Genomic DNA, 144179 nt, shown 5'->3' on the forward strand with positions numbered 1-144179 from the left:
CAATTTCTTCTCAAAATCTGACGTTCTGCAATTCACTCAAAAATGTTGGCAAAGTGTTGCAAGTGATCTCCTGAAATGTTTTTCGGTGGAAACAGATGGGTTTTTATCATCGGAAACAGACTTAGCCCTCGACGTCTGAACAACTTTTTTTGAAAAAATCCCTAAGCCGCGCGGTCACAATTTCTTCTCAAAATCTGACGTTCTGCAATTCACTCAAAATGTTGGCAAACTGTTGCAAGTGATCCCCTGAAATGTTTTTCGGTTGAAACAGATGGGTTTTTATCATCGGAAACAGAATTAGCCCTCGACGTCTGAACAACTTTTTTTGAAAAAATCCCTATGCCGCGCGGTCACAATTTCTTCTCAAAATCTGACGTTCTGCAATTCACTCAAAAATGTTGGCAAACTGTTGCAAGTGATCCCCTGAAATGTTTTTCGGTTGAAACAGATGGGTTTTTATCATCGGAAACAGAATTAGCCCTCGACGTCTGAACAACTTTTTCTGAAAAAATCCCTAAGCCGCACGGTCACAATTTCTTCTCAAAATCTGACGTTCTGCAATTCACTGAAAAATGTTGGCAAAGTGTTGCAAGTGATCTCCTGAAATGTTTTTCGGTGGAAACAGATGGGTTTTTATCATTGGGAACAGAATTAGCCCTCGACGTGTTAAAAACTTTTTTTGAAAAAATCCCTAAGCCGCGCGGTCACAATTTCTGCCAAAAATCTGACGTTCTGCAATTCACTCAAAAATGTTGGCAAAGTGTTGCAAGTGATCCCCTGAAATGTTTTTCGGTGGAAACAGATGGGTTTTTATGATCGGAAACAGAATTAGCCCTCGACGTCTGAACAACTTTTTTGAAAAAATCCGTAAGTCGCGCGGTCACAATTTCTGCTCAAAATCTGACGTTGTGCAATTCACAGAAAAATGTTGGCAAACTGTTGCAAGTGATCCCCTGAAATGTTTTTCGGTGGAAACAGATGGGTTTTTATCATCGGAAACAGAATTAGCCCTCGACGTCTGAACAACTTTTTTTGAAAAAATCCCTAAGCCGCGCGGTCACAATTTCTTCTCAAAATCTGACGTTCTGCAATTCACTCAAAAATGTTGGCAAAGTGTTGCAAGTGATCTCCTGAAATGTTTTTCGGTGGAAACAGATGGGTTTTTATCATCGGAAACAGACTTAGCCCTCGACGTCTGAACAACTTTTTTTGAAAAAATCCCTAAGCCGCGCGGTCACAATTTCTTCTCAAAATCTGACGTTCTGCAATTCACTCAAAATGTTGGCAAACTGTTGCAAGTGATCCCCTGAAATGTTTTTCGGTTGAAACAGATGGGTTTTTATCATCGGAAACAGAATTAGCCCTCGACGTCTGAACAACTTTTTCTGAAAAAATCCCTAAGCCGCACGGTCACAATTTCTTCTCAAAATCTGACGTTCTGCAATTCACTGAAAAATGTTGGCTAAGTGTTGCAAGTGATCTCCTGAAATGTTTTTCGGTGGAAACAGATGGGTTTTTATCATTGGGAACAGAATTAGCCCTCGACGTGTTAAAAACTTTTTTTGAAAAAATCCCTAAGCCGCGCGGTCACAATTTCTGCCAAAAATCTGACGTTCTGCAATTCACTCAAAAATGTTGGCAAACTGTTGCAAGTGATCCCCTGAAATGTTTTTCGGTGGAAACAGATGGGTTTTTATCATCGGAAACAGAATTAGCCCTCGACGTCTGAACAACTTTTTTTGAAAAAATCCCTAAGCCGCGCGGTCACAATTTCTTCTCAAAATCTGACGTTCTGCAATTCACTCAAAAATGTTGGCAAAGTGTTGCAAGTGATCTCCTGAAATGTTTTTCGGTGGAAACAGATGGGTTTTTATCATCGGAAACAGAATTAGCCCTCGACGTCTGAACAACTTTTTCTGAAAAAATCCCTAAGCCGCACGGTCACAATTTCTTCTCAAAATCTGACGTTCTGCAATTCACTCAAAATGTTGGCAAACTGTTGCAAGTGATCCCCTGAAATGTTTTTCGGTTGAAACAGATGGGTTTTTATCATCGGAAACAGAATTAGCCCTCGACGTCTGAACAACTTTTTCTGAAAAAATCCCTAAGCCGCACGGTCACAATTTCTTCTCAAAATCTGACGTTCTGCAATTCACTGAAAAATGTTGGCAAAGTGTTGCAAGTGATCTCCTGAAATGTTTTTCGGTGGAAACAGATGGGTTTTTATCATTGGGAACAGAATTAGCCCTCGACGTGTTAAAAACTTTTTTTGAAAAAATCCCTAAGCCGCGCGGTCACAATTTCTGCCAAAAATCTGACGTTCTGCAATTCACTCAAAAATGTTGGCAAACTGTTGCAAGTGATCCCCTGAAATGTTTTTCGGTGGAAACAGATGGGTTTTTATCATCGGAAACAGAATTAGCCCTCGACGTCTGAACAACTTTTTTGAAAAAATCCGTAAGTCGCGCGGTCACAATTTCTGCTCAAAATCTGACGTTGTGCAATTCACTCAAAAATGTTGGCAAAGTGTTGCAAGTGATCCCCTGAAATGTTTTTCGGTGGAAACAGATGGGTTTTTATCATCGGAAACAGAATTAGCCCTCGACGTCTGAACAACTTTTTTTGAAAAAATCCCTAAGCCGCGCGGTCACAATTTCTGCTAAAATTCTGACGTTCTGCAATTCACAGAAAAATGGTGGCAAACTGTTGCAAGTGATCCCCTGAAATGTTTTTCGGTGGAAACAGATGGGTTTTTATCATCGGAAACAGAATTAGCCCTCGACGTGTTAAAAACTTTTTTTGAAAAAATCCCTAAGCCGCGCCGTCACAATTTCTGCCAAAAATCTGACGTTCTGCAATTCACTGAAAAATGTTGGCAAAGTGTTGCAAGTGATCTCCTGAAATGTTTTTCAGTGGAAACAGATGGGTTTTTATCATTGGGAACAGAATTAGCCATCGACGTGTTAAAAACTTTTTTTGAAAAAATCCCTAAGCCGGACGGTCACAATTTCTGCCAAAAATCTGACGTTCTGCAATTCACTCAAAAATGTTGGCAAAGTGTTGCAAGTGATCCCCTGAAATGTTTTTCGGTGGAAACAGATGGGTTTTTATCATCGGAAACAGAATTAGCCCTCGACGTCTGAACAACTTTTTTGAAAAAATCCGTAAGTCGCGCGGTCACAATTTCTGCTCAAAATCTGACGTTGTGCAATTCACAGAAAAATGTTGGCAAACTGTTGCAAGTGATCCCCTGAAATGTTTTTCGGTGGAAACAGATGGGTTTTTATCATCGGAAACAGAATTAGCCCTCGACGTCTGAACAACTTTTTTTGAAAAAATCCCTAAGCCGCGCGGTCACAATTTCTTCTCAAAATCTGACGTTCTGCAATTCACTCAAAAATGTTGGCAAAGTGTTGCAAGTGATCCCCTGAAATGTTTTTCGGTGGAAACAGATGGGTTTTTATCATCGGAAAAAGAATTAGCCCTCGACGTCTGAACAACTTTTTTTGAAAAAATCCCTAAGCCGCGCGGTCACAATTTCTGCTAAAATTCTGACGTTCTGCAATTCACAGAAAAATGGTGGCAAACTGTTGCAAGTGATCCCCTGAAATGTTTTTCGGTGGAAACAGATGGGTTTTTATCATCGGAAACAGAATTAGCCCTCGACGTGTTAAAAACTTTTTTTGAAAAAATCCCTAAGCCGCGCGGTCACAATTTCTGCCAAAAATCTGACGTTCTGAAATTCACTCAAAAATGTTGGCAAAGTGTTGCAAGTGATCCCCTGAAATGTTTTTCGGTGGAAACAGATGGGTTTTTATCATCGGAAACAGAATTAGCCCTCGACGTCTCAACAACTTTTTTTGAAAAAATCCCTAAGCTGCGCGGTCACAATTTCTTCTCAAAATCTGACGTTCTGCAATTCACAGAAAAATGTTGGCAAAGTGTTGCAAGTGATCTCCTGAAATGTTTTTCGGTGGAAACAGATGGGTTTTTATCATCGGAAACAGAATTAGCCCTCGATGTCGTAAAAACTTTTTTTGAAAAAATCCCTAAGCTGCGTGGTCACAATTTCTTCTCAAAATCTGACGTTCTGCAATTCACAGAAAAATGTTGGCAAAGTGTTGCAAGTGATCCCCTGAAATGTTTTTCGGTGGAAACAGATGGGTTTTTATCATCGGAAACAGAATTAGCCCTCGACGTCTGAACAACTTTTTTTGAAAAAATCCCTAAGCCGCGCGGTCACAATTTCTTCTCAAAATCTGACGTTCTGCAATTCACTCAAAAATGTTGGCAAAGTGTTGCAAGTGATCCCCTGAAATGTTTTTCGGTGGAAACAGATGGGTTTTTATCATCGGAAATAGAATTAGCCCTCGACGTCTGAACAATTTTTTTGAAAAAATCACTAAGCCGCGCGGTCACAATTTCTTCTCAAAATCTGACGTTCTGCAATTCACAGAAAAATGTTGGCAAACTGTTGCAAGTGATCCCCTGAAATGTTTTTCGGTGGAAACAGATGGGTTTTTATCATCGGAAACAGAATTAGCCCTCGACGTCTCAACAACTTTTTCTGAAAAAATCCCTAAGCTGCGCAGTCACAATTTCTTCTCAAAATCTGACGTTCTGCAATTCACAGAAAAATGTTGGCAAAGTGTTGCAAGTGATCCCCTGAAATGTTTTTCGGTGGAAACAGATGGGTTTTTATCATCGGAAACAGAATTAGCCCTCGACGTCTGAACAACTTTTTTGAAAAAATCCGTAAGTCGCGCGGTCACAATTTCTGCTCAAAATCTGACGTTGTGCAATTCACAGAAAAATGTTGGCAAACTGTTGCAAGTGATCCCCTGAAATGTTTTTCGTTGGAAACAGATGGGTTTTTTTCATCGGAAACAGAATTAGCCCTCGACGTCTGAACAACTTTTTTTGAAAAAATCCCTAAGCCGCGCGGTCACAATTTCTTCTCAAAATCTGACGTTCTGCAATTCACTCAAAAATGTTGGCAAAGTGTTGCAAGTGATCCCCTGAAATGTTTTTCGCTGGAAACAGATGGGTTTTTATCATCGGAAACAGAATTAGCCCTCGACGTGTTAAAAACTTTTTTTGAAAAAATCCCTAAGCCGCGCGGTCACAATTTCTGCCAAAAATCTGACGTTCTGAAATTCACTCAAAAATGTTGGCAAAGTGTTGCAAGTGATCCCCTGAAATGTTTTTCGGTGGAAACAGATGGGTTTTTATCATCGGAAACAGAATTAGCCCTCGACGTCTCAACAACTTTTTTTGAAAAAATCCCTAAGCTGCGCGGTCACAATTTCTTCTCAAAATCTGACGTTCTGCAATTCACAGAAAAATGTTGGCAAAGTGTTGCAAGTGATCTCCTGAAATGTTTTTCGGTGGAAACAGATGGGTTTTTATCATCGGAAACAGAATTAGCCCTCGATGTCGTAAAAACTTTTTTTGAAAAAATCCCTAAGCTGCGTGGTCACAATTTCTTCTCAAAATCTGACGTTCTGCAATTCACAGAAAAATGTTGGCAAAGTGTTGCAAGTGATCCCCTGAAATGTTTTTCGGTGGAAACAGATGGGTTTTTATCATCGGAAACAGAATTAGCCCTCGACGTCTGAACAACTTTTTTTGAAAAAATCCCTAAGCCGCGCGGTCACAATTTCTTCTCAAAATCTGACGTTCTGCAATTCACTCAAAAATGTTGGCAAAGTGTTGCAAGTGATCCCCTGAAATGTTTTTCGGTGGAAACAGATGGGTTTTTATCATCGGAAATAGAATTAGCCCTCGACGTCTGAACAATTTTTTTGAAAAAATCACTAAGCCGCGCGGTCACAATTTCTTCTCAAAATCTGACGTTCTGCAATTCACAGAAAAATGTTGGCAAACTGTTGCAAGTGATCCCCTGAAATGTTTTTCGGTGGAAACAGATGGGTTTTTATCATCGGAAACAGAATTAGCCCTCGACGTCTCAACAACTTTTTTTGAAAAAATCCCTAAGCTGCGCAGTCACAATTTCTTCTCAAAATCTGACGTTCTGCAATTCACAGAAAAATGTTGGCAAAGTGTTGCAAGTGATCCCCTGAAATGTTTTTCGGTGGAAACAGATGGGTTTTTATCATCGGAAACAGAATTAGCCCTCGACGTCTGAACAACTTTTTTGAAAAAATCCGTAAGTCGCGCGGTCACAATTTCTGCTCAAAATCTGACGTTGTGCAATTCACAGAAAAATGTTGGCAAACTGTTGCAAGTGATCCCCTGAAATGTTTTTCGTTGGAAACAGATGGGTTTTTTTCATCGGAAACAGAATTAGCCCTCGACGTCTGAACAACTTTTTTTGAAAAAATCCCTAAGCCGCGCGGTCACAATTTCTTCTCAAAATCTGACGTTCTGCAATTCACTCAAAAATGTTGGCAAAGTGTTGCAAGTGATCCCCTGAAATGTTTTTCGCTGGAAACAGATGGGTTTTTATCATCGGAAACAGAATTAGCCCTCGACGTCTGAACAACTTTTTTTGAAAAAATCCCTAAGCCGCGCGGTCACAATTTCTGCCAAAAATCTGACGTTCTGAAATTCACTCAAAAATGTTGGCAAAGTGTTGCAAGTGATCCCCTGAAATGTTTTTCGGTGGAAACAGATGGGTTTTTATCATCGGAAACAGAATTAGCCCTCGACGTCTCAACAACTTTTTTTGAAAAAATCCCTAAGCCGCGCGGTCACAATTTCTTCTCAAAATCTGACGTTCTGCAATTCACAGAAAAATGTTGGCAAAGTGTTGCAAGTGATCCCCTGAAATGTTTTTCGGTGGAAACAGATGGGTTTTTATCATCGGAAACAGAATTAGCCCTCGACGTCTGAACAATTTTTTTGAAAAAATCCGTAAGTCGCGCGGTCACAATTTCTGCTCAAAATCTGACGTTGTGCAATTCACAGAAAAATGTTGGCAAACTGTTGCAAGTGATCCCCTGAAATGTTTTTCGTTGGAAACAGATGGGTTTTTTTCATCGGAAACAGAATTAGCCCTCGACGTCTGAACAACTTTTTTTGAAAAAATCCCTAAGCCGCGCGGTCACAATTTCTTCTCAAAATCTGACGTTCTGCAATTCACTCAAAAATGTTGGCAAAGTGTTGCAAGTGATCCCCTGAAATGTTTTTCGCTGGAAACAGATGGGTTTTTATCATCGGAAACAGAATTAGCCCTCGACGTCTGAACAACTTTTTTTGAAAAAATCCCTAAGCCGCGCGGTCACAATTTCTGCTAAAATTCTGACGTTCTGCAATTCACAGAAAAATGGTGGCAAACTGTTGCAAGTGATCCCCTGAAATGTTTTTCGGTGGAAACAGATGGGTTTTTATCATCGGAAACAGAATTAGCCCTCGACGTGTTAAAAACTTTTTTTGAAAAAATCCCTAAGCCGCGCGGTCACAATTTCTGCTAAAAATCTGACGTTCTGCAATTCACAGAAAAATGATGGCAAACTGTTGCAAGTGATCTCCTGAAATGTTTTTCGGTGGAAACAGATGGGTTTTTATCATCGGAAACAGAATTAGCCCTCGATGTTGTAAAAACTTTTTTTGAAAAAATCCCTAAGCCGCGCGGTCACAATTTCTTCTCAAAATCTGACGTTCTGCAATTCACTCAAAAATGTTGGCAAAGTGTTGCAAGTGATCCCCTGAAATGTTTTTCGGTGGAAACAGATGGGTTTTTATCATCGGAAACAGAATTAGCCCTCGACGTCTGAACAACTTTTTTTGAAAAAATCCCTAAGCCGCGCTGTCACAATTTCTGCTCAAAATCTGACGTTCTGCAATTCACTCAATAATGTTGGCAAACTGTTGCAAGTGATCCCCTGAAATGTTTTTCGGTAGAAACAGATGGGTTTTTATCATCGGAAACAGATTTAGCCCTCGACGTCTGAACAATTTTTTTTTGAAAAAATCCCTAAGCAATTCCTGCGCAATGTTTGCCATCTTGCCAAAGGTTGCAGTCACAATTTCTGCTCAAAATCTGAAGTTCTGCAATTCACTCAATAATGTTGGGAAACTGTTGCAAGTGATCCCCTGAAATGTTTTTTGATGGAAACAGATGGGTTTTTATCATCGGAACAGAATTAGCCCTCGACGTCTGAACAACTTTTTTTGAAAAAATCCCTAAGCCGCGCGGTCACGATTTCTGCTAAAAATCTGACGTTCTGCAATTCACTCCAAAATGTTGGGAAAGTGTTGCAAGTGATCCCCTGAAAGGTTTTTCAGTGGAAACAGATGGGTTTTTATCATCGGAACAGAATTAGCCCTCGACGTCTGAACAACTTTTTTTGAAAAAATCCCTAAGCCACGCGGTTACAATTTCTGCTCAAAATCTGACGTTCTGCAATTCACTCAAAAATGTTGGGAAACTGTTGCAAGTGATCCCCTGAAAGGTTTTTCGGTGGAAAAAGATGGGTATTTATCATCGGAAACAGATTTAGCCCTCGACGTCTGAACAATTTTTTTTAAAAAAATCCCTAAGCCGCGCGGTCACAATTTCTGCTCAAAATCTGACGTTCTGCAATTCACTCCAAAATGTTGGCAAACTGTTGCAAGTGATCCTCTGAAATGTTTTTCGGTGGAAACAGATGGGTTTTTATCATTGGAAACAGAATTAGCCCTCTACGTCTGAACAACTTTTTTTGAAAAAATCCCTAAGCAATTCCTGCGCAATGTTTGCCATCTTGCCAAAGGTTGCAGGCAGCTTTACCTGCAGCAATTGCATGTTGATTGCTCTCTTAAAAGACAAAGTCCAGCAACTGGAGGAACGTGTAGCTACGCTCCAAAGAATTAGAGAGCTGGAGCTCTTCTTGGAAGCAACAGAGCACACCGTCTCCACCAAGGAGGAGACAGGGGACCACCCTGAGAAGGAGTCTAGTTCACCAACACAGGAGCCAGATATATGGAGAAACGTGACTCAAAGACGTAGGAGGCCCAGGGTTCACTCTGATTGCTTAGAAATACACAATCACTTTGAGGTCCTCTCCCATAGCATGGAAGACGAAGAGCAGACTCCATTTGAGGATCTCTCCCTCATTACAGTCGATCAGGTATATGAAGACGAGCAGCAAAGTCAGTCCTCAGGGAATGTGCAGGCGACCTTGGAACGGACAGCTCACGGAAGAACCCCGACCAAACCCAAGAGGAGGCGTGTAGTGGTGATAGGGGATTCCCTACTGAGGGGAACAGAAGCAGTGATCTGTGGGCCTGACAAGATGTCTCGGGAAGTGTGCTGTCTCCCCGGGGCTAAGATCCAAGATGTAACTGAACGACTGCAAGGAATCATAAAACCCACTGACAAATACCCCTTCCTCTTGGTTCATGTGGGAACCAATGACACTGCAAGCAATAGCCTCCAGAAGATCAAAAGAGACTACGAGGCTCTCGGCAGGAAATTGAAGCAACTAAATGCACAAATTGTCATCTCATCTGTCCTCCCAGTTGAACGACGTGGCCCAGGGAGAGAGGGGAAAATAGTGGAAGTGAACAGCTGGCTTCGCAAATGGTGTAAACAGGAACGGTTTGGATTCTTAGATCACGGACTGCAGTTTCTTGAAGATGGACTTCTGGCAAGTGATGGGTTGCACCTCACAACGGTTGGGAGAAATGTTTTTGCCAAAAATCTCAGAAACCTCATCAGGAGGGCTTTAAACTGACTAATGTGGGGGAGGGAGACAGTGCTCCTGAAGGTAGGAGCCTATCAATTAATGAAGATGATCATCCAAATGTCATAGACCAAATGGAGAAAACAGCACACGGACCTAGTGGTGGGAGGAAAAAATCCTTAAATAAGAGACACGGGGGAATGATTAATGGACTTCAATGTCTGTACACTAATGCGCAAAGCATGGGAAATAAACAAGATGAGCTTGAGCTCTTGGTACAGCAAACTAAATATGACATAATAGGCATCACTGAAACCTGGTGGGATAAGTCCCACGATTGGAATGTAATAATGGGGGGATACAATCTATTTCAGAGAAACAGACCAGACAAGAAAGGAGGAGGAGTGGCGTTATATGTCAGGGATGTGTATACCTGTGAAGAGATCCAAGATTTAGATCCTCAAAGCCAAAGTGAGAGCATTTGGGTCAAAATTAAGGGAGAGAAGAATAACAGAGACCTCATTGTGGGAGTTTACTATAGATCCCCAAGCCAAACGGAGGACATAGATGATGCCTTCCTGGAACAGATGGCCAAGCATGCAAAAGGAAGGGAGATAGTAGTAATGGGGGACTTCAATTACCCGGATATTTGTTGGACGTCAAACTCAGCCAAGAGCATAAGGTCAAACAGATTCCTCACTGGCCTTGCAGACAACTTCATTGTCCAGAAAGTGGGAGAAGCAACAAGAGGAACAGCCATTTTAGATCTGGTCCTAACCAATGTTGATGACCTGGTTAGTGGGGTAGAAGTGGAAGGATCATTAGGCGCGAGTGATCATGCTCTTCTGAAGTTTACTATACAGTGGAAAGGAGCAGCCAAGCATACTAGGACTCAATTTCTTGACTTTAAGAAAGCCGACTTCATAAAACTTAGGGAAGTGCTGGGTGAGATCCCATGGACAACAATACTAAAAGGAAAGGGAGTTCATGATGGCTGGGAGTTTGTTAAGAGGGAGATACTAAAAGCACAACGTCAGGCAATACCAATGAGACGGAAACATGGAAGGTGCCTAAAGAAGCCAGGGTGGCTATCTAAAGAACTTTTAACTGAATTAAGATTAAAAAAGGATGTGTACAAAAAATGGAAAAGGGGGGAAACCACCAAAGAGGAATTCAAACAAATAGCCAGCACATGTAGATACAAAGTCAGAAAAGCTAAAGCACAGAATGAACTCAGGCTTGCTAGAGAGGTTAAAAGCAACAAAAAAGGCTTTTATGGGTATGTTCGTAGCAAAAGGAAGAACAAAGAAACTGTGGGGTCACTCAGAGGAGAAGATGGTGAAATGCAAACAGGGGACACAGAAAGGGCTGAACTACTCAATGCCTTCTTTGCCTCAGTCTTCTCCGATAAAGAAAACAATGCCCGACCTGAAGAATTTGGAGCAAATGATTCAGCAAAGGAAACACAGCCCAGAATAACTAAGGAGATAGTACAAGAATATTTGGCTAGTTTAGATGTATTCAAGTCTCCAGGGCCAGATGAACTGCATCCAAGAGTATTAAAAGAACTGGCAGATGTGATCTCAGAACCACTGGCAGTCATCTTTGAGAATTCCTGGAGAACAGGCGAAGTCCCGGCAGACTGGAGGAGGGCAAATGTTGTCCCTATTTTCAAAAAGGGGAAAAGAGAGGACCCAAATAATTACCGCCCAGTCAGTCTGACATCAATAGCAGGGAAGATTCTGGAGCAGATCATTAAGCAAACAGTCTGTGAGCACCTAGAAAGGGATGCTGTGATCACCAATAGTCAGCATGGATTTCTGAAAAATAAGTCATGTCAGACTAACCTGATCTCGTTTTTTGACAGAATTACAAGCCTGGTAGATGAAGGGAACGCAGTGGATGTAGCCTACCTTGATTTCAGCAAGGCATTTGACAAGGTGCCCCATGATATTCTTGTAAAGAAGCTGGTAAAATGCGGTCTTGACTATGCTACCACTCAGTGGATTTGTAACTGGCTGACTGACCGAACCCAAAGGGTGCTCATCAATGGTTCCTCTTCATCCTGGAGAAGAGTGACTAGTGGGGTGCCACAGGGTTCTGTCTTATTCAACATCTTTATCAACGACTTGGATGATGGACTCAAGGGCATCCTGATCAAATTTGCAGATGACACCAAACTGGGAGGGGTGGCTAACACCCCAGAGGACAGGATCACACTTCAAAACGACCTTGACAGATTAGAGAACTGGGCAAAAATAAACAAGATGAATTTTAACAGGGAGAAATGTAAAGTATTGCACTTGGGCAAAAAAAATGAGAGGCACAAATACAAGATGGGTGACACCTGGCTTGAGAGCAGTACATGTGAAAAGGATCTAGGAGTCTTGGTTGACCACAAACTTGACATGAGCCAACAGTGTGACGCGGCAGCTAAAAAAGCCAATGCAATTCTGGGCTTGGGCTGCATCAATAGGAGTATAGCATCTAGATCAAGGGAAGTAATAGTGCCACTGTATTCTGCTCTGGTCAGACCACACCTGGAGTACTGTGTCCAGTTCTGGGCACCACAATTCAAGAAGGACACTGACAAACTGGAACGTGTCCAGAGGAGGGCAACCAAAATGGTCAAAGGCCTGGAAACGATACCTTATGAGGAACGGCTAAGGGAGCTGGGCATGTTTAGCCTGGAGAAGAGGAGGTTAAGGGGTGATATGATAGCCATGTTCAAATATATAAAAGGATGTCACATAGAGGAGGGAGAAAGGTTGTTTTCTGCTGCTCCGGAGAAGCGGACACGGAGCAATGGATCCAAACTACAAGAAAGAAGATTCCACCTAAACATTAGGAAGAACTTCCTGACAGTAAGAGCTGTTCGACAGTGGAATTTGCTGCCAAGGAGTGTGGTGGAGTCTCCTACTTTGGAGGTCTTTAAGCAGAGGCTTGACAACCATATGTCAGGAGTGCTCTGATGGTGTTTCCTGCTTGGCAGGGGGTTGGACTCGATGGCCCTTGTGGTCTCTTCCAACTCTATGATTCTATGATTCTATGATTCTATGATTCTAAGCCGCGCGGTCACAATTTCTTCTCAAAATCTGACGTTCTGCAATTCACTCAAAAATGTTGGCAAACTGTTGCAAGTGATCCCCTGAAATGTTTTTCGGTGGAAACAGATGGGTTTTTATCATCGGAAACAGAATTAGCCCTTGACGTCTGAACAACTGTTTTTGAAAAAATCCCTAAGCCGCGCGGTCACAATTTCTTCTCAAAATCTGACGTTCTGCAAGTCACTCAAAAATGTTGGCAAACTGTTGCAAGTGATCCCCTGAAATGCTTTTCGGTGGAAACAGATGGGTTTTTATCATCGGAAACAGAATTAGCCCTCGACGTCAGAACAACTTTTTTGGAAAAAATCCCTAAGCCGCGCGGTCACAATTTCTGCTCAAAATCTGACGTTCTGTAATTCACTCAAAAATGTTGGCAAACTGTTTCAAGAGATCCCCTGAAATATTTTTAGGTGGAAACAGATGGGTTTTTATCATCGGAAACAGAATTAGCCCTTGACGTCTGAACAACTTTTTTTGAAAAAATCCCTAAGCCGCGCGGTCACAATTTCTGCTAAAAATCTGACGTTCTGCAATTCACTCAAAAATGTTGGCAAACTGTTGCAAGTGATCCCCTGAAATGTTTTTCGGTGGAAACAGATGGGTTTTTATCATCGGAAACAGAATTAGCCCTCGAGGTCTGAACAACTTTTTTTGAAAAAATCCCTAAGCCGCGCGGTCACAATTTCTTCTCAAAACCTGACGTTCTGCAATTCACTGAAAAATGTTGGCAAAGTGTTGCAAGTGATCTCCTGAAATGTTTTTCGGTGGAACCAGATGGGTTTTTATCATCGGAAACAGAATTAGCCCTCGACGTCTGAACAACTTTTTCTGAAAAAATCCCTAAGCCGCGCGGTCACAATTTCTTCTCAAAATCTGACGTTCTGCAATTCACTGAAAAATGTTGGCAAAGTGTTGCAAGTGATCTCCTGAAATGTTTTTCGGTGGAAACAGATGGGTTTTTATCATTGGGAACAGAATTAGCCCTCGACGTGTTAAAAACTTTTTTTGAAAAAATCCCTAAGCCGCGCGGTCACAATTTCTGCCAAAAATCTGACGTTCTGCAATTCACTCAAAAATGTTGGCAAAGTGTTGCAAGTGATCCCCTGAAATATTTTTAGGTGGAAACAGATGGGTTTTTATCATCGGAAACAGAATTAGCCCTCGACGTCTGAACAACTTTTTTTGAAAAAATCCCTAAGCCGCGCGGTCACAATTTCTGCTAAAAATCTGACGTTCTGCAATTCACAGAAAAATGTTGGCAAACTGTTGCAAGTGATCTCCTGAAATGTTTTTCGGTGGAAACAGATGGGTTTTTATCATCGGAAACAGAATTAGCCCTCGATGTCGTAAAAACTTTTTTTGAAAAAATCCCTAAGCCGCGCGGTCACAATTTCTTCTCAAAATCTGACGTTCTGCAATTCACTCAAAAATGTTGGCAAAGTGTTGCAAGTGATCCCCTGAAATGTTTTTCGGTGGAAACAGATGGGTTTTTATCATCGGAAACAGAATTAGCCCTCGACGTCTGAACAATTTTTTTGAAAAAATCCCTAAGCCGCGCGGTCACAATTTCTGCTAAAAATCTGACGTTCTGCAATTCACAGAAAAATGTTGGCAAAGTGTTGCAAGTGATCCCCTGAAATGTTTTTCGGTGGAAACAGATGGGTTTTTATCATCGGAAACAGAATGAGCCCTCGACGTCTGAACAACTTTTTTTGAAAAAATCCCTAAGCCGCGCGGTCACAATTTCTTCTCAAAATCTGACGTTCTGCAATTCACTCAAAAATGTTGACAAACTGTTGCAAGTGATCCCCTGAAATATTTTTCGGTGGAAACATATGGGTTTTTATCATCGGAAACAGAATTAGCCCTCGACGTCTGAACAACTTTTTTTGAAAAAATCCCTAAGCCGCGCGGTCACAATTTCTTCTCAAAATCTGACGTTCTGCAATTCACTCAAAAATGTTGGAAAACTGTTTCAAGAGATCCCCTGAAATATTTTTAGGTGGAAACAGATGGGTTTTTATCATCGGAAACAGAATTAGCCCTCGACGTCTGAACAACTTTTTTTGAAAAAATCCCTAAGCCGCGCGGTCACAATTTCTTCTCAAAATTTGACGTTCTGCAATTCACAGAAAAATGTTGGCAAAGTGTTGCAAGTGATCCCCTGAAATGTTTTTCGGTGGAAACAGATGGGTTTTTATCATCGGAAACAGAATTAGCCCTCGACGTCTGAACAATTTTTTTGAAAAAATCCCTAAGCCGCGCGGTCACAATTTCTGCTAAAAATCTGACGTTCTGCAATTCACAGAAAAATGTTGGCAAACTGTTGCAAGTGATCTCCTGAAATGTTTTTCGGTGGAAACAGATGGGTTTTTATCATCGGAAACAGAATTAGCCCTCGATGTCGTAAAAACTTTTTTTGAAAAAATCCCTAAGCCGCGCGGTCACAATTTCTTCTCAAAATCTGACGTTCTGCAATTCACTCAAAAATGTTGGCAAAGTGTTGCAAGTGATCCTCTGAAATGTTTTTCGGTGGAAACAGATGGGTTTTTATCATCGGAAACAGAATTAGCCCTCGACGTCTGAACAATTTTTTTGAAAAAATCCCTAAGCCGCGCGGTCACAATTTCTGCTCAAAATCTGACGTTCTGCAATTCACTCAAAAATGTTGACAAACTGTTGAAAGTGATCCCCTGAAATATTTTTCGGTGGAAACAGATGGGTTTTTATCATCGGAAACAGAATTAGCCCTCGACGTCTGAAGAACTTTTTTTGAAAAAATCCCTAAGGCGCGCGGTCACAATTTCTTCTCAAAATTTGACGTTCTGCAATTCACTCAAAAATGTTGGAAAACTGTTTCAAGAGATCCCCTGAAATATTTTTAGGTGGAAACAGATGGGTTTTTATCATCGGAAACAGAATCAGCCCTTGACGTCTGAACAACTTTTTTTGAAAAAATCCCTAAGCCGCGCGGTCACAATTTCTTCTCAAAATCTGACGTTCTGCAATTCACTCAAAAATGTTGGCAAAGTGTTGCAAGTGATCCCCTGAAATGTTTTTCGGTGGAAACAGATGGGTTTTTATCATCGGAAACAGAATTAGCCCTCGACGTCTGAACAATTTTTTTGAAAAAATCCCTAAGCCGCGCGGTCACAATTTCTGCTAAAAATCTGACGTTCTGCAATTCACAGAAAAATGTTGGCAAAGTGTTGCAAGTGATCCCCTGAAATGTTTTTCGGTGGAAACAGATGGGTTTTTATCATCGGAAACAGAATTAGCCCTCGACGTCAGAACAACTTTTTTGGAAAAAATCCCTAAGCCGCGCGGTCACAATTTCTGCTAAAAATCTGACGTTCTGCATTTCACAGAAAAATGTTGGCAAACTGTTGCAAGTGATCTCCTGAAATGTTTTTCGGTGGAAACAGGTGGGTTTTTATCATGGGAAACAGAATTAGCCCTCGATGTCGTAAAAACTTTTTTTGAAAAAATCCCTAAGCCGCGCGGTCACAATTTCTTCTCAAAATCTGACGTTCTGCAATTCACTCAAAAATGTTGGCAAAGTGTTGCAAGTGATCCCCTGAAATGTTTTTCGGTGGAAACAGATGGGTTTTTATCATCGGAAACAGAATTAGCCCTCGACGTCTGAACAACTTTTTTTGAAAAAATCCCTAAGCCGCGCGGTCACAATTTCTTCTCAAAATCTGACGTTCTGCAATTCACTGAAAAATGTGGGCAAAGTGTTGCAAGTGATCCCCTGAAATGTTTTTCGGTGGAAACAGATGGGTTTTTATCATCGGAAACAGAATTAGCCCTCGACGTCTGAACAACTTTTTTTGAAAAAATCCCTAAGCCGCGCGGTCACAATTTCTTCTCAAAATCTGACGTTCTGCAATTCACTCAAAAATGTTGGCAAAGTGTTGCAAGTGATCCCCTGAAATGTTTTTCGGTGGAAACAGATGGGTTTTTATCATCGGAAACAGAATTAGCCCTCGACGTCTGAACAATTTTTTTGAAAAAATCCCTAAGCCGCGCGGTCACAATTTCTGCTAAAAATCTGACGTTCTGCAATTCACAGAAAAATGTTGGCAAACTGTTGCAAGTGATCTCCTGAAATGTTTTTCGGTGGAAACAGATGGGTTTTTATCATCAGAAACAGAATTAGCCCTCGACGTCTGAACAACTTTTTTTAAAAAAATCCCTAAGCCGCGCGGTCACAATTTCTTCTCAAAATCGGACGTTCTGCAATTAACTCAAAAATGTTGGCAAACTGTTGCAAGTGATCCCCTGAAATGTTTTTCGGTGGAAACAGATGGGTTTTTATCATCGGAAACAGAATTAGCCCTTAACGTCTGAACTACTGTTTTTGAAAAAATCCCTAAGCCGCTCAGTCACAATTTCTGCTCAAAATCTGACGTTCTGCAATTCACAGAAAAGTGTTGGCAAACTGTTTCAAGTGATCCCCTGAAATATTTCTAGGTGGAAACAGATGGGTTTTTATCATCGGAAACAGAATTAGCCCTCGACGTGTTAAAAACTTTTTTTGAAAAAATCCCTAAGCCGCGCGGTCACAATTTCTGCCAAAAATCTGACGTTCTGCAATTCACTCAAAAATGTTGGCAAAGTGTTGCAAGTGATCCCCTGAAATGTTTTTCGGTGGAAACAGATGGGTTTTTATCATCAGAAACAGAATTAGCCCTCGACGTCTGAACAACTTTTTTTAAAAAAATCCCTAAGCCGCGCGGTCACAATTTCTTCTCAAAATCGGACGTTCTGCAATTAACTCAAAAATGTTGGCAAACTGTTGCAAGTGATCCCCTGAAATGTTTTTCGGTGGAAACAGATGGGTTTTTATCATCGGAAACAGAATTAGCCCTTAACGTCTGAACTACTGTTTTTGAAAAAATCCCTAAGCCGCTCAGTCACAATTTCTGCTCAAAATCTGACGTTCTGCAATTCACAGAAAAGTGTTGGCAAACTGTTTCAAGTGATCCCCTGAAATATTTCTAGGTGGAAACAGATGGGTTTTTATCATCGGAAACAGAAATAGCCCTCGACGTCTGAACAACTTTTTTTGAAAAAATCCCTCAGCCGCGCGGTCACAATTTCTGCTAAAAATATGACGTTCTGCAATTCACTCAAAAATGTTGGCAAACTGTTGCAAGTGATCCCCTGAAATGTTTTTCGGTGGAAACAGATGGGTTTTTATCATCGGAAACAGAATTAGCCCTCGACGTCTGAACAACTTTTTTTGAAAAAATCCCTAAGCCGCGCGGTCACAATTTCTTCTCAAAATCTGACGTTCTGCAATTCACTCAAAAATGTTGGCAAAGTGTTGCAAGTGATCTCCTGAAATGTTTTTCGGTGGAAACAGATGGGTTTTTATCATCGGAAATAGAATTAGCCCTTGACGTCTGAACAACTGTTTTTGAAAAAATCCCTAAGCCGCGCGGTCACAATTTCTTCTCAAAATCTGACGTTCTGCAATTCACTCAAAAATGTTGACAAACTGTTGCAAGTGATCCCCTGAAATGTTTTTCGGTGGAAACAGATGGGTTTTTATCATCGGAAACAGAATTAGCCCTCGACGTCTGAACAACTTTTTTTAAAAAAATCCCTAAGCCGCGCGGTCACAATTTCTTCTCAAAATCGGACGTTCTGCAATTAACTCAAAAATGTTGGCAAACTGTTGCAAGTGATCCCCTGAAATGTTTTTCGGTGGAAACAGATGGGTTTTTATCATCGGAAACAGAATTAGCCCTTAACGTCTGAACTACTGTTTTTGAAAAAATCCCTAAGCCGCTCAGTCACAATTTCTGCTCAAAATCTGACGTTCTGCAATTCACAGAAAAGTGTTGGCAAACTGTTTCAAGTGATCCCCTGAAATATTTCTAGGTGGAAACAGATGGGTTTTTATCATCGGAAACAGAAATAGCCCTCGACGTCTGAACAACTTTTTTGGAAAAAATCCCTAAGCCGCGCGGTCACAATTTCTTCTCAAAATCTGACGTTCTGCAATTCACTGAAAAATGTTGGCAAAGTGTTGCAAGTGATCTCCTGAAATGTTTTTCGGTGGAAACAGATGGGTTTTTATCATCGGGAACAGAATTAGCCCTCGACGTCTTAAAACCTTTTTTTGAAAAAATCCCTAAGCCGCGCGGTCACAATTTCTGCTCAAAATCTGACGTTCTGCAATTCACTCAAAAATGTTGGCAAACTGTTTCAAGTGATCCCCTGAAATATTTTTAGGTGGAAACAGATGGGTTTTTATCATCGGAAACAGTAATAGCCCTCGACGTCTGAACAACTTTTTTTGAAAAAATCCCTAAGCCGCGCGGTCACAATTTCTTCTCAAAATCGGACGTTCTGCTATTCACTCAAAAATGTTGGCAAACTGTTGCAAGTGATCCCCTGAAATGTTTTTCGGTGGAAACAGATGGGTTTTTATCATCGGAAACAGACTTAGCCCTCGACGTCTGAACAACTTTTTTTGAAAAAATCCCTCAGCCGCGCGGTCACAATTTCTGCTAAAAATCTGACGTTCTGCAATTCACTCAAAAATGTTGGCAAACTGTTGCAAGTGATCCCCTGAAATGTTTTTCGGTGGAAACAGATGGGTTTTTATCATCGGAAACAGAATTAGCCCTCGACGTCTGAACAACTTTTTTTGAAAAAATCCCTAAGCCGCGCGGTCACAATTTCTTCTCAAAATCTGACGTTCTGCAATTCACTCCAAAATGTTGGCAAAGTGTTGCAAGTGATCTCCTGAAATGTTTTTCGGTGGAAACAGATGGGTTTTTATCATCGGAAATAGAATTAGCCCTTGACGTCTGAACAACTGTTTTTGAAAAAATCCCTAAGCCGCGCGGTCACAATTTCTTCTCAAAATCTGACGTTCTGCAATTCACTCAAAAATGTTGACAAACTGTTGCAAGTGATCCCCTGAAATGTTTTTCGGTGGAAACAGATGGGTTTTTATCATCGGAAACAGAATTAGCCCTCGACGTCTGAACAACTTTTTTTGAAAAAATCCCTAAGCCGCGCGGTCACAATTTCTTCTCAAAATCTGACGTTCTGCAACTCACTGAAAAATGTTGGCAAACTGTTGCAAGTGATCTCCTGAAATGTTTTTCGGTGGAAACAGATGGGTTTTTATCATCGGAAACAGAATTAGCCCTTGACGTATGAACAACTTTTTTTGAAAAAATCCCTAAGCCGCGCGGTCACAATTTCTTCTCAAAATCTGACGTTCTGCAATTCTCCCAAAAATGTTGGCAAACTGTTGCAAGTGATCCCCTGAAATGTTTTTCAGTGGAAACAGATGCGTTTTTATCATCGGAAACAGAATTAGCCCTCGAAGTCTGAACAACTTTTTTTGAAAAAATCCCTAAGCCGCGCGGTCACAATTTATTCTCTAAATTTGACGTTCTGCAATTCACTCAAAAATGTTGACAAACTGTTGCAAGTGATCCCCTGAAATGTTTTTCGGTGGAAACAGATGGGTTTTCATCATCGGAAACAGAATTAGCCCTCGACGTCTGAACAACTTTTTTGGAAAAAATCCCTAAGCCGTGCGGTCACAACTTCTTCTCAAAATCTGACGTTTTGCAATTCACTGAAAAATGTTGGCAAACTGTTGCAAGTGATCCCCTGAAATGTTTTTCGGTGGAAACAGATGGGATTTTATCATCGGAAACAGAATTAGCCCTCGACGTCTGAACAACTTTTTTTAAAAAAATCACTAAGCCGCGCGGTCACAATTTTTTCTCAAAATCGGACGTTCTGCAATTCACTCAAAAATGTTGGCAAACTGTTGCAAGTGATCCCCTGAAATGTTTTTCGGTGGAAACAGATGGGTTTTTATCATCGGAAACAGAATTAGCCCTTGAAGTCAGAACAACTTTTTTTGAAAAAATCCCTAAGCCGCGCAGTCACAATTTCTGCTCAAAATCTGACGTTCTGCAATTCACAGAAAAGTGTTGGCAAACTGTTTCAAGTGATCCCCTGAAATATTTTTAGGTTGAAACAGATGGGTTTTTAACATCGGAAACAGAATTATCCCGCGATGTCTGAACAACTTTTTTTGAAAAAATCCCTAAGCCGCGCGGTCATAATTTCTTCTCAAAATCTGACGTTCTGCAATTCACTCAAAAATGTTGGCAAACTGTTGCAAGTGATCCCCTGAAATGTTTTTCGGTGGAAACAGATGGGTTTTTATCATCGGAAACAGAATTAGCCCTTGACGTCTGAACAACTTTTTTTGAAAAAATCCCTAAGCCGCGCGGTCACAATTTCTTCTCAAAATCTGACGTTCTGCAATTCACTGAAAAATGTTGGCAAAGTGTTGCAAGTGATCTCCTGAAATATTTTTAGGTGGAAACAGATGGGTTTTTATCATCGGGAACAGAAATAGCCCTTGACGTATGAACAACTTTTTTTGAAAAAATCCCTAAGCCACGCGGTCACAATTTCTTCTCAAAATCTGACGTTCTGCAATTCACTCAAAAATGTTGGCAAAGTGTCGCAAGTGATCTCCTGAAATGTTTTTCGGTGGAAACAGATGGGTTTTTATCATCGGGAACAGAATTAGCCCTCGACGTCAGAACAACGTTTTTGGAAAAAATCCCTAAGCCGCGCGGTCACAATTTCTTCTCAAAATCTGACGTTCTGCAATTCACTGAAAAATGTTGGCAAAGTGTTGCAAGTGATCTCCTGAAATGTTTTTCGGTGGAAACAGATGGGTTTTTATCATCGGGAACAGAATTAGCCCTCGACGTCAGAACAACGTTTTTGGAAAAAATCCCTAAGCCGCGCGGTCACAATTTCTTCTCAAAATCTGACGTTCTGCAATTCACTGAAAAATGTTGGCAAAGTGTTGCAAGTGATCTCCTGAAATGTTTTTCGGTGGAAACAGATGGGTTTTTATCATCGGGAACAGAATTAGCCCTCGACGTCTTAAAAACTTTTTTTGAAAAAATCCCTAAGCCGCGCGGTCACAATTTCTGCTCAAAATCTGACGTTCTGCAATTCACTCAAAAATGTTGGCAAACTGTTTCAAGTGATCCCCTGAAATATTTTTAGGTGGAAACAGATGGGTTTTTATCATCGGAAACAGAAATAGCCCTCGACGTCTGAACAACTTTTTTTGAAATAATCCCTAAGCCGCGCGGTCACAATTTCTGCTCAAAATCGGACGTTCTGCAATTCACAGAAAAGTGTTGGCAAACTGTTGCAAGTGATCCCCTGAAATGTTTTTCGGTGGAAACAGATGGGTTTTTATCATCGGAAACAGAAATAGCCCTCGACGTCTGAACAACTTTTTTTTAAAAAATCCCTAAGCCGCGCGGTCACAATTTCTTCTCAAAATCTGACGTTCTGCAATTCACTCAAAAATGTTGGCAAACTGTTGCAAGTGATCTCCTGAAATGTTTTTCGGTGGAAACAGATGGGTTTTTATCATCGGAAACAGAATTAGCCCTTGACGTCTGAACAACTTTTTTTGAAAAAATCCCTAAGCCGCGCGGTCACAATTTCTTCTCAAAATCTGACGTTCTGCAATTCTCCCAAAAATGTTGGCAAACTGTTGCAAGTGATCCCCTGAAATGTTTTTAGGTGGAAACAGATGGGTTTTTAACATCGGAAACAGAATTAGCCCGCGATGTCTGAACAACTTTTTTTGAAAAAATCCCTAAGCCGCGCGGTCATAATTTCTTCTCAAAATCTGACGTTCTGCAATTCACTCAAAAATGTTGGCAAACTGTTGCAAGTGATCCCCTGAAATGTTTTTCGGTGGAAACAGATGGGTTTTTATCATCGGAAACAGAATTAGCCCTTGACGTCTGAACAACTTTTTTTGAAAAAATCCCTAAGCCGCGCGGTCACAATTTCTTCTCAAAATCTGACGTTCTGCAATTCACTGAAAAATGTTGGCAAAGTGTTGCAAGTGATCTCCTGAAATATTTTTAGGTGGAAACAGATGGGTTTTTATCATCGGGAACAGAAATAGCCCTTGACGTATGAACAACTTTTTTTGAAAAAATCCCTAAGCCGCGCGGTCACAATTTCTTCTCAAAATCTGACGTTCTGCAATTCTCCCAAAAATGTTGGCAAACTGTAGCAAGTGATCTCCTGAAATGTTTTTCGGTGGAAACAGATGGGTTTTTATCATCGGAAACAGAATTAGCCCTCGACGTCTGAACAACTTTTTTGGAAAAAATCCCTTAGCCGCGCGGTCACAATTTCTTCTCAAAATCTGACGTTCTGCAATTCACTGAAAAATGTTGGCAAAGTGTTGCAAGTGATCTCCTGAAATGTTTTTCGGTGGAAACAGATGGGTTTTTATCATCGGGAACAGAATTAGCCCTCGACGTCTTAAAAACTTTTTTTGAAAAAATCCCTAAGCCGCGCGGTCACAATTTCTGCTCAAAATCTGACGTTCTGCAATTCACTCAAAAATGTTGGCAAACTGTTTCAAGTGATCCCCTGAAATATTTTTAGGTGGAAACAGATGGGTTTTTATCATCGGAAACAGAAATAGCCCTCGACGTCTGAACAACTTTTTTTGAAAAAATCCCTAAGCCGCGCGGTCACAATTTCTGCTCAAAATCTGACGTTCTGCAATTCACAGAAAAGTGTTGGCAAACTGTTGCAAGTGATCCCCTGAAATGTTTTTCGGTGGAAACAGATGGGTTTTTATCATCGGAAACAGAAATAGCCCTCGACGTCTGAACAACTTTTTTAAAAAAAATCCCTAAGCCGCGCGGTCACAATTTCTTCTCAAAATCGGACGTTCTGCAATTCACTCAAAAATGTTGGCAAACTGTTGCAAGTGATCCCCTGAAATGTTTTTCGGTGGAAACAGATGGGTTTTTATCATCGGAAACAGAATTAGCCCTCGACGTCTGAACAACTTTTTTGGAAAAAATCCCTAAGCCGCGCGGTCACAATTTGTGCAAAAAATCTGACGTTCTGCAATTCACTCAAAAATGTTGGCAAACTGTTTCAAGTGATCTCCTGAAATGTTTTTCGGTGGAAACAGATGGGTTTTTATCATCGGAAACAGAATTAGCCCTTGACGTCTGAACAACTTTTTTTGAAAAAATCCCTAAGCCGCGCGGTCACAATTTCTTCTCAAAATCTGACGTTCTGCAATTCTCCCAAAAATGTTGGCAAACTGTTGCAAGTGATCCCCTGAAATGTTTTTCAGTGGAAACAGATGCGTTTTTATCATCGGAAACAGAATTAGCCCTCGACGTCTGAACAACTTTTTTTGAAAAAATCCCTAAGCCGCGCGGTGACAATTTCTGCTCAAAATCTGACGTTCTGCAATTCACTCAAAAATGTTGGCAAACTGTTTCAAGTGATCCCCTGAAATATTTTTAGGTGGAAACAGATGGGTTTTTATCATCGCAAACAGAATTAGCCCTTGACGTCTGAACAACTTTTTTTGAAAAAATCCCTAAGCCGCGCGGTCACAATTTCTGCTCAAAATCTGACGTTCTGCAATTCACAGAAAAGTGTTGGCAAACTGTTGCAAGTGATCCCCTGAAATGTTTTTCGGTGGAAACAGATGGGTTTTTAACATCGGAAACAGAATTAGCCCGCGACGTCTGAACAACTTTTTTTGAAAAAATCCCTAAGCCGCGCGGTCATAATTTCTTCTCAAAATCTGACGTTCTGCAATTCACTCAAAAATGTTGGCAAACTGTTGCAAGTGATCCCCTGAAATGTTTTTCGGTGGAAACAGATGGGTTTTTATCATCGGAAACAGAATTAGCCCTCGACGTCTGAACAACTTTTTTTGAAAAAATCCCTAAGCCGCGCGGTCACAATTTCTTCTCAAAATCTGACGTTCTGCAATTCACTGAAAAATGTTGGCAAAGTGTTGCAAGTGATCTCCTGAAATATTTTTAGGAGGAAACAGATGGGTTTTTATCATCGGGAACAGAAATAGCCCTTGACGTATGAACAACTTTTTTTGAAAAAATCCCTAAGCCGCGCGGTCACAATTTCTTCTCAAAATCTGACGTTCTGCAATTGTCCCAAAAATGTTGGCAAACTGTTGCAAGTGATCCCCTGAAATGTTTTTCAGTGGAAACAGATGGGTTTTTATCATCAGAAACAGAATTAGCCCTCGACGTCTGAACAACTTTTTTTGAAAAAATCCCTAAGCCGCGCGGTCACAATTTCTTCTCAAAATCTGACGTTCTGCAATTCACTCAAAAATGTTGACAAACTGTTGCAAGTGATCCCCTGAAATGTTTTTCGGTGGAAACAGATGGGTTTTTATTATCGGAAACAGAAATAGCCCTTGACGTCTGAACAACTTTTTTGGAAAAAATCCCTAAGCCGCGCGGTCACAATTTATTCTCAAAATCTGACGTTCTGCAATTCACTCAAAAATGTTGGCAAACTGTTTCAAGTGATCCCCTGAAATATTTTTAGGTGGAAACAGATGGGTTTTTATCATCGCAAACAGAATTAGCCCTTGACGTCTGAACAACTTTTTTTGAAAAAATCCCTAAGCCGCGCGGTCACAATTTCTGCTCAAAATCTGACGTTCTGCAATTCACAGAAAAGTGTTGGCAAACTGTTGCAAGTGATCCCCTGAAATGTTTTTCCGTGGAAACAGATGGGTTTTTAACATCGGAAACAGAATTAGCCCGCGACGTCTGAACAACTTTTTTTGAAAAAATCCCTAAGCCGCGCGGTCATAATTTCTTCTCAAAATCTGACGTTCTGCAATTCACTCAAAAATGTTGGCAAACTGTTGCAAGTGATCCCCTGAAATGTTTTTCGGTGGAAACAGATGGGTTTTTATCATCGGAAACAGAATTAGCCCTCGACGTCTGAACAACTTTTTTTGAAAAAATCCCTAAGCCGCGCGGTCACAATTTCTTCTCAAAATCTGACGTTCTGCAATTCACTGAAAAATGTTGGCAAAGTGTTGCAAGTGATCTCCTGAAATATTTTTAGGTGGAAACAGATGGGTTTTTATCATCGGGAACAGAAATAGCCCTTGACGTATGAACAACTTTTTTTGAAAAAATCCCTAAGCCGCGCGGTCACAATTTCTTCTCAAAATCTGACGTTCTGCAATTGTCCCAAAAATGTTGGCAAACTGTTGCAAGTGATCCCCTGAAATGTTTTTCAGTGGAAACAGATGGGTTTTTATCATCGGAAACAGAATTAGCCCTCGACGTCTGAACAACTTTTTTTGAAAAAATCCCTAAGCCGCGCGGTCACAATTTCTTCTCAAAATCTGACGTTCTGCAATTCTCCCAAAAATGTTGACAAACTGTTGCAAGTGATCCCCTGAAATGTTTTTCGGTGGAAACAGATGGGTTTTTATCATCGGAAACAGAATTAGCCCTCGACGTCTGAACAACTTTTTTTGAAAAAATCCCTAAGCCGCGCGGTCACAATTTATTCTCAAAATCTGATGTTCTGCAATTAACTCAAAAATGTTGGCAAACTGTTGCAAGTGATCCCCTGAAATATTTTTAGGTGGAAACAGATGGGTTTTTATCATCGGAAACAGAAATAGCCCTCGACGTCAGAACAACTTTTTTGGAAAAAATCCCTAAGCCGCGCGGTCACAATTTCTTCTCAAAATCTGACGTTCTGCAATTCACTCAAAAATGTTGGCAAACTGTTGCAAGTGATCCCCTGAAATGTTTTTCGGTGGAAACAGATGGGTTTTTATCATCGGAAACAGAATTAGCCCTCGACGTCTGAACAACTTTTTTTGAAAAAATCCCTAAGCCGCGCGGTCACAATTTCTTCTCAAAATCTGACGTTCTGCAATTCACTGAAAAATGTTGGCAAAGTGTTGCAAGTGATCTCCTGAAATATTTTTAGGTGGAAACAGATGGGTTTTTATCATCGGGAACAGAAATAGCCCTTGACGTATGAACAACTTTTTTTGAAAAAATCCCTAAGCCGCGCGGTCACAATTTCTTCTCAAAATCTGACGTTCTGCAATTGTCCCAAAAATGTTGGCAAACTGTTGCAAGTGATCCCCTGAAATGTTTTTCAGTGGAAACAGATGGGTTTTTATCATCGGAAACAGAATTAGCCCTCGACGTCTGAACAACTTTTTTTGAAAAAATCCCTAAGCCGCGCGGTCACAATTTCTTCTCAAAATCTGACGTTCTGCAATTCTCCCAAAAATGTTGACAAACTGTTGCAAGTGATCCCCTGAAATGTTTTTCGGTGGAAACAGATGGGTTTTTATCATCGGAAACAGAATTAGCCCTCGACGTCTGAACAACTTTTTTTGAAAAAATCCCTAAGCCGCGCGGTCACAATTTATTCTCAAAATCTGATGTTCTGCAATTAACTCAAAAATGTTGGCAAACTGTTGCAAGTGATCCCCTGAAATATTTTTAGGTGGAAACAGATGGGTTTTTATCATCGGAAACAGAAATAGCCCTCGACGTCAGAACAACTTTTTTGGAAAAAATCCCTAAGCCGCGCGGTCACAATTTCTTCTCAAAATCTGACGTTCTGCAATTCACAGAAAAATGTTGGCAAACTGTTGCAAGTGATCCCCTGAAATGTTTTTCGGTGGAAACAGATGGGTTTTTATCATCGGAAACAGAATTAGCCCTCGACGTCTGAACAACTTTTTTTGAAAAAATCCCTAAGCCGCGCGGTCACAATTTCTTCTCAAAATCTGACGTTCTGCAATTCTCCCAAAAATGTTGGCAAACTGTTGCAAGTGATCCCCTGAAATGTTTTTCAGTGGAAACAGATGGGTTTTTATCATCGGAAACAGAATTAGCCCTCGACGTCTGAACAACTTTTTTTGAAAAAATCCCTAAGCCGCGCGGTCACAATTTCTTCTCAAAATCTGACGTTCTGCAATTCACTCAAAAATGTTGACAAACTGTTGCAAGTGATCCCCTGAAATGTTTTTCGGTGGAAACAGATGGGTTTTTATCATCGGAAACAGAATTAGCCCTCGACGTCAGAACAACTTTTTTGGAAAAAATCCCTAAGCCGCGCGGTCACAATTTCTGCTCAAAATCTGACGTTCTGCAATTCACTCAAAAATGTTGGCAAACTGTTTCAAGTGATCCCCTGAAATATTTTTAGGTGGAAACAGATGGGTTTTTATCATCGGAAACAGAATTAGCCCTTGACGTCTGAACAACTTTTTTTGAAAAAATCCCTAAGCCGCGCGGTCACAATTTCTTCTCAAAATCTGACGTTCTGCAATTCACAGAAAAGTGTTGGCAAACTGTTGCAAGTGATCCCTTGAAATGTTTTTCGGTGGAAACAGATGTGTTTTTAACATCGGAAACAGAATTAGCCCGCGACGTCTGAACAACTTTTTTTGAAAAAATCCCTAAGCCGCGCGGTCACAATTTCTTCTCAAAATCTGACGTTCTGCAATTCACTCAAAAATGTTGGCAAACTGTTGCAAGTGATCCCCTGAAATGTTTTTCGGTGGAAACAGATGGGTTTTTATCATCAGAAACAGAATTAGCCCTCGACGTCTGAACAACATTTTTTGAAAAAATCCCTAAGCCGCGCGGTCACAATTTCTTCTCAAAATCTGACGTTCTGCAATTCACAGAAAAATGTTGGCAAACTGTTGCAAGTGATCCCCTGAAATGTTTTTCGGTGGAAACAGATGGGTTTTTATCATCGGAAACAGAATCAGCCCTCGACGTCTTAACAACTTTTTTTAAAAAAATCCCTAAGCCGCGCGGTCACAATTTCTTCTCAAAATCTGACGTTCTGCAATTCTCCCAAAAATGTTGGCAAACTGTTGCAAGTGATCCCCTGAAATGTTTTTCAATGGAAACAGATGGGTTTTTATCATCGGAAACAGAATTAGCCCTCGACGTCTGAACAACTTTTTTTGAAAAAATCCCTAAGCCGCGCGGTCACAATTTCTTCTCAAAATCTGACGTTCTGCAATTCACTCAAAAATGTTGGCAAACTGTTGCAAGTGATCCCCTGAAATGTTTTTCGGTGGAAACAGATGGGTTTTTATCATCAGAAACAGAATTAGCCCTCGACGTCTGAACAACATTTTTTGAAAAAATCCCTAAGCCGCGCGGTCACAATTTCTTCTCAAAATCTGACGTTCTGCAATTCACAGAAAAATGTTGGCAAACTGTTGCAAGTGATCCCCTGAAATGTTTTTCGGTGGAAACAGATGGGTTTTTATCATCGGAAACAGAATCAGCCCTCGACGTCTTAACAACTTTTTTTTAAAAAATCCCTAAGCCGCGCGGTCACAATTTCTTCTCAAAATCTGACGTTCTGCAATTCTCCCAAAAATGTTGGCAAACTGTTGCAAGTGATCCCCTGAAATGTTTTTCAATGGAAACAGATGGGTTTTTATCATCGGAAACAGAATCAGCCCTCGACGTCTTAACAACTTTTTTTAAAAAAATCCCTAAGCCGCGCGGTCACAATTTCTTCTCAAAATCTGACGTTCTGCAATTCACTCAAAAATGTTGACAAACTGTTGCAAGTGATCCCCTGAAATGTTTTTCGGTGGAAACAGATGGGTTTTTATCATCGGAAACAGAATTAGCGCTCGACGTCTGAACAACTTTTTTTGAAAAAATCCCTAAGCCGCGCGGTCACAATTTCTTCTCAAAATCTGACGTTCTGCAATTCACTCAAAAATGTTGGCAAACTGTTGCAAGTGATCCCCTGAAATGTTTTTCGGTGGAAACAGATGGGTTTTTATCATCGGAAACAGAATTAGCCCTTGACGTCTGAACAACTTTTTTTGAAAAAATCCGTAAGCCGCGCGGTCGCAATTTCTGCTAAAAATCTGACGTTCTGCAATTCACTCAAAAATGTTGGCAAACTGTTGCAAGTGATCCCCTGAAATGTTTTTCGGTGGAAACAGATGGGTTTTTATCATCGGAAACAGAATTAGCCCTCAACGTCTGAACAACTTTTTTTGAAAAAATCCCTAAGCCGCGCGGTCACAATTTCTTCTCAAAATCTGACGTTCTGCAATTAACTCAAAAATGTTGGCAAACTGTTGCAAGTGATCCCCTGAAATATTTTTAGGTGGAAACAGATGGGTTTTTATCATCGGAAACAGAAATAGCCCTCGACGTCAGAACAACTTTTTTTGAAAAAATCCCTAAGCCGCGCGGTCACAATTTCTTCTCAAAATCTGACGTTCTGCAATTCACTCAAAAATGTTGGCAAACTGTTGCAAGTGATCCCCTGAAATGTTTTTCGGTGGAAACAGATGGGTTTTTATCATCGGAAACAGAATTAGCCCTTGACGTCTGAACAACTTTTTTTGAAAAAATCCCTAAGCCGCGCGGTCACAATTTCTGCTCAAAATCTGACGTTCTGCAATTCACTCAAAAATGTTGGCAAACTGTTGCAAGTGATCCCCTGAAATGTTTTTCGGTGGAAACAGATGGGTTTTTATCATCGGAAACAGAATTAGCCCTCGACGTCTGAACAACTTTTTTTGAAAAAATCCCTAAGTCGCGCGGTCACAATTTCTTCTCAAAATCTGACGTTCTGCAATTCACTGAAAAATGTTGGCAAAGTGTTGCAAGTGATCTCCTGAAATATTTTTAGGTGGAAACAGATGGGTTTTTATCATCGGGAACAGAAATAGCCCTTGACGTATGAACAACTTTTTTTGAAAAAATCCCTAAGCCGCGCGGTCACAATTTCTTCTCAAAATCTGACGTTCTGCAATTCTCCCAAAAATGTTGGCAAACTGTTGCAAGTGATCCCCTGAAATGTTTTTCAGTGGAAACAGATGGGTTTTTATCATCGGAAACAGAATTAGCCCTCGACGTCTGAACAACTTTTTTTGAAAAAATCCCTAAGACGCGCGGTCACAATTTCTTCTCAAAATCTGACGTTCTGCAATTCACTCAAAAATGTTGACAAACTGTTGCAAGTGATCCCCTGAAATGTTTTTCGGTGGAAACAGATGGGTTTTTATCATCGGAAACAGAATTAGCCCTCGACGTCAGAACAACTTTTTTTGAAAAAATCCCTAAGCCGCGCGGTCACAATTTCTTCTCAAAATCTGACGTTCTGCAATTCACTCAAAAATGTTGGCAAACTGTTGCAAGTGATCTGAAATGTTTTTCGGTGGAAACAGATGGGTTTTTATCATCGGAAACAGAATTAGCCCTTGACGTCTGAACAACTTTTTTTGAAAAAATCCCTAAGCCGCGCGGTCACAATTTCTTCTCAAAATCTGACGTTCTGCAATTCACTGAAAAATGTTGGCAAACTGTTGCAAGTGATCCCCTGAAATGTTTTTCGGTGGAAACAGATGCGTTTTTATCATCGGAAACAGAATTAGCCCTCGACGTCTGAACAACTTTTTTTGAAAAAATCCCTAAGCCGCGCGGTCACAATTTCTGCTAAAAATCTGACGTTCTGCAATTCACTCAAACATGTTGGCAAACTGTTGCAAGTGATCCCCTGAAATGTTTTTCGGTGGAAACAGATGGGTTTTTATCATCGGAAACAGAATTAGCCCTCAACGTCTGAACAACTTTTTTTGAAAAAATCCCTAAGCCGCGCGGTCACAATTTCTGCTCAAAATCTGACGTTCTGCAATTAACTCAAAAATGTTGGCAAACTGTTGCAAGTGATCCCCTGAAATGTTTTTCGGTGGAAACAGATGGGTTTTTATCATCGGAAACAGAAATAGCCCTCGACGTCAGAACAACTTTTTTGGAAAAAATCCCTAAGCCGCGCGGTCACAATTTCTTCTCAAAATCTGACGTTCTGCAATTCACTCAAAAATGTTGGCAAACTGTTGCAAGTGATCCCCTGAAATGTTTTTCGGTGGAAACAGATGGGTTTTTATCATCGGAAACAGAATTAGCCCTTGACGTCTGAACAACTTTTTTTGAAAAAATCCCTAAGCCGCGCGGTCACAATTTCTGCTCAAAATCTGACGTTCTGCAATTCACTCAAAAATGTTGGCAAACTGTTGCAAGTGATCCCCTGAAATGTTTTTCGGTGGAAACAGATGGGTTTTTATCATCGGAAACAGAATTAGCCCTCGACGTCTGAACAACTTTTTTTGAAAAAATCCCTAAGCCGCGCGGTCACAATTTCTTCTCAAAATCTGACGTTCTGCAATTCACTCAAAAATGTTGGCAAAGTGTTGCAAGTGATCTCCTGAAATATTTTTAGGTGGAAACAGATGGGTTTTTATCATCGGGAACAGAAATAGCCCTTGACGTATGAACAACTTTTTTTGAAAAAATCCCTAAGCCGCGCGGTCACAATTTCTTCTCAAAATCTGACGTTCTGCAATTCACTCAAAAATGTTGACAAACTGTTGCAAGTGATCCCCTGAAATGTTTTTCGGTGGAAACAGATGGGTTTTTATCATCGGAAACAGAATTAGCCCTCGACGTCAGAACAACTTTTTTTGAAAAAATCCCTAAGCCGCGCGGTCACAATTTCTTCTCAAAATCTGACGTTCTGCAATTCACTCAAAAATGTTGGCAAACTGTTGCAAGTGATCTCCTGAAATGTTTTTCGGTGGAAACAGATGGGTTTTTATCATCGGAAACAGAATTAGCCCTCGACGTCTGAACAACTTTTTTTGAAAAAATCCCTAAGCCGCGCGGTCACAATTTCTGCTCAAAATCTGACGTTCTGCAATTAACTCAAAAATGTTGGCAAACTGTTGCAAGTGATCCCCTGAAATGTTTTTCGGTGGAAACAGATGCGTTTTTATCATCGGAAACAGAATTAGCCCTCGACGTCTGAACAACTTTTTTTGAAAAAATCCCTAAGCCGCGCGGTCACAATTTCTTCTCAAAATCTGACATTCTGCAATTCACTCAAAAATGTTGGCAAAGTGTTGCAAGTGATCCCCTGAAATGTTTTTCGGTGGAAACAGATGGGTTTTTATCATCGGAAACAGAATTAGCCCTCGACGTCAGAACAACTTTTTTTGAAAAAATCCCTAAGCCGCGCGGTCACAATTTCTTCTCAAAATCTGACGTTCTGCAATTCACTCAAAAATGTTGGCAAACTGTTGCAAGTGATCTCCTGAAATGTTTTTCGGTGGAAACAGATGGGTTTTTATCATCGGAAACAGAATTAGCCCTTGACGTCTGAACAACTTTTTTTGAAAAAATCCCTAAGCCGCGCGGTCACAATTTCTGCTCAAAATCTGACGTTCTGCAATTCACTCAAAAATGTTGGCAAACTGTTGCAAGTGATCTCCTGAAATGTTTTTCGGTGGAAACAGATGGGTTTTTATCATCGGAAACAGAATTAGCCCTTGACGTCTGAACAACTTTTTTTGAAAAAATCCCTAAGCCGCGCGGTCACAATTTCTGCTCAAAATCTGACGTTCTGCAATTAACTCAAAAATGTTGGCAAACTGTTGCAAGTGATCCCCTGAAATGTTTTTCGGTGGAAACAGATGCGTTTTTATCATCGGAAACAGAATTAGCCCTCGACGTCTGAACAACTTTTTTTGAAAAAATCCCTAAGCCGCGCGGTCACAATTTCTTCTCAAAATCTGACGTTCTGCAATTCACTCAAAAATGTTGGCAAAGTGTTGCAAGTGATCTCCTGAAATATTTTTAGGTGGAAACAGATGGGTTTTTATCATCGGGAACAGAAATAGCCCTTGACGTATGAACAACTTTTTTTGAAAAAATCCCTAAGCCGCGCGGTCACAATTTCTTCTCAAAATCTGACGTTCTGCAATTCTCCCAAAAATGTTGGCAAACTGTTGCAAGTGATCCCCTGAAATGTTTTTCAGTGGAAACAGATGGGTTTTTATCATCGGAAACAGAATTAGCCCTCGACGTCTGAACAATTTTTTTTGAAAAAATCCCTAAGCCGCGCGGTCACAATTTCTGCAAAAAATCTGACGTTCTGCAATTCACTCAAAAATGTTGACAAACTGTTGCAAGTGATCCCCTGAAATGTTTTTCGGTGGAAACAGATGGGTTTTTATCATCGGAAACAGAATTAGCCCTCGACGTCAGAACAACTTTTTTTGAAAAAATCCCTAAGCCGCGCGGTCACAATTTCTTCTCAAAATCTGACGTTCTGCAATTCACTCAAAAATGTTGGCAAACTGTTGCAAGTGATCTCCTGAAATGTTTTTCGGTGGAAACAGATGGGTTTTTATCATCGGAAACAGAATTAGCCCTTGACGTCTGAACAACTTCTTTTGAAAAAATCCCTAAGCCGCACGGTCACAATTTCTTCTCAAAATCTGACGTTCTGCAATTCACTGAAAAATGTTGGCAAACTGTTGCAAGTGATCCCCTGAAATGTTTTTCGGTGGAAACAGATGCGTTTTTATCATCGGAAACAGAATTAGCCCTCGACGTCTGAACTGTTGGTTTCTGCTCTCTTCACTGTGCAGCAGAGTGCTTGTCACAAGACAATGTTTACATTCCACAGTCAGAGTACTGTTGGGTTTTCCCACGGGAATGGGAAGCTGGATGTGACGTACACTGGCTTCCTGTTTTTCACATCTCTCTCGGTGTTCGTTATTCCGAAGAGAAGGATGGTTGCTTCTCTGCTCCAGCAGAGGCAAGATGCATGATTGTAATTTCTCTACATTGAACTGGAAATAAAGCAACTTTAAGCATGTGGCACGTACTGTTCATCATTCCGTTGTGCAAAGGACTCTGCAATAACAACATTTTGGTTATGGGCCCAGAAAGACGTAAATCAAACTGAGAAGCTGAGTCGGAATGCCGGCAGAGGTACAGAGGAACGGATCGCGTTATCTGCTCTGCGCGTCAAGTTTGATTGATGAAGGTATGTGCTCATGCTGCCCGGAGCAGCCTGGCAGCCTGCCAGTTTCTAATTTATGGCTTCATGGCTGGACTTTGTACTTTTAAAGCCGTTTTTGCCGCGAAACAGGCAAGGGCTTTAAGGCACAAGCTAACAGGCTTGGATGGCTGGGGAAAACGAAAGTACTTTTTACAAGTGCTTTTAGAAGAAGCTGCAGTACTGTGACGCAGCTTGTTTAAAGCAGCAATGATGGCTGAAGCAAAGCTGGTTGAAGCTTTTGGGATTCCTAAGCTCAATAAGAAAAATTACACAGAGTGGGTGCAGTATGCAGAGGCAATTCTGCGGAAAGAAGGTCTGTTTAATGTTATTACAGACAACCCCCCAGCTCCAATTACAGCTGAATGGACTGCTAAGGATTCCAAAGCACGGGGAACGCTTACGTTGATAGTATCCCCAGAAGAGCTCTGTCTGTTGCGTGGAAAGACCACAGCCAGAGAAATTTGGAACTCTTTAAGAGAGGCTCACTTGAGGACAGAAGCTGGTTCCTCAATGTACTACTATGCCAAGCTGCATGGCATGGCTCTTGCTGAAGGTGGAGATGTGCGTAAACACCTGATGGAGATGCAAAATCTGAGACATGAGTTGCAGCAGAGAGGACTCAACTTTCCAGAGGCTGTGTATTCCTTCATGATACTACATTCTTTGGGTCCAAGTTGGGAGTCCGTTGCCACTCAGATTGCTGTTCAACCAACTGCTCAGCTCACAGTAGCCTTTGTTACTGCCGTGATCCAGAATGAAGCAGATCGCCGGGGTGCTAGCTGCATGGGTATGGGGGAGTCTTCACAGACGTCATCCCAGAGTGCAGTGGAACCAGCAGAGGGCGCCAAAGCTTTGAAGGCAGTGAAATGCTACTCGTGTGGACGTCTAGGCCATATGAAGAGGGAATGCAAATATCCCAGGGCCAAGACAGAGCAGCGCAGCGGAGGTTCATCGCGTGGAAAAGGCCAAAGCAAAGGCAAAGGTCCGGTGTCCAGGACAACGCAGCACAAGGCAATGGTCTCACGCTTCACTCCAAAGGTTGCAAAGGTCCAGAAGACGTCTAGATCTTTCTTCGTTGTTGATTCAGCAGCTACCCACCACATGTGCAACGATAAGAGACTGTTCGTGTCTTTTACACCGCAGGAAGGTGCGATTCACCAGGCGGATGACCACACGATCCCCAGTCAAGGCTACGGAACTGTTGTTCTTCACAGTTTGGACTTATCGATACAGGATGTACTTTATGTTCCAGATGCCACACACAATCTTCTAAGTGTGATGCAGCTGAATGAACGGAACATTGACGTTTCCTTCAAGAACAAGAAATGCACCATCACAAAGAAAGACGATTATGTATTGCATGCTGAATGTGTTGATCGTTTGTTTGTTTTGTATTATGATGATGTTGTGCAGAATGATACTTGTTGCATTGCAGGTTCTAACAAAAGTTTGCATGCAGGATGTATTCATGATTTTCACAGGAAATTTGGTCATTTGCATTTTGAGGCAGTATCTAAGATGCCTACCTTGGTTGAAGGTATGACTATTAAACCCTGCAGGTCCCACATGAAGTGCAAGGCATGCGCAGCAAACAAGGTGAAAATGGCTGTGAAAGGTAAGGTGTCTAGTAGGCAAGCTACAGAACCATACCAGATTGTTCATGCTGATTTAGTTGGTCCACTATCGCCCTCTTTGGGTGAAAATAGGTTCTTCATGGTTCTCATTGATGCATTTTCCAGGTATATTTACGTGTACAATCTCAAGCAGAAATCAGAGGCTTTTCCAAGGTTCAAGGAATTCTGTGCTTGGTTGGAAAATGTGCATGGTAAGAAGATAAAAATTCTTTTCACAGATCGCGGGGGAGAATTCACTTCTCAGCAGTTTGAAGCTTTTCTGACTGAGAAAGGAATTCAGCACGATTTGTCCAGTCCTCGCTCGCCATGGCAGAATGGGCTTTGCGAAAGGGCAAATCAAACATTGCTTCAAGGGTTAAAAACCTTGCTGCATGATGCCAATCTTCCAGAGAGTTATTGGGCCGAAGCTCTCTCGTGTTTTGTTTACAGTTACAATCGCAGGTTATCTTCAGCGATTGGTTGTACCCCGTATGAGAAGATGTTTGGCAAGAAACCATACATCAAACACATGAAAATATTTGGTTCTGACATGTGGATTCACTCACCACAAAGCTCCAAGTTAGGCAAACGTGGATTGCATGGTATCTTTCTAGGTTATCAGAAAGGTTCTTACAGAATAATGGTGACTGACTCTAAGACAATAAAGCTCACAAGAAGTGTTGAGTACAATGCCAAGTGGGGGGAGAATGTGGGAATTTTCCAATGTTATCCTGATGACAGTGATGAGACTGAGGATAAGCAACAGCAACCCACACCCACTGATGAAGGTTCTGATTCTGAGTCTGAAACTGAATCGGATAATTCAGAGGATTTCAAGAGTGCGAAAGCCTCTATGCGACCCTCTGAAAGCTCTGATCAGGAATTGGAAGAACCATTGTTCACAATAGGTCACTTTTCTCCTAAGAAGGAAGAGGAGAGTGTTGAAGATCAAAGGCTAATTCGCAGGTCACAAAGAGCCACAAAAGGCAGACCTCCAAAGAGATTTGCTGATGAATTTGCTAAGACAGCAGTAGCAGCTGTTAAAAGCTCCAAGAAGGTATTTGAACCTTCAAGTTTCCAAGAAATCCAGGATTTGGATTCTAAGGAAGCTGAGCCATGGTTAAATGCTATGAAGGCTGAGCTTGATTCCTTAGAAAGGAACAAAACTTGGGAGCTAGTTCCAGTAGTTCCAGGAATGAAACTGCTTGGAAGCAAATGGGTCTTCAAAGCGAAGACTGATCAGAATGGCAAGATAGTCAGACACAAAGCCAGATTGGTAGCCAGAGGTTTTGCACAGGTACCAGGTGAAGACTATCACGAGACCTACTCACCCACTGTGAGATATGAGAGCATTAGACTTATGCTCAAGCTAGCTGCAGAGGAGAATCTACACATTAGTCACCACGATGTAAATACAGCATTTTTGTACGGATCTCTAGGTGAATCACTTTATATGCTTCCACCTGATGGTGTGCAGGTAAAACAGGGATTTGTTTGTGCTCTGAAGAAGTCCCTTTATGGTCTCAAACAAAGTGCACGGTGTTGGCACACAAAACTCACTGAAGCATTGTTTTCTCTAGGTTTTCAGCAAGGGAAAGCTGATCCATGTGTGTTTGTCAAAGAGGAAGGGCAAAAGAAGCTGTATTGTTTGTTTTATGTTGATGATATTTTATTCTTTTGGAAAGATGTCACAATGTACAATAACGCCCTAGCTCAACTGAAAGAGCACTTTGACATGAAAGATCTTGGTGAGGTAAACAACTACCTATCTCTGGAAATAGAGAAAGATCAAAGTGGTAACATTCTAGTACACCAGTCACGGAAAATTGCTGATGTGTTAAGCAAACTAAACCTGATGGATGCTAACCCTGTAGACACACCGATGACAACAGGTTATCAGGTAGAAGACACTGAAGAAGCATTTTCTGACACTACACTGTACAGAAGTGTGCTAGGTAAGCTAAACTTCATTGCCAGATGTTCAAGACCTGACATTGCTGTTAGCTGTAATTTGCTAAGCAGACAAGTCAACAATCCTACTGTTAAGGATTGGAAAGCTTTAAAACGCATAGCACGCTATTTGAAAGGCACTATGCATTACAGACTGAGATTTAACAATCAGAAGTCTGGTGGTCTTGAGATCTTTGCAGATGCAAGTTTTGGAAGTGACACTACAGACAGAAAAAGTACGTCTGGAGTTTGCTACATGTACAATCAGGGTCTATTTGATTGGTCATGCAAGAAGCAAACAACGATTAGCTTAAGTACTTGTGAAGCTGAACTGAATGCACTGTCTTATTCACTTAAGGATTGTGAATGGTTGTTACAATTGTGCAAAGACATGAAAATTCCTGTCAAATGTCCAATCCAGGTTTACCAGGACAACAAAGCATGTTTGGCTTTGCTGAATTCGGAAGGTTGTAAGCAAAGCACGAAGCACTTGCAGTTGAAGTTGCAACATGCTAGGGAACATATTCAGAAGGGACTCGTAACGGTGTCCTATATGCCAGGTAATGAAATTCCTGCTGATGTATTGTCCAAGATTGTGTCAAGGGATCAACACTGTACCTATGTACAGAAGTTGGGTTTGTACTGATATTGTACGAACACGCTGCCCAGTGATGTTCACGGAAAGGGGGAGGATGTTGGTTTCTGCTCTCTTCACTGTGCAGCAGAGTGCTTGTCACAAGACAATGTTTACATTCCACAGTCAGAGTACTGTTGGGTTTTCCCACGGGAATGGGAAGCTGGATGTGACGTACACTGGCTTCCTGTTTTTCACATCTCTCTCGGTGTTCGTTATTCCGAAGAGAAGGATGGTTGCTTCTCTGCTCCAGCAGAGGCAAGATGCATGATTGTAATTTCTCTACATTGAACTGGAAATAAAGCAACTTTAAGCATGTGGCACGTACTGTTCATCATTCCGTTGTGCAAAGGACTCTGCAATAACAACATGAACAACTTTTTTTGAAAAAATCCCTAAGCCGCGCGGTCACAATTTCTGCTCAAAATCTGACGTTCTACAATTCACTCAAAAATGTTGGCAAAGTGTTTCAAGTGATCCCCTGATATATTTTTAGGTGGAAACAGATGGGTTTTTATCATCGCAAACAGAATTAGCCCTCGACGTCTGAACAACTTTTTTTGAAAAAATCCCTAAGCCGCGCGGTCACAATTTCTGCTCAAAATCTGACGTTCTGCAATTCACAGAAAAGTGTTGGCAAACTGTTGCAAGTGATCCCCTGAAATGTTTTTCGGTGGAAACAGATGGGTTTTTAACATCGGAAACAGAATTAGCCCACGACGTCTGAACAACTTTTTTTGAAAAAATCCCTAAGCCGCGCGGTGATAATTTCTTCTCAAAATCTGACGTTCTGCAATTCACTCAAAAATGTTGGCAAACTGTTGCAAGTGATCCCCTGAAATGTTTTTCGGTGGAAACAGATGGGTTTTTATCATCGGAAACAGAATTAGCCCTCGACGTCTGAACAACTTTTTTTGAAAAAATCCCTAAGCCGCGCGGTCACAATTTCTGCTCAAAATCTGACGTTCTGCAATTCACTCAAAAATGTTGGCAAACTGTTTCAAGTGATCCCCTGAAATATTTTTAGGTGGAAACAGATGGGTTTTTATCATCGGAAACAGAATTAGCCCTCGACGTCTGAACAACTTTTTTTGAAAAAATCCCTAAGCCGCGCGGTCACAATTTGTTCTCAAAATCTGACGTTCTGCAATTCTCCCAAAAATGTTGGCAAACTGTTGCAAGTGATCCCCTGAAATGTTTTTCAGTGGAAACAGATGGGTTTTTATCATCGGAAACAGAATTAGCCCTCGACGTCTGAACAACTTTTTTTGAAAAAATCCCTAAGCCGCGCGGTCACAATTTCTTCTCAAAATCTGACGTTCTGCAATTCACTCAAAAATGTTGACAAACTGTTGCAAGTGATCCCCTGAAATGTTTTTCGGTGGAAACAGATGGGTTTTTAACATCGGAAACAGAATTAGCCCGCGACGTCTGAAAAACTTTTTTTGAAAAAATACCTAAGCCGCGCGGTCACAATTTCTTCTCAAAATCTGACGTTCTGCAATTCACTCAAAAATGTTGGCAAACTGTTGCAAGTGATCCCCTGAAATGTTTTTCGGTGGAAACAGATGGGTTTTTATCATCGGAAACAGAATTAGCCCTCGACGTCTGAACAACTTTTTTTGAAAAAATCCCTAAGCCGCGCGGTCACAATTTGTGCAAAAAATCTGACGTTCTGCAATTCACTCAAAAATGTTGGCAAACTGTTGCAAGTGATCCCCTGAAATGTTTTTCGGTGGAAACAGATGGGTTTTTATCATCGGAAACAGAATTAGCCCTTGACGTCTGAACAACTTTTTTTGAAAAAATCCCTAAGCCGCGCGGTCACAATTTCTTCTCAAAATCTGACGTTCTGCAATTCACTGAAAAATGTTGGCAAAGTGTTGCAAGTGATCTCCTGAAATATTTTTAGGTGGAAACAGATGGGTTTTTATCATCAGGAACAGAAATAGCCCTTGACGTATGAACAACTTTTTTTGAAAAAATCCCTAAGCCGCGCGGTCACAATTTCTTCTCAAAATCTGACGTTCTGCAATTCACTCAAAAATGTTGGCAAACTGTTGCAAGTGATCCCCTGAAATGTTTTTCGGTGGAAACAGATGGGTTTTTATCATCGGAAACAGAATTAGCCCTCGACGTCTGAACAACTTTTTTTGAAAAAATCCCTAAGCCGCGCGGTCACAATTTCTTCTCAAAATCTGACGTTCTGCAATTCACTCAAAAATGTTGACAAACTGTTGCAAGTGATCCCCTGAAATGTTTTTCGGTGGAAACAGATGGGTTTTTATCATCGGAAACAGAATTAGCCCTCGACGTCTGAACAACTTTTTTTGAAAAAAATCCCTAAGCCGCGCGGTCACAATTTCTGCTCAAAATCTGACGTTCTGCAATTCACTCAAAAATGTTGGCAAACTGTTTCAAGTGATCCCCTGAAATATTTTTAGGTGGAAACAGATGGGTTTTTATCATCGGAAACAGAATTAGCCCTTGACGTCTGAACAACTTTTTTTGAAAAAATCCCTAAGGCGTGCGGTCACAACTTCTTCTCAAAATCTGACGTTCTGCAATTCACTGAAAAATGTTGGCAAAGTGTTGCAAGTGATCTCCTGAAATATTTTTAGGTGGAAACAGATGGGTTTTTATCATCGGGAACAGAAATAGCCCTTGACGTATGAACAACTTTTTTTGAAAAAATCCATAAGCCGCGCGGTCACAATTTCTTCTCAAAATCTGACGTTCTGCAATTGTCCCAAAAATGTTGGCAAACTGTTGCAAGTGATCCCCTGAAATGTTTTTCAGTGGAAACAGATGGGTTTTTATCATCGGAAACAGAATTAGCCCTCGACGTCTGAACAACTTTTTTTGAAAAAATCCCTAAGCCGCGCGGTCACAATTTCTTCTCAAAATCTGACGTTCTGCAATTCACTCAAAAATGTTGGCAAAGTGTTGCAAGTGATCCCCTGAAATGTTTTTCGGTGGAAACAGATGGGTTTTTATCATCGGAAACAGAATTAGCCCTCGACGTCTGAACAATTTTTTTGAAAAAATCCCTAAGCCGCGCGGTCACAATTTCTGCTAAAAATCTGACGTTCTGCAATTCACAGAAAAATGTTGGCAAACTGTTGCAAGTGATCTCCTGAAATGTTTTTCGGTGGAAACAGATGGGTTTTTATCATCGGAAACAGAATTAGCCCTCGATGTCGTAAAAACTTTTTTTGAAAAAATCCCTAAGCCGCGCGGTCACAATTTCTCCTCAAAATCTGACGTTCTGCAATTCACAGAAAAGTGTTGGCAAACTGTTGCAAGTGATCCCCTGAAATGTTTTTCGGTGGAAACAGATGGGTTTTTAACATCGGAAACAGAATTAGCCCGCGACGTCTGAACAACTTTTTTTGAAAAAATCCCTAAGCCGCGCGGTCACAATCTCTGCTCAAAATCTGACGTTCTGCAATTCACTCAAAAATGTTGGCAAACTGTTGCAAGTGATCCCCTGAAATGTTTTTCGGTGGAAACAGATGGGTTTTTATCATCAGAAACAGAATTAGCCCTCGACGTCTGAACAACTTTTTTTGAAAAAATCCCTAAGCCGCGCGGTCACAATTTCTGCTCAAAATCTGACGTTCTGCAATTCACTGAAAAATGTTGGCAAAGTGTTGCAAGTGATCTCCTGAAATATTTTTAGGTGGAAACAGATGGGTTTTTATCATCGGGAACAGAAATAGCCCTTGACGTATGAACAACTTTTTTTGAAAAAATCCCTAAGCCGCGCGGTCACAATTTCTTCTCAAAATCTGACGTTCTGCAATTCACTCAAAAATGTTGGCAAACTGTTGCAAGTGATCCCCAGAAATGTTTTTCGGTGGAAACAGATGGGTTTTTATCATCGGAAAAGGAATTAGCCCTCGACGTCTGAACAACTTTTTTTGAAAAAATCCCTAAGTCGTGCTGTCACAACTTCTTCTCAAAATCTGACGTTCTGCAATTCACTGAAAAATGTTGGCAAAGTGTTGCAAGTGATCTCCTGAAATATTTTTAGGTGGAAACAGATGGGTTTTTATCATCGGGAACAGAAATAGCCCTTGACGTATGAACAACTTTTTTTGAAAAAATCCCTAAGCCGCGCGGTCACAATTTCTTCTCAAAATCTGACGTTCTGCAATTCACTCAAAAATGTTGGCAAACTGTTGCAAGTGATACCCTGAAATGTTTTTCGGTGGAAACAGATGGGTTTTTATCATCGGAAACAGAATTAGCCCTCGACGTCTGAACAACTTTTTTTGAAAAAATCCCTAAGGCGTGCGGTCACAACTTCTTCTCAAAATCTGACGTTCTGCAATTCACTGAAAAATGTTGGCAAAGTGTTGCAAGTGATCTCCTGAAATATTTTTAGGTGGAAACAGATGGGTTTTTATCATCGGGAACAGAAATAGCCCTTGACGTATGAACAACTTTTTTTGAAAAAATCCATAAGCCGCGCGGTCACAATTTCTTCTCAAAATCTGACGTTCTGCAATTGTCCCAAAAATGTTGGCAAACTGTTGCAAGTGATCCCCTGAAATGTTTTTCAGTGGAAACAGATGGGTTTTTATCATCGGAAACAGAATTAGCCCTCGACGTCTGAACAACTTTTTTTGAAAAAATCCCTAAGCCGCGCGGTCACAATTTCTTCTCAAAATCTGACGTTCTGCAATTCACTCAAAAATGTTGGCAAAGTGTTGCAAGTGATCCCCTGAAATGTTTTTCGGTGGAAACAGATGGGTTTTTATCATCGGAAACAGAATTAGCCCTCGACGTCTGAACAATTTTTTTGAAAAAATCCCTAAGCCGCGCGGTCACAATTTCTGCTAAAAATCTGACGTTCTGCAATTCACAGAAAAATGTTGGCAAACTGTTGCAAGTGATCTCCTGAAATGTTTTTCGGTGGAAACAGATGGGTTTTTATCATCGGAAACAGAATTAGCCCTCGATGTCGTAAAAACTTTTTTTGAAAAAATCCCTAAGCCGCGCGGTCACAATTTCTCCTCAAAATCTGACGTTCTGCAATTCACAGAAAAGTGTTGGCAAACTGTTGCAAGTGATCCCCTGAAATGTTTTTCGGTGGAAACAGATGGGTTTTTAACATCGGAAACAGAATTAGCCCGCGACGTCTGAACAACTTTTTTTGAAAAAATCCCTAAGCCGCGCGGTCACAATCTCTGCTCAAAATCTGACGTTCTGCAATTCACTCAAAAATGTTGGCAAACTGTTGCAAGTGATCCCCTGAAATGTTTTTCGGTGGAAACAGATGGGTTTTTATCATCAGAAACAGAATTAGCCCTCGACGTCTGAACAACTTTTTTTGAAAAAATCCCTAAGCCGCGCGGTCACAATTTCTGCTCAAAATCTGACGTTCTGCAATTCACTGAAAAATGTTGGCAAAGTGTTGCAAGTGATCTCCTGAAATATTTTTAGGTGGAAACAGATGGGTTTTTATCATCGGGAACAGAAATAGCCCTTGACGTATGAACAACTTTTTTTGAAAAAATCCCTAAGCCGCGCGGTCACAATTTCTTCTCAAAATCTGACGTTCTGCAATTCACTCAAAAATGTTGGCAAACTGTTGCAAGTGATCCCCAGAAATGTTTTTCGGTGGAAACAGATGGGTTTTTATCATCGGAAAAGGAATTAGCCCTCGACGTCTGAACAACTTTTTTTGAAAAAATCCCTAAGTCGTGCTGTCACAACTTCTTCTCAAAATCTGACGTTCTGCAATTCACTGAAAAATGTTGGCAAAGTGTTGCAAGTGATCTCCTGAAATATTTTTAGGTGGAAACAGATGGGTTTTTATCATCGGGAACAGACATAGCCCTTGACGTATGAACAACTTTTTTTGAAAAAATCCCTAAGCCGCGCGGTCACAATTTCTTCTCAAAATCTGACGTTCTGCAATTCACTCAAAAATGTTGGCAAACTGTTGCAAGTGATCCCCTGAAATGTTTTTCGGTGGAAACAGATGGGTTTTTATCATCGGAAACAGAATTAGCCCTCGACGTCTGAACAACTTTTTTTGAAAAAATCCCTAAGGCGTGCGGTCACAACTTCTTCTCAAAATCTGACGTTCTGCAATTCACTGAAAAATGTTGGCAAAGTGTTGCAAGTGATCTCCTGAAATATTTTTAGGTGGAAACAGATGGGTTTTTATCATCGGGAACAGAAATAGCCCTTGACGTATGAACAACTTTTTTTGAAAAAATCCATAAGCCGCGCGGTCACAATTTCTTCTCAAAATCTGACGTTCTGCAATTGTCCCAAAAATGTTGGCAAACTGTTGCAAGTGATCCCCTGAAATGTTTTTCAGTGGAAACAGATGGGTTTTTATCATCGGAAACAGAATTAGCCCTCGACGTCTGAACAACTTTTTTTGAAAAAATCCCTAAGCCGCGCGGTCACAATTTCTTCTCAAAATCTGACGTTCTGCAATTCACTCAAAAATGTTGGCAAAGTGTTGCAAGTGATCCCCTGAAATGTTTTTCGGTGGAAACAGATGGGTTTTTATCATCGGAAACAGAATTAGCCCTCGACGTCTGAACAATTTTTTTGAAAAAATCCCTAAGCCGCGCGGTCACAATTTCTGCTAAAAATCTGACGTACTGCAATTCACAGAAAAATGTTGGCAAACTGTTGCAAGTGATCTCCTGAAATGTTTTTCAGTGGAAACAGATGGGTTTTTATCATCGGAAACAGAATTAGCCCTCGATGTCGTAAAAACTTTTTTTGAAAAAATCCCTAAGCCGCGCGGTCACAATTTCTCCTAAAAATCTGACGTTCTGCAATTCACAGAAAAGTGTTGGCAAACTGTTGCAAGTGATCCCCTGAAATGTTTTTCGGTGGAAACAGATGGGTTTTTAACATCGGAAACAGAATTAGCCCGCGACGTCTGAACAACTTTTTTTGAAAAAATCCCTAAGCCGCGCGGTCACAATCTCTGCTCAAAATCTGACGTTCTGCAATTCACTCAAAAATGTTGGCAAACTGTTGCAAGTGATCCCCTGAAATGTTTTTCGGTGGAAACAGATGGGTTTTTATCATCAGAAACAGAATTAGCCCTCGACGTCTGAACAACTTTTTTTGAAAAAATCCCTAAGCCGCGCGGTCACAATTTCTGCTCAAAATCTGACGTTCTGCAATTCACTGAAAAATGTTGGCAAAGTGTTGCAAGTGATCTCCTGAAATATTTTTAGGTGGAAACAGATGGGTTTTTATCATCGGGAACAGAAATAGCCCTTGACGTATGAACAACTTTTTTTGAAAAAATCCCTAAGCCGCGCGGTCACAATTTCTTCTCAAAATCTGACGTTCTGCAATTCACTCAAAAATGTTGGCAAACTGTTGCAAGTGATCCCCTGAAATGTTTTTCGGTGGAAACAGATGGGTTTTTATCATCGGAAACAGAATTAGCCCTCGACGACTGAACAACTTTTTTTGAAAAAATCCCTAAGCCGTGCGGTCACAACTTCTTCTCAAAATCTGACGTTCTGCAATTCACTGAAAAATGTTGGCAAAGTGTTGCAAGTGATCTCCTGAAATATTTTTAGGTGGAAACAGATGGGTTTTTATCATCGGGAACAGAAATAGCCCTTGACGTATGAACAACTTTTTTTGAAAAAATCCCTAAGCCGCGCGGTCACAATTTCTTCTCAAAATCTGACGTTCTGCAATTGTCCCAAAAATGTTGGCAAACTGTTGCAAGTGATCCCCTGAAATGTTTTTCAGTGGAAACAGATGGGTTTTTATCATCGGAAACAGAATTAGCCCTCGACGTCTGAACAACTTTTTTTGAAAAAATCCCTAAGCCGCGCGGTCACAATTTCTTCTCAAAATCGGACGTTCTGCAATTGTCCCAAAAATGTTGGCAAACTGTTGCAAGTGATCCCCTGAAATGTTTTTCAGTGGAAACAGATGGGTTTTTATCATCGGAAACAGAATTAGCCCTCGACGTCTGAACAACTTTTTTTGAAAAAATCCCTAAGCCGCGCGGTCACAATTTCTTCTCAAAATCTGACGTTCTGCAATTCACTCAAAAATGTTGGCAAAGTGTTGCAAGTGATCCCCTGAAATGTTTTTCGGTGGAAACAGATGGGTTTTTATCATCGGAAACAGAATTAGCCCTCGACGTCTGAACAATTTTTTTGAAAAAATCCCTAAGCCGCGCGGTCACAATTTCTGCTAAAAATCTGACGTTCTGCAATTCACAGAAAAATGTTGGCAAACTGTTGCAAGTGATCTCCTGAAATGTTTTTCGGTGGAAACAGATGGGTTTTTATCATCGGAAACAGAATTAGCCCTCGATGTCGTAAAAACTTTTTTTGAAAAAATCCCTAAGCCGCGCGGTCACAATTTCTCCTCAAAATCTGACGTTCTGCAATTCACAGAAAAGTGTTGGCAAACTGTTGCAAGTGATCCCCTGAAATGTTTTTCGGTGGAAACAGATGGGTTTTTAACATCGGAAACAGAATTAGCCCGCGACGTCTGAACAACTTTTTTTGAAAAAATCCCTAAGCCGCGCGGTCACAATCTCTGCTCAAAATCTGACGTTCTGCAATTCACTCAAAAATGTTGGCAAACTGTTGCAAGTGATCCCCTGAAATGTTTTTCGGTGGAAACAGATGGGTTTTTATCATCAGAAACAGAATTAGCCCTCGACGTCTGAACAACTTTTTTTGAAAAAATCCCTAAGCCGCGCGGTCACAATTTCTGCTCAAAATCTGACGTTCTGCAATTCACTGAAAAATGTTGGCAAAGTGTTGCAAGTGATCTCCTGAAATATTTTTAGGTGGAAACAGATGGGTTTTTATCATCGGGAACAGAAATAGCCCTTGACGTATGAACAACTTTTTTTGAAAAAATCCCTAAGCCGCGCGGTCACAATTTCTTCTCAAAATCTGACGTTCTGCAATTCACTCAAAAATGTTGGCAAACTGTTGCAAGTGATCCCCTGAAATCTTTTTCGGTGGAAACAGATGGGTTTTTATCATCGGAAACAGAATTAGCCCTCGACGTCTGAACAACTTTTTTTGAAAAAATCCCTAAGCCGCGCGGTCACAATTTGTGCAAAAAATCTGACGTTCTGCAATTCACTCAAAAATGTTGGCAAACTGTTGCAAGTGATCCCCTGAAATGTTTTTCGGTGGAAACAGATGGGTTTTTAACATCGGAAACAGAATTAGCCCGCGACGTCTGAACAACTTTTTTTGAAAAAATCCCTAAGCCGCGCGGTCACAATCTCTGCTCAAAATCTGACGTTCTGCAATTCACTCAAAAATGTTGGCAAACTGTTGCAAGTGATCCCCTGAAATGTTTTTCGGTGGAAACAGATGGGTTTTTATCATCAGAAACAGAATTAGCCCTCGACGTCTGAACAACTTTTTTTGAAAAAATCCCTAAGCCGCGCGGTCACAATTTCTGCTCAAAATCTGACGTTCTGCAATTCACTGAAAAATGTTGGCAAAGTGTTGCAAGTGATCTCCTGAAATATTTTTAGGTGGAAACAGATGGGTTTTTATCATCGGGAACAGAAATAGCCCTTGACGTATGAACAACTTTTTTTGAAAAAATCCCTAAGCCGCGCGGTCACAATTTCTTCTCAAAATCTGACGTTCTGCAATTCACTCAAAAATGTTGGCAAACTGTTGCAAGTGATCCCCTGAAATCTTTTTCGGTGGAAACAGATGGGTTTTTATCATCGGAAACAGAATTAGCCCTCGACGTCTGAACAACTTTTTTTGAAAAAATCCCTAAGCCGCGCGGTCACAATTTGTGCAAAAAATCTGACGTTCTGCAATTCACTCAAAAATGTTGACAAACTGTTGCAAGTGATCCCCAGAAATGTTTTTCGGTGGAAACAGATGGGTTTTTATCATCGGAAAAGGAATTAGCCCTCGACGTCTGAACAACTTTTTTTGAAAAAATCCCTAAGTCGTGCTGTCACAACTTCTTCTCAAAATCTGACGTTCTGCAATTCACTGAAAAATGTTGGCAAAGTGTTGCAAGTGATCTCCTGAAATATTTTTAGGTGGAAACAGATGGGTTTTTATCATCGGGAACAGAAATAGCCCTTGACGTATGAACAACTTTTTTTGAAAAAATCCCTAAGCCGCGCGGTCACAATTTCTTCTCAAAATCTGACGTTCTGCAATTCACTCAAAAATGTTGGCAAACTGTTGCAAGTGATCCCCTGAAATGTTTTTCGGTGGAAACAGATGGGTTTTTATCATCGGAAACAGAATTAGCCCTCGACGTCTGAACAACTTTTTTTGAAAAAATCCCTAAGGCGTGCGGTCACAACTTCTTCTCAAAATCTGACGTTCTGCAATTCACTGAAAAATGTTGGCAAAGTGTTGCAAGTGATCTCCTGAAATATTTTTAGGTGGAAACAGATGGGTTTTTATCATCGGGAACAGAAATAGCCCTTGACGTATGAACAACTTTTTTTGAAAAAATCCATAAGCCGCGCGGTCACAATTTCTTCTCAAAATCTGACGTTCTGCAATTGTCCCAAAAATGTTGGCAAACTGTTGCAAGTGATCCCCTGAAATGTTTTTCAGTGGAAACAGATGGGTTTTTATCATCGGAAACAGAATTAGCCCTCGACGTCTGAACACCTTTTTTTGAAAAAATCCCTAAGCCGCGCGGTCACAATTTCTTCTCAAAATCTGACGTTCTGCAATTCACTCAAAAATGTTGGCAAAGTGTTGCAAGTGATCCCCTGAAATGTTTTTCAGTGGAAACAGATGGGTTTTTATCATCGGAAACAGAATTAGCCCTCGACGTCTGAACAATTTTTTTGAAAAAATCCCTAAGCCGCGCGGTCACAATTTCTGCTAAAAATCTGACGTTCTGCAATTCACAGAAAAATATTGGCAAACTGTTGCAAGTGATCTCCTGAAATGTTTTTCGGTGGAAACAGATGGGTTTTTATCATCGGAAACAGAATTAGCCCTCGATGTCGTAAAAACTTTTTTTGAAAAAATCCCTAAGCCGCGCGGTCACAATTTCTCCTAAAAATCTGACGTTCTGCAATTCACAGAAAAGTGTTGGCAAACTGTTGCAAGTGATCCCCTGAAATGTTTTTCGGTGGAAACAGATGGGTTTTTAACATCGGAAACAGAATTAGCCCGCGACGTCTGAACAACTTTTTTTGAAAAAATCCCTAAGCCGCGCGGTCACAATCTCTGCTCAAAATCTGACGTTCTGCAATTCACTCAAAAATGTTGGCAAACTGTTGCAAGTGATCCCCTGAAATGTTTTTCGGTGGAAACAGATGGGTTTTTATCATCAGAAACAGAATTAGCCCTCGACGTCTGAACAACTTTTTTTGAAAAAATCCCTAAGCCGCGCGGTCACAATTTCTGCTCAAAATCTGACGTTCTGCAATTCACTGAAAAATGTTGGCAAAGTGTTGCAAGTGATCTCCTGAAATATTTTTAGGTGGAAACAGATGGGTTTTTATCATCGGGAACAGAAATAGCCCTTGACGTATGAACAACTTTTTTTGAAAAAATCCCTAAGCCGCGCGGTCACAATTTCTTCTCAAAATCTGACGTTCTGCAATTCACTCAAAAATGTTGACAAACTGTTGCAAGTGATCCCCTGAAATGTTTTTCGGTGGAAACAGATGGGTTTTTATCATCGGAAACAGAATTAGCCCTCGACGTCAGAACAACTTTTTTGGAAAAAATCCCTAAGCCGCGCGGTCACAATTTCTGCTCAAAATCTGACGTTCTGCAATTCACTCAAAAATGTTGGCAAACTGTTTCAAGTGATCCCCTGAAATATTTTTAGGTGGAAACAGATGGGTTTTTATCATCGGAAACAGAAAGAGCCCTTGACGTCTAAACAACTTTTTTTGAAAAAATCCCTAAGCTGCGCGGTCACAATTTCTTCTCAAAATCTGACGTTCTGCAATTGTCCCAAAAATGTTGGCAAACTGTTGCAAGTGATCCCCTGAAATGTTTTTCAGTGGAAACAGATGGGTTTTTATCATCGGAAACAGAATTAGCCCTCGACGTCTGAACAACTTTTTTTGAAAAAATCCCTAAGCCGCGCGGTCACAATTTCTTCTCAAAATCGGACGTTCTGCAATTCACTCAAAAATGTTGGCAAACTGTTGCAAGTGATCCCCTGAAATGTTTTTCGGTGGAAACAGATGGGTTTTTATCATCGGAAACAGAATTCGCCCTTGACGTCTGAACAACTTTTTTTGAAAAAATCCCTAAGCCGCGCGGTCACAATTTCTGCTCAAAATCTGACGTTCTGCAATTCACAGAAAAGTGTTGGCAAACTGTTGCAAGTGATCCCCTGAAATGTTTTTCGGTGGAAACAGATGGGTTTTTAACATCGGAAACAGAATTAGCCCTCGACGTCTGAACAACTTTTTTTGAAAAAATCCCTAAGCCGCGCGGTCACAATTTCTTCTCAAAATCGGACGTTCTGCAATTCACTCAAAAATGTTGGCAAACTGTTGCAAGTGATCCCCTGAAATGTTTTTCGGTGGAAACAGATGGGTTTTTATCATCGGAAACAGAATTCGCCCTTGACGTCTGAACAACTTTTTTTGAAAAAATCCCTAAGCCGCGCGGTCACAATTTCTGCTCAAAATCTGACGTTCTGCAATTCACAGAAAAGTGTTGGCAAACTGTTGCAAGTGATCCCCTGAAATGTTTTTCGGTGGAAACAGATGGGTTTTTAACATCGGAAACAGAATTAGCCCGCGACGTCTGAACAACTTTTTTTGAAAAAATCCCTAAGCTGCGCGGTCATAATTTCTTCTCAAAATCTGACGTTCTGCAATTCACTCAAAAATGTTGGCAAACTGTTGCAAGTGATCCCCTGAAATGGTTTTCGGTGGAAACAGATGGGTTTTTATCATCGGAAACAGAATTAGCCCTCGACGTCTGAACAACTTTTTTTGAAAAAATCCCTAAGCCGCGCGGTCACAATTTCTGCTCAAAATCTGACGTTCTGCAATTCACTGAAAAATGTTGGCAAAGTGTTGCAAGTGATCTCCTGAAATATTTTTAGGTGGAAACAGATGGGTTTTTATCATCGGGAACAGAAATAGCCCTTGACGTATGAACAACTTTTTTTGAAAAAATCCCTAAGCCGCGCGGTCACAATTTATTCTCAAAATCGGACGTTCTGCAATTCACTCAAAAATGTTGGCAAACTGTTGCAAGTGATCCCCTGAAATGTTTTTCGGTGGAAACAGATGGGTTTTTATCATCGGAAACAGAATTAGCCCTTGACGTCTGAACAACTTTTTTTGAAAAAATCCCTAAGCCGCGCGGTCACAATTTCTGCTCAAAATCTGACGCTCTGCAATTCACAGAAAAGTGTTGGCAAACTGTTGCAAGTGATCCCCTGAAATGTTTTTCGGTGGAAACAGATGGGTTTTTAACATCGGAAACAGAATTAGCCCGCGACGTCTGAACAACTTTTTTTGACAAAATCCCTAAGCCGCGCGGTCATAATTTCTTCTCAAAATCTGACGTTCTGCAATTCACTCAAAAATGTTGGCAAAGTGTTGCAAGTGATCTCTTGAAATATTTTTAGGTGGAAACAGATGGGTTTTTATCATCGGGAACAGAAATAGCCCTTGACGTATGAACAACTTTTTTTGAAAAAATCCCTAAGCCGCGCGGTCACAATTTCTTCTCAAAATCTGACGTTCTGCAATTCTCCCAAAAATGTTGGCAAACTGTTGCAAGTGATCCCCTGAAATGTTTTTCGGTGGAAACAGATGGGTTTTTATCATCGGAAACAGAATTAGCCCTTGACGTCTGAACAACTTTTTTTGAAAAAATCCCTAAGCCGCGCGGTCACAATTTCTGCTCAAAATCTGACGCTCTGCAATTCACAGAAAAGTGTTGGCAAACTGTTGCAAGTGATCCCCTGAAATGTTTTTCGGTGGAAACAGATGGGTTTTTAACATCGGAAACAGAATTAGCCCTTGACGTATGAACAACTTTTTTTGAAAAAATCCCTAAGCCGCGCGGTCACAATTTATTCTCAAAATCGGACGTTCTGCAATTCACTCAAAAATGTTGGCAAACTGTTGCAAGTGATCCCCTGAAATGTTTTTCGGTGGAAACAGATGGGTTTTTATCATCGGAAACAGAATTAGCCCTTGACGTCTGAACAACTTTTTTTGAAAAAATCCCTAAGCCGCGCGGTCACAATTTCTGCTCAAAATCTGACGCTCTGCAATTCACAGAAAAGTGTTGGCAAACTGTTGCAAGTGATCCCCTGAAATGTTTTTCGGTGGAAACAGATGGGTTTTTAACATCGGAAACAGAATTAGCCCGCGACGTCTGAACAACTTTTTTTGACAAAATCCCTAAGCCGCGCGGTCATAATTTCTTCTCAAAATCTGACGTTCTGCAATTCACTCAAAAATGTTGGCAAAGTGTTGCAAGTGATCTCTTGAAATATTTTTAGGTGGAAACAGATGGGTTTTTATCATCGGGAACAGAAATAGCCCTTGACGTATGAACAACTTTTTTTGAAAAAATCCCTAAGCCGCGCGGTCACAATTTCTTCTCAAAATCTGACGTTCTGCAATTCTCCCAAAAATGTTGGCAAACTGTTGCAAGTGATCCCCTGAAATGTTTTTCAGTGGAAACAGATGGGTTTTTCTCATCGGAAACAGAATTAGCCCTCGACGTCTGAACAACTTTTTTTGAAAAAATCCCTAAGCCGCGCGGTCACAATTTCTGCTCAAAATCTGACGTTCTGCAATTCACAGAAAAGTGTTGGCAAACTGTTGCAAGTGATCCCCTGGAATGTTTTTCGGTGGAAACAGATGGGTTTTTAACATCGGAAACAGAATTAGCCCGCGACGTCTGAACAACTTTTTTGGAAAAAATCCCTAAGCCGCGCGGTCACAATTTCTTCTCAAAATCTGACGTTTTGCAATTCACTCAAAAATGTTGGCAAACTGTTGCAAGTGATCCCCTGAAATGTTTTTCGGTGGAAACAGATGGGTTTTTATCATCGGAAACAGAATTAGCCCTCGACGTCTGAACAACTTTTTTTGAAAAAATCCCTAAGCCGCGCGGTCACAATTTCTGCAAAAAATGTGACGTTCTGCAATTCACAGAAAAATGTTGGCAAACTGTTGCAAGTGATCCCCTGAAATGTTTTTCGGTGGAAACAGATGGGTTTTTAACATAGGAAACAGAATTAGCCCGCAACGTCTGAACAACTTTTTTTGACAAAATCCCTAAGCCGCGCGGTCATAATTTCTTCTCAAAATCTGACGTTCTGCAATTCACTGAAAAATGTTGGCAAAGTGTTGCAAGTGATCTCCTGAAATATTTTTAGGTGGAAACAGATGGGTTTTTATCATCGGGAACAGAAATAGCCCTTGACGTATGAACAACTTTTTTTGAAAAAATCCCTAAGCCGCGCGGTCACAATTTCTTCTCAAAATCTGACGTTCTGCAATTCTCCCAAAAATGTTGGCAAACTGTTGCAAGTGATCCCCTGAAATGTTTTTCAGTGGAAACAGATGGGTTTTTATCATCGGAAACAGAATTAGCCCTCGACGTCTGAACAACTTTTTTTGAAAAAATCCCTAAGCCGCGCGGTCACAATTTCTTCTCAAAATCTGACGTTCTGCAATTCACTGAAAAATGTTGACAAACTGTTGCAAGTGATCCCCTGAAATGTTTTTCGGTGGAAACAGATGGGTTTTTATCATCGGAAACAGAATCAGCCCTCGACGTCGTAACAACTTTTTTTGAAAAAATCCCTAAGCCGCGCGGTCACAATTTCTTCTCAAAATCTGACGTTCTGCAATTCACTCAAAAATGTTGACAAACTGTTGAAAGTGTTCCCCTGAAATGTTTTTCGGTGGAAACAGATGGGTTTTTATCATCGGAAACAGAATTAGCCCTTGACGTCTGAACAACTTTTTTTGAAAAAATCCCTAAGCCGTGCGGTCACAATTTCTGCTAAAAATCTGACGTTCTGCAATTCACTCAAAAATGTTGTCAAACTGTTGCAAGTGATCCCCTGAAATGTTTTTCGGTGGAAACAGATGGGTTTTTATCATCGGAAACAGAATTAGCCCTCAACGTCTGAACAACTTTTTTTGAAAAAATCCCTAAGCCGCGCGGTCACAATTTCTTCTCAAAATCTGACGTTCTGCAATTAACTCAAAAATGTTGGCAAACTGTTGCAAGTGATCCCCTGAAATGTTTTTCGGTGGAAACAGATGGGTTTTTATCATCGGAAACAGAAATAGCCCTCGACGTCAGAACAACTTTTTTGGAAAAAACCCCTAAGCCGCGCGATCACAATTTCTTCTCAAAATCAGACGTTCTGCAATTCACTCAAAAAAGTTGGCAAACTGTTGCAAGTGATCCCCTGAAATGTTTTTCGGTGGAAACAGATGGGTTTTTATCATCGGAAACAGAATTAGCCCTCGACGTCTGAACAACTTTTTTTGAAAAAATCCCTAAGCCGCGCGGTCACAATTTCTGCTCAAAATCTGACGTTCTGCAATTCACTCAAAAATGTTGGCAAACTGTTTCAAGTGATCCCCTGAAATATTTTTAGGTGGAAACAGATGGGTTTTTATCATCGGAAACAGAATTAGCCCTCGATGTTTGAACAACTTTTTTTCAAAAAAATCCCTAAGCCGCGCGGTCACAATTTCTTCTCAAAATCTGACGTTCTGCAATTCACTCAAAAGTGTTGGCAAACTGTTGCAAGTGATCCCCTGAAATGTTTTTCGGTGGAAACAGATGGGTTTTTATCATCGGAAACAGAAATAGCCCTCGACGTCAGAACAACTTTTTTGGAAAAAACCCCTAAGCCGCGCGATCACAATTTCTTCTCAAAATCAGACGTTCTGCAATTCACTCAAAAAAGTTGGCAAACTGTTGCAAGTGATCCCCTGAAATGTTTTTCGGTGGAAACAGATGGGTTTTTATCATCGGAAACAGAATTAGCCCTCAACGTCTGAACAACTTTTTTTGAAAAAATCCCTAAGCCGCGCGGTCACAATTTCTTCTCAAAATCTGACGTTCTGCAATTAACTCAAAAATGTTGGCAAACTGTTGCAAGTGATCCCCTGAAATGTTTTTCGGTGGAAACAGATGGGTTTTTATCATCGGAAACAGAAATAGCCCTCGACGTCAGAACAACTTTTTTGGAAAAAACCCCTAAGCCGCGCGATCACAATTTCTTCTCAAAATCAGACGTTCTGCAATTCACTCAAAAAAGTTGGCAAACTGTTGCAAGTGATCCCCTGAAATGTTTTTCGGTGGAAACAGATGGGTTTTTATCATCGGAAACAGAATTAGCCCTCGACGTCTGAACAACTTTTTTTGAAAAAATCCCTAAGCCGCGCGGTCACAATTTCTGCTCAAAATCTGACGTTCTGCAATTCACTCAAAAATGTTGGCAAACTGTTTCAAGTGATCCCCTGAAATATTTTTAGGTGGAAACAGATGGGTTTTTATCATCGGAAACAGAATTAGCCCTCGATGTTTGAACAACTTTTTTTCAAAAAAATCCCTAAGCCGCGCGGTCACAATTTCTTCTCAAAATCTGACGTTCTGCAATTCACTCAAAAGTGTTGGCAAACTGTTGCAAGTGATCCCCTGAAATGTTTTTCGGTGGAAACAGATGGGTTTTTATCATCGGAAACAGAAATAGCCCTCGACGTCAGAACAACTTTTTTGGAAAAAACCCCTAAGCCGCGCGATCACAATTTCTTCTCAAAATCAGACGTTCTGCAATTCACTCAAAAAAGTTGGCAAACTGTTGCAAGTGATCCCCTGAAATGTTTTTCGGTGGAAACAGATGGGTTTTTATCATCGGAAACAGAATTAGCCCTCGACGTCTGAACAACTTTTTTTGAAAAAATCCCTAAGCCGCGCGGTCACAATTTCTGCAAAAAATGTGACGTTCTGCAATTCACAGAAAAATGTTGGCAAACTGTTGCAAGTGATCCCCTGAAATGTTTTTCGGTGGAAACAGATGGGTTTTTAACATCGGAAACAGAATTAGCCCGCAACGTCTGAACAACTTTTTTTGACAAAATCCCTAAGCCGCGCGGTCATAATTTCTTCTCAAAATCTGACGTTCTGCAATTCACTGAAAAATGTTGGCAAAGTGTTGCAAGTGATCTCCTGAAATATTTTTAGGTGGAAACAGATGGGTTTTTATCATCGGGAACAGAAATAGCCCTTGACGTATGAACAACTTTTTTTGAAAAAATCCCTAAGCCGCGCGGTCACAATTTCTTCTCAAAATCTGACGTTCTGCAATTCTCCCAAAAATGTTGGCAAACTGTTGCAAGTGATCCCCTGAAATGTTTTTCAGTGGAAACAGATGGGTTTTTATCATCGGAAACAGAATTAGCCCTCGACGTCTGAACAACTTTTTTTGAAAAAATCCCTAAGCCGCGCGGTCACAATTTCTTCTCAAAATCTGACGTTCTGCAATTCACTGAAAAATGTTGACAAACTGTTGCAAGTGATCCCCTGAAATGTTTTTCGGTGGAAAAAGATGGGTTTTTATCATCGGGAACAGAATTAGCCCTCGACGTCAGAACAACTTTTTTGGAAAAAATCCCTAAGCCGCGCGGTCACAATTTCTGCTCAAAATCTGACGTTCTGCAATTCACTCAAAAATGTTGGCAAACTGTTTCAAGTGATCCCCTGAAATATTTTTAGGTGGAAACAGATGGGTTTTTATCATCGGAAACAGAATTAGCCCTCGATGTTTGAACAACTTTTTTTCAAAAAAATCCCTAAGCCGCGCGGTCACAATTTCTTCTCAAAATCTGACGTTCTGCAATTCACTCAAAAGTGTTGGCAAACTGTTGCAAGTGATCCCCTGAAATGTTTTTCGGTGGAAACAGATGGGTTTTTATTATCGGAAACAGAATTAGCCCTTGACGTCTGAACAACTTTTTTTGAAAAAATCCCTAAGCCGCGCGGTCACAATTTCTGCTCAAAATCTGACGTTCTGCAATTCACAAAAAAGTGTTGGCAAACAGTTGCAAGTGATCCCCTGAAATGTTTTTCGGTGGAAACAGATGAGTTTTTATCATCGGAAACAGAAATAGCCCTCGACGTCAGAACAACTTTTTTGGAAAAAATCCCTAAGCCGCGCGGTCACAATTTCTGCTCAAAATCTGACGTTCTGCAATTCACTCAAAAATGTTGGCAAACTGTTTCAAGTGATCCCCTGAAATATTTTTAGGTGGAAACAGATGGGTTTTTATCATCGGAAACAGAATTAGCCCTCGACGTCTGAACAACTTTTTTTGAAAAAATCCCTAAGCCGCGCGGTCACAATTTCTTCTCAAAATCTGACGTTCTGCAATTCACTGAAAAATGTTGACAAACTGTTGCAAGTGATCCCCTGAAATGTTTTTCGGTGGAAAAAGATGGGTTTTTATCATCGGGAACAGAATTAGCCCTCGACGTCAGAACAACTTTTTTGGAAAAAATCCCTAAGCCGCGCGGTCACAATTTCTGCTCAAAATCTGACGTTCTGCAATTCACTCAAAAATGTTGGCAAACTGTTTCAAGTGATCCCCTGAAATATTTTTAGGTGGAAACAGATGGGTTTTTATCATCGGAAACAGAATTAGCCCTCGATGTTTGAACAACTTTTTTTCAAAAAAATCCCTAAGCCGCGCGGTCACAATTTCTTCTCAAAATCTGACGTTCTGCAATTCACTCAAAAGTGTTGGCAAACTGTTGCAAGTGATCCCCTGAAATGTTTTTCGGTGGAAACAGATGGGTTTTTATTATCGGAAACAGAATTAGCCCTTGACGTCTGAACAACTTTTTTTGAAAAAATCCCTAAGCCGCGCGGTCACAATTTCTGCTCAAAATCTGACGTTCTGCAATTCACAAAAAAGTGTTGGCAAACTGTTGCAAGTGATCCCCTGAAATGTTTTTCGGTGGAAACAGATGAGTTTTTATCATCGGAAACAGAAATAGCCCTCGACGTCAGAACAACTTTTTTGGAAAAAATCCCTAAGCCGCGCGGTCACAATTTCTGCTCAAAATCTGACGTTCTGCAATTCACTCAAAAATGTTGGCAAACTGTTTCAAGTGATCCCCTGAAATATTTTTAGGTGGAAACAGATGGGTTTTTATCATCGGAAACAGAAATAGCCCTCGACGTCTGAACAACTTTTTTTGAAAAAATCCCTAAGCCGCGCGGTCACAATTTCTTCTCAAAATCGGACGTTCTGCAATTCATTCAAAAATGTTGGCAAACTGTTGCAAGTGATCCCCTGAAATGTTTTTCGGTGGAAACAGATGGGTTTTTATCATCGGAAACAGAATTAGCCCTCGACGTCTGAACAACTTTTTTTGAAAAAATCCCTAAGCCGCGCGGTCACAATTTCTTCTCAAAATCTGACGTTCTGCAATTCACTGAAAAATGTTGGCAAAGTGTTGCAAGTGATCTCCTGAAATGTTTTTCGGTGGAAACAGATGGGTTTTTATCATCGGAAACAGAATTAGCCCTCGACGTCAGAACAACTTTTTTGGAAAAAATCCCTAAGCCGCGCGGTCACAATTTCTTCTCAAAATCTGACGTTCTGCAATTCACTGAAAAATGTTGGCAAAGTGTTGCAAGTGATCTCCTGAAATGTTTTTCGGTGGAAACAGATGGGTTTTTATCATCGGGAACAGAATTAGCCCTCGACGTCAGAACAACTTTTTTGGAAAAAATCCCTAAGCCGCGCGGTCACAATTTCTTCTCAAAATCTGACGTTCTGCAATTCACTGAAAAATGTTGGCAAAGTGTTGCAAGTGATCTCCTGAAATGTTTTTCGCTGGAAACAGATGGGTTTTTATCATCGGGAACAGAATTAGCCCTCGACGTCTTAAAAACTTTTTTTGAAAAAATCCCTAAGCCACGCGGTCACAATTTCTTCTCAAAATCTGACGTTCTGCAATTCACCCAAAAATGTTGGCAAACTGTTTCAAGTGATGCCCTGAAATATTTTTAGGTGGAAACAGATGGGTTTTTATCATCGGAAACAGAAATAGCCCTCGACGTCTGAACAACTTTTTTTGAAAAAATCCCTAAGCCGCGCGGTCACAATTTCTTCTCAAAATCGGACGTTCTGCAATTCACTCAAAAATGTTGGCAAACTGTTGCAAGTGATCCCCTGAAATGTTTTTCGGTGGAAACAGATGGGTTTTTATCATCGGAAACAGAATTAGCCCTCGACGTCTGAACAACTTTTCTTGAAAAAATCCCTAAGCCGCGCGGTCACAATTTCTTCTCAAAATCTGACGTTCTGCAATTCACTGAAAAATGTTGGCAAAGTGTTGCAAGTGATCTCCTGAAATGTTTTTCGGTGGAAACAGATGGGTTTTTATCATCGGGAACAGAATTAGCCCTCGACGTCAGAACAACTTTTTTGGAAAAAATCCCTAAGCCGCGCGGTCACAATTTCTTCTCAAAATCTGACGTTCTGCAATTCACTGAAAAATGTTGGCAAAGTGTTGCAAGTGATCTCCTGAAATGTTTTTCGGTGGAAACAGATGGGTTTTTATCATCGGGAACAGAATTAGCCCTCGACGTCAGAACAACTTTTTTGGAAAAAATCCCTAAGCCGCGCGGTCACAATTTCTTCTCAAAATCTGACGTTCTGCAATTCACTGAAAAATGTTGGCAAAGTGTTGCAAGTGATCTCCTGAAATGTTTTTCGGTGGAAACAGATGGGTTTTTATCATCGGGAACAGAATTAGCCCTCGACGTCAGAACAACTTTTTTGGAAAAAATCCCTAAGCCGCGCGGTCACAATTTCTTCTCAAAATCTGACGTTCTGCAATTCACTGAAAAATGTTGGCAAAGTGTTGCAAGTGATCTCCTGAAATGTTTTTCGGTGGAAACAGATGGGTTTTTATCATCGGGAACAGAATTAGCCCTCGACGTCTTAAAAACTTTTTTTGAAAAAATCCCTAAGCCGCGCGGTCACAATTTCTGATAAAAATCTGACGTTCTGCAATTCACTCAAAAATGTTGGCAAACTGTTGCAAGTGATCCCCTGAAATGTTTTTCGGTGGAAACAGATGGGTTTTTATCATCGGAAACAGAATTAGCCCTCAACGTCTGAACAACTTTTTTTGAAAAAATCCCTAAGCCGCGCGGTCACAATTTCTTCTCAAAATCTGACGTTCTGCAAGTAACTCAAAAATGTTGGCAAACTGTTGCAAGTGATCCCCTGAAATGTTTTTCGGTGGAAACAGATGGGTTTTAATCATCGGAAACAGAAATAGCCCTCGACGTCAGAACAACTTTTTTGGAAAAAATCCCTAAGCCGCGCGGTCACAATTTCTTCTCAAAATCGGACGTTCTGCAATTCACTCAAAAATGTTGGCAAACTGTTGCAAGTGATCCCCTGAAATGTTTTTCGGTGGAAACAGATGGGTTTTTATCATCGGAAACAGAATTAGCCCTTGACGTCTGAACAACTTTTTTTGAAAAAATCCCTAAGCCGCGCGGTCACAATTTCTGCTCAAAATCTGACGTTCTGCAATTCACAGAAAAGTGTTGGCAAACTGTTGCAAGTGATCCCCTGAAATGTTTTTCGGTGGAAACAGATGGGTTTTTAACATCGGAAACAGAATTAGCCCGCGACGTCTGAACAACTTTTTTTGAAAAAATCCCTAAGCCGCGCGGTCACAATTTCTTCTCAAAATCTGACGTTCTGCAATTCACTCAAAAATGTTGGCAAACTGTTGCAAGTGATCCCCTGAAATGTTTTTCGGTGGAAACAGATGGGTTTTTATCATCGGAAACAGAATTAGCCCTCGACGTCTGAACAACTTTTTTTGAAAAAATCCCTAAGCCGCGCGGTCACAATTTCTTCTCAAAATCTGACGTTCTGCAATTCACTCAAAAATGTTGGCAAACTGTTGCAAGTGATCCCCTGAAATGGTTTTCGGTGGAAACAGATGGGTTTTTAACATCGGAAACAGAATTAGCCCGCGACGTCTGAACAACTTTTTTTGAAAAAATCCCTAAGCCGCGCGGTCACAATTTCTTCTCAAAATCGGACGTTCTGCAATTCACTCAAAAATGTTGGCAAACTGTTGCAAGTGATCCCCTGAAATGTTTTTCGGTGGAAACAGATGGGTTTTTATCATCGGAAACAGAATTAGCCCTTGACGTCTGAACAACTTTTTTGGAAAAAATCCCTAAGCCGCGCGGTCACAATTTCTGCTCAAAATCTGACGCTCTGCAATTCACAGAAAAGTGTTGGCAAACTGTTGCAAGTGATCCCCTGAAATGTTTTTCGGTGGAAACAGATGGGTTTTTAACATCGGAAACAGAATTAGCCCGCGACGTCTGAACAACTTTTTTTGAAAAAATCCCTAAGCCGCGCGGTCACAATTTCTTCTTAAAATCGGACGTTCTGCAATTCACTCAAAAATGTTGGCAAACTGTTGCAAGTGATCCCCTGAAATGTTTTTCGCTGGAAACAGATGGGTTTTTATCATCGGAAACAGAATTAGCCCTTGACATCTGAACAACTTTTTTGGAAAAAATCCCTAAGCCGCGCGGTCACAATTTCTGCTCAAAATCTGACGCTCTGCAATTCACAGAAAAGTGTTGGCAAACTGTTGCAAGTGATCCCCTGAAATGTTTTTCGGTGGAAACAGATGGGTTTTTAACATCGGAAACAGAATTAGCCCGCGACGTCTGAACAACTTTTTTTGAAAAAATCCCTAAGCCGCGCGGTCACAATTTCTTCTTAAAATCGGACGTTCTGCAATTCACTCAAAAATGTTGGCAAACTGTTGCAAGTGATCCCCTGAAATGTTTTTCGCTGGAAACAGATGGGTTTTTATCATCGGGAACAGAATTAGCCCTCGACGTCTTAAAAACTTTTTTTGAAAAAATCCCTAAGCCGCGCGGTCACAATTTCTTCTCAAAATCTGACGTTCTGCAATTCACCCAAAAATGTTGGCAAACTGTTTCAAGTGATCCCCTGAAATATTTTTAGGTGGAAACAGATGGGTTTTTATCATCGGAAACAGAAATAGCCCTCGACGTCTGAACAACTTTTTTTGAAAAAATCCCTAAGCCGCGCGGTCACAATTTCTTCTCAAAATCTGACGTTCTGCAATTCACTCAAAAATGTTGGCAAACTGTTGCAAGTGATCCCCTGAAATGGTTTTCGGTGGAAACAGATGGGTTTTTATCATCGGAAACAGAATTAGCCCTTGACGTCTGAACAACTTTTTTTGAAAAAAATCCCTAAGCCGCGCGGTCACAATTTCTGCTCAAAATCTGACGTTCTGCAATTCACAGAAAAGTGTTGGCAAACTGTTGCAAGTGATCCCCTGAAATGTTTTTCGGTGGAAACAGATGGGTTTTTAACATCGGAAACAGAATTAGCCCGCGACGTCTGAACAACTTTTTTTGAAAAAATCCCTAAGCCGCGCGGTCACAATTTCTTCTCAAAATCTGACGTTCTGCAATTCACTCAAAAATGTTGGCAAACTGTTGCAAGTGATCCCCTGAAATGTTTTTCGGTGGAAACAGATGGGTTTTTATCATCGGAAACAGAATTAGCCCTCGACGTCTGAACAACTTTTTTTGAAAAAATCCCTAAGCCGCGCGGTCACAATTTCTTCTCAAAATCTGACGTTCTGCAATTCACTGAAAAATGTTGGCAAAGTGTTGCAAGTGATCCCCTGAAATGTTTTTCGGTGGAAACAGATGGGTTTTTATCATCGGAAACAGAATTAGCCCTCGACGTCTGAACAACTTTTTTTGAAAAAATCCCTAAGCCGCGCGGTCACAATTTATTCTCAAAATCTGACGTTCTGCAATTCACTCAAAAATGTTGACAAACCGTTGCAAGTGATCCCCTGAAATGTTTTTTGGTGGAAACAGATGGGTTTTTATCATCGGAAACAGAAATAGCCCTCGACATCAGAACAACTTTTTTGGAAAAAATCCCTAAGCCGCGCGGTCACAATTTCTTCTCAAAATCTGACGTTCTGCAATTCACTCAAAAATGTTGGCAAACTGTTGCAAGTGATTTCCTGAAATGTTTTTCGGTGGAAACAGATGGGTTTTCATCATCGGAAACAGAATTAGCCCGCGACGTCTGAACAACTTTTTTTGAAAAAATCCCTAAGCCGCGCGGTCACAATTTCTTCTCAAAATCGGACGTTCTGCAATTCACTCAAAAATGTTGGCAAACTGTTGCAAGTGATCCCCTGAAATGTTTTTCGGTGGAAACAGATGGGTTTTTATCATCGGAAACAGAATTAGCCCTTGAAGTCTGAACAACTTTTTTTGAAAAAATCCCTAAGCCGCGCGGTCACAATTTCTGCTCAAAATCTGACGTTCTGCAATTCACAGAAAAGTGTTGGCAAACTGTTGCAAGTGATCCCCTGAAATGTTTTTCGGTGGAAACAGATGGGTTTTTAACATCGGAAACAGAATTAGCCCGCGACGTCTGAACAACTTTTTTTGAAAAAATCCCTAAGCCGCGCGGTCACAATTTCTTCTCAAAATCGGACGTTCTGCAATTCACTCAAAAATGTTGGCAAACTGTTGCAAGTGATCCCCTGAAATGTTTTTCGGTGGAAACAGATGGGTTTTTATCATCGGAAACAGAATTAGCCCTTGACGTCTGAACAACTTTTTTTGAAAAAATCCCTAAGCCGCGCGGTCACAATTTCTGCTCAAAATCTGACGTTCTGCAATTCAGAGAAAAGAGTTGGCAAACTGTTGCAAGTGATCCCCTGAAATGTTTTTCGGTGGAAACAGATGGGTTTTTAACATCGGAAACAGAATTAGCCCTCGACGTCTGAACAACTTTTTTTGAAAAAATCCCTAAGCCGCGCGGTCACAATTTTTTCTCAAAATCGGACGTTCTGCAATTCACTCAAAAATGTTGGCAAACTGTTGCAAGTGATCCCCTGAAATGTTTTTCGGTGGAAACAGATGGGTTTTTATCATCGGAAACAGAATTAGCCCTCGACGTCTGAACAACTTTTTTTGAAAAAATCCCTAAGCCGCGCGGTCACAATTTCTTCTCAAAATCGGACGTTCTGCAATTCACTCAAAAATGTTGGCAAACTGTTGCAAGTGATCCCCTGAAATGTTTTTCGCTGGAAACAGATGGGTTTTTATCATCGGGAACAGAATTAGCCCTCGACGTCTTAAAAACTTTTTTTGAAAAAATCCCTAAGCCGCGCGGTCACAATTTCTTCTCAAAATCTGACGTTCTGCAATTCACCCAAAAATGTTGGCAAACTGTTTCAAGTGATCCCCTGAAATATTTTTAGGTGGAAACAGATGGGTTTTTATCATCGGAAACAGAAATAGCCCTCGACGTCTGAACAACTTTTTTTGAAAAAATCCCTAAGCCGCGCGGTCACAATTTCTTCTCAAAATCTGACGTTCTGCAATTCACTCAAAAATGTTGGCAAACTGTTGCAAGTGATCCCCTGAAATGGTTTTCGGTGGAAACAGATGGGTTTTTAACATCGGAAACAGAATTAGCCCGCGACGTCTGAACAACTTTTTTTGAAAAAATCCCTAAGCCGCGCGGTCACAATTTCTTCTCAAAATCTGACGTTCTGCAATTCACTCAAAAATGTTGGCAAACTGTTGCAAGTGATCCCCTGAAATGTTTTTCGGTGGAAACAGATGGGTTTTTATCATCGGAAACAGAATTAGCCCTTGACGTCTGAACAACTTTTTTTGAAAAAATCCCTAAGCCGCGCGGTCACAATTTCTGCTCAAAATCTGACGTTCTGCAATTCACAGAAAAGTGTTGGCAAACTGTTGCAAGTGATCCCCTGAAATGTTTTTCGGTGGAAACAGATGGGTTTTTAACATCGGAAACAGAATTAGCCCGCGACGTCTGAACAACTTTTTTTGAAAAAATCCCTAAGCCGCGCGGTCACAATTTCTTCTCAAAATCGGACGTTCTGCAATTCACTCAAAAATGTTGGCAAACTGTTGCAAGTGCTCCCCTGAAATGTTTTTCGGTGGAAACAGATGGGTTTTTATCATCGGAAACAGAATTAGCCCTTGACGTCTGAACAACTTTTTTTGAAAAAATCCCTAAGCCGCGCGGTCACAATTTCTGCTCAAAATCTGACGTTCTGCAATTCACAGAAAAGAGTTGGCAAACTGTTGCAAGTGATCCCCTGAAATGTTTTTCGGTGGAAACAGATGGGTTTTTAACATCGGAAACAGAATTAGCCCGCGACGTCTGAACAACTTTTTTTGAATAAATCCCTAAGCCGCGCGGTCACAATTTCTTCTCAAAATCTGACGTTCTGCAATTCACTCAAAAATGTTGGCAAACTGTTGCAAGTGATCCCCTGAAATGTTTTTCGGTGGAAACAGATGGGTTTTTATCATCGGAAACAGAATTAGCCCTCGACGTCTGAACAACTTTTTTTGAAAAAATCCCTAAGCCGCGCGGTCACAATTTCTTCTCAAAATCTGACGTTCTGCAATTCACTCAAAAATGTTGACAAACCGTTGCAAGTGATCCCCTGAAATGTTTTTTGGTGGAAACAGATGGGTTTTTATCATCGGAAACAAAATTAGCCCTTGACGTCTGAACAACTTTTTTTGAAAAAATCCCTAAGCCGCGCGGTCACAATTTCTTCTCAAAATCTGACGTTCTGCAATTCACTCAAAAATGTTGGCAAACTGTTGCAAGTGATCTCCTGAAATGTTTTTCGGTGGAAACAGATGGGTTTTCATCATCGGAAACAGAATTAGCCCTTGACGTCTGAACAACTTTTTTTGAAAAAATCCCTAAGCCGCGCGGTCACAATTTCTGCTCAAAATCTGACGTTCTGCAATTCACAGAAAAGTGTTGGCAAACTGTTGCAAGTGATCCCCTGAAATGTTTTTCGGTGGAAACAGATGGGTTTTTAACATCGGAAACAGAATTAGCCCTCGACGTCTGAACAACTTTTTTTGAAAAAATCCCTAAGCCGCGCGGTCACAATTTCTTCTCAAAATCTGACGTTCTGCAATTCACTGAAAAATGTTGGCAAAGTGTTGCAAGTGATCTCCTGAAATGTTTTTCGGTGGAAACAGATGGGTTTTTATCATCGGGAACAGAATTAGTCCTCGACGTCTGAACAACTTTTTTTCAAAAAAATCCCTAAGCCGCGCGGTCACAATTTCTTCTCAAAATCTGACATTCTGCAATTCACTCAAAAATGTTGGCAAACTGTTGCAAGTGATCCCCTGAAATGTTTTTCGGTGGAAACAGATGGGTTTTTATCATCGGAAACAGATATAGCCCTAGACGTCAGAACAACTTTTTTGGAAAAAATCCCTAAGCCGCGCGGTCACAATTTCTTCTCAAAATCTGACGTTCTGCAAGTAACTCAAAAATGTTGGCAAAGTGTTGCAAGTGATCACCTGAAATGTTTTTCGGTGGAAACAGATGGGTTTTTAACATCGGAAACAGAATTAGCCCGCGACGTCTGAACAACTTTTTTTGAAAAAATCCCTAAGCCGCGCGGTCACAATTTCTTCTCAAAATCGGACGTTCTGCAATTCACTCAAAAATGTTGGCAAACTGTTGCAAGTGATCTCCTGAAATGTTTTTCGGTGGAAACAGATGGGTTTTCATCATCGGAAACAGAATTAGCCCTTGACGTCTGAACAACTTTTTTTGAAAAAATCCCTAAGCCGCGCGGTCACAATTTCTTCTCAAAATCTGACGTTCTGCAATTCACTGAAAAATGTTGGCAAAGTGTTGCAAGTGATCTCCTGAAATGTTTTTCGGTGGAAACAGATGGGTTTTTATCATCGGGAACAGAATTAGTCCTCGACGTCTGAACAACTTTTTTTCAAAAAAATCCCTAAGCCGCGCGGTCACAATTTCTTCTCAAAATCTGACATTCTGCAATTCACTCAAAAATGTTGGCAAACTGTTGCAAGTGATCCCCTGAAATGTTTTTTGGTGGAAACAGATGGGTTTTTATCATCGGAAACAGATATAGCCCTAGACGTCAGAACAACTTTTTTGGAAAAAATCCCTAAGCCGCGCGGTCACAATTTCTTCTCAAAATCTGACGTTCTGCAAGTAACTCAAAAATGTTGGCAAAGTGTTGCAAGTGATCACCTGAAATGTTTTTCGGTGGAAACAGATGGGTTTTTAACATCGGAAACAGAATTAGCCCGCGACGTCTGAACAACTTTTTTTGAAAAAATCCCTAAGCCGCGCGGTCACAATTTCTTCTCAAAATCGGACGTTCTGCAATTCACTCAAAAATGTTGGCAAACTGTTGCAAGTGATCCCCTGAAATGTTTTTCGGTGGAAACAGATGGGTTTTTATCATCGGAAACAGAATTAGCCCTTGACGTCTGAACAACTTTTTTTGAAAAAATCCCTAAGCCGCGCGGTCACAATTTCTGCTCAAAATCTGACGTTCTGCAATTCACAGAAAAGAGTTGGCAAACTGTTGCAAGTGATCCCCTGAAATGTTTTTCGGTGGAAACAGATGGGTTTTTAACATCGGAAACAGAATTAGCCCGCGACGTCTGAACAACTTTTTTTGAAAAAATCCCTAAGCCGCGCGGTCACAATTTCTTCTCAAAATCTGACGTTCTGCAATTCACTCAAAAATGTTGGCAAACTGTTGCAAGTGATCCCCTGAAATGTTTTTCGGTGGAAACAGATGGGTTTTTATCATCGGAAACAGAATTAGCCCTTGACGTCTGAACAACTTTTTTTGAAAAAATCCCTAAGCCGCGCGGTCACAATTTCTTCTCAAAATCGGACGTTCTGCAATTCACTCAAAAATGTTGGCAAACTGTTGCAAGTGATCTCCTGAAATGTTTTTCGGTGGAAACAGATGGGTTTTCATCATCGGAAACAGAATTAGCCCTTGACGTCTGAACAACTTTTTTTGAAAAAATCCCTAAGCCGCGCGGTCACAATTTCTTCTCAAAATCTGACGTTCTGCAATTCACTGAAAAATGTTGGCAAAGTGTTGCAAGTGATCTCCTGAAATGTTTTTCGGTGGAAACAGATGGGTTTTTATCATCGGGAACAGAATTAGTCCTCGACGTCTGAACAACTTTTTTTCAAAAAAATCCCTAAGCCGCGCGGTCACAATTTCTTCTCAAAATCTGACATTCTGCAATTCACTCAAAAATGTTGGCAAACTGTTGCAAGTGATCCCCTGAAATGTTTTTTGGTGGAAACAGATGGGTTTTTATCATCGGAAACAGATATAGCCCTAGACGTCAGAACAACTTTTTTGGAAAAAATCCCTAAGCCGCGCGGTCACAATTTCTTCTCAAAATCTGACGTTCTGCAAGTAACTCAAAAATGTTGGCAAAGTGTTGCAAGTGATCACCTGAAATGTTTTTCGGTGGAAACAGATGGGTTTTTAACATCGGAAACAGAATTAGCCCGCGACGTCTGAACAACTTTTTTTGAAAAAATCCCTAAGCCGCGCGGTCACAATTTCTTCTCAAAATCGGACGTTCTGCAATTCACTCAAAAATGTTGGCAAACTGTTGCAAGTGATCCCCTGAAATGTTTTTCGGTGGAAACAGATGGGTTTTTATCATCGGAAACAGAATTAGCCCTTGACGTCTGAACAACTTTTTTTGAAAAAATCCCTAAGCCGCGCGGTCACAATTTCTGCTCAAAATCTGACGTTCTGCAATTCACAGAAAAGAGTTGGCAAACTGTTGCAAGTGATCCCCTGAAATGTTTTTCGGTGGAAACAGATGGGTTTTTAACATCGGAAACAGAATTAGCCCGCGACGTCTGAACAACTTTTTTTGAAAAAATCCCTAAGCCGCGCGGTCACAATTTCTTCTCAAAATCTGACGTTCTGCAATTCACTCAAAAATGTTGGCAAACTGTTGCAAGTGATCCCCTGAAATGTTTTTCGGTGGAAACAGATGGGTTTTTATCATCGGAAACAGAATTAGCCCTTGACGTCTGAACAACTTTTTTTGAAAAAATCCCTAAGCCGCGCGGTCACAATTTCTGCTCAAAATCTGACGTTCTGCAATTCACAGAAAAGAGTTGGCAAACTGTTGCAAGTGATCCCCTGAAATGTTTTTCGGTGGAAACAGATGGGTTTTTAACATCGGAAACAGAATTAGCCCGCGACGTCTGAACAACTTTTTTTGAAAAAATCCCTAAGCCGCGCGGTCACAATTTCTTCTCAAAATCTGACGTTCTGCAATTCACTCAAAAATGTTGGCAAACTGTTGCAAGTGATCCCCTGAAATGTTTTTCGGTGGAAACAGATGGGTTTTTATCATCGGAAACAGAATTAGCCCTCGACGTCTGAACAACTTTTTTTGAAAAAATCCCTAAGCCGCGCGGTCACAATTTCTTCTCAAAATCTGACGTTCTGCAATTCACTGAAAAATGTTGGCAAAGTGTTGCAAGTGATCTCCTGAAATGTTTTTCGGTGGAAACAGATGGGTTTTTATCATCGGGAACAGAATTAGTCCTCGACGTCTGAACAACTTCTTTTCAAAAAAATCCCTAAGCCGCGCGGTCACAATTTCTTCTCAAAATCTGACATTCTGCAATTCACTCAAAAATGTTGGCAAACTGTTGCAAGTGATCCCCTGAAATGTTTTTCGGTGGAAACAGATGGGTTTTTATCATCGGAAACAGATATAGCCCTCGACGTCTGAACAACTTTTTTTGAAAAAATCCCTAAGCCGCGCGGTCACAATTTCTTCTCAAAATCTGACGTTCTGCAAGTAACTCAAAAATGTTGGCAAAGTGTTGCAAGTGATCACCTGAAATGTTTTTCGGTGGAAACAGATGGGTTTTTAACATCGGAAACAGAATTAGCCCGCGACGTCTGAACAACTTTTTTTGAAAAAATCCCTAAGCCGCGCGGTCACAATTTCTTCTCAAAATCGGACGTTCTGCAATTCACTCAAAAATGTTGGCAAACTGTTGCAAGTGATCCCCTGAAATGTTTTTCGGTGGAAACAGATGGGTTTTTATCATCGGAAACAGAATTAGCCCTTGACGTCTGAACAACTTTTTTTGAAAAAATCCCTAAGCCGCGCGGTCACAATTTCTGCTCAAAATCTGACGTTCTGCAATTCACAGAAAAGAGTTGGCAAACTGTTGCAAGTGATCCCCTGAAATGTTTTTCGGTGGAAACAGATGGGTTTTTAACATCGGAAACAGAATTAGCCCGCGACGTCTGAACAACTTTTTTTGAAAAAATCCCTAAGCCGCGCGGTCACAATTTCTTCTCAAAATCTGACGTTCTGCAATTCACTCAAAAATGTTGGCAAACTGTTGCAAGTGATCCCCTGAAATGTTTTTCGGTGGAAACAGATGGGTTTTTATCATCGGAAACAGAATTAGCCCTCGACGTCTGAACAACTTTTTTTGAAAAAATCCCTAAGCCGCGCGGTCACAATTTCTTCTCAAAATCTGACGTTCTGCAATTCACTGAAAAATGTTGGCAAAGTGTTGCAAGTGATCCCCTGAAATGTTTTTCGGTGGAAACAGATGGGTTTTTATCATCGGAAACAGAATTAGCCCTCGACGTCTGAACAACTTTTTTTGAAAAAATCCCTAAGCCGCGCGGTCACAATTTATTCTCAAAATCTGACGTTCTGCAATTCACTCAAAAATGTTGACAAACCGTTGCAAGTGATCCCCTGAAATGTTTTTTGGTGGAAACAGATGGGTTTTTATCATCGGAAACAGAATTAGCCCTCGACGTCAGAACAACTTTTTTGGAAAAAATCCCTAAGCCGCGCGGTCACAATTTCTGCTCAAAATCTGACGTTCTGCAATTCACTCAAAAATGTTGGCAAACTGTTTCAAGTGATCCCCTGAAATATTTTTAGGTGGAAACAGATGGGTTTTTATCATCGGAAACAGAATTAGCCCTTGACGTCTGAACAACTATTTTTGAAAAAATCCCTAAGCCGCGCGGTCACAATTTCTGCTCAAAATCTGACGTTCTGCAATTCACAGAAAAGTGTTGGCAAACTGTTGCAAGTGATCCCCGGAAATGTTTTTCGGTGGTAACAGATGGGTTTTTAACATCGGAAACAGAATTAGCCCGCGACGTCTGAACAACATTTTTTTAAAAAATCCCTAAGCCGCGCGGTCATAATTTCTTCTCAAAATCTGACGTTCTGCAATTCACTCAAAAATGTTGGCAAACTGTTGCAAGTGATCCCCTGAAATGTTTTTCGGTGGAAACAGATGGGTTTTTATCATCGGAAACAGAATTAGCCCTCGACGTCTGAACAAATTTTTTTGAAAAAATCCCTAAGCCGCGCGGTCACAATTTCTTCTCAAAATCTGACGTTCTGCAATTCACTGAAAAATGTTGGCAAAGTGTTGCAAGTGATCTCCTGAAATATTTTTAGGTGGAAACAGATGGGTTTTTATCATCGGGAACAGAAATAGCCCTTGACGTATGAACAACTTTTTTTGAAAAAATCCCTAAGCCGCGCGGTCACAATTTCTTCTCAAAATCTGACGTTCTGCAATTGTCCCAAAAATGTTGGCAAACTGTTGCAAGTGATCCCCGAAATGTTTTTCAGTGGAAACAGATGGGTTTTTATCATCGGAAACAGAATTGGCCCTCGACGTCAGAACAACTTTTTTGGAAAAAATCCCTGAGCCGCGCGGTCACAATTTCTTCTCAAAAGCGGACGTTCTGCAATTCACTCAAAAATGTTGGCAAACTGTTGCAAGTGATCCCCTGAAATGTTTTTCGGTGGAAACAGATGGGTTTTTATCATCGGAAACAGAATTAGCCCTCGACGTCTGAACAACTTTTTTTGAAAAAATCCCTAAGCCGCGCGGTCACAATTTCTTCTCAAAATCTGACGTTCTGCAATTCACTGAAAAATGTTGGCAAAGTGTTGCAAGTGATCTCCTGAAATGTTTTTCGGTGGAAACAGATGGGTTTTTATCATCGGAAACAGAATTAGCCCTTGACGTCTGAACAACTTTTTTTGAAAAAATCCCTAAGCCGCGCGGTCACAATTTCTTCTCAAAATCTGACGTTCTGCAATTAACTCAAAAATGTTGGCAAACTGTTGCAAGTGATCCCCTGAAATGTTTTTCGGTGGAAACAGATGGGTTTTTATCATCGGAAACAGAAATAGCCCTAGTCGTCAGAACAACTTTTTTGGAAAAAATCCCTAAGCCGCGCGGTCAAAATTTCTGCTCAAAATCTGACGTTCTGCAATTCACAGAAAAGTGTTGGCAAACTGTTGCAAGTGATCCCCTGAAATGTTTTTCGGTGGAAACAGATGGGTTTTTATCATCGGAAACAGAATTAGCCCTCGACGTCTGAACAACTTTTTTTGAAAAAATCCCTAAGCCGCGCGGTCACAATTTATTCTCAAAATCTGACGTTCTGCAATTCACTCAAAAATGTTGACAAACTGTTGCAAGTGATCCCCTGAAATGTTTTTCGGTGGAAACAGATGGGTTTTTATCATCGGAAACAGAATTAGCCCTCGACGTCAGAACAACTTTTTTGGAAAAAATCCCTAAGCCGCGCAGTCACAATTTCTGCTCAAAATCTGACGTTCTGCAATTCACAGAAAAGAGTTGGCAAACTGTTGCAAGTGATCCCCTGAAATGTTTTTCGGTGGAAACAGATGGGTTTTTAACATCGGAAACAGAATTAGCCCGCGACGTCTGAACAACTTTTTTTGAAAAAATCCCTAAGCCGCGCGGTCACAATTTCTTCTCAAAATCTGACGTTCTGCAATTCACTCAAAAATGTTGGCAAACTGTTGCAAGTGATCCCCTGAAATGTTTTTCGGTGGAAACAGATGGGTTTTTATCATCGGAAACAGAATTAGCCCTCGACGTCTGAACAACTTTTTTTGAAAAAATCCCTAAGCCGCGCGGTCACAATTTCTTCTCAAAATCTGACGTTCTGCAATTCACTGAAAAATGTTGGCAAAGTGTTGCAAGTGATCCCCTGAAATGTTTTTCGGTGGAAACAGATGGGTTTTTATCATCGGAAACAGAATTAGCCCTCGACGTCTGAACAACTTTTTTTGAAAAAATCCCTAAGCCGCGCGGTCACAATTTATTCTCAAAATCTGACGTTCTGCAATTCACTCAAAAATGTTGACAAACCGTTGCAAGTGATCCCCTGAAATGTTTTTTGGTGGAAACAGATGGGTTTTTATCATCGGAAACAGAATTAGCCCTCGACGTCAGAACAACTTTTTTGGAAAAAATCCCTAAGCCGCGCGGTCACAATTTCTGCTCAAAATCTGACGTTCTGCAATTCACTCAAAAATGTTGGCAAACTGTTTCAAGTGATCCCCTGAAATATTTTTAGGTGGAAACAGATGGGTTTTTATCATCGGAAACAGAATTAGCCCTTGACGTCTGAACAACTATTTTTGAAAAAATCCCTAAGCCGCGCGGTCACAATTTCTGCTCAAAATCTGACGTTCTGCAATTCACAGAAAAGTGTTGGCAAACTGTTGCAAGTGATCCCCGGAAATGTTTTTCGGTGGTAACAGATGGGTTTTTAACATCGGAAACAGAATTAGCCCGCGACGTCTGAACAACATTTTTTTAAAAAATCCCTAAGCCGCGCGGTCATAATTTCTTCTCAAAATCTGACGTTCTGCAATTCACTCAAAAATGTTGGCAAACTGTTGCAAGTGATCCCCTGAAATGTTTTTCGGTGGAAACAGATGGGTTTTTATCATCGGAAACAGAATTAGCCCTCGACGTCTGAACAAATTTTTTTGAAAAAATCCCTAAGCCGCGCGGTCACAATTTCTTCTCAAAATCTGACGTTCTGCAATTCACTGAAAAATGTTGGCAAAGTGTTGCAAGTGATCTCCTGAAATATTTTTAGGTGGAAACAGATGGGTTTTTATCATCGGGAACAGAAATAGCCCTTGACGTATGAACAACTTTTTTTGAAAAAATCCCTAAGCCGCGCGGTCACAATTTCTTCTCAAAATCTGACGTTCTGCAATTGTCCCAAAAATGTTGGCAAACTGTTGCAAGTGATCCCCGAAATGTTTTTCAGTGGAAACAGATGGGTTTTTATCATCGGAAACAGAATTGGCCCTCGACGTCAGAACAACTTTTTTGGAAAAAATCCCTGAGCCGCGCGGTCACAATTTCTTCTCAAAAGCGGACGTTCTGCAATTCACTCAAAAATGTTGGCAAACTGTTGCAAGTGATCCCCTGAAATGTTTTTCGGTGGAAACAGATGGGTTTTTATCATCGGAAACAGAATTAGCCCTCGACGTCTGAACAACTTTTTTTGAAAAAATCCCTAAGCCGCGCGGTCACAATTTCTTCTCAAAATCTGACGTTCTGCAATTCACTGAAAAATGTTGGCAAAGTGTTGCAAGTGATCTCCTGAAATGTTTTTCGGTGGAAACAGATGGGTTTTTATCATCGGAAACAGAATTAGCCCTTGACGTCTGAACAACTTTTTTTGAAAAAATCCCTAAGCCGCGCGGTCACAATTTCTTCTCAAAATCTGACGTTCTGCAATTAACTCAAAAATGTTGGCAAACTGTTGCAAGTGATCCCCTGAAATGTTTTTCGGTGGAAACAGATGGGTTTTTATCATCGGAAACAGAAATAGCCCTAGTCGTCAGAACAACTTTTTTGGAAAAAATCCCTAAGCCGCGCGGTCAAAATTTCTGCTCAAAATCTGACGTTCTGCAATTCACAGAAAAGTGTTGGCAAACTGTTGCAAGTGATCCCCTGAAATGTTTTTCGGTGGAAACAGATGGGTTTTTATCATCGGAAACAGAATTAGCCCTCGACGTCTGAACAACTTTTTTTGAAAAAATCCCTAAGCCGCGCGGTCACAATTTATTCTCAAAATCTGACGTTCTGCAATTCACTCAAAAATGTTGACAAACTGTTGCAAGTGATCCCCTGAAATGTTTTTCGGTGGAAACAGATGGGTTTTTATCATCGGAAACAGAATTAGCCCTCGACGTCAGAACAACTTTTTTGGAAAAAATCCCTAAGCCGCGCAGTCACAATTTCTGCTCAAAATCTAACGTTCTGCAATTCACTCAAAAATGTTGGCAAACTGTTTCAAGTGATCCCCTGAAATATTTTTAGGTGGAAACAGATGGGTTTTTATCATCGGAAACAGAATTAGCCCTTGACGTCTGAACAACTATTTTTGAAAAAATCCCTCAGCCGCGCGGTCACAATTTCTGCTCAAAATCTGACGTTTCTGCAATTCACAGAAAAGTGTTGGCAAACTGTTGCAAGTGATCCCCGGAAATGTTTTTCGGTGGAAACAGGTGGGTTTTTAACATCGGAAACAGAATTAGCCCTCGACGTCTGAACAACTTTTTTTGAAAAAATCCCTAAGCCGCGCGGTCATAATTTCTTCTCAAAATCTGACGTTCTGCAATTCACTCAAAAATGTTGGCAAACTGTTGCAAGTGATCCCCTGAAATGTTTTTCGGTGGAAACAGATGGGTTTTTATCATCGGAAACAGAATTAGCCCTCGACGTCTGAACACCTTTTTTTGAAAAAATCCCTAAGCCGCGCGATCACAATTTCTTCTCAAAATCTGACGTTCTGCAATTCACTGAAAAATGTTGGCAAAGTGTTGCAAGTGATCTCCTGAAATATTTTTAGGTGGAAACAGATGGGTTTTTATCATCGGGAACAGAAATAGCCCTTGACGTATGAACAACTTTTTTTGAAAAAATCCCTAAGCCGCGCGGTCACAATTTATTCTCAAAATCGGACGTTCTGCAATTCACTCAAAAATGTTGGCAAACTGTTGCAAGTGATCCCCTGAAATGTTTTTCGGTGGAAACAGATGGGTTTTTATCATCGGATACAGAATTAGCCCTTGACGTCTGAACAACTTTTTTTGAAAAAATCCCTAAGCCGCGCGGTCACAATTTCTGCTCAAAATCTGACGCTCTGCAATTCACAGAAAAGTGTTGGCAAACTGTTGCAAGTGATCCCCTGAAATGTTTTTCGGTGGAAACAGATGGGTTTTTAACATCGGAAACAGAATTAGCCCGCGACGTCTGAAAAACTTTTTTTGAAAAAATCCCTAAGCCGCGCGGTCATAATTTCTTCTCAAAATCTGACGTTCTGCAATTCACTCAAAAATGTTGGCAAACTGTTGCAAGTGATCCCCTGAAATGTTTTTCGGTGGAAACAGATGGGTTTTTATCATCGGAAACAGAATTAGCCCTCGACGTCTGAACACCTTTTTTTGAAAAAATCCCTAAGCCGCGCGATCACAATTTCTTCTCAAAATCTGACGTTCTGCAATTCACTGAAAAATGTTGGCAAAGTGTTGCAAGTGATCTCCTGAAATATTTTTAGGTGGAAACAGATGGGTTTTTATCATCGGGAACAGAAATAGCCCTTGACGTATGAACAACTTTTTTTGAAAAAATCCCTAAGCCGCGCGGTCACAATTTATTCTCAAAATCGGACGTTCTGCAATTCACTCAAAAATGTTGGCAAACTGTTGCAAGTGATCCCCTGAAATGTTTTTCGGTGGAAACAGATGGGTTTTTATCATCGGATACAGAATTAGCCCTTGACGTCTGAACAACTTTTTTTGAAAAAATCCCTAAGCCGCGCGGTCACAATTTCTGCTCAAAATCTGACGCTCTGCAATTCACAGAAAAGTGTTGGCAAACTGTTGCAAGTGATCCCCTGAAATGTTTTTCGGTGGAAACAGATGGGTTATTAACATCGGAAACAGAATTAGCCCGCGACGTCTGAAAAACTTTTTTTGAAAAAATCCCTAAGCCGCGCGGTCACAATTTCTTCTCAAAATCTGACGTTCTGCAATTCACTCAAAAATGTTGACAAACTGTTGCAAGTGATCCCCTGAAATGTTTTTCGGTGGAAACAGATGGGTTTTTATCATCGGAAACAGAATTAGCCCTCGACGTCAGAACAACTTTTTTGGAAAAAATCCCTAAGCCGCGCGGTCACAATTTCTGCTCAAAATCTGACGTTCTGCAATTCACTCAAAAATGTTGGCAAACTGTTTCAAGTGATCCCCTGAAATATTTTTAGGTGGAAACAGATGGGTTTTTATCATCGGAAACAGAAAGAGCCCTTGACGTCTAAACAACTTTTTTTGAAAAAATCCCTAAGCCGCGCGGTCACAATTTCTGCTCAAAATCTGACGTTCTGCAATTCACTCAAAAATGTTGACAAACTGTTGCAAGTGATCCCCTGAAATATTTTTCGGTGGAAACAGATGGGTTTTTATCATCGGAAACAGAAATAGCCCTCGACGTCAGAACAACTTTTTTGGAAAAAATCCCTAAGCCGCGCTCACAATTTATTCTCAAAATCGGACGTTCTGCAATTCACTCAAAAATGTTGGCAAACTGTTGCAAGTGATCCCCTGAAATGTTTTTCGGTGGAAACAGATGGGTTTTTATCATCGGATACAGAATTAGCCCTTGACGTCTGAACAACTTTTTTTGAAAAAATCCCTAAGCCGCGCGGTCACAATTTCAGCTCAAAATCTGACGCTCTGCAATTCACAGAAAAGTGTTGGCAAACTGTTGCAAGTGATCCCCTGAAATGTTTTTCGGTGGAAACAGATGGGTTTTTAACATCGGAAACAGAATTAGCCCGCGACGTCTGAACAACTTTTTTTGAAAAAATCCCTAAGCCGCGCGGTCACAATTTCTTCTCAAAATCTGACGTTCTGCAATTCACTGAAAAATGTTGGCAAAGTGTTGCAAGTGATCTCCTGAAATATTTTTAGGTGGAAACAGATGGTTTTTTATCATCGGGAACAGAAATAGCCCTTGACGTATGAACACCTTTTTTTGAAAAAATCCCTAAGCCGCGCGGTCACAATTTCTTCTCAAAATCTGACGTTCTGCAATTCTCCCAAAAATGTTGGCAAACTGTTGCAAGTGATCCCCTGAAATGTTTTTCAGTGGAAACAGATGGGTTTTTATCATCGGAAACAGAATTAGCCCTCGACGTCTGAACAACTTTTTTTGAAAAAATCCCTAAGCCGCGCGGTCACAATTTCTTCTCAAAATCTGACGTTCTGCAATTCACTCAAAAATGTTGACAAACTGTTGCAAGTGATCCCCTGAAATGTTTTTCGGTGGAAACAGATGGGTTTTTATCATCGGAAACAGAATTAGCCCTCGACGTCAGAACAACTTTTTTGGAAAAAATCCCTAAGCCGCGCGGTCACAATTTCTGCTCAAAATCTGACGTTCTGCAATTCACAGAAAAGTGTTGGCAAACTGTTGCAAGTGATCCCCTGAAATGTTTTTTGGTGGAAACAGATGGGTTTTTAACATCGGAAACAGAATTAGCCCGCGACGTCTGAACAACTTTTTTTGAAAAAATCCCTAAGCCGCGCGGTCACAATTTCTTCTCAAAATCTGACGTTCTGCAATTCACTCAAAAATGTTGGCAAACTGTTGCAAGTGATCCCCTGAAATGTTTTTCGGTGGAAACAGATGGGTTTTTATCATCGGAAACAGAATTAGCCCTCGACGTCTGAACAACTTTTTTTGAAAAAATCCCTAAGCCGCGCGGTCACAATTTCTGCAAAAAATCTGACGTTCTGCAATTCACAGAAAAATGTTGGCAAACTGTTGCAAGTGATCCCCTGAAATGTTTTTCAGTGGAAACAGATGGGTTTTTATCATCGGAAACAGAATCAGCCCTCGACGTCTTAACAACTTTTTTTGAAAAAATCCCTAAGCCGCGCGGTCACAATTTCTTCTCAAAATCTGACGTTGTGCAATTCACTCAAAAATGTTGGCAAACTGTTGCAAGTGATCCCCTGAAATGTTTTTCAGTGGAAACAGATGGGTTTTTATCATCGGAAACAGAATTAGCCCTCGACGTCTGAACAACTTTTTTTGAAAAAATCCCTAAGCCGCGCGGTCACAATTTCTTCTCAAAATTTGACGTTGTGCAATTCACTCAAAAATGTTGGCAAACTGTTGCAAGTGATCCCCTGAAATGTTTTTCGGTGGAAACAGATGGGTTTTTATCATCGGAAACAGAATTAGCCCTCGACGTCTGAACAACTTTTTTTGAAAAAATCCCTAAGCCGCGCGGTCACAATTTCTGCTCAAAATCTGACGTTCTGCAATTCACTCAGAAATGTTGGCAAAGTGTTGCAAGTGATCTCCTGAAATATTTTTAGGTGGAAACAGATGGGTTTTTATCATCGGGAACAGAATTAGCCCTTGACGTCTGAACAACTTTTTTTGAAAAAATCCCTAAGCCGCGCGGTCACAATTTCTGCTAAAAATCTGACGTTCTGCAATTCACTCAAAAATGTTGGCAAACTGTTGCAAGTGATCCCCTGAAATGTTTTTTCGGTGGAAACAGATGGGTTTTTATCATCGGAAACAGAATTAGCCCTCGACGTCTGAACAACTTTTTTTGAAAAAATCCCTAAGCCGCGCGGTCACAATTTCTTCTCAAAATCTGACGTTCTGCAATTCACTGAAAAATGTTGGCAAAGTGTTGCAAGTGATCTCCTGAAATATTTTTAGGTGGAAACAGATGGGTTTTTATCATCGGGAACAGAAATAGCCCTTGACGTATGAACAACTTTTTTTGAAAAAATCCCTAAGCCGCGCGGTCACAATTTCTTCTCAAAATCTGACGTTCTGCAATTCACTCAAAAATGTTGGCAAACTGTTGCAAGTGATCTCCTGAAATGTTTTTCGGTGGAAACAGATGGGTTTTTATCATCGGGAACAGAATTAGTCCTCGACGTCTGAACAACTTTTTTTCAAAAAAATCCCTAAGCCGCGCGGTCACAATTTCTTCTCAAAATCTGACGTTCTGCAATTAACTCAAAAATGTTGGCAAACTGTTGCAAGTGATCCCCTGAAATGTTTTTCGGTGGAAACAGATGGGTTTTTATCATCGGAAACAGAATTAGCCCTCGACGTCTGAACAACTTTTTTTGAAAAAATCCCTAAGCCGCGCGGTCACAATTTCTGCAAAAAATCTGACGTTCTGCAATTCACAGAAAAATGTTGGCAAACTGTTGCAAGTGATCCCCTGAAATGTTTTTCAGTGGAAACAGATGGGTTTTTATCATCGGAAACAGAATCAGCCCTCGACGTCTTAACAACTTTTTTTGAAAAAATCCCTAAGCCGCGCGGTCACAATTTCTTCTCAAAATCTGACGTTCTGCAATTCACTCAAAAATGTTGGCAAACTGTTGCAAGTGATCCCCTGAAATGGTTTTCGGTGGAAACAGATGGGTTTTTATCATCGGAAACAGAATTAGCCCTCGACGTCTGAACAACTTTTTTTGAAAAAATCCCTAAGCCGCGCGGTCACAATTTCTTCTCAAAATCTGACGTTCTGCAATTCACTGAAAAATGTTGGCAAAGTGTTGCAAGTGATCTCCTAAAATATTTTTAGGTGGAAACAGATGGGTTTTTATCATCGGGAACAGAAATAGCCCTTGAAGTATGAACAACTTTTTTTGAAAAAATCCCTAAGCCGCGCGGTCACAATTTCTTCTCAAAATCTGACGTTCTGCAATTCTACCAAAAATGTTGGCAAACTGTTGCAAGTCATCCCTGAAATGTTTTTCAGTGGAAACAGATGGGTTTTTATCATCGGAAACAGAATTAGCCCTCGAAGTCTGAACAACTTTTTTTGAAAAAATCCCTAAGCCGCGCGGTCACAATTTCTTCTCAAAATCTGACGTTCTGCAATTCACTCAAAAATGTTGACAAACTGTTGCAAGTGATCCCCTGAAATGTTTTTTGGTGGAAACAGATGGGTTTTTATCATCAGAAACAGAATCAGCCCTCGACGTCAGAACAACTTTTTGGGAAAAAATCCCTAAGCCGCGCGGTCACAATTTCTGCTCAAAATCTGACGTTCTGCAATTCACTCAAAAATGTTGGCAAACTGTTGCAAGTGATCCCCTGAAATGTTTTTCGGTGGAAACAGATGGGTTTTTATCATCGGAAACAGAATTAGCCCTCGACGTCTGAACAACTTTTTTTGAAAAAATCCCTAAGCCGCGCGGTCACAATTTCTTCTCAAAATCTGACGTTCTGCAATTCACTGAAAAATGTTGGCAAAGTGTTGCAAGTGATCCCCTGAAATGTTTTTCGGTGGAAACAGATGGGTTTTTATCATCGGGAACAGAATTAGTCCTCGACGTCTGAACAACTTTTTTTCAAAAAAATCCCTAAGCCGCGCGGTCACAATTTCTTCTCAAAATCTGACGTTCTGCAATTAACTCAAAAATGTTGGCATACTGTTGCAAGTGATCCCCTGAAATGTTTTTCGGTGGAAACAGATGGGTTTTTATCATCGGAAACAGAAATAGCCCTAGACGTCAGAACAACTTTTTTGGAAAAAATCCCTAAGCCGCGCGGTCAAAATTTCTGCTCAAAATCTGACGTTCTGCAATTCACAGAAAAGTGTTGGCAAACTGTTGCAAGTGATCCCCTGAAATGTTTTTCGGTGGAAACAGATGGGTTTTTATCATCGGAAACAGAAATAGCCCTAGACGTCAGAACAACTTTTTTGGAAAAAAAAAACCTAAGCCGCGCGGTCAAAATTTCTGCTCAAAATCTGACGTTCTGCAATTCACAGAAAAGTGTTGGCAAACTGTTGCAAGTGATCCCCTGAAATGTTTTTCGGTGGAAACAGATGGGTTTTTAACATCGGAAACAGAATTAGCCTTTGACGTCTGAACAACTGTTTTTGAAAAAATCCCTAAGCCGCGCGGTCACAATTTCTGCTCAAAATCGGACGTTCTGCAATTCACTCAAAAATGTTGGCAAACTGTTGCAAGTGATCCCCTGAAATGTTTTTCGGTGGAAACAGATGGGTTTTTATCATCGGAAACAGAATTAGCCCTTGACGTCTGAACAACTTTTTTTGAAAAAATCCCTAAGCCGCGCGGTCACAATTTCTGCTAAAAATCTGACGTTCTGCAATTCACTCAAAAATGTTGGCAAACTGTTGCAAGTGATCCCCTGAAATGTTTTTTCGGTGGAAACAGATGGGTTTTTATCATCGGAAACAGAATTAGCCCTCGACGTCTGAACAACTTTTTTTGAAAAAATCCCTAAGCCGCGCGGTCACAATTTCTTCTCAAAATCTGACGTTCTGCAATTCACTGAAAAATGTTGGCAAAGTGTTGCAAGTGATCTCCTGAAATATTTTTAGGTGGAAACAGATGGGTTTTTATCATCGGGAACAGAAATAGCCCTTGACGTATGAACAACTTTTTTTGAAAAAATCCCTAAGCCGCGCGGTCACAATTTCTTCTCAAAATCTGACGTTCTGCAATTCACTCAAAAATGTTGGCAAACTGTTGCAAGTGATCTCCTGAAATGTTTTTCGGTGGAAACAGATGGGTTTTTATCATCGGGAACAGAATTAGTCCTCGACGTCTGAACAACTTTTTTTCCAAAAAATCCCTAAGCCGCGCGGTCACAATTTCTTCTCAAAATCTGACGTTCTGCAATTAACTCAAAAATGTTGGCAAACTGTTGCAAGTGATCCCCTGAAATGTTTTTCGGTGGAAACAGATGGGTTTTTATCATCGGAAACAGAAATAGCCCTAGACGTCAGAACAACTTTTTTGGAAAAAATCCCTAAGCCGCGCGGTCAAAATTTCTGCTCAAAATCTGACGTTCTGCAATTCACAGAAAAGTGTTGGCAAACTGTTGCAAGTGATCCCCTGAAATGTTTTTCGGTGGAAACAGATGGGTTTTTAACATCGGAAACAGAATTAGCCCGCGACGTCTGAACAACTTTTTTGGAAAAAATCCCTAAGCCGCGCGGTCACAATTTCTTCTCAAAATCTGACGTTCTGCAATTCACTGAAAAATGTTGGCAAAGTGTTGCAAGTGATCTCCTGAAATATTTTTCGGTGGAAACAGATGGGTTTTTATCATAGGGAACAGAAATAGCCCTTGACGTCTGAACAACGTTTTTTGAAAAAATCCCTAAGCCGCGCGGTCACAATTTCTTCTCAAAATCTGACGTTGTGCAATTCACTCAAAAATGTTGGCAAACTGTTGCAAGTGATCCCCTGAAATATTTTTAGGTGGAAACAGATGGGATTTTATCATCGGAAACAGAATTAGCCCTTGACGTCTGAACAACTTTTTTTGAAAAAATCCCTAAGCCGCGCGGTCAAAATTTCTGCTCAAAATCTGACGTTCTGCAATTCACAGAAAAGTGTTGGCAAACTGTTGCAAGTGATCCCCTGAAATGTTTTTCGGTGGAAACAGATGGGTTTTTAACATCGGAAACAGAATTAGCCCGCGACGTCTGAACAACTTTTTTTGAAAAAATCCCTAAGCCGCGCGGTCACAATTTCTTCTCAAAATCTGACGTTGTGCAATTCACTCAAAAATGTTGGCAAACTGTTGCAAGTGATCCCCTGAAATGTTTTTCGGTGGAAACAGATGGGATTTTATCATCGGAAACAGAATTAGCCCTCGACAACTTTTTTTGAAAAAATCCCTAAGCCGCGCGGTCAAAATTTCTGCTCAAAATCTGACGTTCTGCAATTCACAGAAAAGTGTTGGCAAACTGTTGCAAGTGATCCCCTGAAATGTTTTTCGGTGGAAACAGATGGTTTTTTACATCGGAAACAGAATTAGCCCGCGACGTCTGAACAACCTTTTTTGAAAAAATCCCTAAGCCGCGCGGTCAAAATTTCTGCTCAAAATCTGACGTTCTGCAATTCACAGAAAAGTGTTGGCAAACTGTTGCAAGTGATCCCCTGAAATGTTTTTCGGTGGAAACAGATGGGTTTTTATCATCGGAAACAGAATCAGCCCTCGACTTCTTAACAACTTTTTTTGAAAAAATCCCTAAGCCGCGCGGTCACAATTTCTGCTCAAAATCTGACGTTCTGCAATTCACTCAAAAATGTTGGCAAACTGTTGCAAGTGATCCCCTGAAATGTTTTTCGGTGGAAACAGATGGGTTTTTATCATCGGAAACAGAATTAGCCCTCGACGTCTGAACAACTTTTTTTGAAAAAATCCCTAAGCCGCGCGGTCACAATTTCTTCTCAAAATCTGACGTTCTGCAATTCACTGAAAAATGTTGGCAAAGTGTTGCAAGTGATCCCCTGAAATGTTTTTCGGTGGAAACAGATGGGTTTTTATCATCGGGAACAGAATTAGTCCTCGACGTCTGAACAACTTTTTTTCAAAAAAATCCCTAAGCCGCGCGGTCACAATTTCTTCTCAAAATCTGACGTTCTGCAATTAACTCAAAAATGTTGGCAAACTGTTGCAAGTGATCCCCTGAAATGTTTTTCGGTGGAAACAGATGGGTTTTTATCATCGGTAACAGAAATAGCCCTAGACGTCTGAACAACTTTTTTTGAAAAAATCCCTAAGCCGCGCGGTCACAATTTCTGCTCAAAATCTGACGTTCTGCAATTCACAGAAAAGTGTTGGCAAACTGTTGCAAGTGATCCCCTGAAATGTTTTTCGGTGGAAACAGATGGGTTTTTAACATCGGAAACAGAATTAGCCCACGACGTCTGAACAACTTTTTTTGAAAAAATCCCTACGCCGCGCGGTCACAATTTCTTCTCAAAATCTGACGTTCTGCAATTCACTGAAAAATGTTGGCAAAGTGTTGCAAGTGATCTCCTGAAATGTTTTTCGGTGGAAACAGATGGGTTTTTATCATCGGGCACAGAAATAGCCCTTGACGTCTGAACAACTTTTTTTGAAAAAATCCCTACGCCGCGCGGTCACAATTTCTTCTCAAAATCTGACGTTCTGCAATTCACTGAAAAATGTTGGCAAAGTGTTGCAAGTGATCTCCTGAAATATTTTTAGGTGGAAACAGATGGGTTTTTATCATCGGGAACAGAAATAGCCCTTGACGTATGAACAACTTTTTTTGAAAAAAAACCTAAGCCGCGCGTTCACAATTTCTTCTCAAAATCTGACGTTCTGCAATTCTACCAAAAATTTTGGCAAACTGTTGCAAGTCATCCCCTGAAATGTTTTTCAGTGGAAACAGATGGGTTTTTATCATCGGAAACAGAATTAGCCCTCGACGTCTGAATAACTTTTTTGGAAAAAATCCCTAAGCCGCGCGGTCACAATTTCTTCTCAAAATCTGACGTTCTGCAATTCACTCAAAAATGTTGACAAACTGTTGCAAGTGATCCCCTGAAATGTTTTTCGGTGGAAACAGATGGGTTTTTATCATCGGAAACAGAAATAGCCCTAGACGTCTGAACAACTTTTTTTGAAAAAATCCCTAAGCCGCGCGGTCACAATTTCTGCTCAAAATCTGACGTTCTGCAATTCACAGAAAAGTGTTGGCAAACTGTTGCAAGTGATTCCCTGAAATGTTTTTCGGTGGAAACAGATGGGTTTTTAACATCGGAAACAGAATTAGCCCACGACGTCTGAACAACTTTTTTTGAAAAAATCCCTAAGCCGCGCGGTCACAATTTCTTCTCAAAATCTGACGTTCTGCAATTCACTGAAAAATGTTGGCAAAGTGTTGCAAGTGATCTCCTGAAATATTTTTTGGTGGAAACAGATGGGTTTTTATCATCGGAAACAGAATTAGCCCTTGACGTCTGAACAACTTTTTTTGAAAAAATCCCTACGCCGCGCGGTCACAATTTCTTCTCAAAATCTGACGTTCTGCAATTCACTGAAAAATGTTGGCAAAGTGTTGCAAGTGATCTCCTGAAATGTTTTTCGGTGGAAACAGATGGGTTTTTATCATCGGGCACAGAAATAGCCCTTGACGTCTGAACAACTTTTTTTGAAAAAATCCCTACGCCGCGCGGTCACAATTTCTTCTCAAAATCTGACGTTCTGCAATTCACTGAAAAATGTTGGCAAAGTGTTGCAAGTGATCTCCTGAAATATTTTTAGGTGGAAACAGATGGGTTTTTATCATCGGGAACAGAAATAGCCCTTGACGTATGAACAACTTTTTTTGAAAAAAAACCTAAGCCGCGCGTTCACAATTTCTTCTCAAAATCTGACGTTCTGCAATTCTACCAAAAATTTTGGCAAACTGTTGCAAGTCATCCCCTGAAATGTTTTTCAGTGGAAACAGATGGGTTTTTATCATCGGAAACAGAATTAGCCCTCGACGTCTGAATAACTTTTTTGGAAAAAATCCCTAAGCCGCGCGGTCACAATTTCTTCTCAAAATCTGACGTTCTGCAATTCACTCAAAAATGTTGACAAACTGTTGCAAGTGATCCCCTGAAATGTTTTTCGGTGGAAACAGATGGGTTTTTATCATCGGAAACAGAAATAGCCCTAGACGTCTGAACAACTTTTTTTGAAAAAATCCCTAAGCCGCGCGGTCACAATTTCTGCTCAAAATCTGACGTTCTGCAATTCACAGAAAAGTGTTGGCAAACTGTTGCAAGTGATTCCCTGAAATGTTTTTCGGTGGAAACAGATGGGTTTTTAACATCGGAAACAGAATTAGCCCACGACGTCTGAACAACTTTTTTTGAAAAAATCCCTAAGCCGCGCGGTCACAATTTCTTCTCAAAATCTGACGTTCTGCAATTCACTGAAAAATGTTGGCAAAGTGTTGCAAGTGATCTCCTGAAATATTTTTTGGTGGAAACAGATGGGTTTTTATCATCGGAAACAGAATTAGCCCTTGACGTCTGAACAACTTTTTTTGAAAAAATCCCTAAGCCGCGCGGTCACAATTTCTTCTCATATTCTGACGTTCTGCAATTCACTCAAAAATGTTGACAAACTGTTGCAAGTGATCCCCTGAAATGTTTTTCGGTGGAAACAGATGGGTTTTTATCATCGGAAACAGAATTAGCCCTCGACGTCTGAACAACTTTTTTTGAAAAAATCCCTAAGCCGCGCGGTCACAATTTCTTCTCAAAATCTGACGTTCTGCGATTCACTGAAAAATGTTGGCAAAGTGTTGCAAGTGATCTCCTGAAATATTTTTAGGTGGAAACAGATGGGTTTTTATCATCGGGAACAGAAATAGCCCTTGACGTATGAACAACTTTTTTTGAAAAAATCCCTAAGCCGCGCGGTCACAATTTCTTCTCAAAATCTGACGTTCTGCAATTCACTCAAAAATGTTGGCAAACTGTTGCAAGTGATCCCCTGATATGTTTTTCGGTGGAAACAGATGGGTTTTTATCATCGGGAACACAATTAGTCCTCGACGTCTGAACAACTTTTTGGGAAAAAATCCCTAAGCCGCGCGGTCAAAATTTCTGCTCAAAATCTGACGTTCTGCAATTCACAGAAAAGTGTTGGCAAACTGTTGCAAGTGATCCCCTGAAATGTTTTTCGGTGGAAACAGATGGGTTTTTAACATCGGAAACAGAATTAGCCCGCGACGTCTGAACAACTTTTTTTGAAAAAATCCCTAAGCCGCGCGGTCACAATTTCTTCTCAAAATCTGACGTTCTGCAATTCACTGAAAAATGTTGGCAAAGTGTTGCAAGTGATCTCCTGAAATATTTTTCGGTGGAAACAGATGGGATTTTATCATAGGGAACAGAATTAGCCATTGACGTCTGAACAACTTTTTTTGAAAAAATCCCTAAGCCGCGCGGTCACAATTTCTGCTAAAAATCTGACGTTCTGCAATTCACTCAAAAATGTTGGCAAACTGTTGCAAGTGATCCCCTGAAATGTTTTTCGGTGGAAACAGATGGGTTTTTATCATCGGAAACAGAATTAGCCCTCGACGTCTGAACAACCTTTTTTGAAAAAATCCCTAAGCCGCGCGGTCACAATTTCTTCTCAAAATCTGACGTTCTGCAATTCACTGAAAAATGTTGGCAAAGTGTTGCAAGTGATCTCCTGAAATATTTTTAGGTGGAAACAGATGGGTTTTTATCATCGGGAACAGAAATAGCCCTAGACGTCAGAACAACTTTTTTGGAAAAAATCCCTAAGCCGCGCGGTCAAAATTTCTGCTCAAAATCTGACGTTCTGCAATTCACAGAAAAGTGTTGGCAAACTGTTGCAAGTGATCCCCTGAAATGTTTTTCGGTGGAAACAGATGGGTTTTTAACATCGGAAACAGAATTAGCCCGCGACGTCTGAACAACTTTTTTTGAAAAAATCCCTAAGCCGTGCGGTCACAATTTCTTCTCAAAATCTGACGTTCTGCAATTCACTGAAAAATGTTGGCAAAGTGTTGCAAGTGATCTCCTGAAATATTTTTCTGTGGAAACAGATGGGTTTTTATCATCGGGAACAGAAATAGCCCTTGACGTCTGAACAACTTTTTTTGAAAAAATCCCTAAGCCGCGCGGTCACAATTTCTTCTCATATTCTGACGTTCTGCAATTCACTCAAAAATGTTGACAAACTGTTGCAAGTGATCCCCTGAAATGTTTTTCGGTGGAAACAGATGGGTTTTTATCATCGGAAACAGAATTAGCCCTCGACGTCAGAACAACTTTTTTGGAAAAAATCCCTAAGACGCGCGGTCACAATTTCTTCTCAAAATCTGACGTTCTGCAATTCACTCAAAAATGTTGGCAAACTGTTTCAAGTGATCCCCTGAAATATTTTTAGGTGGAAACAGATGGGTTTTTATCATCGGAAACAGAATTAGCCCTTCACGTCTGAACAACTTTTTTTGAAAAAATCCCTAAGCCGCGCGGTCACAATATCTGCTCAAAATCTGACGTTCTGCAATTCACAGAAAAGTGTTGGCAAACTGTTGCAAGTGATCCCCTGAAATGTTTTTCGGTGGAAACAGATGGGTTTTTAACATCGGAAACAGAATTAGCCCGCGACGTCTGAACAACTTTTTTTGAAAAAATCCCTAAGCCGCGCGGTCACAATTTCTTCTCAAAATCTGACGTTCTGCAATTCACTCAAAAATGTTGGCAAACTGTTGCAAGTGATCCCCTGAAATGTTTTTGGGTGGAAACAGATGGGTTTTTATCATCGGAAAGAGAATTAGCCTTTGACGTCTGAACAACTGTTTTTGAAAAAATCCCTAAGCCGCGCGGTCACAATTTCTTCTCAAAATCTGACGTTCTGCAATTCACTCAAAAATGTTGGCAAACTGTTGCAAGTGATCCCCTGAAATGTTTTTCGGTGGAAACAGATGGGTTTTTATCATCGGAAACAGAATTAGCCCTTGACGTCTGAACAACTTTTTTTGAAAAAAATCCCTAAGCCGCGTGGTCACAATTTCTTCTCAAAATCTGACGTTCTGCAATTCACTCAAAAATGTTGGCAAACTGTTGCAAGTGATCCCCTGAAATGTTTTTCGGTGGAAACAGATGGGTTTTTATCACCGGAAACAGAATTAGCCCTCGACGTCTGAACAACTTTTTTTGAAAAAATCCCTAAGCCGCGCGGTCACAATTTCTGCTAAAAATCTGACGTTCTGCAATTCACTCAAAAATGTTGGCAAACTGTTGCAAGTGATCCCCTGAAATGTTTTTCAGTGGAAACAGATGGGTTTTTATTATCGGAAACAGAATTAGCCCTCGACGTCTGAAAAACGTTTTTTGAAAAAATCCCTAAGCCGCGCGGTCACAATTTCTTCTCAAAATCTGACGTTCTGCAATTCACTCAAAAATGTTGGCAAACTGTTGCAAGTGATCCCCTGAAATGTTTTTCGGTGGAAACAGATGGGTTTTTATCATCGGAAACAGAATTAGCCTTTGACGTCTGAACAACTGTTTTTGAAAAAATCCCTAAGCCGCGCGGTCACAATTTCTGCTAAAAATCTGACGTTCTGCAAGTCACAGAAAAATGTTGTCAAACTGTTGCAAGTGATCCCCTGAAATGTTTTTCGGTGGAAACAGATGAGTTTTTATCACCGGAAACAGAATTAGCCCTCGATGTCTGAACAACTTTTTTTGAAAAAATCCCTAAGCCGCGCGGTCACAATTTCTGCCAAAAATCTGACGTTCTGCAATTCACTCAAAAATGTTGGCAAACTGTTTCAAGTGATCCCCTGAAATATTTTTAGGTGGAAACAGATGGGTTTTTATCATCGGAAACAGAATTAGCCCTTGACGTCTGAACAACTTTTTTTGAAAAAATCCCTAAGCCGCGCGGTCACAATTTCATCAAAAATCTGACGTTCTGCAATTCACTCAAAAATGTTGGCAAACTGTTGCAAGTGATCCCCTGAAATGTTTTTCAGTGGAAACAGATGGGTTTTTATTATCGGAAACAGAATTAGCCCTCGACGTCTGAAAAACGTTTTTTGAAAAAATCCCTAAGCCGCGCGGTCACAATTTCTTCTCAAAATCTGACGTTCTGCAATTCACTCAAAAATGTTGGCAAACTGTTGCAAGTGATCCCCTGAAATGTTTTTCGGTGGAAACAGATGGGTTTTTATCATCGGAAACAGAATTAGCCTTTGACGTCTGAACAACTGTTTTTGAAAAAATCCCTAAGCCGCGCGGTCACAATTTCTGCTAAAAATCTGACGTTCTGCAAGTCACAGAAAAATGTTGTCAAACTGTTGCAAGTGATCCCCTGAAATGTTTTTCGGTGGAAACAGATGAGTTTTTATCACCGGAAACAGAATTAGCCCTCGATGTCTGAACAACTTTTTTTGAAAAAATCCCTAAGCCGCGCGGTCACAATTTCTGCCAAAAATCTGACGTTCTGCAATTCACTCAAAAATGTTGGCAAACTGTTTCAAGTGATCCCCTGAAATATTTTTAGGTGGAAACAGATGGGTTTTTATCATCGGAAACAGAATTAGCCCTTGACGTCTGAACAACTTTTTTTGAAAAAATCCCTAAGCCGCGCGGTCACAATTTCTGCTAAAAATCTGACGTTCTGTAATTCACCGAAAATTGTTGGCAAAGTGTTGCAAGCGATCTCCTGAAATGTTTTTCGGTGGAAACAGATGGGTTTTTATCATCGGAAACAGAATTAGCCCTCGACGTTTGAACAATTTTTTTTGAAAAAATCCCTAAGCCGCGCGGTCACAATTTCTTCTCAAAATCTGACGTTCTGCAATTCACTCAAAAATGTTGGCAAACTGTTGCAAGTGATCCCCTGAAATGTTTTTCGCTGGAAACAGATGGTTTTTTATCATCGGGAACAGAAATAGCCCTTGACGTCTGAACAACTGTTTTTGAAAAAATCCCTAAGCCACGCGGTCACAATTTCTGCTAAAAATCTTACGTTCTGCAATTCACTCAAAAATGTTGGCAAACTGTTTCAAGTGATCCCCTGAAATATTTTTAGGTGGAAACAGATGGGTTTTTATCATCGGAAACAGAATTAGCCCTTGACGTCTGAACAACTTTTTTTGAAAAAATCCCTAAGCCGCGCGGTCACAATTTCTGCTAAAAATCTGACGTTCTGTAATTCACTGAAAAATGTTGGCAAAGTGTTGCAAGTGATCTCCTGAAATGTTTTTCGGTGGAAACAGATGGGTTTTTATCATCGGAAACAGAATTAGCCCTCGACGTTTGAACAATTTTTTTTGAAAAAATCCCTAAGCCGCGCGGTCACAATTTCTTCTCAAAATCTGACGTTCTGCAATTCACTCAAAAATGTTGGCAAACTGTTGCAAGTGATCCCCTGAAATGTTTTTCGGTGGAAACAGATGGGTTTTTATCATCGGAAACAGAATTAGCCCTCGACGTCTGAACAACTTTTTTTAAAAAAATCCCTAAGCCGCGCGGTCACAATTTCTTCTCAAAATCTGACCTTCTGCAATTCACTCAAAAATGTTGGCAAACTGTTGCAAGTGATCCCCTTAAATGTTATTCGGTGGAAACAGATGGGTTTTTATCATCGGAAACAGAATCAGCCCTCAACGTCTTAACAACTTTTTTTGAAAAAATCCCTAAGCCGCGCGGTCACAATTTCATCAAAAATCTGACGTTCTGCAATTCACTCAAAAATGTTGGCAAACTGTTGCAAGTGATCCGCTGAAATGTTTTTCGGTGGAAACAGATGGGTTTTTTTAATCGGAAACAGATTTAGCCCTCGACGTCTGAACAACTTTTTTTAAAAAAATCCCTAAGCCGCGCGGTCACAATTTCTTCTCAAAATCTGACGTTCTGCAATTCACTCAAAAATGTTGGCAAACTGTTGCAAGTGATCCCCTGAAATGTTTTTCGGTGGAAACAGATGGGTTTTTATCATCGGAAACAGAATTAGCCCGCGACGTCCGAACAACTTTTTTTGAAAAAATCCCTAAGCCGCGCGGTCACAATTTCTTCTCAAAATCTGACGTTCTGCAATTCACTGAAAAGTTGGCAAAGTGTTGCAAGTGATCTCCTGAAATATTTTTAGGTGGAAACAGATGGGTTTTTATCATCGGGAACAGAAATAGCCCTTGACGTCTGAACAACTTTTTTTGAAAAAATCCCTAAGCCGCGCGGTCACAATTTCTGCTCAAAATCTGACGTTCTGCAATTCACTCAAAAGTTGGCAAACTGTTGTAAGTGATCCCCTGAAATGTTGTTCGGTGGAAACAGATGGGTTTTTATCATCGGAAACAGAATTAGCCCTCGACGTCTGAACAACTTTTTTTGAAAAAATCCCTAAGCCGCGCGGTCACAATTTCTTCTCAAAATCGGACATTCTGCAATTCACTCAAAAATGGTGGCAAACTGTTGCAAGTGATCCCCTGAAATGTTTTTCGGTGGAAACAGATGGGTTTTTATCATCGGAAACAGAATTAGCCCTCGACGTCTGAACAACTTTTTTAAAAAAAATCCCTAAACCGCGCGGTCACAATTTCTTCTCAAAATCTGACGTTCTGCAATTCACTGAAAAATGTTGGCAAAGTGTTACAAGTGATCTCCTGAAATGTTTTTTGGTGGAAACAGATGGGTTTTTATCATCGGGAACAGAATTAGCCCTCAACGTCTTAAAAACTTTTTTTGAAAAAATCCCTAAGCCGCGCGGTCACAATTTCTGCCAAAAATCTGACGTTCTGCAATTCACTCAAAAATGTTGGCAAAGTGTTGCAAGTGATCCCCTGAAATGTTTTTCGGTGGAAACAGATGGGTTTTTATCATCGGAAACAGAATTAGCCCTCGACGTCAGAACAACTTTTTTTAAAAAAATCCCAAAGCCGCGCGGTCACAATTTCTGCTCAAAATCTGATGTTCTTCAATTCACTCAAAAATGTTGACAAACTGTTTCAAGTGATCCCCTGAAATATTTTTAGGTGGAAACAGATGGGTTTTTATCATCGGAAACAGAATTAGCCCTCGACGTCTGAACAACTATTTTTGAAAAAATCCCTAAGCCGCGCGGTCACAATTTTTTCTCAAAATCTGACGTTCTGCAATTCACTCAAAAATGTTGGCAAACTGTTGCAAGTGATCTCCTGAAATGTTTTTCGGTGGAAACAGATGGGTTTTTATCATCGGAAACAGAATTAGCCCTCGATGTCGTAAAAACTTTTTTTGAAAAAATCCCTAAGCCGCGTGGTCACAATTTCTGCTAAAAATCTGACGTTCTGCAATTCAGAGAAAAATGTTGGCAAAGTGTTGCAAGTGATCCCCTGAAATGTTTTTCGGTGGAAACAGATGGGTTTTTATTATCGGAAACAGAATTAGCCCTCGACGTCTGAAAAACGTTTTTTGAAAAAATCCCTACGCCGCGCGGTCACAATTTCTTCTCAAAATCTGACGTTCTGCAATTCACTCAAAAATGTTGGCAAACTGTTTCAAGTGATCCCCTGAAATATTTTTCGGTGGAAACAGATGGGTTTTTATCATCGGAAACAGAAATAGCCCTTGACGTCTGAACAACTTTTTTTGAAAAAATCCCTAAGCCGCGCAGTCACAATTTCTTCTCAAAATCTGACGTTCTGCAATTAACTCAAAAATGTTGGCAAACTGTTGCAAGTGATCCCCTGAAATGTTTTTGGTGGAAACAGATGGGTTTTTATCATCGGAAACAGAATTAGCCCTTGACGTCTGAACAACTTTTTTTGAAAAAATCCCTAAGCCGCGCGGTCACAATTTCTGCTAAAAATCTGACGTTCTGCAATTCACTAAAAAATGTTGGCAAACTGTTTCAAGTGATCCGCTGAAATATTTTTAGGTGGAAACAGATGGGTTTTTATCATCGGAAACAGAATTAGCCCTCGATGTCTGAGCAACTTTTTTTGAAAAAATCCCTAAGCCGCGCGGTCACATTTTCTGCTAAAAATCTGACGTTCTGCAATTCACTGAAAAATGTTGGCAAACTGTTGCAAGTGATCCCCTGAAATGTTTTTCGGTGGAAAGAGATGGATTTTTATCATCGGAAACAGAAATAGCCCTTGACGTCTAAACAACTTTTTTTGAAAAAATCCCTAAGCCGTGCGGTCACAATTTCAGCAAAAATATGACGTTCTGCAATTCACTCAAAAATGTTGGCAAACTGTTGCAAGTGATCCCCTGAAATGTTTTTCGGTGGAAACAGATGGGTTTTTATCATCGGAAACAGAATTAGCCCTCGACGTCTGAACAACTTTTTTTGAAAAAATCCCTAAGCCGCGCGGTCACAATTTCAGCAAAAATATGACGTTCTGCAATTCACTCAAAAATGTTGGCAAACTGTTGCAAGTGATCCCCTGAAATGTTTTTCGGTGGAAACAGATGGGTTTTTATCATCGGAAACAGAATTAGCCCTCGACGTCTGAACAACTTTTGTTGAAAAAATCCCTAAGCCGCGCGGTCACAATTTCTGCTAAAAATCTGACGTTCTGCAATTCACAGAAAAATGTTGGCAAACTGTTGCAAGTGATCCCCTGAAATGTTTTTCGGTGGAAACAGATGGGTTTTTATCATCGGAAACAGACTTAGCCCTAGACGTCTGAACAACTTTTTTTGAAAAAATCCCTAAGCCGCGCGGTCACAATTTCTGCTCAAAATCTGACGTTCTGCAATTCACTCAAAAATGTTGGCAAATTGTTGCAAGTGATCCCCTGAAATGTTTTTCAGTGGAAACAGATGGGTTTTTATCATCAGAAACAGAATTAGCCCTCGACGTCAGAACAACTTTTTTTGAAAAAATCCCTAAGGCGCGCGGTCACAATTTCTGCTCAAAATCTGACGTTCTGCAATTAACTCAAAAATGTTGGCAAACTGTTTCAAGTGATCCCCTGAAAATTTTTTAGGTGGAAACAGATTTGTTTTTATCATTGGAAACAGAAATAGCCCTTGACGTCTGAACAACTTTTTTTGAAAAAATCCCTAAGCCGCGCGGTCACAATTTCTGCTAAAAATCTGACGTACTGCAATTCACAGAAAAATGTTGGCAAACTGTTGCAAGTGATGCCCTGAAATGTTTTTCGGTGGAAACAGATGGGTTTTTATCATCGGAAACAGAATTAGCCCTCGACGTCTGAACAACTTTTTTTGAAAAAATCCCTAAGCCGCGCGGTCACAATTTCTTCTCAAAATCTGACGTTCTGCAAGTCACTCAAAAATGTTGGCAAACTGTTGCAAGTGATCCCCTGAAATATTTTTCGGTGGAAACAGATGGGTTTTTATCATCGGAAACAGAATTAGCCCTCGACGTCAGAACAACCTTTTTTGAAAAAATCCCTAAGCCGCGCGGTCACAATTTCTGCTCAAAATCTGACGTTCTGCAATTCACTGAAAAATGTTGGCAAACTGTTGCAAGTGATCCCCTGAAATGTTTTTCGGTGGAAACAGATGGGTTTTTATCATCGGAAACAGACTTAGCCCTCGACTTCTGAACTACTTTTTTTTGAAAAAATCCCTAAGCCGCGCGGTCACAATATCTGCTCAAAATCTGACGTTCTGCAATTCACTCAAAAATGTTGACAAACTGTTTCAAGTGATCCCCTGAAATATTTTTCGGTGGAAACAGATGGGTTTTTATCATCGGAAACAGAATTAGCCCTCGACGTCTGAACAACTTTTTTTGAAAAAATCCCTACGCGCGCGGTCACAATTTCTTCTCAAAATCTGACGTTCTGCAATTCACTCAAAAATGTTGGCAAACTGTTGCAAGTGATCCCCTGAAATGTTTTTGGTGGAAACAGATGGGTTTTTATCATCGGAAACAGAATAAGCCCTCGACGTCTGAACAACTTTTTTTGAAAAAATCCCTACGCCGCGCGGTCACAATTTCTTCTCAAAATCTGACGTTCTGCAATTCACTCAAAAATGTTGGCAAACTGTTTCAAGTGATCCCCTGAAATATTTTTCGGTGGAAACAGATGGGTTTTTATCATCGGAAACAGAAATAGCCCTTGACGTCTGAACAACTTTTTTTGAAAAAATCCCTAAGCCGCGGAGTCACAATTTCTTCTCAAAATCTGACGTTCTGCAATTCACTCAAAAATGTTGGCAAACTGTTGCAAGTGATCCCCTGAAATGTTTTTGGTGGAAACAGATGGGTTTTTATCATCGGAAACAGAATTAGCCCTTGACGTCTGAACAACTTTTTTTGAAAAAATCCCTAAGCCGCGCGGTCACAATTTCAGCAAAAATATGACGTTCTGCAATTCACTCAAAAATGGTGCCAAACTGTTGCAAACGATCCCCTGAAATGTTTTTCTGTGGAAACAGATGGGTTTTTATCATCGGAAACAGAAATAGCCCTTGACGTCTGAACAACTTTTTTGGAAAAAATCCCTAAGCCGCGCGGTCACAATTTCTGCTAAAAATCTGACGTTCTGCAATTCACTCAAAAATGTTGGCAAACTGTTTCAAGTGATCCGCTGAAATATTTTTAGGTGGAAACAGATGGGTTTTTATCATCGGAAACAGAATTAGCCCTCGACGTCTGAGCAACTTTTTTTGAAAAATCCCTAAGCCGCGCGGTCACATTTTCTGCTAAAAATCTGACGTTCTGCAATTCACTCAAAAATGTTGGCAAACTGTTGCAAGTGATCCCCTGAAATGTTTTTCGGTGGAAACAGATGGGTTTTTATCATCGGAAACAGACTTAGCCCTAGACGTCTGAACAACTTTTTTTGAAAAAATCCCTAAGCCGCGCGGTCACAATTTCTGCTCAAAATCTGACGTTCTGCAATTCACTCAAAAATGTTGGCAAATTGTTGCAAGTGATCCCCTGAAATGTTTTTCGGTGGAAACAGATGGGTTTTTAACATCGGAAACAGAATTAGCCCTCGACGTCTGAACAACTTTTTTTGAAAAAATCCCTAAGCCGCGCGGTCACAATTTCTTCTCAAAATCTGACGTTCTGCAAGTCACTCAAAAATGTTGGCAAACTGTTTCAAGTGATCCCCTGAAATATTTTTCGGTGGAAACAGATGGGTTTTTATCATCGGAAACAGAATTAGCCCTTGACGTCTGAACAACTTTTTTTGAAAAAATCCCTAAGCCGCGCGGTCACAATTTCAGCAAAAATATGACGTTCTGCAATTCACTCAAAAATGGTGCCAAACTGTTGCAAACGATCCCCTGAGATGTTTTTCTGTGGAAACAGATGGGTTTTTATCATCGGAAACAGAAATAGCCCTCGACGTCTGAACAACTTTTTTTGAAAAAATCCCTACGCCGCGCGGTCACAATTTCTGCTAAAAATCTGACGTTCTGCAATTCACAGAAAAATATTGGCAAACTGTTGCAAGTGATCCCCTGAAATATTTTTCGGTGGAAACAGATGGGTTTTTATCATCGGAAACAGAAATAGCCCTTGACGTCTGAACAACTTTTTTTGAAAAAATCCCTAAGCCGCGCGGTCACAATTTCTGCTAAAAATCTGACGTTCTGCAATTCACTCAAAAATGTTGGCAAATTGTTGCAAGTGATCCCCTGAAATGTTTTTCGGTGGAAACAGATGGGTTTTTAACATCGGAAACAGAATTAGCCCTCGACGTCTGAACAACTTTTTTTGAAAAAATCCCTAAGCCGCGCGGTCACAATTTCTTCTCAAAATCTGACGTTCTGCAAGTCACTCAAAAATGTTGGCAAACTGTTTCAAGTGATCCCCTGAAATATTTTTCGGTGGAAACAGATGGGTTTTTATCATCGGAAACAGAAATAGCCCTCGACGTCAGAACAACCTTTTTTGAAAAAATCCCTAAGCCGCGCGGTCACAATTTCTGCTCAAAATCTGACGTTCTGCAATTCACTCAAAAATGTTGGCAAAGTGTTGCAAGTGATCCCCTGAAATGTTTTTCAGTGGAAACAGATGGGTTTTCATCATCGGAAACAGAAATAGCCCTTGACGTCAGAACAACTTTTTTTGAAAAAATCCCTAAGCCGCGCGGTCACAATTTCTGCTCAAAATCTGACGTTCTGCAATTCACTGAAAAATGTTGGCAAACTGTTGCAAGTGATCCCCTGAAATGTTTTTCGGTGGAAACAGATGGGTTTTTATCATCGGAAACAGACTTAGCCCTCGACTTCTGAACTACTTTTTTTTGAAAAAATCCCTAAGCCGCGCGGTCACAATATCTGCTCAAAATCTGACGTTCTGCAATTCACTCAAAAATGTTGACAAACTGTTGCAAGTGATCCCCTGAAATGTTTTTCGGTGGAAACAGATGGGTTTTTATCATCGGAAACAGAATTAGCCCTCGACGTCTGAACAACTTTTTTTGAAAAAATCCCTACGCGCGCGGTCACAATTTCTTCTCAAAATCTGACATTCTGCAATTCACTCAAAAATGTTGGCAAACTGTTGCAAGTGATCCCCTGAAATGTTTTTGGTGGAAACACATGGGTTTTTATCATCGGAAACAGAAATAGCCCTCGAGGTCTGAACAACTTTTTTTGAAAAAATCCCTAAGCCGCGCGGTCACAATATCTGCTCAAAATCTGACGTTCTGCAATTCACTCAAAAATGTTGGCAAAGTGTTGCAAGTGATCCCCTGAAATGTTTTTCGGTGGAAACAGATGGGTTTTTATCATCGGAAACAGAATTAGCCCTCGACGTCTGAACAACTTTTTTTGAAAAAATCCCTACGCCGCGCGGTCACAATTTCTTCTCAAAATCTGACGTTCTGCAATTCACTCAAAAATGTTGGCAAACTGTTTCAAGTGATCCCCTGAAATATTTTTCGGTGGAAACAGATGGGTTTTTATCATCGGAAACAGAAATAGCCCTTGACGTCTGAACAACTTTTTTTGAAAAAATCCCTAAGCCGCGCAGTCACAATTTCTTCTCAAAATCTGACGTAATGCAATTAACTCAAAAATGTTGGCAAACTGTTGCAAGTGATCCCCTGAAATGTTTTTGGTGGAAACAGATGGGTTTTTATCATCGGAAACAGAATTAGCCCTTGACGTCTGAACAACTTTTTTTGAAAAAATCCCTAAGCCGCGCGGTCACAATTTCAGCAAAAATATGACGTTCTGCAATTCACTCAAAAATGGTGCCAAACTGTTGCAAACGATCCCCTGAGATGTTTTTCTGTGGAAACAGATGGGTTTTTATCATCGGAAACAGAAATAGCCCTCGACGTCTGAACAACTTTTTTTGAAAAAATCCCTACGCCGCGCGGTCACAATTTCTGCTAAAAATCTGACGTTCTGCAATTCACAGAAAAATATTGGCAAACTGTTGCAAGTGATCCCCTGAAATATTTTTCGGTGGAAACAGATGGGTTTTTATCATCGGAAACAGAAATAGCCCTTGACGTCTGAACAACTTTTTTTGAAAAAATCCCTAAGCCGCGCGGTCACAATTTCTGCTAAAAATCTGACGTTCTGCAATTCACTCAAAAATGTTGGCAAACTGTTGCAAGTGATCCCCTGAAATATTTTTAGGTGGAAACAGATGGGTTTTTATCATCGGAAACAGAATTAGCCCTCGACGTCTGAGCAACTTTTTTTGAAAAAATCCCTAAGCCGCGCGGTCACATTTTCTGCTAAAAATCTGACGTTCTGCAATTCACTCAAAAATGTTGGCAAACTGTTGCAAGTGATCCCCTGAAATGTTTTTCGGTGGAAACAGATGGGTTTTTATCATCGGAAACAGAATTAGCCCTCGACGTCTGAACAACTTTTTTTGAAAAAATCCCTAAGCCGCGCGGTCACAATTTCTGCTCAAAATCTGACATTCTGCAATTCACTCAAAAATGTTGGCAAATTGTTGCAAGTGATCCCCTGAAATGTTTTTCGGTGGAAACAGATGGGTTTTTATCATCGGAAACAGAATTAGCCCTCGACGTCTGAACAACTTTTTTTGAAAAAATCCCTAAGCCGCGCGGTCACAATTTCTTCTCAAAATCTGACGTTCTGCAAGTCACTCAAAAATGTTGGCAAACTGTTTCAAGTGATCCCCTGAAATATTTTTCGGTGGAAACAGATGGGTTTTTATCATCGGAAACAGAAATAGCCCTCGACGTCAGAACAACCTTTTTTGAAAAAATCCCTAAGCCGCGCGGTCACAATTTCTGCTCAAAATCTGACGTTCTGCAATTCACTCAAAAATGTTGGCAAAGTGTTGCAAGTGATCCCCTGAAATGTTTTTCAGTGGAAACAGATGGGTTTTCATCATCGGAAACAGAAATAGCCCTTGACGTCAGAACAACTTTTTTTGAAAAAATCCCTAAGCCGCGCGGTCACAATTTCTGCTCAAAATCTGACGTTCTGCAATTCACAGAAAAATGTTGGCAAACTGTTGCAAGTGATCCCCTGAAATGTTTTTCGGTGGAAACAGATGGGTTTTTATCATCGGAAACAGACTTAGCCCTCGACTTCTGAACTACTTTTTTTTGAAAAAATCCCTAAGCCGCGCGGTCACAATATCTGCTCAAAATCTGACGTTCTGCAATTCACTCAAAAATGTTGACAAACTGTTGCAAGTGATCCCCTGAAATGTTTTTCGGTGGAAACAGATGGGTTTTTATCATCGGAAAGAGAATTAGCCCTCGACGTCTGAACAACTTTTTTTGAAAAAATCCCTACGCGCGCGGTCACAATTTCTTCTCAAAATCTGACGTTCTGCAATTCACTCAAAAATGTTGGCAAACTGTTGCAAGTGATCCCCTGAAATGTTTTTGGTGGAAACAGATGGGTTTTTATGATCGGAAACAGAAATAGCCCTCGAGGTCTGAACAACTTTTTTTGAAAAAATCCCTAAGCCGTGCGGTCACAATTTCAGCAAAAATATGACGTTCTGCAATTCACTCAAAAATGTTGGCAAACTGTTGCAAGTGATCCCCTGAAATGTTTTTCGGTGGAAACAGATGGGTTTTTATCATCGGAAACAGAATTAGCCCTCGACGTCTGAACAACTTTTTTTGAAAAAATCCCTAAGCCGCGCGGTCACAATTTCTGCTAAAAATCTGACGTTCTGCAATTCACAGAAAAATGTTGGCAAACTGTTGCAAGTGATCCCCTGAAATGTTTTTCGGTGGAAACAGATGGGTTTTTATCATCGGAAACAGACTTAGCCCTAGACGTCTCAACAACTTTTTTTGAAAAAATCCCTAAGCCGCGCGGTCACAATTTCTGCTCAAAATCTGACGTTCTGCAATTTACTCAAAAATGTTGGCAAATTGTTGCAAGTGATCCCCTGAAATGTTTTTCGGTGGAAACAGATGGGTTTTTATCATCAGAAACAGAATTAGCCCTCGACGTCAGAACAACTTTTTTTGAAAAAATCCCTAAGGCGCGCGGTCACAATTTCTGCTCAAAATCTGACATTCTGCAATTCACTCAAAAATGTTGGCAAACTGTTTCAAGTGATCCCCTGAAATTTTTTTAGGTGGAAACAGATTTGTTTTTATCATTGGAAACAGAAATAGCCCTTGACGTCTGAACAACTTTTTTTGAAAAAATCCCTAAGCCGCGCGGTCACAATTTCTGCTCAAAATCTGACGTTCTGCAATTCACTCAAAAATGTTGACAAATTGTTGCAAGTGATCCCCTGAAATGTTTTTCGGTGGAAACAGATGGGTTTTTATCATCAGAAACAGAATTAGCCCTCGACGTCTGAACAACTTTTTTTGAAAAAATCCCTAAGGCGCGCGGTCACAATTTCTGCTCAAAATCTGACGTTCTGCAATTCACTCAAAAATGTTGGCAAACTGTTTCAAGTGATCCCCTGAAAATTTTTTAGGTGGAAACAGATTTGTTTTTATCATTGGAAACAGAAATAGCCCTTGACGTCTGAACAACTTTTTTTGAAAAAATCCCTAAGCCGCGCGGTCACAATTTCTGCTAAAAATCTGACGTACTGCAATTCACAGAAAAATGTTGGCAAACTGTTGCAAGTGATGCCCTGAAATGTTTTTCGGTGGAAACAGATGGGTTTTTATCATCGGAAACAGAATTAGCCCTCGACGTCTGAACAACTTTTTTTGAAAAAATCCCTAAGCCGCGCGGTCACAATTTCTTCTCAAAATCTGACGTTCTGCAAGTCACTCAAAAATGTTGGCAAACTGTTTCAAGTGATCCCCTGAAATATTTTTCGGTGGAAACAGATGGGTTTTTATCATCGGAAACAGAAATAGCCCTCGACGTCAGAACAACCTTTTTTGAAAAAATCCCTAAGCCGCGCGGTCACAATTTCTGCTCAAAATCTGACGTTCTGCAATTCACTCAAAAATGTTGGCAAAGTGTTGCAAGTGATCCCCTGAAATGTTTTTCAGTGGAAACAGATGGGTTTTTATCATCGGAAACAGAATTAGCCCTCGACGTCTGAACAACTTTTTTTGAAAAAATCCCTAAGCCGCGCGGTCACAATTTCTGCTCAAAATCTGACGTTCTGCAATTCACTCAAAAATGTTGGCAAATTGTTGCAAGTGATCCCCTGAAATGTTTTTCGGTGGAAACAGATGGGTTTTTAACATCAGAAACAGAATTAGCCCTCGACGTCAGAACAACTTTTTTTGAAAAAATCCCTAAGGCGCGCGGTCACAATTTCTGCTCAAAATCTGACGTTCTGCAATTCACTCAAAAATGTTGGCAAACTGTTTCAAGTGATCCCCTGAAAATTTTTTAGGTGGAAACAGATTTGTTTTTATCATTGGAAACAGAAATAGCCCTTGACGTCTGAACAACGTTTTTTGAAAAAATCCCTAAGCCGCGCGGTCACAATTTCTGCTAAAAATCTGACGTACTGCAATTCACAGAAAAATGTTGGCAAACTGTTGCAAGTGATGCCCTGAAATGTTTTTCGGTGGAAACAGATGGGTTTTTATCATCGGAAACAGAATTAGCCCTCGACGTCTGAACAACTTTTTTTGAAAAAATCCCTAAGCCGCGCGGTCACAATTTCTTCTCAAAATCTGACGTTCTGCAAGTCACTCAAAAATGTTGGCAAACTGTTTCAAGTGATCCCCTGAAGTATTTTTCGGTGGAAACAGATGGGTTTTTATCATCGGAAACAGAAATAGCCCTCGACGTCAGAACAACCTTTTTTGAAAAAATCCCTAAGCCGCGCGGTCACAATTTCTGCTCAAAATCTGACGTTCTGCAATTCACTCAAAAATGTTGGCAAAGTGTTGCAAGTGATCCCCTGAAATGTTTTTCAGTGGAAACAGATGGGTTTTTATCATCGGAAACAGAATTAGCCCTCGACGTCTGAACAACTTTTTTTGAAAAAATCCCTAAGCCGCGCGGTCACAATTTCTGCTCAAAATCTGACGTTCTGCAATTCACTCAAAAATGTTGGCAAATTGTTGCAAGTGATCCCCTGAAATGTTTTTCGGTGGAAACAGATGGGTTTTTAACATCAGAAACAGAATTAGCCCTCGACGTCAGAACAACTTTTTTTGAAAAAATCCCTAAGGCGCGCGGTCACAATTTCTGCTCAAAATCTGACGTTCTGCAATTCACTCAAAAATGTTGGCAAACTGTTTCAAGTGATCCCCTGAAAATTTTTTAGGTGGAAACAGATTTGTTTTTATCATTGGAAACAGAAATAGCCCTTGACGTCTGAACAACGTTTTTTGAAAAAATCCCTAAGCCGCGCGGTCACAATTTCTGCTAAAAATCTGACGTACTGCAATTCACAGAAAAATGTTGGCAAACTGTTGCAAGTGATGCCCTGAAATGTTTTTCGGTGGAAACAGATGGGTTTTTATCATCGGAAACAGAATTAGCCCTCGACGTCTGAGCAACTTTTTTTGAAAAATTCCCTAAGCCGCGCGGTCACAATTTCTGCTAAAAATCTGACGTTCTGCAATTCACTGAAAAATGTTGGCAAACTGTTGCAAGTGATCCCCTGAAATGTTTTTCGCTGGAAACAGATGGGTTTTTATCATCGGGAACAGAATTAGCCCTCGACGTCTTAAAAACTTTTTTTGAAAAAATCCCTACGCCGCGCGGTCACAATTTCTGCTAAAAATCTGACGTTCTGCAATTCACAGAACAATGTTGGCAAACTGTTGCAAGTGATCCCCTGAAATGTTTTCCGGTGGAAACAGATGGGTTTTTATCATCGGAAACAGACTTAGCCCTCGACGTCTGAGCAACTTTTTTTGAAAAAATCCCTAAGCCGCGCGGTCACAATTTCTGCTAAAAATCTGACGTTCTGCAATTCACTGAAAAATGTTGGCAAACTGTTGCAAGTGATCCCCTGAAATGTTTTTCGGTGGAAACAGATGGGTTTTTATCATCGGAAACAGAAATAGCCCTTGACGTCAGAACAACTTTTTTTGAAAAAATCCCTAAGCCGCGCGGTCACAATTTCTTCTAAAAATCTGACGTTCTGCAATTCAGTGAAAAATGTTGGCAAAGTGTTGCAAGTGATCTCCTGAAATGTTTTTCGGTGGAAACAGATGGGTTTTTATCATCGGGAACAGAATTAGCCCTCGACGTCTTAAAAACCTTTTTTTGAAAAAATCCCTAAGCCGCGCGGTCACAAATTCTGCTAAAAATCTGACGTTCTGCAATTCACAGAAAAATGTTGGCAAACTGTTGCAAGTGATCCCCTGAAATGTTTTTCGGTGGAAACAGATGGGTTTTTATCATCGGAAACAGATTTAGCCCTCGACGTCTGAGCAACTTTTTTTGAAAAAATCCCTAAGCCGCGCGGTCACAATTTCTTCTCAAAATCTGACGTTCTGCAATTCACTCAAAAATGTTGGCAAACTGTTGCAAGTGATCCCCTGAAATGTTTTTCGGTGGAAACAGATGGGTTTTTATCATCGGAAACAGAATTAGCCCTCGACGTCTGAACAACTTTTTTTGAAAAAATCTCTAAGCCGCGCGGTCACAATTTCTGCTAAAAATCTGACTTTCTGCAATTCACTCAAAAATGTTGGCAAACTGTTGCAAGTGATCCCCTGAAATGTTTTTCGGTGGAAACAGATGGGTTTTTATCATCGGAAACAGAATTAGCCCTCGACGTCTGAACAACTTTTTTTGAAAAAATCCCTAAGCCGCGCGGTCACAATTTCTTCTCAAAATCTGACGTTCTGCAATTCACTGAAAAATGTTGGCAAAGTGTTGCAAGTGATCTCCTGAAATATTTTTAGGTGGAAACAGATGGGTTTTTATCATCGGAAACAGAATTAGCCCTTCACGTCTGAACAACTTTTTTTGAAAAAATCCCTAAGCCGCGCGGTCACAATTTCTTCTCAAAATCTGACGTTCTGCAATTCACTGAAAAATGTTGGCAAAGTGTTGCAAGTGATCTCCTGAAATATTTTTAGGTGGAAACAGATGGGTTTTTATCATCGGAAACAGAATTAGCCCTTCACGTCTGAACAACTTTTTTTGAAAAAATCCCTAAGCCGCGCGGTCACAATTTCTGCTCAAAATCTGACGTTCTGCAATTCACAGAAAAGTGTTGGCAAACTGTTGCAAGTGATCCCCTGAAATGTTTTTCGGTGGAAACAGATGGGTTTTTAACATCGGAAACAGAATTAGCCCGCGACGTCTGAACAACTTTTTTTGAAAAAAATCCCTAAGCCGCGCGGTCACAATTTCTTCTCAAAATCTGACGTTCTGCAATTCACTCAAAAATGTTGACAAACTGTTGCAAGTGATCCCCTGAAATGTTTTTCGGTGGAAACAGATGGGTTTTTTTCATCGGAAACAGAATCAGCCCTCGACGTCAGAACAACTTTTTTTGAAAAAATCCCTAAGGCGCGCGGTCACAATTTCTTCTCAAAATCTGACGTTCTGCAATTCACTGAAGAATGTTGGCAAAGTGTTGCAAGTGATCCCCTGAAATGTTTTTCGGTGGAAACAGATGGGTTTTTATCATCGGGAACAGAATTAGTCCTCGACGTCTGAACAACTTTTTTTCAAAAAAATCCCTAAGCCGCGCGGTCACAATTTCTTCTCAAAATCTGACGTTCTGCAATTAACTCAAAAATGTTGGCAAACTGTTGCAAGTGATCCCCTGAAATGTTTTTCGGTGGAAACAGATGGGTTTTTATCATCGGAAACAGAAATAGCCCTAGACGTCTGAACAACTTTTTTTGAAAAAATCCCTAAGCCGCGCGGTCACAATTTCTGCTCAAAATCTGACGTTCTGCAATTCACAGAAAAGTGTTGGCAAACTGTTGCAAGTGATCCCCTGAAATGTTTTTCGGTGGAAACAGATGGGTTTTTAACATCGGAAACAGAATTAGCCCACGACGTCTGAACAACTTTTTTTGAAAAAATCCCTACGCCGCGCGGTCACAATTTCTTCTCAAAATCTGACGTTCTGCAATTCACTGAAAAATGTTGGCAAAGTGTTGCAAGTGATCTCCTGAAATATTTTTCGGTGGAAACAGATGGGTTTTTATCATCGGGAACAGAAATAGCCCTTGACGTCTGAACAACTTTTTTTGAAAAAATCCCTACGCCGCGCGGTCACAATTTCTTCTCAAAATCTGACGTTCTGCAATTCACTGAAAAATGTTGGCAAAGTGTTGCAAGTGATCTCCTGAAATATTTTTAGGTGGAAACAGATGGGTTTTTATCATTGGGAACAGAAATAGCCCTTGACGTATGAACAACTTTTTTTGAAAAAAAACCTAAGCCGCGCGTTCACAATTTCTTCTCAAAATCTGACGTTCTGCAATTCTACCAAAAATTTTGGCAAACTGTTGCAAGTCATCCCCTGAAATGTTTTTCAGTGGAAACAGATGGGTTTTTATCATCGGAAACAGAATTAGCCCTCGACGTCTGAATAACTTTTTTGGAAAAAATCCCTAAGCCGCGCGGTCACAATTTCTTCTCAAAATCTGACGTTCTGCAATTCACTCAAAAATGTTGACAAACTGTTGCAAGTGATCCCCTGAAATGTTTTTCGGTGGAAACAGATGGGTTTTTATCATCGGAAACAGAATCAGCCCTCGACGTCAGAACAACTTTTTTTGAAAAAATCCCTAAGGCGCGCGGTCACAATTTCTTCTCAAAATGTGACGTTCTGCAATTCACTGAAAAATGTTGGCAAAGTGTTGCAAGTGATCCCCTGAAATGTTTTTCGGTGGAAACAGATGGGTTTTTATCATCGGGAACAGAATTAGTCCTCGACGTCTGAACAACTTTTTTTCAAAAAAAATCCCTAAGCCGCGCGGTCACAATTTCTTCTCAAAATCTGACGTTCTGCAATTAACTCAAAAATGTTGGCAAACTGTTGCAAGTGATCCCCTGAAATGTTTTTCGGTGGAAACAGATGGGTTTTTATCATGGGAAACAGAAATAGCCCTAGACGTCTGAACAACTTTTTTTGAAAAAATCCCTAAGCCGCGCGGTCACAATTTCTGCTCAAAATCTGACGTTCTGCAATTCACAGAAAAGTGTTGGCAAACTGTTGCAAGTGATTCCCTGAAATGTTTTTCGGTGGAAACAGATGGGTTTTTAACATCGGAAACAGAATTAGCCCACGACGTCTGAACAACTTTTTTTGAAAAAATCCCTACGCCGCGCGGTCACAATTTCTTCTCAAAATCTGACGTTCTGCAATTCACTGAAAAATGTTGGCAAAGTGTTGCAAGTGATCTCCTGAAATATTTTTCGGTGGAAACAGATGGGTTTTTATCATCGGGAACAGAAATAGCTCTTGACGTATGAACAACTTTTTTTGAAAAAATCCCTAAGCCGCGCGGTCACAATTTCTTCTCAAAATCTGACGTTCTGCAATACACTCAAAAATGTTGGCAAACTGTTGCAAGTGATCCCCTGAAATGTTTTTCGGTGGAAACAGATGGGTTTTTATCATCGGAAACAGAATTAGCCCTTGACGTCTGAACAACTTTTTTGGAAAAAATCCCTAAGCCGCGCGGTCACAATTTCTTCTCATATTCTGACGTTCTGCAATTCACTCAAAAATGTTGACAAACTGTTGCAAGTGATCCCCTGAAATGTTTTTCGGTGGAAACAGATGGGTTTTTATCATCGGAAACAGAATTAGCCCTTGACGTCTGAACAACTTTTTTTGAAAAAATCCCTAAGCCGCGCGGTCACAATTTCTTCTCAAAATCTGACGTTCTGCAATTCACTCAAAAATGTTGGCAAACTGTTGCAAGTGATCCCCTGAAATGTTTTTCGGTGGAAACAGATGGGTTTTTATCATCGGGAACACAATTAGTCCTCGACGTCTGAACAACTTTTTTGGAAAAAATCCCTAAGCCGCGCGGTCACAATTTCTGCTAAAAATCTGACGTTCTGCAATTCACTCAAAAATGTTGGCAAACTGTTGCAAGTGATCCCCTGAAATGTTTTTCGGTGGAAACAGATGGGTTTTTATCATCGGAAACAGAATTAGCCCTTGACGTCTGAACAACTTTTTTGGAAAAAATCCCTAAGCCGCGCGGTCACAATTTCTTCTCATATTCTGACGTTCTGCAATTCACTCAAAAATGTTGACAAACTGTTGCAAGTGATCCCCTGAAATGTTTTTCGGTGGAAACAGATGGGTTTTTAACATCGGAAACAGAATTAGCCCACGACGTCTGAACAACTTTTTTTGAAAAAATCCCTACGCCGCGCGGTCACAATTTCTTCTCAAAATCTGACGTTCTGCAATTCACAGAAAAGTGTTGGCAAACTGTTGCAAGTGATCCCCTGAAATGTTTTTCGGATGAAACAGATGGGTTTTTAACATCGGAAACAGAATTAGCCCGCGACGTCTGAACAACTTTTTTTGAAAAAATCCCTAAGCCGCGCGGTCACAATTTCTTCTCAAAATCTGACGTTCTGCAATTCACTGAAAAATGTTGGCAAAGTGTTGCAAGTGATCTCCTGAAATATTTTTCGGTGGAAACAGATGGGATTTTATCATAGGGAACAGAATTAGCCATTGACGTCTGAACAACTTTTTTTGAAAAAATCCCTAAGCCGCGCGGTCACAATTTCTGCTAAAAATCTGACGTTCTGCAATTCACTCAAAAATGTTGGCAAACTGTTGCAAGTGATCCCCTGAAATGTTTTTCGGTGGAAACAGATGGGTTTTTATCATCGGAAACAGAATTAGCCCTCGACGTCTGAACAACTTTTTTTGAAAAAATCCCTAAGCCGCGCGGTCACAATTTCTTCTCAAAATCTGACGTTCTGCAATTCACTGAAAAATGTTGGCAAAGTGTTGCAAGTGATCTCCTGAAATATTTTTCGGTGGAAACAGATGGGTTTTTATCATCGGGAACAGAAATAGCTCTTGACGTATGAACAACTTTTTTTGAAAAAATCCCTAAGCCGCGCGGTCACAATTTCTTCTCAAAATCTGACGTTCTGCAATACACTCAAAAATGTTGGCAAACTGTTGCAAGTGATCCCCTGAAATGTTTTTCGGTGGAAACAGATGGGTTTTTATCATCGGAAACAGAATTAGCCCTTGACGTCTGAACAACTTTTTTGGAAAAAATCCCTAAGCCGCGCGGTCACAATTTCTTCTCATATTCTGACGTTCTGCAATTCACTCAAAAATGTTGACAAACTGTTGCAAGTGATCCCCTGAAATGTTTTTCGGTGGAAACAGATGGGTTTTTATCATCGGAAACAGAATTAGCCCTTGACGTCTGAACAACTTTTTTTGAAAAAATCCCTAAGCCGCGCGGTCACAATTTCTTCTCAAAATCTGACGTTCTGCAATTCACTCAAAAATGTTGGCAAACTGTTGCAAGTGATCCCCTGAAATGTTTTTCGGTGGAAACAGATGGGTTTTTATCATCGGGAACACAATTAGTCCTCGACGTCTGAACAACTTTTTTGGAAAAAATCCCTAAGCCGCGCGGTCAAAATTTCTGCTCAAAATCTGACGTTCTGCAATTCACAGAAAAGTGTTGGCAAACTGTTGCAAGTGATCCCCTGAAATGTTTTTCGGATGAAACAGATGGGTTTTTAACATCGGAAACAGAATTAGCCCGCGACGTCTGAACAACTTTTTTTGAAAAAATCCCTAAGCCGCGCGGTCACAATTTCTTCTCAAAATCTGACGTTCTGCAATTCACTGAAAAATGTTGGCAAAGTGTTGCAAGTGATCTCCTGAAATATTTTTCGGTGGAAACAGATGGGATTTTATCATAGGGAACAGAATTAGCCATTGACGTCTGAACAACTTTTTTTGAAAAAATCCCTAAGCCGCGCGGTCACAATTTCTGCTAAAAATCTGACGTTCTGCAATTCACTCAAAAATGTTGGCAAACTGTTGCAAGTGATCCCCTGAAATGTTTTTCGGTGGAAACAGATGGGTTTTTATCATCGGAAACAGAATTAGCCCTCGACGTCAGAACAACTTTTTTGGAAAAAATCCCTAAGACGCGCGGTCACAATTTCTTCTCAAAATCTGACGTTCTGCAATTCACTCAAAAATGTTGGCAAACTGTTTCAAGTGATCCCCTGAAATATTTTTAGGTGGAAACAGATGGGTTTTTATCATCGGAAACAGAATTAGCCCTTCACGTCTGAACAACTTTTTTTGAAAAAATCCCTAAGCCGCGCGGTCACAATTTCTGCTCAAAATCTGACGTTCTGCAATTCACAGAAAAGTGTTGGCAAACTGTTGCAAGTGATCCCCTGAAATGTTTTTCGGTGGAAACAGATGGGTTTTTAACATCGGAAACAGAATTAGCCCGCGACGTCTGAACAACTTTTTTTGAAAAAATCCCTAAGCCGCGCGGTCACAATTTCTTCTCAAAATCTGATGTTCTGCAATTCACTCAAAAATGTTGGCAAACTGTTGCAAGTGATCCCCTGAAATGTTTTTCGGTGGAAACAGATGGGTTTTTATCATCGGAAACAGAATTAGCCCTTGACGTCTGAACAACTTTTTTTGAAAAAATCTCTAAGCCGCGCGGTCACAATTTCTGCTAAAAATCTGACTTTCTGCAATTCACTCAAAAATGTTGGCAAACTGTTGCAAGTGATCCCCTGAAATGTTTTTCGGTGGAAACAGATGGGTTTTTATCATCGGAAACAGAATTAGCCCTCGACGTCTGAACAACTTTTTTTGAAAAAATCCCTAAGCCGCGCGGTCACAATTTCTTCTCAAAATCTGACGTTCTGCAATTCACTGAAAAATGTTGGCAAAGTGTTGCAAGTGATCTCCTGAAATATTTTTAGGTGGAAACAGATGGGTTTTTATCATCGGAAACAGAATTAGCCCTTCACGTCTGAACAACTTTTTTTGAAAAAATCCCTAAGCCGCGCGGTCACAATTTCTTCTCAAAATCTGACGTTCTGCAATTCACTGAAAAATGTTGGCAAAGTGTTGCAAGTGATCTCCTGAAATATTTTTAGGTGGAAACAGATGGGTTTTTATCATCGGAAACAGAATTAGCCCTTCACGTCTGAACAACTTTTTTTGAAAAAATCCCTAAGCCGCGCGGTCACAATTTCTGCTCAAAATCTGACGTTCTGCAATTCACAGAAAAGTGTTGGCAAACTGTTGCAAGTGATCCCCTGAAATGTTTTTCGGTGGAAACAGATGGGTTTTTAACATCGGAAACAGAATTAGCCCGCGACGTCTGAACAACTTTTTTTGAAAAAATCCCTAAGCCGCGCGGTCACAATTTCTTCTCAAAATCTGACGTTCTGCAATTCACTCAAAAATGTTGGCAAACTGTTGCAAGTGATCCCCTGAAATGTTTTTCGGTGGAAACAGATGGGTTTTTATCATCGGAAACAGAATTAGCCCTTGACGTCTGAACAACTTTTTTTGAAAAAATCTCTAAGCCGCGCGGTCACAATTTCTGCTAAAAATCTGACTTTCTGCAATTCACTCAAAAATGTTGGCAAACTGTTGCAAGTGATCCCCTGAAATGTTTTTCGGTGGAAACAGATGGGTTTTTATCATCGGAAACAGAAATAGCCCTAGACGTCAGAACAACTTTTTTGGAAAAAATCCCTAGGCCGCGCGGTCAAAATTTCTGCTCAAAATCTGACGTTCTGCAATTCACAGAAAAGTGTTGGCAAACTGTTGCAAGTGATCTCCTGAAATATTTTTCGGTGGAAACAGATGGGTTTTTATCATCGGGAACAGAAATAGCCCTAGACGTCAGAACAACTTTTTTGGAAAAAATCCCTAAGCCGCGCGGTCAAAATTTCTGCTCAAAATCTGACGTTCTGCAATTCACAGAAAAGTGTTGGCAAACTGTTGCAAGTGATCCCCTGAAATGTTTTTCGGTGGAAACAGATGGGTTTTTAACATCGGAAACAGAATTAGCCCGCGACGTCTGAACAACTTTTTTTGAAAAAATCCCTAAGCCGCGCGGTCACAATTTCTTCTCAAAATCTGACGTTCTGCAATTCACTGAAAAATGTTGGCAAAGTGATGCAAGTGATCTCCTGAAATATTTTTCGGTGGAAACAGATGGGTTTTTATCATCGGGAACAGAAATAGCCCTTGACGTCTGAACAACTTTTTTTGAAAAATTCCCTAAGCCGCGCGGTCACAATTTCTTCTCATATTCTGACGTTCTGCAATTCACTCAAAAATGTTGACAAACTGTTGCAAGTGATCCCCTGAAATGTTTTTCGGTGAAAACAGATGGGTTTTTATCATCGGAAACAGAATTAGCCCTCGACGTCTGAACAACTTTTTTTGAAAAAATCCCTAAGCCGCGCGGTCACAATTTCTTCTCAAAATCTGACGTTCTGCAATTCACTCAAAAATGTTGGCAAACTGTTTCAAGTGATCCACTGAAATATTTTTAGGTGGAAACAGATGGGTTTTTATCATCGGAAACAGAATTGGCCCTTGACGTCTGAATAACTTTTTTTGAAAAAATCCCTAAGCCGCGCGGTCAAAATTTCTGCTCAAAATCTGACGTTCTGCAATTCACAGAAAAGTGTTGGCAAACTGTTGCAAGTGATCCCCTGAAATGTTTTTCGGTGGAAACAGATGGGTTTTTAACATCGGAAACAGAATTAGCCCACGACGTCTGAACAACTTTTTTTGAAAAAATCCCTAAGCCGCGCGGTCACAATTTCTTCTCAAAATCTGACGTTCTGCAATTCACTCAAAAATGTTGGCAAACTGTTGCAAGTGATCCCCTGAAATGTTTTTCGGTGGAAACAGATGGGTTTTTATCATCGGAAACAGAATTAGCCCTCGACAACTTTTTTTGAAAAAATCCCTAAGCCGCGCGGTCAAAATTTCTGCTCAAAATCTGACGTTCTGCAATTCACAGAAAAGTGTTGGCAAACTGTTGCAAGTGATCCCCTGAAATGTTTTTCGGTGGAAACAGATGGGTTTTTATCATCGGAAACAGAATTAGCCCGCGACGTCTGAACCACCTTTTTTGAAAAAATCCCTAAGCCGCGCGGTCACAATTTCTTCTCAAAATCTGACGTTCTGCAATTCACTGAAAAATGTTGGCAAAGTGTTGCAAGTGATCTCCTGAAATATTTTTCGGTGGAAACAGATGGGTTTTTATCATAGGGAACAGAAATAGCCCTTGACGTCTGAACAACTTTTTTTGAAAAAATCCCTAAGCCGCGCGGTCAAAATTTCTGCTCAAAATCTGACGTTCTGCAATTCACAGAAAAGTGTTGGCAAACTGTTGCAAATGATCCCCTGAAATGTTTTTCGGTGGAAACAGATGGGTTTTTAACATCGGAAACAGAATTAGCCCACGACGTCTGAACAACTTTTTTTGAAAAAATCCCTAAGCCGCGCGGTCACAATTTCTTCTCAAAATCTGACGTTCTGCAATTCACTGAAAAATGTTGGCAAACTGTTGCAAGTGATCCCCTGAAATGTTTTTCGGTGGAAACAGATGGGTTTTTATCATCGGAAACAGAATTAGCCCGCGACGTCTGAACAACTTTTTTTGAAAAAATCCCTAAGCCGCGCGGTCACAATTTCTTCTCAAAATCTGACGTTCTGCAATTCACTGAAAAATGTTGGCAAAGTGATGCAAGTGATCTCCTGAAATATTTTTCGGTGGAAACAGATGGGTTTTTATCATCGGGAACAGAAATAGCCCTTGACGTCTGAACAACTTTTTTAGAAAAAATCCCTAAGCCGCGCGGTCACAATTTCTTCTCATATTCTGACGTTCTGCAATTCACTCAAAAATGTTGACAAACTGTTGCAAGTGATCCCCTGAAATGTTTTTCGGTGGAAACAGATGGGTTTTTATCATCGGAAACAGAATTAGCCCTCGACGTCTGAACAACTTTTTTTGAAAAAATCCCTAAGCCGCGCGGTCACAATTTCTTCTCAAAATCTGACGTTCTGCAATTCACTCAAAAATGTTGGCAAACTGTTTCAAGTGATCCCCTGAAATATTTTTAGGTGGAAACAGATGGGTTTTTATCATCGGAAACAGAATTGGCCCTTGACGTCTGAACAACTTTTTTTGAAAAAATCCCTAAGCCGCGCGGTCAAAATTTCTGCTCAAAATCTGACGTTCTGCAATTCACAGAAAAGTGTTGGCAAACTGTTGCAAGTGATCCCCTGAAATGTTTTTCGGTGGAAACAGATGGGTTTTTATCATCGGAAACAGAATTAGCCCGCGACGTCTGAACAACCTTTTTTGAAAAAATCCCTAAGCCGCGCGGTCACAATTTCTTCTCAAAATCTGACGTTCTGCAATTCACTGAAAAATGTTGGCAAAGTGTTGCAAGTGATCTCCTGAAATATTTTTCGGTGGAAACAGATGGGTTTTTATCATAGGGAACAGAAATAGCCCTTGACGTCTGAACAACTTTTTTTGAAAAAATCCCTAAGCCGCGCGGTCACAATTTCTTCTCAAAATCTGACGTTCTGCAATTCACTCAAAAATGTTGGCAAACTGTTGCAAGTGATCCCCTGAAATGTTTTTCGGTTGAAACAGATGGGTTTTTATCATAGGGAACAGAAATAGCCCTTGACGTCTGAACAACTTTTTTTGAAAAAATCCCTAAGCCGCGCGGTCACAATTTCTTCTCAAAATCTGACGTTCTGCAATTCACTGAAAAATGTTGGCAAAGTGTTGCAAGTGATCTCCTGAAATATTTTTAGGTGGAAACAGATGGGTTTTTATCATCGGGAACAGAAATAGCCCTAGACGTCAGAACAACTTTTTTGGAAAAAATCCCTAAGCCGCGCGGTCAAAATTTCTGCTCAAAATCTGACGTTCTGCAATTCACAGAAAAGTGTTGGCAAACTGTTGCAAGTGATCCCCTGAAATGTTTTTCGATGGAAACAGATGGTTTTTTACATCGGAAACAGAATTAGCCCGCGACGTCTGAACAACTTTTTTTGAAAAAATCCCTAAGCCGCGCGGTCACAATTTCTTCTCAAAATCTGACGTTCTGCAATTCACTGAAAAATGTTGGCAAAGTGTTGCAAGTGATCTCCTGAAATATTTTTCGGTGGAAACAGATGGGTTTTTATCATCGGGAACAGAAATAGCCCTTGACGTCTGAACAACTTTTTTTGAAAAAATCTTTAAGCCGCGTGGTCACAATTTCTTCTCAAAATCTGACGTTCTGCAATTCTCCCAAAAATGTTGGCAAACTGTTGCAAGTGATCCCCTGTAATGTTTTTCAGTGGAAACAGATGGGTTTTTATCATCGGAAACAGAATTAGCCCTCGACGTCTGAACAACTTTTTTTGAAAAAATCCCTAAGCCGCGCGGTCACAATTTCTTCTCATATTCTGACGTTCTGCAATTCACTCAAAAATGTTGACAAACTGTTGCAAGTGATCCCCTGAAATGTTTTTCGGTGGAAACAGATGGGTTTTTATCATCGGAAACAGAATTAGCCCTCGACATCTGAACAACTTTTTTTTAAAAAATCCCTAAGCCGCGCGGTCACAATTTCTTCTCAAAATCTGACGTTCTGCAATTCACTCAAAAATGTTGGCAAACTGTTTCAAGTGATCTCCTGAAATATTTTTCGGTGGAAACAGATGGGTTTTTATCATCGGAAACAGAATTGGCCCTTGACGTCTGAACAACTTTTTTTGAAAAAATCCCTAAGCCGCGCGGTCAAAATTTCTGCTCAAAATCTGACGTTCTGCAATTCACAGAAAAGTGTTGGCAAACTGTTGCAAGTGATCCCCTGAAATGTTTTTCGGTGGAAACAGATGGGTTTTTATCATCGGAAACAGAATTAGCCCTCGACAACTTTTTTTGAAAAAATCCCTAAGCCGCGCGGTCACAATTTCTTCTCAAAATCTGACGTTCTGCAATTCACTGAAAAATGTTGGCAAAGTGTTGCAAGTGATCTCCTGAAATATTTTTAGGTGGAAAGAGATGGGTTTTTATCATCGGGAACAGAAATAGCCCTAGACGTCAGAACAACTTTTTTGGAAAAAATCCCTAAGCCGCGCGGTCAAAATTTCTGCTCAAAATCTGACGTTCTGCAATTCACAGAAAAGTGTTGGCAAACTGTTGCAAGTGATCCCCTGAAATGTTTTTCGGTTGAAACAGATGGTTTTTTACATCGGAAACAGAATTAGCCCGCGACGTCTGAACAACTTTTTTTGAAAAAATCCCTAAGCCGCGCGGTCACAATTTCTTCTCAAAATCTGACGTTCTGCAATTCACTGAAAAATGTTGGCAAAGTGTTGCAAGTGATCTCCTGAAATATTTTTCGGTGGAAACAGATGGGTTTTTATCATCGGGAACAGAAATAGCCCTTGACGTCTGAACAACTTTTTTTGAAAAAATCCCTAAGCCGCGTGGTCACAATTTCTTCTCAAAATCTGACGTTCTGCAATTCTCCCAAAAATGTTGGCAAACTGTTGCAAGTGATCCCCTGAAATGTTTTTCAGTGGAAACAGATGGGTTTTTATCATCGGAAACAGAATTAGCCCTCGACGTCTGAACAACTTTTTTTGAAAAAATCCCTAAGCCGCGCGGTCACAATTTCTTCTCATATTCTGACGTTCTGCAATTCACTCAAAAATGTTGACAAACTGTTGCAAGTGATCCCCTGAAATGTTTTTCGGTGGAAACAGATGGGTTTTTATCATCGGAAACAGAATTAGCCCGCGACGTCTGAACAACTTTTTTTGAAAAAATCCCTAAGCCGCGCGGTCACAATTTCTTCTCAAAATCTGACGTTCTGCAATTCACTGAAAAATGTTGGCAAAGTGTTGCAAGTGATCTCCTGAAATATTTTTCGGTGGAAACAGATGGGTTTTTATCATCGGGAACAGAAATAGCCCTTGACGTCTGAACAACTTTTTTTGAAAAAATCCCTAAGCCGCGCGGTCACAATTTCTTCTCATATTCTGACGTTCTGCAATTCACTCAAAAATGTTGACAAACTGTTGCAAGTGATCCCCTGAAATGTTTTTCGGTGGAAACAGATGGGTTTTTATCATCGGAAACAGAATTAGCCCTCGACGTCAGAACAACTTTTTTGGAAAAAATCCCTAAGCCGCGCGGTCACAATTTCTTCTCAAAATCTGACGTTCTGCAATTCACTCAAAAATGTTGGCAAACTGTTGCAAGTGATCCCCTGAAATGTTTTTCGGTGGAAACAGATGGGTTTTTATCATCGGAAACAGAATTAGCCCTCGACAACTTTTTTTGAAAAAATCCCTGAGCCGCGCGGTCAAAATTTCTGCTCAAAATCTGACGTTCTGCAATTCACAGAAAAGTGTTGGCAAACTGTTGCAAGTGATCCCCTGAAATGTTTTTCGGTGGAAACAGATGGTTTTTTACATCGGAAACAGAATTAGCCCGCGACGTCTGAACAACTTTTTTTGAAAAAATCCCTAAGCCGCGCGGTCACAATTTCTTCTCAAAATCTGACGTTCTGCAATTCACTCAAAAATGTTGGCAAACTGTTGCAAGTGATCCCCTGAAATGTTTTTCGGTGGAAACAGATGGGTTTTTATCATCGGAAACAGAATTAGCCCTCGACGTCTGAACAACTTTTTTTGAAAAAATCCCTAAGCCGCGCGGTCAAAATTTCTGCAAAAAATCTGACGTTCTGCAATTCACAGAAAAATGTTGGCAAACTCTTGCCAGTGATCCCCTAAAATGTTTTTCGGTGGAAACAGATGGGTTTTTATCATCGGAAACAGAAATAGCCCTTGACGTCTGAACAACTTTTTTTGAAAAAATCCCTAAGCCGCGCGGTCACAATTTCTTCTCAAAATCTGACGTTCTGCAATTCACTGAAAAATGTTGGCAAACTGTTGCAAGTGATCTCCTGAAATGTTTTTCGGTGGAAACAGATGGGTTTTTATCATCGGAAACAGAATTAGCCCTCGACGTCTGAACAACTTTTTTTGAAAAAATCCCTAAGCCGCGCGGTCACAATTTCTTCTCAAAATCTGACGTTCTGCAATTCACAGAAAAATGTTGGCAAACTGTTGCAAGTGATCCCCTGAAATGTTTTTCGGTGGAAACAGATGGGTTTTTATCATCGGAAACAGAAATAGCCCTAGACGTCAGAACAACTTTTTTGGAAAAAACCCCTAAGCCGCGCGGTCAAAATTTCTGCTCAAAATCTGACGTTCTGCACTTCACAGAAAAGTGTTGGCAAATTGTTGCAAGTGATCCCCTGAAATGTTTTTCGGTGGAAACAGATGGGTTTTTAAAATCGGAAACAGAATTAGCCCGCGACGTCTGAACAACTTTTTTTGAAAAAATCCCTAAGCCGCGCGGTCACAATTTCTTCTCAAAATCTGACGTTCTGCAATTCACTGAAAAATGTTGGCAAAGTGTTGCAAGTGATCTCCTGAAATATTTTTCGGTGGAAACAGATGGGTTTTTATCATCGGGAACAGAAATAGCCCTTGACGTCTGAACAACTTTTTTTGAAAAAATCCCTAAGCCGCGCGGTCACAATTTCTTCTCATATTCTGACGTTCTGCAATTCACTCAAAAATGTTGACAAACTGTTGCAAGTGATCCCCTGAAATGTTTTTCGGTGGAAACAGATGGGTTTTTATCATCGGAAACAGAATTAGCCCGCGACGTCTGAACAACTTTTTTTGAAAAAATCCCTAAGCCGCGCGGTCACAATTTCTTCTCAAAATCTGACGTTCTGCAATTCACTGAAAAATGTTGGCAAAGTGTTGCAAGTGATCTCCTGAAATATTTTTCGGTGGAAACAGATGGGTTTTTATCATCGGGAACAGAAATAGCCCTTGACGTCTGAACAACTTTTTTTGAAAAAATCCCTAAGCCGCGCGGTCACAATTTCTTCTCATATTCTGACGTTCTGCAATTCACTCAAAAATGTTGACAAACTGTTGCAAGTGATCCCCTGAAATGTTTTTCGGTGGAAACAGATGGGTTTTTATCATCGGAAACAGAATTAGCCCTCGACGTCAGAACAACTTTTTTGGAAAAAATCCCTAAGCCGCGCGGTCACAATTTCTTCTCAAAATCTGACGTTCTGCAATTCACTCAAAAATGTTGGCAAACTGTTGCAAGTGATCCCCTGAAATGTTTTTCGGTGGAAACAGATGGGTTTTTATCATCGGAAACAGAATTAGCCCTCGACAACTTTTTTTGAAAAAATCCCTGAGCCGCGCGGTCAAAATTTCTGCTCAAAATCTGACGTTCTGCAATTCACAGAAAAGTGTTGGCAAACTGTTGCAAGTGATCCCCTGAAATGTTTTTCGGTGGAAACAGATGGTTTTTTACATCGGAAACAGAATTAGCCCGCGACGTCTGAACAACTTTTTTTGAAAAAATCCCTAAGCCGCGCGGTCACAATTTCTTCTCAAAATCTGACGTTCTGCAATTCACTCAAAAATGTTGGCAAACTGTTGCAAGTGATCCCCTGAAATGTTTTTCGGTGGAAACAGATGGGTTTTTATCATCGGAAACAGAATTAGCCCTCGACGTCTGAACAACTTTTTTTGAAAAAATCCCTAAGCCGCGCGGTCAAAATTTCTGCAAAAAATCTGACGTTCTGCAATTCACAGAAAAATGTTGGCAAACTCTTGCCAGTGATCCCCTAAAATGTTTTTCGGTGGAAACAGATGGGTTTTTATCATCGGAAACAGAAATAGCCCTTGACGTCTGAACAACTTTTTTTGAAAAAATCCCTAAGCCGCGCGGTCACAATTTCTTCTCAAAATCTGACGTTCTGCAATTCACTGAAAAATGTTGGCAAACTGTTGCAAGTGATCTCCTGAAATGTTTTTCGGTGGAAACAGATGGGTTTTTATCATCGGAAACAGAATTAGCCCTCGACGTCTGAACAACTTTTTTTGAAAAAATCCCTAAGCCGCGCGGTCACAATTTCTTCTCAAAATCTGACGTTCTGCAATTCACAGAAAAATGTTGGCAAACTGTTGCAAGTGATCCCCTGAAATGTTTTTCGGTGGAAACAGATGGGTTTTTATCATCGGAAACAGAAATAGCCCTAGACGTCAGAACAACTTTTTTGGAAAAAACCCCTAAGCCGCGCGGTCAAAATTTCTGCTCAAAATCTGACGTTCTGCACTTCACAGAAAAGTGTTGGCAAATTGTTGCAAGTGATCCCCTGAAATGTTTTTCGGTGGAAACAGATGGGTTTTTAAAATCGGAAACAGAATTAGCCCGCGACGTCTGAACAACTTTTTTTGAAAAAATCCCTAAGCCGCGCGGTCACAATTTCTTCTCAAAATCTGACGTTCTGCAATTCACTGAAAAATGTTGGCAAAGTGTTGCAAGTGATCTCCTGAAATATTTTTCGGTGGAAACAGATGGGTTTTTATCATCGGGAACAGAAATAGCCCTTGACGTCTGAACAACTTTTTTTGAAAAAATCCCTAAGCCGCGTGGTCACAATTTCTTCTCAAAATCTGACGTTCTGCAATTCTCCCAAAAATGTTGGCAAACTGTTGCAAGTGATCCCCTGAAATGTTTTTCAGTGGAAACAGATGGGTTTTTATCATCGGAAACAGAATTAGCCCTCGACGTCTGAACAACTTTTTTTGAAAAAATCCCTAAGCCGCGCGGTCACAATTTCTTCTCATATTCTGACGTTCTGCAATTCACTCAAAAATGTTGACAAACTGTTGCAAGTGATCCCCTGAAATGTTTTTCGGTGGAAACAGATGGGTTTTTATCATCGGAAACAGAATTAGCCCTCGACGTCAGAACAACTTTTTTGGAAAAAATCCCTAAGCCGCGCGGTCACAATTTCTTCTCAAAATCTGACGTTCTGCAATTCACTCAAAAATGTTGGCAAACTGTTTCAAGTGATCCCCTGAAATATTTTTAGGTGGAAACAGATGGGTTTTTATCAGCGGAAACAGAATTAGCCCTTGACGTCTGAACAACTTTTTTTGAAAAAATCCCTAAGCCGCGCGGTCAAAATTTCTGCTCAAAATCTGACGTTCTGCAATTCACAGAAAAGTGTTGGCAAACTGTTGCAAGTGATCCCCTGAAATGTTTTTCGGTGGAAAAAGATGGGTTTTTAACATCGGAAACAGAATTAGCCCGCGACGTCTGAACAACTTTTTTTGAAAAAATCCCTAAGAAGCGCGGTCACAATTTCTTCTCAAAATCTGACGTTCTGCAATTCACTGAAAAATGTTGGCAAAGTGTTGCAAGTGATCTCCTGAAATATTTTTCGGTGGAAACAGATGGGTTTTTATCATCGGGAACAGAAATAGCCCTTGACGTCTGAACAACTTTTTTTGAAAAAATCCCTAAGCCGCGCGGTCACAATTTCTTCTCATATTCTGACGTTCTGCAATTCACTCAAAAATGTTGACAAACTGTTGCAAGTGATCCCCTGAAATGTTTTTCGGTGGAAACAGATGGGTTTTTATCATCGGAAACAGAATTAGCCCTCGACGTCAGAACAACTTTTTTGGAAAAAATCCCTAAGCCGCGCGGTCACAATTTCTTCTCAAAATCTGACGTTCTGCAATTCACTCAAAAATGTTGGCAAACTGTTGCAAGTGATCCCCTGAAATGTTTTTCGGTGGAAACAGATGGGTTTTTATCATCGGAAACAGAATTAGCCCTCGACAACTTTTTTTGAAAAAATCCCTGAGCCGCGCGGTCAAAATTTCTGCTCAAAATCTGACGTTCTGCAATTCACAGAAAAGTGTTGGCAAACTGTTGCAAGTGATCCCCTGAAATGTTTTTCGGTGGAAACAGATGGTTTTTTACATCGGAAACAGAATTAGCCCGCGACGTCTGAACAACTTTTTTTGAAAAAATCCCTAAGCCGCGCGGTCACAATTTCTTCTCAAAATCTGACGTTCTGCAATTCACTCAAAAATGTTGGCAAACTGTTGCAAGTGATCCCCTGAAATGTTTTTCGGTGGAAACAGATGGGTTTTTATCATCGGAAACAGAATTAGCCCTCGACGTCTGAACAACTTTTTTTGAAAAAATCCCTAAGCCGCGCGGTCAAAATTTCTGCAAAAAATCTGACGTTCTGCAATTCACAGAAAAATGTTGGCAAACTCTTGCCAGTGATCCCCTAAAATGTTTTTCGGTGGAAACAGATGGGTTTTTATCATCGGAAACAGAAATAGCCCTTGACGTCTGAACAACTTTTTTTGAAAAAATCCCTAAGCCGCGCGGTCACAATTTCTTCTCAAAATCTGACGTTCTGCAATTCACTGAAAAATGTTGGCAAACTGTTGCAAGTGATCTCCTGAAATGTTTTTCGGTGGAAACAGATGGGTTTTTATCATCGGAAACAGAATTAGCCCTCGACGTCTGAACAACTTTTTTTGAAAAAATCCCTAAGCCGCGCGGTCACAATTTCTTCTCAAAATCTGACGTTCTGCAATTCACAGAAAAATGTTGGCAAACTGTTGCAAGTGATCCCCTGAAATGTTTTTCGGTGGAAACAGATGGGTTTTTATCATCGGAAACAGAAATAGCCCTAGACGTCAGAACAACTTTTTTGGAAAAAACCCCTAAGCCGCGCGGTCAAAATTTCTGCTCAAAATCTGACGTTCTGCACTTCACAGAAAAGTGTTGGCAAATTGTTGCAAGTGATCCCCTGAAATGTTTTTCGGTGGAAACAGATGGGTTTTTAAAATCGGAAACAGAATTAGCCCGCGACGTCTGAACAACTTTTTTTGAAAAAATCCCTAAGCCGCGCGGTCACAATTTCTTCTCAAAATCTGACGTTCTGCAATTCACTGAAAAATGTTGGCAAAGTGTTGCAAGTGATCTCCTGAAATATTTTTCGGTGGAAACAGATGGGTTTTTATCATCGGGAACAGAAATAGCCCTTGACGTCTGAACAACTTTTTTTGAAAAAATCCCTAAGCCGCGTGGTCACAATTTCTTCTCAAAATCTGACGTTCTGCAATTCTCCCAAAAATGTTGGCAAACTGTTGCAAGTGATCCCCTGAAATGTTTTTCAGTGGAAACAGATGGGTTTTTATCATCGGAAACAGAATTAGCCCTCGACGTCTGAACAACTTTTTTTGAAAAAATCCCTAAGCCGCGCGGTCACAATTTCTTCTCATATTCTGACGTTCTGCAATTCACTCAAAAATGTTGACAAACTGTTGCAAGTGATCCCCTGAAATGTTTTTCGGTGGAAACAGATGGGTTTTTATCATCGGAAACAGAATTAGCCCTCGACGTCAGAACAACTTTTTTGGAAAAAATCCCTAAGCCGCGCGGTCACAATTTCTTCTCAAAATCTGACGTTCTGCAATTCACTCAAAAATGTTGGCAAACTGTTTCAAGTGATCCCCTGAAATATTTTTAGGTGGAAACAGATGGGTTTTTATCAGCGGAAACAGAATTAGCCCTTGACGTCTGAACAACTTTTTTTTGAAAAAATCCCTAAGCCGCGCGGTCAAAATTTCTGCTCAAAATCTGACGTTCTGCAATTCACAGAAAAGTGTTGGCAAACTGTTGCAAGTGATCCCCTGAAATGTTTTTCGGTGGAAAAAGATGGGTTTTTAACATCGGAAACAGAATTAGCCCGCGACGTCCGAACAACTTTTTTTGAAAAAATCCCTAAGAAGCGCGGTCACAATTTCTTCTCAAAATCTGACGTTCTGCAATTCACTCAAAAATGTTGGCAAACTGTTGCAAGTGATCCCCTGAAATGTTTTTCGGTGGAAACAGATGGGTTTTTATCATCGGAAACAGAATTAGCCCTCGACAACTTTTTTTGAAAAAATCCCTAAGCCGCGCGGTCAAAATTTCTGCTCAAAATCTGACGTTCTGCAATTCACAGAAAAGTGTTGGCAAACTGTTACAAGTGATCCCCTGAAATGTTTTTCGGTGGAAACAGATGGTTTTTTACATCGGAAACAGAATTAGCCCGCGACGTCTGAACAACTTTTTTTGAAAAAATCCCTAAGCCGCGCGGTCACAATTTCTTCTCAAAATCTGACGTTCTGCAATTCACTCAAAAATGTTGGCAAACTGTTGCAAGTGATCCCCTGAAATGTTTTTCGGTGGAAACAGATGGGTTTTTATCATCGGAAACAGAATTAGCCCTCGACGTCTGAACAACTTTTTTTTGAAAAAATCCCTAAGCCGCGCGGTCAAAATTTCTGCAAAAAATCTGACGTTCTGCAATTCACAGAAAAATGTTGGCAAACTGTTGGAAGTGATCCCCTGAAATGTTTTTCGGTGGAAACAGATGGGTTTTTATCATCGGAAACAGAAATAGCCCTCGACGTCTTAAAAACTTTTTTTGAAAAAATCCCTAAACCGCGCGGTCACAATTTCTTCTCAAAATCTGACGTTCTGCAATTAACTCAAAAATGTTGGCAAACTGTTGCAAGTGATCTCCTGAAATGTTTTTCGGTGGAAACAGATGGGTTTTTATCATCGGGAACAGAATTAGTCCTCGACGTCTGAACAACTTTTTTGGAAAAAATCCCTAAGCCGCGCGGTCAAAATTTCTGCTCAAAATCTGACGTTCTGCAATTCACAGAAAAGTGTTGGCAAACTGTTGCAAGTGATCCCCTGAAATGTTTTTCGGTGGAAACAGATGGGTTTTTAACATCGGAAACAGAATTAGCCCGCGACGTCTGAACAACTTTTTTTGAAAAAATCCCTAAGCCGCACGGTCACAATTTCTTCTCAAAATCTGACGTTCTGCAATTCACTGAAAAATGTTGGCAAAGTGTTGCAAGTGATCTCCTGAAATGTTTTTCGGTGGAAACAGATGGGTTTTTATCATCGGGAACAGAATTAGTCCTCGACGTCTGAACAACTTTTTTTCAAAAAAATTCCTAAGCCGCGCGGTCACAATTTCTTCTCAAAATCTGACGTTCTGCAATTAACTCAAAAATGTTGGCAAACTGTTGCAAGTGATCCCCTGAAATGTTTTTCGGTGGAAACAGATGGGTTTTTATCATCGGAAACAGAATTAGCCCTTGACGTCTGAACAACTTTTTTTGAAAAAGTCCCTAAGCCGCGCGGTCACAATTTCTTCTCAAAATCTGACGTTCTGCAATTCACTGAAAAATGTTGACAAACTGTTGCAAGTGATCTCCTGAAATGTTTTTCGGTGGAAACAGATGGGTTTTTATCATCGGGAACAGAATTAGTCCTCGACGTCTGAACAACTTTTTTTCAAAAAAATCCCTAAGCCGCGCGGTCACAATTTCTTCTCAAAATCTGACGTTCTGCAATTAACTCAAAAATGTTGGCAAACTGTTGCAAGTGATCCCCTGAAATGTTTTTCGGTGGAAACAGATGGGTTTTTATCATCGGAAACAGAAATAGCCCTAGACGTCAGAACAACTTTTTTGGAAAAAATCCCTAAGCCGCGGGGTAACAATTTCTTCTCAAAATCTGACGTTCTGCAATTCACTGAAAAATGTTGGCAAAGTGTTGCAAGTGATCTCCTGAAATATTTTTCGGTGGAAACAGATGGGTTTTTATCATCGGGAACAGAAATAGCCCTTGACGTCTGAACAACTTTTTTTGAAAAAATCCCTAAGCCGCGCGGTCACAATTTCTTCTCAAAATCTGACGTTCTGCAATTCACTCAAAAATGTTGGCAAACTGTTGCAAGTGATCCCCTGAAATGTTTTTCGGTGGAAACAGATGGGTTTTTATCATCGGGAACAGAAATAGCCCTAGACGTCAGAACAACTTTTTTGGAAAAAATCCCTAAGCCGCGCGGTCAAAATTTCTGCTCAAAATCTGACGTTCTGCAATTCACAGAAAAGTGTTGGCAAACTGTTGCAAGTGATCCCCTGAAATGTTTTTCGATGGAAACAGATGGTTTTTTACATCAGAAACAGAATTAGCCCGCGACGTCTGAACAACTTTTTTTGAAAAAATCCCTAAGCCGCGCGGTCACAATTTCTTCTCAAAATCTGACGTTCTGCAATTCACTGAAAAATGTTGGCAAAGTGTTGCAAGTGATCTCCTGAAATATTTTTCGGTGGAAACAGATGGGTTTTTATCATCGGGAACAGAAATAGCCCTTGACGTCTGAACAACTTTTTTTGAAAAAATCCCTAAGCCGCGTGGTCACAATTTCTTCTCAAAATCTGACGTTCTGCAATTCTCCCAAAAATGTTGGCAAACTGTTGCAAGTGATCCCCTGAAATGTTTTTCAGTGGAAACAGATGGGTTTTTATCATCGGAAACAGAATTAGCCCTCGACGTCTGAACAACTTTTTTTGAAAAAATCCCTAAGCCGCGCGGTCACAATTTCTTCTCATATTCTGACGTTCTGCAATTCACTCAAAAATGTTGACAAACTGTTGCAAGTGATCCCCTGAAATGTTTTTCGGTGGAAACAGATGGGTTTTTATCATCGGAAACAGAATTAGCCCGCGACGTCTGAACAACTTTTTTTGAAAAAATCCCTAAGCCGCGCGGTCACAATTTCTTCTCAAAATCTGACGTTCTGCAATTCACTGAAAAATGTTGGCAAACTGTTGCAAGTGATCCCCTGAAATGTTTTTCGGTGGAAACAGATGGGTTTTTATCATCGGAAACAGAATTAGCCCGCGACGTCTGAACAACTTTTTTTGAAAAAATCCCTAAGCCGCGCGGTCAAAATTTCTTCTCAAAATCTGACGTTCTGCAATTCACTGAAAAATGTTGGCAAAGTGATGCAAGTGATCTCCTGAAATATTTTTCGGTGGAAACAGATGGGTTTTTATCATCGGGAACAGAAATAGCCCTTGACGTCTGAACAACTTTTTTTGAAAAAATCCCTAAGCCGCGCGGTCACAATTTCTTCTCAAAATCTGACGTTCTGCAATTCACTGAAAAATGTTGGCAAACTGTTGCAAGTGATCCCCTGAAATGTTTTTCGGTGGAAACAGATGGGTTTTTATCATCGGAAACAGAATTAGCCCGCGACGTCTGAACAACTTTTTTTGAAAAAATCCCTAAGCCGCGCGGTCACAATTTCTTCTCAAAATCTGACGTTCTGCAATTCACTGAAAAATGTTGGCAAACTGTTGCAAGTGATCCCCTGAAATGTTTTTCGGTGGAAACAGATGGGTTTTTATCATCGGAAACAGAATTAGCCCGCGACGTCTGAACAACTTTTTTTGAAAAAATCCCTAAGCCGCGCGGTCAAAATTTCTTCTCAAAATCTGACGTTCTGCAATTCACTGAAAAATGTTGGCAAAGTGATGCAAGTGATCTCCTGAAATATTTTTCGGTGGAAACAGATGGGTTTTTATCATCGGGAACAGAAATAGCCCTTGACGTCTGAACAACTTTTTTTGAAAAAATCCCTAAGCCGCGCGGTCACAATTTCTTCTCAAAATCTGACGTTCTGCAATTCACTGAAAAATGTTGGCAAACTGTTGCAAGTGATCCCCTGAAATGTTTTTCGGTGGAAACAGATGGGTTTTTATCATCGGAAACAGAATTAGCCCGCGACGTCTGAACAACTTTTTTTGAAAAAATCCCTAAGCCGCGCGGTCACAATTTCTTCTCAAAATCTGACGTTCTGCAATTCACTGAAAAATGTTGGCAAAGTGATGCAAGTGATCTCCTGAAATATTTTTCGGTGGAAACAGATGGGTTTTTATCATCGGGAACAGAAATAGCCCTTGACGTCTGAACAACTTTTTTTGAAAAAATCCCTAAGCCGCGCGGTCACAATTTCTTCTCATATTCTGACGTTCTGCAATTCACTCAAAAATGTTGACAAACTGTTGCAAGTGATCCCCTGAAATGTTTTTCGGTGGAAACAGATGGGTTTTTATCATCGGAAACAGAATTAGCCCTCGACGTCTGAACAACTTTTTTTGAAAAAATCCCTAAGCCGCGCGGTCACAATTTCTTCTCAAAATCTGACGTTCTGCAATTCACTCAAAAATGTTGGCAAACTGTTTCAAGTGATCCCCTGAAATATTTTTAGGTGGAAACAGATGGGTTTTTATCATCGGAAACAGAATTGGCCCTTGACGTCTGAACAACTTTTTTTGAAAAAATCCCTAAGCCGCGCGGTCAAAATTTCTGCTCAAAATCTGACGTTCTGCAATTCACAGAAAAGTGTTGGCAAACTGTTGCAAGTGATCCCCTGAAATGTTTTTCGGTGGAAACAGATGGGTTTTTAACATCGGAAACAGAATTAGCCCACGACGTCTGAACAACTTTTTTTGAAAAAATCCCTAAGCCGCGCGGTCACAATTTCTTCTCAAAATCTGACGTTCTGCAATTCACTGAAAAATGTTGGCAAACTGTTGCAAGTTATCCCCTGCAATGTTTTTCGGTGGAAACAGATGGGTTTTTATCATCGGAAACAGAATTAGCCCTCGACAACTTTTTTTGAAAAAATCCCTAAGCCGCGCGGTCAAAATTTCTGCTCAAAATCTGACGTTCTGCAATTCACAGAAAAGTGTTGTCAAACTGTTGCAAGTGATCCCCTGAAATGTTTTTCGGTGGAAACAGATGGGTTTTTATCATCGGAAACAGAATTAGCCCGCGACGTCTGAACAACCTTTTTTGAAAAAATCCCTAAGCCGCGCGGTCACAATTTCTTCTCAAAATCTGACGTTCTGCAATTCACTGAAAAATGTTGGCAAAGTGTTGCAAGTGATCTCCTGATATATTTTTCGGTGGAAACAGATGGGTTTTTATCATAGGGAACAGAAATAGCCCTTGACGTCTGAACAACTTTTTTTGAAAAAATCCCTAAGCCGCGCGGTCACAATTTCTTCTCAAAATCTGACGTTCTGCAATTCACTCAAAAATGTTGGCAAACTGTTGCAAGTGATCCCCTGAAATGTTTTTCGGTGGAAACAGATGGCTTTTTATCATAGGGAACAGAAATAGCCCTTGACGTCTGAACAACTTTTTTTGTAAAAATCCCTAAGCCGCGCGGTCACAATTTCTTCTCAAAATCTGACGTTCTGCAATTCACTGAAAAATGTTGGCAAAGTGTTGCAAGTGATCTCCTGAAATATTTTTAGGTGGAAACAGATGGGTTTTTATCATCGGGAACAGAAATAGCCCTAGACGTCAGAACAACTTTTTTGGAAAAAATCCCTAAGCCGCGCGGTCAAAATTTCTGCTCAAAATCTGACGTTCTGCAATTCACTCAAAAGTGTTGGCAAACTGTTGCAAGTGATCCCCTGAAATGTTTTTCGGTGGAAACAGATGGGTTTTTATCATCGGAAACAGAATTAGCCCTCGACGTCTGAACAACTTTTTTTGAAAAAATCCCTAAGCCGCGCGGTCACAATTTCTTCTCAAAATCTGACGTTCTGCAATTCACTGAAAAATGTTGGCAAACTGTTGCAAGTGATCCCCTGAAATGTTTTTCGGTGGAAACAGATGGGTTTTTATCATCGGAAACAGAAATAGCCCTCGACGTCAGAACAACTTTTTTTGAAAAAATCCCTAAGCCGCGCGGTCACAATTTCTTCTCAAAATCTGACGTTCTGCAATTCACTGAAAAATGTTGGCAAAGTGTTTCAAGTGATCCCCTGAAATATTTTTCGGTGGAAACAGATGGGTTTTTATCATCGGAAACAGAATTAGCCCTTGACGTCTGAACAACTTTTTTTGAAAAAATCCCTAAGCCGCGCGGTCACAATTTCTGCTCAAAATCTGACGTTCTGCAATTCACAGAAAAGTGTTGGCAAACTGTTGCAAGTGATCCCCTGAAATGTTTTTCGGTGGAAACAGATGGGTTTTTATCATCGGAAACAGAAATAGCCCTCGACGTCAGAACAACTTTTTTCGAAAAAATCCCTAAGCCGCGCGGTTACAATTTCTGCTCAAAATCTGACGTTCTGCAATTCACTCAAAAATGTTGGCAAACTGTTTCAAGTGATCCCCTGAAATATTTTTAGGTGGAAACAGATGGGTTTTTATCATCGGAAACAGAATTAGCCCTCGACGTCTGAACAACTTTTTTTGAAAAAATCCCTAAGGCGCGCGGTCACAATTTCTTCTCAAAATCGGACGTTCTGCAATTCACTCAAAAATGTTGGCAAACTGTTGCAAGTGATCCCCTGAAATGTTTTTCGGTGGAAACAGATGGGTTTTTAACATCGGAAACAGAATTAGCCCTTGACGTCTGAACAACTTTTTTTGAAAAAATCCCTAAGCCGCACGGTCACAATTTCTGCTCAAAATCTGACGTTCTGCAATTCACAGAAAAGTGTTAGCAAACTGTTGCAAGTGATCCCCTGAAATGTTTTTCGGTGGAAACAGATGGGTTTTTAACATCGGAAACAGAATTAGCCCGCGACGTCTGAACAACCTTTTTTTAAAAAAATCCCTAAGCCGCGCGGTCATAATTTCTTCTCAAAATCTGACGTTCTGCAATTCACTCAAAAATGTTGGCAAACTGTTGCAAGTGATCCCCTGAAATGTTTTTCGGTTGAAACAGATGGGTTTTTATCATCGGAAACAGAATTAGCCCTCGACGTCTGAACAACTTTTTTTGAAAAAATCCCTAAGCCGCGCGGTCACAATTTCTTCTCAAAATCGGACGTTCTGCAATTCACTCAAAAATGTTGGCAAACTGTTGCAAGTGATCCCCTGAAATGTTTTTCGGTGGAAACAGATGGGTTTTTATCATCGGAAACAGAATTAGCCCTTGACGTCTGAACAACTTTTTTTGAAAAAATCCCTAAGCCGCACGGTCACAATTTCTGCTCAAAATCTGACGTTCTGCAATTCACAGAAAAGTGTTGGCAAACTGTTGCAAGTGATCCCCTGAAATGTTTTTCGGTGGAAACAGATGGGTTTTTAACATCGGAAACAGAATTAGCCCGCGACGTCTGAACAACCTTTTTTTGAAAAAATCCCTAAGCCGCGCGGTCATAATTTCTTCTCAAAATCTGACGTTCTGCAATTCACTCAAAAATGTTGGCAAACTGTTGCAAGTGATCCCCTGAAATGTTTTTCGGTGGAAACAGATGGGTTTTTATCATCGGAAACAGAATTAGCCCTCGACGTCTGAACAACTTTTTTTGAAAAAATCCCTAAGCCGCGCGGTCACAATTTCTTCTCAAAATCTGACGTTCTGCAATTCACTGAAAAATGTTGGCAAAGTGTTGCAAGTGATCTCCTCAAATATTTTTCGGTGGAAACAGATGGCTTTTTATCATCGGGAACAGAAATAGCCCTTGACGTCTGAACAACTTTTTTTGAAAAAATCCCTAAACTGCGCGGTCACAATTTCTTCTCAAAATCTGACGTTCTGCAATTCTCCCAAAAATGTTGGCAAACTGTTGCAAGTGATCCCCTGAAATGTTTTTCGGTGGAAACAGATGGGTTTTTATCATCGGAAACAGAATTAGCCCTCGACGTCTGAACAACTTTTTTGGAAAAAATCCCTAAGCCGCACGGTCACAATTTCTGCTCAAAATCTGACGTTCTGCAATTCACAGAAAAGTGTTGGCAAACTGTTGCAAGTGATCCCCTGAAATGTTTTTCGGTGGAAACAGATGGGTTTTTAACATCGGAAACAGAATTAGCCCGCGACGTCTGAACAACTTTTTTTGAAAAAATCCCTAAGCCGCGCGGTCATAATTTCTGCTCAAAATCTGATGTTCTGCAATTCACAGAAAAGTGTTGGCAAACTGTTGCAAGTGATCCCGTGAAATGTTTTTCGGTGGAAACAGATGGGTTTTTATCATCGGAAACAGAATTAGCCCTCGACGTCTGAACAACTTTTTTTGAAAAAATCCCTAAGCCGCGCGGTCACAATTTCTTCTCAAAATCTGACGTTCTGCAATTCACTGAAAAATGTTGGCAAAGTGTTGCAAGTGATCTCCTGAAATATTTTTCGGTGGAAACAGATGGGTTTTTATCATCGGAAACAGAATTAGCCCTTGACGTCTGAACAACTTTTTTTGAAAAAATCCCTAAGGCGCGCGGTCACAATTTCTTCTCAAAATCGGACGTTCTGCAATTCACTCAAAAATGTTGGCAAACTGTTGCAAGTGATCCCCTGAAATGTTTTTCGGTGGAAACAGATGGGTTTTTAACATCGGAAACAGAATTAGCCCTTGACGTCTGAACAACTTTTTTTGAAAAAATCCCTAAGCCGCACGGTCACAATTTCTGCTCAAAATCTGACGTTCTGCAATTCACAGAAAAGTGTTGGCAAACTGTTGCAAGTGATCCCCTGAAATGTTTTTCGGTGGAAACAGATGGGTTTTTAACATCGGAAACAGAATTAGCCCGCGACGTCTGAACAATCTTTTTTAAAAAAAATCCCTAAGCCGCGCGGTCATAATTTCTTCTCAAAATCTGACGTTCTGCAATTCACTCAAAAATGTTGGCAAACTGTTGCAAGTGATCCCCTGAAATGTTTTTCGGTGGAAACAGATGGGTTTTTATCATCGGAAACAGAATTAGCCCTCGACGTCTGAACAACTTTTTTTGAAAAAATCCCTAAGCCGCGCGGTCAAAATTTCTTCTCAAAATCGGACATTCTGCAATTCACTCAAAAATGTTGGCAAACTGTTGCAAGTGATCCCCTGAAATGTTTTTCGGTGGAAACAGATGGGTTTTTATCATCGGAAACAGAATTAGCCCTTGACGTCTGAACAACTTTTTTTGAAAAAATCCCTAAGCCGCACGGTCACAATTTCTGCTCAAAATCTGACGTTCTGCAATTCACAGAAAAGTGTTGGCAAACTGTTGCAAGTGATCCCCTGAAATGTTTTTCGGTGGAAACAGATGGGTTTTTAACATCGGAAACAGAATTAGCCCGCGACGTCTGAACAACCTTTTTTTGAAAAAATCCCTAAGCCGCGCGGTCATAATTTCTTCTCAAAATCTGACGTTCTGCAATTCACTCAAAAATGTTGGCAAACTGTTGCAAGTGATCCCCTGAAATGTTTTTCGGTGGAAACAGATGGGTTTTTATCATCGGAAACAGAATTAGCCCTCGACGTCTGAACAACTTTTTTTGAAAAAATCCCTAAGCCGCGCGGTCACAATTTCTTCTCAAAATCTGACGTTCTGCAATTCACTAAAAAATGTTGGCAAAGTGTTGCAAGTGATCTCCTCAAATATTTTTCGGTGGAAACAGATGGCTTTTTATCATCGGGAACAGAATTAGCCCTTGACGTCTGAACAACTTTTTTTGAAAAAATCCCTAAGCCGCACGGTCACAATTTCTGCTCAAAATCTGACGTTCTGCAATTCACAGAAAAGTGTTGGCAAACTGTTGCAAGTGATCCCCTGAAATGTTTTTCGGTGGAAACAGATGGGTTTTTAACATCGGAAACAGAATTAGCCCGCGACGTCTGAACAACCTTTTTTTGAAAAAATCCCTAAGCCGCGCGGTCATAATTTCTTCTCAAAATCTGACGTTCTGCAATTCACTCAAAAATGTTGGCAAACTGTTGCAAGTGATCCCCTGAAATGTTTTTCGGTGGAAACAGATGGGTTTTTATCATCGGAAACAGAATTAGCCCTCGACGTCTGAACAACTTTTTTTGAAAAAATCCCTAAGCCGCGCGGTCACAATTTCTTCTCAAAATCTGACGTTCTGCAATTCACTAAAAAATGTTGGCAAAGTGTTGCAAGTGATCTCCTCAAATATTTTTCGGTGGAAACAGATGGCTTTTTATCATCGGGAACAGAAATAGCCCTTGACGTCTGAACAACTTTTTTTGAAAAAATCCCTAAGCTGCGCGGTCACAATTTCTTCTCAAAATCTGACGTTCTGCAATTCTCCCAAAAATGTTGGCAAACTGTTGCAAGTGATCCCCTGAAATGTTTTTCGGTGGAAACAGATGGGTTTTTATCATCGGAAACAGAATTAGCCCTCGACGTCTGAACAACTTTTTTGGAAAAAATCCCTAAGCCGCACGGTCACAATTTCTGCTCAAAATCTGACGTTCTGCAATTCACAGAAAAGTGTTGGCAAACTGTTGCAAGTGATCCCCTGAAATGTTTTTCGGTGGAAACAGATGGGTTTTTAACATCGGAAACAGAATTAGCCCGCGACGTCTGAACAACTTTTTTTGAAAAAATCCCTAAGCCGCGCAGTCATAATTTCTGCTCAAAATCTGATGTTCTGCAATTCACAGAAAAGTGTTGGCAAACTGTTGCAAGTGATCCCGTGAAATGTTTTTCGGTGGAAACAGATGGGTTTTTATAATCGGAAACAGAATTAGCCCTCGACGTCTGAACAACTTTTTTTGAAAAAATCCCTAAGCCGCGCGGTCACAATTTCTTCTCAAAATCTGAGGTTCTGCAATTCACTGAAAAATGTTGGCAAAGTGTTGCAAGTGATCTCCTGAAATATTTTTCGGTGGAAACAGATGGGTTTTTATCATCGGAAACAGAATTAGCCCTTGACGTCTGAACAACTTTTTTTGAAAAAATCCCTAAGCCGCGCGGTCAAAATTTCTGCTAAAAATCTGACGTTCTGCAATTCACAGAAAAGTGTTGGCAAACTGTTGCAAGTGATCCCCTGAAATGTTTTTCGGTGGAAACAGATGGGTTTTTATCATCGGAAACAGAAATAGCCCTCGACGTCAGAACAACTTTTTTTGAAAAAATCCCTAAGCCGCGCGGTCACAATTTCATCTCAAAATCGGACGTTCTGCAATTCACTCAAAAATGTTGGCAAACTGTTGCAAGTGATCCCCTGAAATGTTTTTCGGTGGAAACAGATGGGTTTTTATCATCGGAAACAGAATTAGCCCTTGACGTCTGAACAACTTTTTTTGGAAAAATCCCTAAGCCGCACGGTCACAATTTCTGCTCAAAATCTGACGTTCTGCAATTCACTCAAAAATGTTGGCAAACTGTTGCAAGTGATCCCCTGAAATGTTTTTCGGTGGAAACAGATGGGTTTTTATCATCGGAAACAGAATTAGCCCTCGACGTCTGAACAACTTTTTTTAAAAAAATCCCTAAGCCGCGCTCACAATTTCTTCTCAAAATCTGACGTTCTGCAATTCTCCCAAAAATGTTGGCAAACTGTTGCAAGTGATCCCCTGAAATGTTTTTCGGTGGAAACAAATGGGTTTTTATCATCGGAAACAGAATTAGCCCGCGACGTCTGAACAACTTTTTTTGAAAAAATCCCTAAGCCGCGCGGTCACAATTTCTTCTCAAAATCTGACGTTCTGCAATTCACTGAAAAATGTTGGCAAAGTGTTGCAAGTGATCTCCTCAAATATTTTTCGGTGGAAACAGATGGGTTTTTATCATCGGGAACAGAAATAGCCCTTGACGTCTGAACAACTTTTTTTGAAAAAATCCCTAAGCCGCGCGGTCACAATTTCTTCTCAAAATCTGACGTTCTGCAATTCTCCCAAAAATGTTGGCAAACTGTTGCAAGTGATCCCCTGAAATGTTTTTCGGTGGAAACAGATGGGTTTTTATCATCGGAAACAGAATTAGCCCTCGACGTCTGAACAACTTTTTTTGAAAAAATCCCTAAGCCGCGCGGTCACAATTTCTTCTCAAAATCTGACGTTCTGCAATTCACTGAAAAATGTTGGCAAAGTGTTGCAAGTGATCTCCTGAAATATTTTTCGGTGGAAACAGATGGGTTTTTATCATCGGAAACAGAATTAGCCCTTGACGTCTGAACAACTTTTTTTGAAAAAATCCCTAAGCCGCGCGGTCACAATTTCTTCTCAAAATCTGACGTTCTGCAATTCACTCAAAAATGTTGGCAAACTGTTGCAAGTGATCCCCTGAAATGTTTTTCGGTGGAAACAGATGGGTTTTTATCATCGGAAACAGAATTAGCCCTTGACGTCTGAACAACTTTTTTTGAAAAAATCCCTAAGCCGCACGGTCACAATTTCTGCTCAAAATCTGACGTTCTGCAATTCACAGAAAAGTGTTGGCAAACTGTAGCAAGTGATCCCCTGAAATGTTTTTCGGTGGAAACAGATGGGTTTTTAACATCGGAAACAGAATTAGCCCTTGACGTCTGAACAACTTTTTTTGAAAAAATCCCTAAGCCGCGCGGTCACAATTTCTTCTAAAAATCTGACGTTCTGCAATTCAGTGAAAAATGTTGGCAAAGTGTTGCAAGTGATCTCCTGAAATGTTTTTCGGTGGAAACAGATGGGTTTTTATCATCGGGAACAGAATTAGCCCTCGACGTCTTAAAAACCTTTTTTTGAAAAAATCCCAAAGCCGCGCGGTCACAATTTCTGCTAAAAATCTGACGTTCTGCAATTCACAGAAAAATGTTGGCAAACTGTTGCAAGTGATCCCCTGAAATGTTTTTCGGTGGAAACAGATGGGTTTTTATCATCGGAAACAGACTTAGCCCTCGACGTCTGAGCAACTTTTTTTGAAAAAATCCCTAAGCCGCGCGGTCACAATTTCTTCTCAAAATCTGACGTTCTGCAATTCACTCAAAAATGTTGGCAAACTGTTGCAAGTGATCCCCTGAAATGTTTTTCGGTGGAAACAGATGGGTTTTTATCATCGGAAACAGAATTAGCCCTTGACGTCTGAACAACTTTTTTTGAAAAAATCTCTAAGCCGCGCGGTCACAATTTCTGCTAAAAATCTGACTTTCTGCAATTCACTCAAAAATGTTGGCAAACTGTTGCAAGTGATCCCCTGAAATGTTTTTCGGTGGAAACAGATGGGTTTTTATCATCGGAAACAGAATTAGCCCTCGACGTCTGAACAACTTTTTTTGAAAAAATCCCTAAGCCGCGCGGTCACAATTTCTGCTCAAAATCTGACGTTCTGCAATTCACTGAAAAATGTTGGCAAAGTGTTGCAAGTGATCTCCTGAAATATTTTTAGGTGGAAACAGATGGGTTTTTATCATCGGAAACAGAATTAGCCCTTCACGTCTGAACAACTTTTTTTGAAAAAATCCCTAAGCTGCGCGGTCACAATTTCTTCTCAAAATCTGACGTTCTGCAATTCACTGAAAAATGTTGGCAAAGTGTTGCAAGTGATCTCCTGAAATATTTTTAGGTGGAAACAGATGGGTTTTTATCATCGGAAACAGAATTAGCCCTTCACGTCTGAACAACTTTTTTTGAAAAAATCCCTAAGCCGCGCGGTCACAATTTCTGCTCAAAATCTGACGTTCTGCAATTCACAGAAAAGTGTTGGCAAACTGTTGCAAGTGATCCCCTGAAATGTTTTTCGGTGGAAACAGATGGGTTTTTAACATCGGAAACAGAATTAGCCCGCGACGTCTGAACAACTTTTTTTGAAAAAATCCCTAAGCCGCGCGGTCACAATTTCTTCTCAAAATCTGACGTTCTGCAATTCACTCAAAAATGTTGACAAACTGTTGCAAGTGATCCCCTGAAATGTTTTTCGGTGGAAACAGATGGGTTTTTATCATCGGAAACAGAATCAGCCCTCGACGTCAGAACAACTTTTTTTGAAAAAATCCCTAAGGCGCGCGGTCACAATTTCTTCTCAAAATCTGACGTTCTGCAATTCACTGAAAAATGTTGGCAAAGTGTTGCAAGTGATCCCCTGAAATGTTTTTCGGTGGAAACAGATGGGTTTTTATCATCGGGAACAGAATTAGTCCTCGACGTCTGAACAACTTTTTTTCAAAAAAATCCCTAAGCCGCGCGGTCACAATTTCTTCTCAAAATCTGACGTTCTGCAATTAACTCAAAAATGTTGGCAAACTGTTGCAAGTGATCCCCTGAAATGTTTTTCGAGTGGAAACAGATGGGTTTTTATCATCGGAAACAGAAATAGCCCTAGACGTCTGAACAACTTTTTTTGAAAAAATCCCTAAGCCGCGCGGTCACAATTTCTGCTCAAAATCTGACGTTCTGCAATTCACAGAAAAGTGTTGGCAAACTGTTGCAAGTGATCCCCTGAAATGTTTTTCGGTGGAAACAGATGGGTTTTTAACATCGGAAACAGAATTAGCCCACGACGTCTGAACAACTTTTTTTGAAAAAATCCCTACGCCGCGCGGTCACAATTTCTTCTCAAAATCTGACGTTCTGCAATTCACTGAAAAATGTTGGCAAAGTGTTGCAAGTGATCTCCTGAAATATTTTTCGGTGGAAACAGATGGGTTTTTATCATCGGGAACAGAAATAGCCCTTGACGTCTGAACAACTTTTTTTGAAAAAATCCCTACGCCGCGCGGTCACAATTTCTTCTCAAAATCTGACGTTCTGCAATTCACTGAAAAATGTTGGCAAAGTGTTGCAAGTGATCTCCTGAAATATTTTTAGGTGGAAACAGATGGGTTTTTATCATCGGGAACAAAAATAGCCCTTGACGTATGAACAACTTTTTTTGAAAAAAAACCTAAGCCGCGCGTTCACAATTTCTTCTCAAAATCTGGCTTTCTGCAATTCTACCAAAAATTTTGGCAAACTGTTGCAAGTCATCCCCTGAAATGTTTTTCAGTGGAAACAGATGGGTTTTTATCATCGGAAACAGAATTAGCCCTCGACGTCTGAATAACTTTTTTGGAAAAAATCCCTAAGCCGCGCGGTCACAATTTCTTCTCAAAATCTGACGTTCTGCAATTCACTCAAAAATGTTGACAAACTGTTGCAAGTGATCCCCTGAAATGTTTTTCGGTGGAAACAGATGGGTTTTTATCATCGGAAACAGAATCAGCCCTCGACGTCAGAACAACTTTTTTTGAAAAAATCCCTAAGGCGCGCGGTTACAATTTCTTCTCAAAATGTGACGTTCTGCAATTCACTGAAAAATGTTGGCAAAGTGTTGCAAGTGATCCCCTGAAATGTTTTTCGGTGGAAACAGATGGGTTTTTATCATCGGGAACAGAATTAGTCCTCGACGTCTGAACAACTTTTTTTCAAAAAAATCCCTAAGCCGCGCAGTCACAATTTCTTCTCAAAATCTGACGTTCTGCAATTAACTCAAAAATGTTGGCAAACTGTTGCAAGTGATCCCCTGAAATGTTTTTCGGTGGAAACAGATGGGTTTTTATCATCGGAAACAGAAATAGCCCTAGACGTCTGAACAACTTTTTTTGAAAAAATCCCTAAGCCGCGCGGTCACAATTTCTGCTCAAAATCTGACGTTCTGCAATTCACAGAAAAGTGTTGGCAAACTGTTGCAAGTGATTCCCTGAAATGTTTTTCGGTGGAAACAGATGGGTTTTTAACATCGGAAACAGAATAAGCCCACGACGTCTGAACAACTTTTTTTGAAAAAATCCCTACGCCGCGCGGTCACAATTTCTTCTCAAAATCTGACGTTCTGCAATTCACTGAAAAATGTTGGCAAAGTGTTGCAAGTGATCTCCTGAAATATTTTTCGGTGGAAACAGATGGGTTTTTATCATCGGGAACAGAAATAGCCCTTGACGTCTGAACAACTTTTTTTGAAAAAATCCCTAAGCCGCGCGGTCACAATTTCTTCTCAAAATCTGACGTTCTGCAATACACTCAAAAATGTTGGCAAACTGTTGCAAGTGATCCCCTGAAATGTTTTTCGGTGGAAACAGATGGGTTTTTATCATCGGAAACAGAATTAGCCCTTGACGTCTGAACAACTTTTTTGGAAAAAATCCCTAAGCCGCGCGGTCACAATTTCTTCTCATATTCTGACGTTCTGCAATTCACTCAAAAATGTTGACAAACTGTTGCAAGTGATCCCCTGAAATGTTTTTCGGTGGAAACAGATGGGTTTTTATCATCGGAAACAGAATTAGCCCTTGACGTCTGAACAACTTTTTTTGAAAAAATCCCTAAGCCGCGCGGTCACAATTTCTTCTCAAAATCTGACGTTCTGCAATTCACTCAAAAATGTTGGCAAAGTGTTGCAAGTGATCTCCTGAAATATTTTTAGGTGGAAACAGATGGGTTTTTATCATCGGGAACAGAAATAGCCCTTGACGTATGAACAACTTTTTTTGAAAAAATCCCTAAGCCGCGCGGTCACAATTTCTTCTCAAAATCTGACGTTCTGCAATTCACTCAAAAATGTTGGCAAACTGTTGCAAGTGATCCCCTGAAATGTTTTTCGGTGGAAACAGATGGGTTTTTATCATCGGGAACACAATTAGTCCTCGACGTCTGACCAACTTTTTTGGAAAAAATCCCTAAGCCGCGCGGTCAAAATTTCTGCTCAAAATCTGACGTTCTGCAATTCACAGAAAAGTGTTGGCAAACTGTTGCAAGTGATCCCCTGAAATGTTTTTCGGATGAAACAGATGGGTTTTTAACATCGGAAACAGAATTAGCCCGCGACGTCTGAACAACTTTTTTTGAAAAAATCCCTAAGCCGCGCGGTCACAATTTCTTCTCAAAATCTGACGTTCTGCAATTCACTGAAAAATGTTGGCAAAGTGTTGCAAGTGATCTCCTGAAATATTTTTCGGTGGAAACAGATGGGATTTTATCATAGGGAACAGAATTAGCCATTGACGTCTGAACAACTTTTTTTGAAAAAATCCCTAAGCCGCGCGGTCACAATTTCTGCTAAAAATCTGACGTTCTGCAATTCACTCAAAAATGTTGGCAAACTGTTGCAAGTGATCCCCTGAAATGTTTTTCGGTGGAAACAGATGGGTTTTTATCATCGGAAACAGAATTAGCCCTCGACGTCTGAACAACTTTTTTTGAAAAAATCCCTAAGCCGCGCGGTCACAATTTCTTCTCAAAATCTGACGTTCTGCAATTCACTGAAAAATGTTGGCAAAGTGTTGCAAGTGATCTCCTGAAATATTTTTAGGTGGAAACAGATGGGTTTTTATCATCGGGAACAGAAATAGCCCTAGACGTCAGAACAACTTTTTTGGAAAAAATCCCTAAGCCGCGCGGTCAAAATTTCTGCTCAAAATCTGACGTTCTGCAATTCACAGAAAAGTGTTGGCAAACTGTTGCAAGTGATCCCCTGAAATGTTTTTCGGTGGAAACAGATGGGTTTTTAACATCGGAAACAGAATTAGCCCGCGACGTCTGAACAACTTTTTTTGAAAAAATCCCTAAGCCGCGCGGTCACAATTTCTTCTCAAAATCTGACGTTCTGCAATTCACTGAAAAATGTTGGCAAAGTGTTGCAAGTGATCTCCTGAAATATTTTTCTGTGGAAACAGATGGGTTTTTATCATCGGGAACAGAAATAGCCCTTGACGTCTGAACAACTTTTTTTGAAAAAATCCCTAAGCCGCGCGGTCACAATTTCTTCTCATATTCTGACGTTCTGCAATTCACTCAAAAATGTTGACAAACTGTTGCAAGTGATCCCCTGAAATGTTTTTCGGTGGAAACAGATGGGTTTTTATCATCGGAAACAGAATTAGCCCTCGACGTCAGAACAACTTTTTTGGAAAAAATCCCTAAGACGCGCGGTCACAATTTCTTCTCAAAATCTGACGTTCTGCAATTCACTCAAAAATGTTGGCAAACTGTTTCAAGTGATCCCCTGAAATATTTTTAGGTGGAAATAGATGGGTTTTTATCATCGGAAACAGAATTAGCCCTTCACGTCTGAACAACTTTTTTTGAAAAAATCCCTAAGCCGCGCGGTCACAATTTCTGCTCAAAATCTGACGTTCTGCAATTCACAGAAAAGTGTTGGCATACTGTTGCAAGTGATCCCCTGAAATGTTTTTCGGTGGAAACAGATGGGTTTTTAACATCGGAAACAGAATTAGCCCGCGACGTCTGAACAACTTTTTTTGAAAAAATCCCTAAGCCGCGCGGTCACAATTTCTTCTCAAAATCTGACGTTCTGCAATTCACTCAAAAATGTTGGCAAACTGTTGCAAGTGATCCCCTGAAATGTTTTTCGGTGGAAACAGATGGGTTTTTATCATCGGAAACAGAATTAGCCCTTGACGTCTGAACAACTTTTTTTGAAAAAATCTCTAAGCCGCGCGGTCACAATTTCTGCTAAAAATCTGACTTTCTGCAATTCACTCAAAAATGTTGGCAAACTGTTGCAAGTGATCCCCTGAAATGTTTTTCGGTGGAAACAGATGGGTTTTTATCATCGGAAACAGAATTAGCCCTCGACGTCTGAACAACTTTTTTTGAAAAAATCCCTAAGCCGCGCGGTCACAATTTCTTCTCAAAATCTGACGTTCTGCAATTCACTGAAAAATGTTGGCAAAGTGTTGCAAGTGATCTCCTGAAATATTTTTAGGTGGAAACAGATGGGTTTTTATCATCGGAAACAGAATTAGCCCTTCACGTCTGAACAACTTTTTTTGAAAAAATCCCTAAGCCGCGCGGTCACAATTTCTTCTCAAAATCTGACGTTCTGCAATTCACTGAAAAATGTTGGCAAAGTGTTGCAAGTGATCTCCTGAAATATTTTTAGGTGGAAACAGATGGGTTTTTATCATCGGAAACAGAATTAGCCCTTCACGTCTGAACAACTTTTTTTGAAAAAATCCCTAAGCCGCGCGGTCACAATTTCTGCTCAAAATCTGACGTTCTGCAATTCACAGAAAAGTGTTGGCAAACTGTTGCAAGTGATCCCCTGAAATGTTTTTCGGTGGAAACAGATGGGTTTTTAACATCGGAAACAGAATTAGCCAGCGACGTCTGAACAACTTTTTTTGAAAAAATCCCTAAGCCGCGCGGTCACAATTTCTTCTCAAAATCTGACGTTCTGCAATTCACTCAAAAATGTTGGCAAACTGTTGCAAGTGATCCCCTGAAATGTTTTTCGGTGGAAACAGATGGGTTTTTATCATCGGAAACAGAATTAGCCCTTGACGTCTGAACAACTTTTTTTGAAAAAATCTCTAAGCCGCGCGGTCACAATTTCTGCTAAAAATCTGACTTTCTGCAATTCACTCAAAAATGTTGGCAAACTGTTGCAAGTGATCCCCTGAAATGTTTTTCGGTGGAAACAGATGGGTTTTTATCATCGGAAACAGAAATAGCCCTAGACGTCAGAACAACTTTTTT

This window comes from Podarcis vaucheri, assembly GCF_965113315.1.
Source record: "Podarcis vaucheri genome assembly, chromosome: 2".
NCBI lineage: Eukaryota > Metazoa > Chordata > Lepidosauria > Squamata > Lacertidae > Podarcis > Podarcis vaucheri.